The following is a 144179-nucleotide window of genomic DNA, read 5'->3' on the forward strand; positions in this document are numbered from 1 at the left end:
CGTTGGTGGTGTCAGTACCTATACGTTGGTGGTGTCAGTACCTATGCGTTGGTGGTGTGACCTATGCGTTGGTGGTGTCAGTACCTATGCGTTGGTGGTGTCAGTACCTATACGTTGGTGGTGTCAGTACCTATGCGTTGGTGGTGTCAGTACCTATACGTTGGTGGTGTCAGTACCTATGCGTTGGTGGTGTCAGTACCTATGCGTTGGTGGCGTGAGTACCTATACGTTGGTGGTGTCAGTACCTATACGTTGGTGGTGTCAGTACCTATACGTTGGTGGTGTCAGTACCTATGGTTGGTGGTGTGAGTACCTATACGTTGGTGGTGTGAGTACCTATGCGTTGGTGGTGTGAGTACCTATACGTTGGTGGTGTGAGTACCTATGCGTTGGTGGTGTCAGTACCTATACGTTGGTGGTGTGAGTACCTATACGTTGGTGGTGTCAGTACCTATACGTTGGTGGTGTGAGTACCTATACGTTGGTGGTGTCAGTACCTATACGTTGGTGGTGTGAGTACCTATACGTTGGTGGTGTGAGTACCTATACGTTGGTGGTGTGAGTACCTATACGTTGGTGGTGTCAGTACCTATACGTTGGTGGTGTGAGTACCTATACGTTGGTGGTGTCAGTACCTATACGTTGGTGGTGTCAGTACCTATACGTTGGTGGTGTCAGTACCTATACGTTGGTGGTGTGAGTACCTATACGTTGGTGGTGTGAGTACCTATACGTTGGTGGTGTCAGTACCTATACGTTGGTGGTGTCAGTACCTATACGTTGGTGGTGTCAGTACCTATACGTTGGTGGTGTGAGTACCTATACGTTGGTGGTGTCAGTACCTATACGTTGGTGGTGTCAGTACCTATGCGTTGGTGGTGTCAGTACCTATACGTTGGTGGTGTCAGTACCTATACGTTGGTGGTGTCAGTACCTATACGTTGGTGGTGTCAGTACCTATACGTTGGTGGTGTCAGTACCTATACGTTGGTGGTGTCAGTACCTATACGTTGGTGGTGTCAGTACCTATACGTTGGTGGTGTCAGTACCTATACGTTGGTGGTGTGAGTACCTATACATTGGTGGTGTGAGTACCTATACGTTGGTGGTGTCAGTACCTATGCGTTGGTGGTGTCAGTACCTATACGTTGGTGGTGTCAGTACCTATACGTTGGTGGTGTGAGTACCTATACATTGGTGGTGTCAGTACCTATACGTTGGTGGTGTCAGTACCTATGCGTTGGTGGTGTCAGTACCTATACGTTGGTGGTGTCAGTACCTATGCGTTGGTGGTGTCCCTATACGTTGGTGGTGTCAGTACCTATGCGTTGGTGGTGTGAGTACCTATACGTTGGTGGTGTCAGTACCTATGCGTTGGTGGTGTCAGTACCTATACGTTGGTGGTGTCAGTACCTATGCGTTGGTGGTGTCAGTACCTATGCGTTGGTGGTGTCAGTACCTATGCGTTGGTGGTGTCAGTACCTATACGTTGGTGGTGTCAGTACCTATGCGTTGGTGGTGTCAGTACCTATACGTTGGTGGTGTCAGTACCTATGCGTTGGTGGTGTCAGTACCTATACGTTGGTGGTGTCAGTACCTATGCGTTGGTGGTGTCAGTACCTATGCGTTGGTGGTGTCAGTACCTATACGTTGGTGGTGTCAGTACCTATGCGTTGGTGGTGTCAGTACCTATGCGTTGGTGGTGTCAGTACCTATGCGTTGGTGGTGTCAGTACCTATACGTTGGTGGTGTCAGTACCTATGCGTTGGTGGTGTCAGTACCTATACGTTGGTGGTGTCAGTACCTATGCGTTGGTGGTGTCAGTACCTATACGTTGGTGGTGTCAGTACCTATGCGTTGGTGGTGTGAGTACCTATACGTTGGTGGTGTCAGTACCTATACGTTGGTGGTGTGAGTACCTATACGTTGGTGGTGTCAGTACCTATACGTTGGTGGTGTCAGTACCTATACGTTGGTGGTGTCAGTACCTATGCGTTGGTGGTGTCAGTACCTATACGTTGGTGGTGTCAGTACCTATACGTTGGTGGTGTCAGTACCTATGCGTTGGTGGCGTGAGTACCTATACGTTGGTGGTGTCAGTACCTATACATTGGTGGTGTGAGTACCTATACGTTGGTGGTGTGAGTACCTATACGTTGGTGGTGTCAGTACCTATGCGTTGGTGGTGTCAGTACCTATGCGTTGGTGGTGTCAGTACCTATGCGTTGGTGGCGTGAGTACCTATACGTTGGTGGTGTCAGTACCTATACGTTGGTGGTGTGAGTACCTATACGTTGGTGGTGTCAGTACCTATACGTTGGTGGTGTCAGTACCTATACGTTGGTGGTGTCAGTACCTATGCGTTGGTGGTGTGAGTACCTATACGTTGGTGGTGTCAGTACCTATACGTTGGTGGTGTGAGTACCTATACGTTGGTGGTGTGAGTACCTATACGTTGGTGGTGTCAGTACCTATACGTTGGTGGTGTCAGTACCTATACGTTGGTGGTGTGAGTACCTATACGTTGGTGGTGTCAGTACCTATGCGTTGGTGGTGTCAGTACCTATACGTTGGTGGTGTCAGTACCTATACGTTGGTGGTGTGAGTACCTATACGTTGGTGGTGTCAGTACCTATACGTTGGTGGTGTCAGTACCTATGCGTTGGTGGTGTCAGTACCTATACGTTGGTGGTGTCAGTACCTATGCGTTGGTGGTGTCAGTACCTATACGTTGGTGGTGTCAGTACCTATGCGTTGGTGGTGTGAGTACCTATACGTTGGTGGTGTCAGTACCTATGCGTTGGTGGTGTCAGTACCTATACGTTGGTGGTGTCAGTACCTATGCGTTGGTGGTGTCAGTACCTATGCGTTGGTGGTGTCAGTACCTATGCGTTGGTGGTGTCAGTACCTATACGTTGGTGGTGTCAGTACCTATGCGTTGGTGGTGTCAGTACCTATACGTTGGTGGTGTCAGTACCTATGCGTTGGTGGTGTCAGTACCTATACGTTGGTGGTGTCAGTACCTATGCGTTGGTGGTGTCAGTACCTATGCGTTGTGGTGTCAGTACCTATACGTTGGTGGTGTCAGTACCTATGCGTTGGTGGTGTCAGTACCTATGCGTTGGTGGTGTCAGTACCTATGCGTTGGTGGTGTCAGTACCTATACGTTGGTGGTGTCAGTACCTATGCGTTGGTGGTGTCAGTACCTATACGTTGGTGGTGTCAGTACCTATGCGTTGGTGGTGTCAGTACCTATACGTTGGTGGTGTCAGTACCTATGCGTTGGTGGTGTCAGTACCTATACGTTGGTGGTGTCAGTACCTATGCGTTGGTGGTGTGAGTACCTATACGTTGGTGGTGTCAGTACCTATGCGTTGGTGGTGTCAGTACCTATACGTTGGTGGTGTCAGTACCTATGCGTTGGTGGTGTCAGTACCTATACGTTGGTGGTGTCAGTACCTATGCGTTGGTGGTGTCAGTACCTATGCGTTGGTGGCGTGAGTACCTATGTTGGTGGTGTCAGTACCTATACGTTGGTGGTGTCAGTACCTATACGTTGGTGGTGTCAGTACCTATACGTTGGTGGTGTCAGTACCTATACGTTGGTGGTGTGAGTACCTATACGTTGGTGGTGTGAGTACCTATACGTTGGTGGTGTCAGTACCTATACGTTGGTGGTGTGAGTACCTATGCGTTGGTGCAGCTGTTATGCTGCGTGCTTTATATATTGTGTATTACGGGTATCGTCCCGTGTCGTTCAACAAGGTTTACCCTCGCTCTTTTGTTTGGGTACAGCCCAGTGTTTTTGTATACGTGTTTGTTTTAGGGGTATTAAAAAAACCTTTTGTGTATTCCTGCGCCTGTCTCCAAATCCTTTATACCAGCGTGACAGTAACACATCCACATTCCATTTCCTCAGATTCTAGTGAGAAAAGAAAGAAAGAAAGAAAGAAAGAAAGAAAGAAAGAAAGAAAGAAAGAAAGAAAGAAAGAAAGAAAGAAAGAAAGAAAGAAAGAAAGAATGACATTCACACATACAGTACACACATGGCACTGCTGAAGTGACATTTCATGTTAGTAAGGACAGTTTACTGACAGGGATGAGAGGGGAACCCCTTGGGTCTGCTCTGACTTGAGAGTATCTGAACAGGTCACAGGTTCGCCTCTCATATGTAGTGAAATTTCAGTCTTCACTATCGTTCCAACCCAATCACCCAATCATTCTGATTCATACATTGTGTCCTCTCAATCAATACAAAAACAACAGCCACAAGCTGCAATGAAGGAGATTTTAAAGATCCTCTTCTTTCTTCTGCCTTTCAACGGTTGTAATCTGCAACCAAAATGTTTGCACTGGGTCTATGAGAGTGCGATGTGCTTAAGAATCCTTTTTTTTTTAGTTGAATATTGAGTGACGCTGACAGTGAGGTTGTTGTGAAAAGTTAACATTAGCAGAGCTTCTGATGAAAGAGACTTCATTACTTTGTAGAAGAGACAAACCTTCTTCTAACCTTCTATGTCAGCCGTTTCTAGTCACACTCTGTGAATGGTAAACGTCTATGCTTTGATGTGCGTTATGCTTTATAACAACCCTTCAGAGACAACGTTATTTTGAAATTCATTAAATTCAGTAGAAATGTATTACATTTAATTGAATGACACTAGTTGAAGTTATTACTATAAATAACAATACATTGCAAGCATGTGTAAGTAAAGATAGAATCAAACACTTTCTCTCCACAATACAACAGACCTTGTTTCAAGCCATCTCATTCTCTTTTATGCTTTATGCTGAAATGTGAAACTAAGGTGAAGAGTGGGAGTAAGCTGCCTGTTTCAGCCTACTCAAAACAAAGCCTAGAGCTAATAATGCTCAATAATGAGAGAATAAGCTAATAACGGAGACAAAAACCGTTGTACTCGACTTCAGTTTTAATGGCTGTGAATAAACCCACTCTGAAGGAAATGGTTGGCGATGATAACAACTGCTAATTATGCTAATTGTGACCTTTTGTGCTTGAATGATCCTGGCTCATGTCAAGAGTATCAGATAACACAAGTGCCCATAGATTTACTTATGTAGAATGCATGTGACATGTGCCATTTAGCCTCACAAGTCAATCCTCAAACACAAGCGATTAACCTTTACTGCAGTGGGCTAAATCAGGGACACAAATCTATTTTGAAACAAAAGTATACACCTCCCACACATGGTTATGGGCAACAACTAAAAAGAAAGATGCCTGTACCATGGCAGGTATAGAGTTGGAATGTATTCAATTTTGAGTTTGCATTCCAATATTACACTTTATATACATCACGGAAGTCTGAAATATGACAAAACTGTTTAACATATAACACATGATATTCGGCATTTTATTTGTAATAATCGTAGTGAATTATGAAATTATGAAAAATATTAATAACATTCTCACCCATGAGGCCAAAGAGGGCACTTTTGTTAATTGACTGCAGGAAAGGACTAAACCCTGCTTGGCCTGAAAGGAACCATCCACAAATACTGATTGTAAGCTCTCTGTGCACTGCAGTACTGGTAATGTACAGTATGTGATGTATGATGTAACAATGGCCTTGAGATTATTCATAGACACTTGAATCAAAGTGGTGTCCCTGTCCCTGATATGACACCTGTTCATGTGTATGATTGGTTGCATGAGATGATGGTGGCTAATTAACTAGGAAACTAACACCAAGGGGGTTATTGTACATCTAATCAACTTCTAATGTCAAAGCTGCCAGTCTGATACTGAACTCTGCATTCTGCACCTGTTCTCCTCCTAACCTTTTCAACTTGAGTTTAGATCATCTTTGACATGCTCTCAGATCACACAAACAGCTTGGAAATAAGATGGCTTGTCTGACCGGCAGATTAATGAGAATAATGTGGCCCTTGATGCTTTTCAAACAGCATGTGTCTATCCTTGTTCAGATTTGACTCGCAGGTCTACAATTTTCATCCCCTATAATTACATACGGTGAGTTATGATGACCCATGGTATAATGATCGCTTCATGTAAATCATAATGATGACATACATATAAATAGCCTTCAGTACTCCTCAATGTGTGTGAGTTTATCTTCTGAATCAAGTCGGTAGGTCGATACAGAGTGTTTTGGGAAGAGGAGGTAGAAAGAAGAGGGTTGCATTAAACATAAATCGGAAACCATGAGCTGTGTAGAGCAGTTCTTTGACAGAGACATCTGCAGACTAAACTGTCGGTTCCACTGCTGCAGCTCTACCTGATACACACACACACACCCACACACGCACGCACGCACGCACGCACACACACGCACACACACACACACACACACACACACACACACACACACACACACACACACACACACACACACACACACACACACACACACACAGGCATCAGGGACACAGACAAGCTCAGGCGCGCGCAATCACGGCCGCACGCTCGCATCAGGCTGCACACAACAATGCCAGCCCTGATTTCTCTGCTCTCCCTCAGAATTCGACGATTTATCTGGATGTTTGTGGCAAGACAGCTATGAGGGCATCGACAAAAGCTGTTGTTATTCTTTTAGCAAAATGTAGAGAGTTTTATTTAAACTTTTCATCCTACCTTTAGCATTATCGTTATTTTGTGTATTGCTGCTGTGGGTAAAACCACATCCGAACAAAAATATGAGTTCAGTGCGTCGGTAATAAAAAGGTATTTAGTCTACGTCGAAAATAACCTAGATTCATGCCTAACTTGGACGAAATTCTGAATATGACTGAAAGTTAACAAATCGTGGATAGCCTATAGTCATGGGGGTACACTTTAATTTGGGGTATATAAACTAATAACGTTTAGATTAATCGTTTAACATGAGAGCAGGTGAGCCAGTCTTCGTGTTTGTCTAGCGAGGGGCTGCGCGCATTTCCCGCGGAAAGAACGAAGCGGAGTGTTGGAGAACAGTGGAGAACTGCGAAGTGATCTGTGCTGGGGATTACGCCTCCCAACACCGCAGACAAGCCAGAGGCGCCGATATGGGTGAGTGGATACCGTCCGATTTCGAAACGATTGTGGCGGGGACCCGTTGGTAGCCTACTGTTCAATTTAATAAATTAATAGTCAAGCACTATCTTTCAATCAAGAGCTGATGATTTGAGTCAGTGAACATTTTTTTTTCTCACAAGGTTAGAGTGGCTGCAGTCTGCACAGGTAACGGGAGATTGAGGGGTATGAGATGCATATTTTGTCATTATCAAGATTCGAAGCGTAATGGACATAATATGAACCATTATACCGCTGTTTAAAAATGCGCATGTCTCCTGCTTTTAATTGGAAGGCTATAAAAGGTTGCACTTGTTTACAGATCCTTGGATGTTTGCTAATTGCTTAACGATGTATTTGTTCATTTGTATAGGCTATGCACTAATGCGTTATGGACAGTTTTTGAGATATTCTAGTTCTGCCAAAGTGTTGCTCTGCATGAGGATTACACTTTTGTACTAGGTAAATCAGGTAAGAACACATTCTTAATTTCAATGACGGCCAAGGAACAGTGGGTTAACTGCCTTGTTCAGGGGCAGAACGACAGAATTTTAACTTGTCAACTCTGGGATTCGATTTTGCAACCTTTTGGTTACTAGTTCAACGTTTTTACTACTAGGCTACCTGCTGCCCCAGTGTTAATCCTAGTTGTTAAAACGTCTGTTTGGTCTCGTTTGTATTTTTTTAAGTGTATATATAGATATATATATACCTATATATTACCTCTGCCCCCCTTCGTCATCCAGTGTGGACCTAGCTGATGAGCCATCCCTGCCCGTCTGCAGCACCTTGGTAAAGCCCGTTCTTAGGTTATAGATACTAGGCAGTGAGACAGGACCCAGCAGGTCAAAGGGGCGATGCAGTCAAACACGTTATTTTCTTGTATTATATATATATATTTCCACACTATGAGGTTGGGATAATACTCTGAAATTGTGAAAACTATGATAATGCACATTTATCGTGAGAGTTGTTTGAAAAGAGCTTCTTTCAGCTTCTTTGTCTGGGTGGCATCACCAGGCAGTATACACGGAGTATATAAAACACTAAGACCACCTGCTCTTTCCATGACAACGACTGACCAGGTGAATCCAGATGGAAGCTACGATCCCTTATTGATTTTAGCTGTTAAATCTACTTCAATCAGTGCAGATAAAGGGGCAGTAGACAGGTTAAAACGTGATTTTTAAGCCTTGAGACAATTGAGATATGGATTGTGTATGTGTGCCATTCAGAGGGTGAATGGGCAAAACAAAATATTTAAGTGCTTTTGAACGAGGTATGTTAGTATGTTTCAAAAACTGCACACTGCTGGGAAACTCAGCAGTTTCCAGTGTGTATCAAGAATGGTCAGACAGCCAAAGGACATCCAACCAACTTGCCACAACTGTGGGAAGCATTGGAGTCAACATGGCCCAGAATCCCTGAAGAACACTTTCAACACCTTGCAGCGTCCATGTCCTGACGAATGTGTTCCTAATGTTTGGTATATGGTATACTCAGTGTAAGTGAATAGACAAATAACAAAGAGAGTTTTCCCTCCTCTCTGGCAGGTTAGCGTCTTTCGTCATGAATCTTGTTCTGGAGGCAGCTCTGCAGAGTGGTTACTAGCTAGCACAGCCACAAAGTCGAACAATCATATTTTAAATCTCACCTTAATATTAGCCACACTGCTAACCCGAATGCCCAACCCTAACCTTGAGACCAAAAAGCACATTTTTGTTTTCATTAATTTATACAATTTAGCCAATTGTGACTTTGCAGCTGGCCTCTCCAAGGGGACATCGCCCAGTTTTGCCTCCAGGACAATACTCATGACAATAAATGCCCAAATCAAATCTTATTGGTCACGTACACGTGTTTAGCAGATGTTATTGTGGGTGTAGCGAAATGCTTGTGCTTCTAGTTCCGATAGTGCAGAAATATCTAACAATTGCATATACGCAATACACACAAATCTACAGTTAAAGTCGGAAGTTTACATACACCTTAGCCAAATACATTAAAACTCAGTTTTTCACAATTCCTGACATTTAATCCTAGTAGAAATTGCCTGTCTTAGGTCAGTTAGGATCACCACTTTATTTTAAGAATGTGAAAAGTCAGAATAATAGTAGAGATAATTATTTCTTTCAGCTTTTATTTATTTCATCACATTCCCAGTGGGTCAGAAGTGTACATACACTCAATTAGTATTTGGTAGCATTGCCTTTACATTTTTTAACTTTGGTCAAACATTTCGGGTAGCCTTCCACAAGCTTCCCACAATAAGTTGGGTGAATTTTAGCCCATTCCTCCTGACAGAGCTGGTGTTACTGAGTCAGGTTTGTAGGCCTCCTAGCTCACACACACTTTTTCAGTTCTGCCCACATATTTTCTATGGGATTGAGGTCAGGGCTTTGTGATGGCCACTCCAATACCTTGACTTTGTTGTCCTTAAGTCTTTTTGCAACAACTTTGGAAGTATGCTTGAGATCATTGTCCATTTGGAAGACCCATTTGCGACCAAGCTATAACTTCCTGTCTGATGTCTTGAGACGTGCTTCATGGTTGGGATGGTGTTCTTTAGCTTGCAAGCCTCCCCATATTCCCACCAAATAAAATGATGGTCATTATGGCCAAACAGTACGATCTTTGTCCCCATGTGCAGTTGCAAACCATAGTCTGGCTTTTTTATGGCGGTTTTGGAGCAGTTGCCTCTTCCTTGCTGAGCGGCCTTTCAGGTAGTGTCGATAAAGAACTCGTTTTACCGTGGATATAGATACTTTTGTACCTGTTTCCTCCAGCATCTTCACAAGGTCCTTTGCTGTTGTTCTGGGATTGATTTGCACTTTTCGCACTGAAGTACGTTCATCTCTGGGAGACAGAACACGTCTCCTTCCTGAGCGGTATGACGGCTGTGTGGTCCCATGGTGTTTATACTTGCGTACTATAGCGTACTATACTTGCGTACTATAGTACAGATGAACTTGGTATCTTCAGGCATTTGGAAATTGGATGAACCGGACCTGTGGAGGTCTACAATTTTTTTCTGAGGTCTTGGCTGATTTCTTTAGATTTTCCCATGGTGTCAAGCAACAAGGCACTGAGTTTGAAGGTAGGCCTTGAAATAGTTTGTTAACAAGAAATGTATAGAGTGGTTGAAAAACGAGTCTTAGTGACTCCAACCTAAGTGTATGTAAACTTTCGACTTCAACTGTAAGTAAAGGAATGGAATTAAGAATATATAAACACACGGACGAGCAACGTCAGAGCGGCATAGACTAGGATACAGTAGAATAGTATAGAATACAGTACATACATATGAGATGAGTGCGATATATGCAAAATATGTAAACATGATTGAAGTTACATTATTACAGTGACTTGTGTTCCATTTATTAAAGTGGGCAATGTTTTCAAGTCTGTGTATATAGGCAACCTGCTCCTCTCTGCCAATACTATCTAGTTTTCAGGTTACACATCCTTCCCATTAGGCTCCTCCAATTAAGCCACTCTCTGACTACTCCCAGACACCAGACAGTCCTAGCAAAATTCTTCCTTGAGAAATAATATTTTTCTAAGAAGCAATTGAGATAAAAGAAAAACGGCTGCATTGAACCTTTAAACCCAATTACTGCTTCGGCTATCGACTCCTTTAATCAGTGGCTAGAGATAACTCCGTGAGGAATCTATCAGCTGCTGCTGCCGGCCACATCACTGCACATTAAGTTCACTCTAACTCCTCAGTATGGATAGCAGGGGAGAGAGAGTCTGACTGGGGCTTTAGGCATACATTTCTACCTACCAATGCCATGGATAGCTTCTCTGATGGGATATGTTATTCCTACTGATACCTGTGCTTCAAAATGTAAGTTCCAGTGATCTGACAGGCTCCACATTAAGAGTGGAAAGAGCTGTCCCATCTGTCACAAATGTCAAGTGCTGGTAAGGATGCATGACTGGAGGAAGGGGGGAGTATTTTGATATGACCTGATTTTGGCTGTTGAAGCCTGATCTTTGCACACCTGGCAGCACTGTAGTCTAGTGGAAGTCCTAGAAATGAGGAATTCATGTGCTTTAATAATGGTGACATTTGACTCGCCTCGTGTGTCATAGCTTCATGTGTCAGAGGAAAGATGGACTGAAATCCAACCAACTAATTGGTTCTCATTAGTAGCACTGGGAAACATTCCTAAATGTACTTTGCTTCGCTTTGTATGAATCCTGAATGCTTCATACATATAGGAACCTGCATCACAATGAGACAAATCAATACACACATGAAAAACAGCTGTTTTTATTCAGCCTTTATTTAACCAGAAAGTCCCTTGAGATGAATAATCTTTTTCAATTGAGACCTGTATATCAAGCCCTTTTACCTTTAACTGGGATGGAGCAAATGAAAACAGTTTCACTAACCTTCTCCTTAAAATCCCATCCCTACCCAATGACTGTACAGATCCATTGACACATGTCTCAGGGGCCTCTTTAAGAGTTGGTGTGGTGGGAAATGTAAGACCAATCAGCATTTCATTGGTGGGTCTTACCTACAAGTGACTGTTGAAAACCATGACAGATAAGGTGGGAGAGATCGTTGGGGCCATAAGAAGACATGGTCTAATCGCCGGCTGTCTGATGTAGAATGGTTTCCTCTATGGCTCTATCTGTCTGCTGCCATGCTCAGTTACTTGTTCCTGGCTCATTGTGCTTGTTAAACAAAGTGTAGTGTGGATCCATGCTTAATCTCCTCCGCCTTGCACGTGTACTAAAACAAGACATGCAGTAACTGCTCTCAGCTTCATTGAGACCTGAGATCACATATGGCTTAATGTAGCCTCCGACTTAATCTCCTACTGGTTAAAGATACTTACAGATATTTTCTTTTATAGACATTTTTAACACACTTTGTGGTCGCGATTTCAAAGAAACAATGGAGAGGTCTTTTTTTGATTTAGTTGCAATGTTTTCTTAATGATTTATTCTAAAGCTTTGTTGTATGAACTTAAAGCAAACAGGTATAACGCATGTGGTTATTATAATGTGGTTATAATGAATTGTAAAGCATGTATGACCCCCTCATAGATGCTTATAACAAGTTATAGGCTTCATACCTGTCTGCTTTTAAAAAAAACAAGTTGTTGGTTCAGCTGCAGGGCTGCTCATTGATAATGAAACCCTATAATTATATATCATCTTTTCATTCTTGTGATTATATCAGCTAATCGGCACTTAATGCTCATAATTGTGCAGTTTAATCTTGGCATTAACTTTTAACCCTTGAGTTGTTTTCTACTCAGTATGGAATTCTGGAAAATATCGTTTTGCATCATTTAGAGTATCATATGGAAAAATTGACCCGCTACTATACCATTATATCATCTGCACTGACAAATACTAATAAGCACAGTTATGGCACAGGAACATAAAAAGTGAAATGCAAGCTAGTTCCCCCCAAAGGCTGTCAAAGAGAGTGCATAAGGCAGGTCTTGCTCTTCTCTTGAGCCTTCCCCGATATGTTTTTTCTGAAATCATTTATTATGCTGTGCAAATCCCTTCCCCAGCCTCCCACTCTGATTCCAGGGATGTGTGTGGGTTGGCCTCTCTCTCTCAGTTCTGCTTCGGCAGGTCAGAGATGTTAGAAATCTGCCTCATTCCAGCCATACAGAATTGGGTGGCAGGTAGCCTAGTGGTTAGAGCGTTGGATTAGTAACCGCAAGGTTGCAAGATCAAATCCCTGAGCTGACAAGGTAAAAATCTGTTTTTCTCCTCCTGAACAAGGCAGTTAACCCACTGTTCCCAGGCAGTCATTGAAAATAAGAATGTGTTCTGAACTGACTTGCCTAGTTAAATAAAGGTAATAAAAATAGTAATCATTGAGGTTGAGGATGTTGCTTCTCTTTTCATTTAAGGCTATAATTTATGCACTGTAATCCAGGCTGAATTTCTCTCACAATTACTCTCTCTCTGATTAACCAGCTCCTATACCATACATCTAAAGCTGTTGCTGTGCTATACACTCTTAGAAAAAAAGGTGCTACAGTATCTAGAACCTTAAATGGTTCTTTGGTTGTCCCCATAGGATAACTCTTTGAAGAACCCTTTTGGGTTCCATGAAGAACATTTTCCACAGAGGGTTCTACATGGAATCCAAAAGGGTTCTACCTGAAACCAAAAATGGTTCTACCTGGAACCAAAAAGGGTTCTCCTTTTGGAAGGAGAACCCTTTTGGAGAACCTTTTTTTCGAGGAATGTAGCTTTAGCTCCTCTACCTCTGCCTCCACTACTTCTGCTTCCACTACCTCTGCCTCCACTACCTCTGCCTCCACTACTTCTGCCTCCACTACCTCTGCCTCCACTACCTCTGCCTCCACTACCTCTGCCTCCACTACCTCTGCCTCCACTACCTCTGCCTCCACTACCTCTGCCTCCACTACCTCTGCCTCCACTACCTCTGCCTCCACTACCTCTGCCTCCACTACCTCTGCCTCCACTACTTCTGCCTCCACTACCTCTGCCTCCACTACCTCTGCCTCCACTACCTCTGCCTCCACTACCTCTGCCTCCACTACTTCTGCCTCCACTACCTCTGCCTCCACTACCTCTGCCTCCACTACCTCTGCCTCCACTACCTCTGCCTCCACTACCTCTGCCTCCACTACCTCTGCCTCCACTACCTCTACCTCCACTACCTCTACCTCCACTACCTCTGCCTTTGCTGCTACCCTTCTAAGCTCTACCTATAAAATATGTTTTTATCATAAATCAGTCGATTTTATACTGCTTCCTTCTTCTACTGTGAACTAGAATTACAGCTCTCTCCAATTTCTAAATTAATGGGTGTAAAATAATGGGTTTAAAGTGTGTAAGGGGTACTTCATTTCAATATTGCAATTTAAGTGTGACCAATTAATCTGTGTTGCATGATGGCAGTCCTGCATTGGTAATATGTCCCAGACTTATGTGGCTTGAAAGTCTTTTTCATTCTATGTGTCTTAAATCTGAGTGAATACACTCAGTATTGCAGTATATCACATACAGTGCTGCTAAGCCAGACCGTGGCTCAGCATTAGTGTTGTCGTGAAACACGAATGTCGACTTCGATACAGATACTAGGTTTAGTACCACGATACTCAATGCCGAAACAATATCACACCAAATATAAAGAAAACTTATTAGCTAGTCACAGAATAACCACTGGCTTTATTTTTTTAAACATTGCACAATATGTTGATAACTGGTAGAACCACTAAATAACCAATAGAATGTCTTCTACATTCAATTTCTTAAAAAAAATAAAATGCCATATTAAATAACAGAACAATATTTCTGGGACTCAGAGCATACAAAGTATTTGTATTTTATTTTTTTTTTACATCTAAACTGTTTAAAAATTGAATTTGATATATAGCAGGGTTCATTTGCTAATCTATGGCCATAATTTTGGTATATTGTATTAGACCTAAGATTCATTATTCATTACAGATCAATTATTTAATGTATTAAATGAAGAGTTTAGTTCCAAAACAACATAAACAAAACACTTTGAAGCTAATTTCTGAAGCTTCGATATTGCAATAGTCTACAATGGATTTTTACACAGGATACTGCAATTCTTTTCAGTGCTTTTCAACTCCCAGGGTGCAATGCCTTCACAGGGCTGCTGGCTGGGTACTGTTAGAAAGCCCAAAGAAACGCAAAGTAGACTAAATACAGTATATTGTTGTCATCATATTATAATGCTCACATGAATGTCATGCAGAATTTATGTTCATGTTACTAGCTAGCTTTCCATCTAATTGGCGACAGATTTTCATGCAAATTGTTCTAAAATCCGCATAAAAACACATTTTTTCCCATCAGAGATGTGTTTCCATTAGGGTCGGAAATTTTCTTGGAAAATACGGGGAATTTTCCATGGGAAGTTCAGCCCGGAAATTTGGGGAATTTTGCTTAAATTCATCAAAAAGTTAGCTTATAACAGTGAACCTTTTTTTTGTGGGATACACATACAGCAATTCTGGGTCTTGTTGCATATTATGGTTAAACTATCCCCAAATCAATGGAATTGCAACCCTCTGCATGCACAGTGCATTCTTTCATCGCATGTACAGCTGATTCTCAAGACCTTGCACACTAATGAGATGCTATTGAGCCCACACTGCTACACTGTCTGAGCCAAGGACTACATGCGTTCTGGTAAGTTTCGCTTACAATGCTGGGTGTGGTGAATATATTTTATATGACATACATGATTACATGAACTAGTAAATGGTAGCCTACAGCAAAGTGTGCTCAAATCATAGCGGCAGCGTAGCTTAGTGGTTAGAGCGTTGGTAACCGGAAGGTTGCGAGTTCAAACCCCCGAGCTGACAAGGTACAGATCTGTCATTCTGCCCCTGAACAGGCAGTTAACCCACTGTTCCCAGGCCGTCAATAAGAATATGTTCTTAACTGACTTGCCTGGTTAAATAAAAGGTTAAAAAAAAATAGCTTGTAAAACTATTTCTGCTAGTTACTCTTTGCTACCATGTGGGTTTTAGATTGCTTGAGCCTGCTAACTGAAGAGTGTTAATTCACCTGTTTCCGGTTGTTTAATCTAACTGCTTAACTATTTATCTGTACATGGAATTGTATTCGGTTATTTATTACTCCTTTTTAAAATCTATATAGGAAAATGCCACGGGCACTATCTGATATGTGAAGACATTTCACTGCAGCTAATGTAGAAGGAAATGCTGTGTACATTTGCAAATACTGTGCCAAATCATATGTGGAGAATGCAACAAAAATGCAGAATCATCTGGCCAAGTGCATGAAACAACGGATACACTCTACAAGAGAGCCGAGGAAATGGTTTGGTATGTGAAGGGTCATCAAGTTATAGCAGCAATCTACCTCACCAAGCAAAGTGAGAAGAATAAGAGCACCACATTGAAGCTGCCCAGCAACACCCGTTGGGGTGGTGTTGTCATCATGTTTGAAAGTCTCCTGAAGAGGAAGGAGTCTCCAAGAAATGATCATGTAACAGCCTGCCGATATGGACAGCCGCATCAAGAGGAACGTCCTGGATGGTGTATTTTGGGAGAGAGTGGTAAGCAGCCTGAAACATCTGAAACCCATAGCAGTAGCCATTGCACAGATTGAGGGAGACAATGCCATCCTGTCTGATGTTCAGACTCAGACGTGCAGATGTAAGAGAAGAAATCTGTAATGCCCTGCCCACTTCACTGTTGCTCCAAGCAGAGGAAACTGCAGATCTGAAATATCAAAAAGAGTGAAGACTTCTGCCTGAAGCCCATACACGCCGCAGAGTACATGTTGGACCCTAAGTATGCTGGCAAGAGCATCCTGTCTGGTGCAGAGATCAACACGGCCTATGGTGTCAGACACAAAAAGATCCCCCCCCTTCTCACACCCAGGTGGCGACACGCATCTCTGCACGCTTGGCAGATATCTCAGTTTGGATCTCGGCCCACCACCTCAAGCTCAACCTTGACAAAACGCAGGTGCTGCTCTTCCTCCCGGGAAAGGCCTGCCCACTTCAAGACCTCTCCATCACGATTGACAACTCCACGATGTCCCCCTCCCAGAGTGCAAAAAACCTTGGTGTGACCCTGGACAACACCCTGTCGTTCTCTTTCTCTGCAAACATCAAACCAGTGACCCGCTCCTGCAGGTTCATGCTCTACAACATCCGTAGAGTACGACCTTTCCTCACACTGGAAGCGGCGCAGGTCCTAATCCAGGCACTTGTCAATTCCCGTCTAGACTACTGCAAATCTCTGTTGGCTGGCTCCCCACTTGGAGTGGCATGGGGAACTGCACGTCTTTACCTTCAGGCTATGCTCAAAGCCTATATCCCAACTTGAGCACTCTGTTCTGTCACCTCTGGTCACTTGGCCCGTCCACCCCTAGAGGAGGGCAGCTACCGCTCAGCCCAGCTCTTCTCTGTCCTGGCACCCCAATGGTGGAACAAGATACCCCCTAAAGTGAGGATAGTGGAGTCCCTGTCCATCTTTCTAAAATAACTGACACCCTATCTCTTTGAAGAGTATCTTAAATAATAAAGAGGTACCCCCCCCCCAAAAGGTACTTCTTTAATCCCACTTACACTGAATTTGCTGATAAATATTTGTTTGGGGAAAATGTACTTGATATAATTGTGATGTGTTGTTGTCTCACCTAGTTATCTTAAGATGAGTGCACTAATTAATTGTAAGTCACTCTGGATAAGAGTGTCTGCTAAATAACAACAAAAACAAATAAAAAAATGTAATGTCATATGAACCAATTATCTGTCGGCATTGACATTTTTTTCATTTAGAAGAATAACTTTACAGTGCAAATGTCATTCGTTGCACTGCTTTGTAACACCTCTTTCTTAGTTGTTTTGTTGGGCTGGCCCTCATCATCATTACCGTAGTTCACTTCTGGAGACACTTTTGTAAACAAGATGCGGGCGAGAGATAATGTTTTCGAAGTCATGCTGTCAACATTTTCTCCCTTTCTCGCTTGCTCTTCAAAAGTTGCTCTTGCTGTGTCAACTGCATGTACAAGTAGCCTGGCTAGCTTACTACTGATCCCCCTGAAAAGATTCAGACAAATGACTAGACCGACTCGATCCTCTCAATCCGTATCAGACGTGAGACACATTTGACAGAAGTACCGAAAGTAACAACAATTCTAGTACCGAACCGTTTTTCATGTTCTAGCATCAATAAAATATCGTGCAGCACTAACACATACTTTAAGCTGTCTGCTCTTGTGTCGCAAGGAGACACTAACAATGGTCAGAGAATGATTCTAGACTATGGATTCTCTCCTGTACAGAAAACCGGCCTAAAACCCCAAACAGCAAGCAATGAAGTGTAGAAGCACGTACGTACATCACACCACTGATAATCACTGACATTGACGTTTTTTACGGAGCTCTTAACATACAACTTGAGTATCTTATTCTTCATTTCAAAGACACATTAGAAATAATCCATTTTGAGCCATGTTATTTTAAGACCACATTTTATTTCCCCGTTGCCAGTAGTTCAACGTCCATATTGATTTATACTTATCCAGGAAATCTATTACTGAGTGTGATTGAATAAGTTATATTTTTAGACATCCTATACCATATCTGACCCATGCTATATGCTATGGGATTATGCTATATGCTGAAGGTTTAGGCTATATGCTGAGGGATTATGCTATATGCTGAGGGTTTAGGCTATATGCTGAGGGTTTAGGCTATATGCTGAGGGATTATGCTATATGCTGAGGGTTTAGGCTATATGCTGAGGGCTTAGGCTATATGCTGAGGGTTTAGGCTATATGCTGAGGGCTTAGGCTATATGCTGAGGGATTATGCTATATGGTGAGGGTTTAGGCTATATGATAGGGATTAGGCTATATGCTGAGGGATTAGGCTATATGCTGAGGGTTTAGGCTATATGCTGAGGGTTTAGGCTATATGCTGAGGGATTATGCTATATGGTGAGGGTTTAGGCTATATGATAGGGATTAGGCTATATGCTGAGGGATTAGGCTATATGCTGAGGGTTTAGGCTATATGCTGAGGGTTTAGGCTATATGCTGAGGGCTTAGGCTATATACTGAGGGATTAGGCTATATGCTGAGGGATTATGCTATATGCTGAGGGTTTAGGCTATATGCTGAGGGATTAGGCTATATGCTGAGGGTTTAGGCTATATGCTGAGGGATTAGGCTATATGCTGAAGGCTTAGGTTTAGGCTATATGCTGAGGGTTTAGGCTATATTCTGAGGGAATAGGCTATATGCTGAGGGTTTAGGCTATATGCTGAGGGTTTAGGCTATATGCTGAGGGTTTTGGCTATATGCTGAGGGCTTAGGCTATATGCTGAGGGTTTTGGCTATATGCTGAGGGATTAGGCTATATGATGAGGGTTTAGGCTATATGCTGAGGGTTTAGGCTATATGCTGAGGGTTTAGGCTATATACTGAGGGTTTAGGCTATATGCTGAGGGAATAGGCTATATGCTGAGGGCTTAGGCTATATGCTGAGGGATTAGGCTATATGCTGAGGGTTTAGGCTATATGCTGAGGGTTTAGGCTATATGCTGAGGGTTTAGGCTATATGCTGAGGGTTTAGGCTATATGCTGAGGGAATAGGCTATATGCTGAGGGAATAGGCTATATGCTGAGGGATTAGGCTATATGCTGAGGGATTAGGCTATATGCTGAGGGTTTAGGCTATATGCTGAGGGATTAGGCTATATGCTGAGGGTTTAGGCTATATGCTGAGGGTTTAGGCTATATGCTGAGGGTTTAGGCTATATGCTGAGGGCTTAGGCTATATGCTGAGGGATTAGGCTATATGCTGAGGGATTATGCTATATGCTGAGGGTTTAGGCTATATGCTGAGGGATTAGGCTATATGCTGAGGGTTTAGGCTATATGCTGAGGGATTAGGCTATATGCTGAAGGCTTAGGTTTAGGCTATATGCTGAGGGTTTAGGCTATATTCTGAGGGAATAGGCTATATGCTGAGGGTTTAGGCTATATGCTGAGGGTTTAGGCTATATGCTGAGGGTTTTGGCTATATGCTGAGGGCTTAGGCTATATGCTGAGGGTTTTGGCTATATGCTGAGGGATTAGGCTATATGCTGAGGGTTTAGGCTATATGCTGAGGGTTTAGGCTATATGCTGAGGGTTTAGGCTATATGCTGAGGGTTTAGGCTATATGCTGAGGGTTTAGGCTATATGCTGAGGCTTTTGGCTATATGCTGAGGGCTTAGGCTATATGCTGAAGGTTTAGGTTTAGGCTATATGCTGAGGGTTTAGGCTATATGCTGAGGGTTTAGGCTATATGCTGAGGCCTTAGGCTATATGCTGAAGGCTTAGGTTTAGGCTATATGCTGAGGGTTTAGGCTATATGCTGAGGGAATAGGCTATATGCTGAGGGCTTAGGCTATATGCTGAAGGTTTAGGCTATATGCTGAGGGTTTTGGCTATATGCTGAGGGCTTAGGCTATATGCTGAGGGCTTAGGCTATATGCTGAGGGCTTAGGTTATATGCTGAGGGCTTAAGCTATATGCTGAGGGCTTAGGCTATATGCTGAGGGCTTAGGCTATATGCTGAGGGCTTAGGCTATATACTGAGGGCTTAGGCTATATGCTGAGGGCTTATATGCTGAGGGCTTAGGCTATATGCAATATGTTTTGGTTCTCTGAAGTGCTCCACGGTGCAGCTCGCACGGTGCTGGCTCCTCTATTAACATGGGCACTCTGGGTAATAGCCTTCGTGTCAGCGCACCACTAGAGCACTGTGCATTCAAATGAAATATCAACTTGTCGCTCCGCCAAGGAAGATGACAGCTGACTCTGCCGTGGCCGCCAGAATCCAACTCAGTGTTATGAAAGAGCCAACCTCTGTTTTAGATGATTTTAAATGAGTTGCTTTTAAATGAACTGACCTTGGAGGAGCTCGATGCCATCAATGTTCAGTATTTTAGCAACAGGGAAAAGCTGGAGGAATTTGGATACCTTTTACACCAGAACCTCGTTTCATGCCTTCGACTATTATAAAGAAGGTTCTGTGGAATGTACTAACATTTTGCAACGGCCTTGAAGTAGAATGTTGCGGTTGAAAATGGCATTAGAATAAGTTGAGCTGCCAGTGTTCATCCTTTTATGAGATGTTCCTCTCACTGATGATTGTGGCAGAAGTAGAGCACTGGGAGGCACAAGCTCAATGTGTTCATCCCAAAATCAGATGGAAAAGTAGCCGTAGTCTCTAAGTGTAGCATTATATCATTGGATAGAGAGGGTGCCAGATAAAAACCTGGCTCAGACTATTTTATGTCATGGTTATGTTAGCTAGGCATCGTGATGAATATAAAATAAGTGTGTGTGTGTGCGCTCTGTGTGTGTGTGTGTGTGCATGTCTCTTTGTCTGCAAGTCATTGTAGTCCTTTTTCATTGCACCTCTCATGTTCTTTCTTAATTCCCCTCGGTATGCCTACAGAGGCAAGCAGGGGCATAACAATTTGTTTTACTCTATTTATCTAATAGGCTTGTTGATTAATCTCTTTCAGGCAAGTGGTTTCTAGAGAGCATTAGCCCCGCCTTGGGAAGGTGGACTCCTGGCAGGCCCTATATTATGTCAGATCCATGTGATAAGGGACGACTGAACAGGATGTCACATTTAATGACCAGTAATGACCTGATGATCAATCTGAGACGCGTGGCCACGTCTCTCTGCCTGGCGCTCGTTAAAAGCCCTAGAGGGAGCCCGGTAAAGACACTTTCCAGTGGGTTTTATCGCTCCACCTCCGTTCAGAGATGTTGTGCCGACATGCGCTAATTAGCGTAGCCGTCATGCGGAGATGTCAATGAGCCCAAAGCATGGGGGGAAATGGTCCTGCCCCAGATTACGTGTTACATCTGGGGAATGTTCCCGGATGTCCAGGTGTGTCTATTGATTTCCTCCCTATGGAGCGGCACGAGTGCTCATGCATGCCACCAAATGGTGTGTAAGTGATCTAATAGAAGAGGGACATGCTAACCGTACCAATGGAATTACCATTTAGTTGAAAGTGATGAGTCTGTAAATTGCAGTGGATGCTTGGCCAGCTCTGTTGGTGTACTCTTAATGAAGGTGAGGGCGCTGGCATACTGTATTGGTTTAATGACCTCAGGGCTTCATTTACACAGCAGCTTGAATCATAATTTCCAATACACAGTTTGAATCATCATTTCGTAAACTGCAAGGAGTTTTGGAGGCTGCATGATTTTCTCTCACAGAGGAGTTTTTCCTCCAACTATGAGCCAGAGAATCATGGGAAAAGAGATTATAGGAGGAAATTGCCTCTCCTGTAATGGATTTAATTTGGATGCCTCAGAATATCAGGATTATTCGGGGCTGCAATGGGTGACTGATCAAATGCAGCCTCAAATTGGACACTGATCATTTTGTGACCATACTTGTTAGTCCGAGTTGAAACAAGTTTACATGGGTGAAAGGCAACTGAAAGACAGAACCAAAGGACTGTGAGATGAAGGATAAAACAAGGCATCAGCGCATTTATTCATCCAAGACCAAAGCAAGAACTCTGATCAGAGTGATAAACAGGCTACTAACAGGCTTCTGTTTCTTCATGTCTAGTGCATGTCCAGTTCTGTTACTAACACCACTGGACACAAAGAAACAGAAAGAACTTAATAGACACTAAATCCAATGTACGGCAATAGTCTGGCCTCTCAAACCACCAAGGTCAGAACATGATGAAATACTGAGGGAGCACAGAATGTAAATGCAATTCAAAGCCCAGACACGTACTGCGTTTAAAAAAAACATGAAATCATGAAAACAATGCATATTTTCATCAGTGAGCTGTGGTTTTACCATATAGGTTAAGGACATTTCAAATGTGAGATTGATATTCCATTGGAAAAAGAAAAAACCTGCACTTACTGGAAATATTTCATCTCATGATTTTTTACAACTTACTGTGACTGTGATATGTGGTTGTCTCACCTAGCTACCTTAAAATGAATGCACTAACTGTAAGTTGCTCTGCGTAAGTGTGTCTGCTAAAATGACTTAGAACATAAATGTACATTTAAGTTTCAATATTCAATAGTTTCAATGTGCACAAGTCCTTGAGGGCATGATTATCTAGCATTCATCAGTGGCATGGTGTGGTAATTAGGACAGTCAATAGATAATAGTTGCACCTTTATGTCCTCACGGATATCGAGTGAGGAACACTGCTCTAGAAAATTGGCTGCTCTGATCAGGGGCCACCTTAGACTTGTCATACCTTCATACTGACATTTTGCCATCTCAGGATACTTGGTAATACCGGCACTGAACACAAGGGGTGCTATTTTCAATCCCCACTGTGCCACTGTAATCCGAAGATTAGCAAAACTAACAAGTACATGTACAATTCTATAGCGAATGCTAGCTAAATGCTAAAGAGTGCATTGCAATCATTTTATACAGTGTCTGACAAACTCTTTGCAGGACAGACATCCCAGCTCATAACGTTATACAAATAACAAAAAAATACTACTCAGAGTTTGCTGCACACAAAAAAATATTAGATAGCAAGGGAGGGGATTCCCTGCTGTTATCAAGATAAGCTTGATTTTGCAAGAAGCTAACCACTTAGCTAGACAACTAGCTACCAAATAAGCTAACCAAATGCACAACTGCAGAGCATTTAGCACATTTTAGACAGTTAACTTAATCGTTATACGATTCCATACTGTAGGTAGATCACCTGGCGTGTGCTGCAGTGACTGACTCACAAGGATCTGGTCTCTTGTCTTCGTGTGCTTGTAAAACTACCGGTAGGGTTCAAATTGAAATAGGTGAAATGAAGAACGCAATCTGCTTTATCTCCTAACGTATTGCACAAGTTGACTAGGCATTTACATTACAAGTAGCTACAAATATTCAAATACATTTTTAAAGCTTCAAATAAATAGTTTAAATGGTATTGAAGGTATTGAAAAACCATCCCATTGCTATTTCCAAATACCCCGGTATACTGTATATACAGCGGTATACTGCCCAAGCCTAGGCACCATGTAAATGTACTGTACAGAGCATCTGATCTCACACGCAGCCACCATCCATAGACTACAGACCTCCTTGATAACTGAAGCAGCAATTCAGCTGAAGGGGCCACTTCACGGACACACATCAGTGCTCAAGGGAATCCAATGACATGTCTGAGGCTATAATCCTTAATTGAATCACAAAGCGGGCATCCCGCCTCTGTTTTGGTATAAATCTGAGGGATGGGCCTAGAGAAATGTAATAACATTCAAATTCATAGACAGAGCTATGGATGAAAGAACTGTAATATCACAAGATGGTGCTGATAGACATGTTCACCCTGTTTCTAGCTCCTAGACAACTTTGCAGTATTTGTTTTGCGTGTGTTTTTTCTTACATTGTTTGCTCAGAACGTTACTTGTATTATTACCTACAGTTGAAAATAACTTTTGGATATTAGATCGGTGGTCACTCACCAGAAATTCGACTTCTCTGAACTGGACCTTTTGTTTGAACTTCCCGAAGCAGCTCTATTCATCCCGGGGACTGCAACGAAACGCTGACGCTGGAAAAGAGGAAGAAGAAGTAGGGCCCTGGTCAGACTCAAGTGGCGTGCATATCGTCCACCACTTCTAAGTATATTACTTGCTAACGTTCAGTCCCTGGACACTAAAAGTAGACGATCTCAGGGTGAAGATCCCCTTACAGAGAGACAGACGACAGGGACTGGAACATACTCTGTTTTGCGGAATCATCAGTCTCTCTGGATGTATTATCCCCGGGACAGGAAGAACAAACATTCTGGGAAAAAGGAAGGCAAAAGGGTTTGTTTGATTATTAACAACTCATGGTGTGATTGTGGTAACGTACAGGAATTCAAGTCCTTTTGCTCTCCGGGTTTGGAATTTCTCACCATCAAATGCCGACCACATTACCTCCCAAGATAATTTATTTGGTCATTGTCACTGCCGTGTATATTCCTCCCCAAGACAACACCACAATGGCTCTAAAGGGACTACACTGGACTATGTGCAAACTGGAAACCATGTATCCTGAGTCAATATTTATTGTAACCTTGGACTTTAATAAACGTAATCTGAGGAAAAAGCTTCCGAAATTCTACCAAGACACCTCCTGTCCTACACACGCATCATGGACTGAATCATTGCTACTCTCCCTTCAGGGATGGCTACAAGGCCCTCCCCCGCACTGTAGCCATTGCATCCATTCTGCTCCTCCTCACCTATAGGCAGAAACTTAAGCAGGAAGCACACAAAGTAAGGACTGTTCAACATTGGTCTGAACACTCGGAATCTATGCATCAAGATTGTTTTGATCACGTGGACTGGGAAAACTGTGGATAGATGGCAGCATTCTCACGAAACTGAAAGTGCGAACCACTACATTCAACCATGGCAAGGTGACTGGGAACATGGACGTGTACAAACACACCATCTATGACCTCTGTAAGGCAATCAAAGAGGCAAAACCACAGTATAGGGACAAAGTGAGTCGCAATTCAGCGGCTCAGACACAAGGCATACTGTACCAGTCAAAAGTTTGGACACACCTACTCATTCCAGTTTTTTAAAACTATTTCTACACAGAATAATAGTGAAGACATCTGTCATCATGAAGTGCTTTGAGAGGCTAGCTAAGGAACATATCACCTCCACCTTACCCAACATCCTAGACCCACTACAATTCACATACCGCCCCAACAGATCCATGGACGTTGCATTCGCCATTGCACTGCACACTGCCCTATCCCATCTTGACAATGAGAAATACCTTTGTAAGAATGCTGTTCATCAACTACAGCTCAGCCTTCAAGCCCATCATTAAGTTCAGGGACCCTGGGTCTGAACCCCTCCCTGTGCAACTGCGTCATGGGCTTCCTGATGGGCCGACTCCAAGTGAAGAAGGTCGGCAACAACACCTCTGCTACGCTGATCCTCAACACGGGGGCCCCACAGGCGTAAGTGCTCAGGCCCCTCCTGTACTCCCTGTTCACACATGACTACGTGGCCAACTCGATCATCAGGTTTGCTGACGACACAACAGTGATAGGCCTGATTACCAACAATAACGAGACAGCCTACAGGGAGGAGGTGAGACCCCTGGCAGATTGGTGCCAGAAAAATAAACAAAACAAAGGAGCTTTCTCTGCAGGAGAATGCAGAGAAAGCACGATCCCATCCACATCGACAAGGCTGCAGAGGAGAGGAAGCACTACCATCTAAAAGGCAGAGACAGTACAGATGCATCAAAGCTGGGTACAAGAGACTGATAAACAGCTTCTTAGTGCCTCTTCAACCACAGGAAGCTGAAGAAATTCATCTTGGCCCATAAGACCCCCATAAACTTCTACAGATGCACCATTGAGAGCATCCTGTCGGGCTGTGTCGCCGCCCAGTAGGGCAATTGCACCGTCCACAACCGCAGGGCTCTACAGGGGGTGGATCCCCGGGGGCACACTGCCTGCCCTCCAGGACATCTACTGCACTCTGTGTCACGGGAAGGCCAAGAAAATCATCAAGGACCTCAGCCACCCAAACCACGGCCTGTTCACCCCGCTACCATCTAGAAGGTAGAGACCAGTACAGGTGCATCAAAGCTGGGACAGAGAGACTGAGAAACAGCTTCTATCTCCAGGCCATCAGACTGTTAAATAGTCACCATTAGCCGGCATCCGCCCAGTACCCTGCCCTAAACCTAAGTCACTGTTACTAGCCAGCTACCACTAGGTATTCTACCCTGTACCTTAGAGACTGCTGCCCTATGTACATAGAGTCATTGAACACTGTTCACTTTAATAATGTGTATATACTGTATTCTAGTCATGGTTCATCCTATATAACTACTGCTGTACACACCTTTTCTATACTGTTCATACACACCATTTTATATATATTCCAGACTCCGACATTGGTCTTTCTGATATTTCTTAATGTATTCCTTTTTACTTTTGGATTTTGTGTATTGTTTTGGATTTCTAGTTATGACTAAACTGTTGGAGCGAGAAACACAAGCATTTTTCTACACTTGCGATAACGTCTTCAAATCTGTTTATGTGATCAGTAAACTTTGATTTGATTTGACCATCCATGATTTCAAAATGATAGTTTTAACCATGTTTTAAGGCTATACAGTGTTTGTTTATTTACATTAACATTGTTTACAAACATTGCGGTAAAATATGCTTTTATTTTGGCTTCTCATGGTGTGTGACAGTTGAACTTCACTCATGAGGCATTTCTAAGTTATATTAAAGAAGAATCAATGGGTATGCGGCCTCCCGAGTGGTGCACCAGACTAAAGCACTGCATCGCAGTAGCCCAGCGTCGTCTGGGTTAGGGGAGGGTCTGGCTGGCCAGGATGTCCTTGTCCCATCGCACTCTAGTGAATCCTTGTGACGGGCGACTTCGGTCGCCAGCTGTATGGTGTTTCCTCCAACACATTGGTGTGGCTGGTGTGGCTGGCTGACGGGTTAAGCGAGCAGTGTGTCAAGAAGCGAGCAGTGTGTCAAGAAGCGAGCAGTGTGGTGGGCTTGATGGGGTTGTTTCGGAGGACGCATGGTTCTCGACTTTCACCTCTCCCGAGTCCGTACGGGAGTTGCAGTAATGGGACAAGACTGTAACAACCAATTTGGATAACACGAAATTGGGGAGAAAAAGGGATACATCATTATACCCCCCATTCTCTCTAGTAAGTGGTTCCTTCCACTGTCAAACCAGCCCAGAGTACACCCCCATTCTCCCTAGTAAGTGGTTCCTTCCACTGTCAAACCAGTCCAGAGTACCTCTCCCTATTCTCCTTAGTATGTGGTTCCTTCCACTGTCAAACTAACCCAGAGTACACCCCCATTCTCCCTAGTAAGTGGTTCCTTCCACTGTCAAACCAGCCCAGAGTACACCCCCATTCTCCCTAGTAAGTGGTTCCTTCCACTGTCAAACCAGCCCAGAGTACACCCCCATTCTCCCTAGTAAGTGGTTCCTTCCACTGTCAAACCAGTCCAGAGTACCTCTCCCTATTCTCCTTAGTATGTGGTTCCTTCCACTGTCAAACCAACCAGGCCGGAGACTAGAATAAGAAGGTGTCAGGTCGAAGTGTGTCTAAGGAGAGAGCTCAGCTGAACAGCCCCATCCTGTTGCTACCTCAGCCTGCCTGCACAGCCGTTTTGCTCACAGTCACTTCACGCTGTCTTTATGTGCAAAGGGACGACATCACACAGCAGGCAGCAATGTGTCTCAATTAGAGCTAAATCTACGGGTGTTCTTGTTTCCCAGCAAACGGTTTAAAATGGGGACAACCCGTTACAGTCTGCTGCACAAAGAGAACAAAGCAAAGAAAGAATAGGATCAAAGCGTTGAATCACAGAGGGGGTGTTATTTGTAGGGTCTTGTCTCCTGCTTATCAGGGCATGTGCTTAGTCTGTGTGATGTCTGCTTCAGCATTAGAAATGTAAAAAGCTGCAACAGAAGACAAAGATCCCTGCACAGGTTTACCGGGTGAAAAGAGAGCACACCAGTTACCCAAAACAAACATTTTGTGCGTGCACTTTGTCATAGCAAATGAAGTAGGCATATTTTTTCACTGCTGTCTCGCAACAGACCTTGACGCTATGGGATACATAATGTACTCATTTCTCATCAATTTAAAATTGATTACAACGTGAATCTAAAAACAGGAGGTATAAGTGTATACTTACAGTATATGTATTCATTTCCAATCAAAATATTTTCAGAATGGCCTTTTACAATGTACAGAGCTTTCTTGAATGTGGCCATCATAAACGTACTCTAATTTAACTATACAATTATTAGTATTTATCCTTTTATGGGTATTTCCATGGATCACCATTAGTAAAAATTCCTCTCTAACATGACTGCTTCTTCTCTCTCTCTGTCTCTCTATCTGTAGGTTCCAGGCTATGTGATGGACGACCGGCGCACCTCATCCTCCTCCTGCTCCTCGTCCTCCAGGCCATGCTGCCGCTCTGCTCTGGTGAACGCACCTGCCCTCACAGCTGCCGTTGTGAGGGGAAGATAGTCCACTGCGAGTCAGCTGGCTTCTTGGACGTCCCTGAGAACATCTCAGTGGGCTGCCAGGGCCTCTCTCTTCGCTACAACGACCTGCACACGCTGCTCCCCTACCAGTTTGCCCACCTCAACCAGCTCCTCTGGCTCTACATGGACCACAACCAGATCTCTTCTCTAGACAGTCGGGTCTTCCAGGGGGTTCGCAGGCTTAAAGAGCTGATCCTCAGCTCCAACAAGATCTCTCAGCTCCACAACGCCACCTTCCACGGGGTGCCCAACCTCCGCAGCCTGGACCTGTCCTACAACAAGTTGCAGGTGCTTCAGCCGGGGCAGTTCCACGGCCTGAAGAAGCTGCAGAACCTGCACTTGCGCTCCAACGGCCTCACCATAGTCCCCATCCGGGCCTTCCTGGAATGCCGCAGCCTGGAGTTTCTGGACCTGGGCTACAACCGACTCCGGGCCCTCACCAGGACCACCTTCCTGGGGTTACAGAGGCTCATGGAGCTGCACCTGGAGCACAACCAGTTCTCCCGGATCAACTTCTTTCTGTTTCCACGTCTTGCTAACTTGCGGGCGCTCTACCTGCAGTGGAACCGCATCCGAGCAGTCAATCAGGGCCTTCCCTGGACTTGGCACACACTGCAGAAACTGGATCTGTCTGGCAATGAGATCCAGACCCTGGACCCTGCCGTGTTCCACTGCCTGCCTAACCTCCAGACCCTCAACCTGGAGTCCAACAAGCTGTCCAACGTGTCCCAGGAAGCAGTGTCTGCATGGATCTCCCTGAACTCTATCAACCTTGCAGGTAACGTGTGGGACTGTGGGACAGGCATCTGCCCCCTGGTGGCCTGGCTGAGGAACTTTCGTGGCACTAAAGACACGACCATGATATGCAGCAGCCCAAAGCAGCTCCAGGGAGAGAAGATCATGGAGGCTACGAGGAACAATGGAATTTGTGAGGAAACTGATTACTTCCAGACAGAAACCCCTTCACCAACCCCGGATTTCATTGAAACGACACCTGACCCAACCCCTGCCCCCACCAGCCCACTTCCACCCCTGCTTCCACCTACCACCCTGGCCCCGCTACCCCCACCTCGGCCTCAGTCCCCCCCCCGGCCTACTTTTCCCAGCCGGGTAAGGATTGACCCCAGAGACTCCCCTCCCCGGGCTCCGCCCTCCCTCCGCAGCCTGGTGGTGACTCAGCCTCCAGAGCTGGAGCACATGTCCTTCCACAAGGTGGTGGTGGGCAGCGTAGCACTCTTCTTTACCATGTCACTCATCCTGACCGTCATCTACGTGTTATGGAGGCGCTACCCGAATGCGGCACGGCTCCTGCAGCAGCGCTCCGTGGTGGGCCGCAAGCGGCGGAGAAAGAGCCCGGAGCCTGAGCAGAACCTGAGCTCCCAGCTGCAGGAGTATTACATGAGCTACAATCCAGCCGCCACCCCGGATGGCTTGGAGGTACTGGGCAACGGGACTGGCTCCTGCACCTGCACCATCTCCGGCTCCAGGGAATGCGAGGTATGACCCATCGCATCAGCCTTTAAAAACAAAACCCAAAAAGCAAAAACACAAAGGCTCAAGAGAGAGAGGTAAATCCTTTTTCAGGCATGAACTGTGTAGAGAGACTTTGAATCAGGGCTAAGCACCCTTGACTCTTGGTTCATATCACGCTCGACTTAGAACTTTGAATGTTTCCAATTATTTCTGCAGTTTTCATTCATAAATCGAATTGGACACTGGAAACATGAAAATGACATTTAGAACCAGGAGGCAACGGTAACCTAGCTCAGGTTCAGAGAGCTACATTATTGCACTGCCACATGTGTTATTGGCTTAAATGCATTTTGTTCACTTTTTTGTTCGTATAGTTTATTTGCCAATCAGCTTATTTTTGTTCAGCGTTACACTTCAGCAGCGTTTTGAAGCACAATTCTTAATCATGCAAACACTTCTTCTATGGCTCCAGTGACAGATCCTGTATACTTGCACACTGTTCCTGCTTCAAGGTCTCACACAAGTCATTGCTACGACATCATGGCATGGCTCACTGGATGCTTTGATATACAGAACCAGTAAAAGTTTGGACACACCTACTCATTCCCGGGGTTTTTCTTTATTTTGACTATTTTCTACATTGTAGAATAATTGTGAAGACATCAAAACTATGCAATAATACATATGGAATCATGTAGTAACCAAACAAGTGTTTAACATATCATAATATACGTTATATTTTATGTTCTTCAAAGTAGCCACCCTTTGCCAAGATTGTGCAAAGCTGTCATCAAAGGTATCTCTCAACCAGCTTCATGAGGTAGTCACCTGGAATGCATTAAAATTAACAGGTGTGCCTGTATTTTATCCAATCAGTTGTATTGTGACGAGGTAGGGGTAGGGGTATACATAAGATGGCCATATTTGGTAAAAGACCAAGTCCATATTATGGCAAGAACAGCTCAAATAAGCAAAGAGAAATGACAGTCCATCCTTACTTTAAGGTAATTACTTGAAGGTCAGTCAATGCGGAAAATTTCAAGAACTTTGAAAGTTTCTTCAAGTGCAGTCGCAAAAACCATCAAGCGCTATGATGAAACTGGCTCTCATGAGGACCGCCACAGGAATGGAAGACCCAGAGTTACCTCTGCTGCAGAGTTCAAGTAACAAACACATCTCAACATCAACTGTTCAGAGGAGACTGCGTGAATCAGGCCTTTATGGTCGAATTGCTGCAAAGAAACCACTACTAAAGGACACCAATAATAAGAAGAGACTTGCTTGGGCCAAGAAACACGAGCAATGGACATTAGACCGGTGGAAATCTGTCCTTTGGTCTGATGAGTCCAAATTTGAGAATTTTGGTTCCAGCTGCAGTGTCTTTGTGAGACGCAGAGTAGGTGAACGGATGATCTCTGCCTGTGTGGTTCCCACCGTGAAACATGGAGGAGGTGTGATGGTGTGGGGGAGCTTTGCTGGTGGCACTGTCAGTGATTTATTTAGAATTCAAGGCACACTTAACCAGCATGGCTACCACAGAATTCTGCAGCAATACGCCATCCCATCTAGATTGCGCTTAGTGGGACTATCAATTGTTTTTCAACAGGACAATGTAGAAAATAGTAAAAATAAAGAAAAACCTTTGAATGAGTAGGTGTGTCCAAACTTTTGACTGGTACTGTATATGTGTTTGTTTGTGTATGCTTGTACAAGTGTTTATTATGTGTAGTACACTCAATGTGTGTGAGTAAGTGAATGTCTGTGTGTGTGTGCGTGTTTCGTCCATAGGTGCTTTTCTTTCAAGGCCAAAATGAAAGACAGGGCAGGGGTTATCTTAAGGCCACTAGCATTCCCCGTCTTGCCTAAACTGGAAAGGTTAGCTCTCCACCTCATGAGATGCCAAAAAAACAAACTCCAAATGGATTCAAGCCGAATCACAACATGGATTAATGAGGTATTGATCAACATCAGTTGGATGCCCCATAACAGCTCCCTGTCCTCTTATGTGGCAGAGTAGAAAAAGAAGATGTCCCAGTCCGCATGGCTGTATGCCCATTACTGGTGGTTTATTTCACTTCCTCAGTGGCCCTGTACCAGCCACATGGTCCACCTGCCTGCCAGGCTGCAGTAGCTACGACCCTCTTTAGCCTAATCTCTTTAGCCACTGAACTCAACAGTCTGTTTAGTAAAATAGTAGAGGGCATAGTGGAAGGGGCATTAGCTCCCGCCTGTTTTGGGAAGATTTATGGTAATCTCAAAAGAGCCATAGCGATATGTGTAATCCCAAATCATATGAAATGCTCATTAATGCGGATGGATCCCCCCGGCCTGCCAAGATGAGGCACCTATTTATACCCAATACCAGTGTAATTACAATCACCAGCCATCGCACCGCGTCTGCGTTTGATCTCGGGAAGCATGTTTTCCTACACAGATGTGCTGTTTTATAACAGGATATTCACCTGAAGTGATTTCGTAAAAGGGGATTATTTATGTTCAGAGAGGAACTGTTTCGGAAGGAGGAGAGAGAAAAAATGACAGAAAGTAATCTGTTTATTTACACTCCACTGGAAGGAACCAAAGATCACAGGAAGCCAAAATTAAAACCCTGTAAACGTTTGGTTTGTATAACGAGGAAATGAATTGACACACTCAGTGGTTTTACAGGTTGAATGAATGATTCCATGACAGTGCTGCAAAACAAAACAAGTCCACAGAGCCCATGTTGTCCATATTAATTATCACATTCAACATTAGCCTTTCTGCCGACTGCAGTTTGCTCAATTCTTTTATCAAGAGTTTAGATTTGTGCTCCGTAAGCCTCCAACATCATTAATTGTATTGAAGGAAAGCGGCGTTTATTTAATATCAGAACTCCCATGGCACCGATGTCAAATTTTTATTCTGCTCAAAATATTTTCTAGTCATTTCTATATGCCTAACGTTTCATTAGTTATTTCAGAAATATGACATGAATCACCTATAGGCACCAAGCTACCAAGCCATTCATTATAATTGCTCTGACTGGCAAAGCAACTCCATGACAAGGAGAGCTGTTGCGTAACTAATTATTTTTGCACTCTGTCAACGCGTCGTGCCCTTAATCCACGGAGATAGAAAGACCTCTTATTACCTGCAGTGTGATTAACTCAACTTTAAAGGCTGGCATATTATTTCTGATTGGAACTTCATTTAATTCAATCTGAGTTTCTCTCAGACAATGCATAGATTTTCCCGTAAGTGGATCGCAAGCCCTGCACTTGATTTTTTTTCTTCATGGAAACATGGCAGTGATTTGAAGTACAAATGTGTTTCTCCCGATTACAGTGACAATGTGAATCTCATCCCCTCAAACACAGACACTCTTCTCCCTGTTCTCTGCAAAGTACAAAAGGGGGTCTGCAGAAGGTTTTTTTGTCTATGTTATGTTGTTGCTCATTTCGGTGAACGTTTAATAATTGAGGAGCAGGCGTCAGCTCGGTTTAACTTGATGAAAGAGCCATATTGCCGGCCGGCACAGCTGGCTGTGCCTTTCATTATGGCTCAGTGCGGTGTAGGCAGTCCCAACGGAAAACGGTGGGAAAGACTGGGAGCTGCGGCATGTTCTCAACTGTGCCTGTGATGAAATAAGAAACAGTCAGGATGAGAGAGAAATGCTGCATACCGGGTCAAAGCCCAATTAAAGCACAGAGGAGAAAGTATCAGAGATGGTGTGGTTTTTCCTCTGTGGCTGTTTCAATTTGGTTATGTTCGGACTCACCAAAACTTTCATTCGGAATGATGATGTTTTGTATCATCATGATGATGTGGCCGGTGATACTTTGTTTCTTGTAAGTATAATGTCTTGAAAACTTGACTGCTGACATGCAAACATTTTGGGAATGTATCAACAGTGAACTATTGAAGAAAAAAAAATAGATGTATACTTTTTGGATTTTCCCTTTAAAAATAAATAGTTTCACCACATTTGACATTTTAGTCATTTAGCAAACACTCTTATCCAGAGTGTCTTACAGTTCGTGACTTTAGCAAGTCTTTATTTTATCTTTATTTAACTAGGCAAGTCAGTTAAGAACAAATTCTTATTTTCAATGGCAGCCTAGGAACAGTGGGTTAACTGCCTGTTCAGGGGCAGAGCGACAGATTTGTACCTTGTCAGATCGGGGGTTTGAACTTGCAACTTTCCAGTTACTAGTCCAATGCTCTAACCACTAGGCTACCCTCATATAATTTATTTTTTTAATGTGGTCTATATTAAAGGACACTTCATTTAATAAAATCAATGTTTTACTTAAAATATGTAAAGGGTCACAAAAGGAACTTATTTTGTGGAACGACCTTTTGTAAGGAGGCATATCTCTTGCATACTAAATCAGACTTAAGTCTTCTTCCTTCTCAAAACTCTAATAATTGAGAAGAAGTCGACCATGCATTTTGCCCCAAGAGCTCAAATAGAAGAGATTTACATTCAGGCAGCTCCAAAACACTAGAATTTGTATTTAATTACCTGTACAGTGCCCCCCTCTGACATTTCTTTTCAAATAGAGAGAAAGAGTGTTTTCTTGGCAGTGGTAATGGGTAATAGCACTGAGATATAGCAAACTGAGAGCATAGTCACAATACCTTTTCATATGGTACAAGGCATAACAGATATGTATTTGATCTTATTGGCTGAAACACAATGAACCACTCAGGAAATAACAGACAAGGTTTTATGATGAAAAACAGCGGTGAGGTGCAATTAATGGAATAATTTTACGTTGAAGAGTGCTTATCATGATACGCATTCAATCAGCATGATAGTTTGAGTATTAGTATGGTGCATTGCTTCAATTGAGTAAGCCACTTTTCCTCATCAGGAAATGATGAGCTACTCTCCGCTCACCACTACTGGATAGAACTGTTTCAGTCATCTGTTAAGTGATTGAACATTGTCTGCTTCCTCGATAGATATGGTCGGAATAGGCCGTTTAAAGGCACTTAACAGTCACCAGCGTATGAACACTTTTATGTTCCCTTTAATCTGAAACCTAAATTGAACTGCTTCTCATAAACCAAGTCCCTCACATGTACACACGTCTTTCCGTTGGCCTCAAGGGCACCATCCCACTTCTGACACCAATGTAGCGAATTTCGGGGGGTTAGCCCAAAGATGTTGGCTTGACAGCAGCAGGCTTGACGAGGTCGCTAGGTGTTGGGTTAAGGCTGCTACAGTATGTTTATTAGTGTGATATCTTGTTTGTTATACTTATGAACATATTGCTCAATATGAGTGCTAGGAACAGGTTACAGGCTACCTCAACGGCCGTGGAAATTCAACTGAAAAATAAATGTACAGTATTAGGATTTTTGTGTCAGATATTTCCATGTCATAAGATTTTAAGTCAGGTATAACTAACTACCTTTTTGATCTGCATCTCTACTCAAAGAGAGCCGCCCCCTATTCAAAGCCCTCTATGTATATAAGAAGGTAAAATGTTCTTTAATTTCAAATAAACTATCATCTTGTTTTCATACCCCTGGATATTTATCTAGATTCTAGATATCGCTGCTGACATGATCTTGTACAATATATCGGAATCTTTGCATTGTGATCCAAATTCCAATATAACATCACATCAGGCAGACACATGAATAAAAATCAGTGTCAAATCAGTGCCGCTATTGAGGGATTGTTCATGTCTATCTTGTGTTAGGGGAAATAAATGGGTCCTCCATTGGGTCCCCTTTCATACCAGGACTACCCTGCAGCACAGAGTGACTTTCAGAGATGCCCCTCCTCCCCTAAAACAGCTTTGAAGACTGGGGGCATGTCACGCAGCCCGACAAAGGCCTCCCTTGGCCAATTTCCCTTCAAGTCCCGTTCGACTTGACAGGCATTCCTCCAAACACCATTTACAGAATGCTTTCATTCTCCACTGCCTCTCCATCTCTTTCTCCCCCCTTTCTCTCTCGCTTTCCCTGCCTCGTCGGCTTTAAGTAGCCATTAAGTGCTTAAACACACACATTCCACTGAGGCTTCTTAATGAATATCCAATAGGTTCTGGTTTGATATTTTGTCCCCATTTATCAAATCCCGTCTCATCCCTCTTTACGGGATCTATGGTCTGCAAGAGAGCTGCTTAATGTGTGCGTCATCTGCTCTTTTCCACTTACACTTTAATTATGAATTCATTCAATTAATTGATTCAGTGATCAGGTCAAGATTGTCTCCGTAAAGAATAGGGGTGTGGGATAGTCTCACGGTTGGAGGGTTTAGGTGGAGGATGATGAACTAGTCCCTGAACACTCTCCATCCATCTCTACATCACACTGCCAAGGAGAGTCTAAATCTGTCTATAAAAAGACAGTGACTGACAGAAACAAGACTAAATAGCATTGAGGCCTGTGAGGCAAATGCATGATCCACCTGATGGTTCTTTCATGCCAATGTTGTTATCCCAAGCTTGAACTCCTCCGCTCTGTTTCTTAGGGGCATGGCTTTGTTCCTCCTTGCCTAGATTGCAGTAGCTCCTCAGGACGCCCAGTGTGAAGACTGTGGCTGGATGGATAGGATACCCCAGGCCTATGCAGGATATTCCCTCGTCCCAATCCACCCGCACTACAAATCAATGCAAATCTTATTTGTCACATGCTCCGAATACAACGGGTGCATTTCACCTTACCGTGAAATGCTTCATTACAAGCCCTTAACCAACAACGAAGTTCAAGAAATAGAGTTAAGAAAATATTTACTAAATAATCTAAGGTGAAAAAATATATAAAAACAGAAAAAGAGTAACACAAGGAAATTACAGTTCATAACAACAACGAGGCTATATATAGGGGGTACCGGTACTGAGTCAATGTCTTGTGGTACAAGTTAGTCGAGGTCATTTGTAAGGTGACTACGCATAGATAATAAACAGAGTGTAGCAGTAGTGTAAAAACAAAAAGAAAAAAAATTATCCAGGTGGCCATTTGATTAATTGTTCAGCCGTTTCACGGCTTGGGGGTAGAAGCTGTTAAGGGGCCTTTTGGTCCTAGACTTAGTGCTCCGGTACCGCTTGACGTGCGGTAGCACAGAGAACAGTCTATGACTTGGGTGACTGGAGTTGTTGACAATTATTTGGGCCTTCCTCTGACACCGCCTAATATATAGGTCCTGGATGTCAGGAAGCTTGGCCCCAGTGATGTACTGTGCCGTACTACCCTCTGTAGCACCTTACGTTCAGATGCCGAGCAGTTGTCATACCAGGCGGTGATGCAACCATTCAGGATGCTCTCGATGGTGCAGCTGTAGAACATTTTTAGGATCTGGGGACCCATGACAACTCTTTTCAGTCTCCTGAGGTGGAAAAGGTGTTGTGCCCTCTTCACAACTGTCTTGGTGCGTTTGGACCATGATAGTTCATTGGTTATGTGGACACCAAGGAACTTGAAACTCTCGACCTGCTCTACTTCAGCCCTGTCGATGTTAATGGGGGCCTGTTCGGCCCTCCTTTCCTATAGTCCACGATAAGCCACTTTGAATTGCCAGGTCTCTGACCTCCTCTCTATAGGCTTTCTCATGGTTGTTGGTGGCCTACCACTGTTGTGTTGTCAGCAAACTTAATGATGGTGTTGGAGTCGTGCTTGGCCACGCAGTCGTGAGTGAACAAGGAGTAAAGGAGGGGACTGAGCATGCACCCCTGAGGGGCCCCAGTTTTGAGGATCAGCATGGCAGATGTGTTGTTGCCTACCCTTAACACCTTCAGGAAGTCCGTCAGGAAGTCCAGGATCTAGTTGCAGAGGGAGGTGTTTAGTCCCAGGGTCCTTAGCTTAGTGATGAGCTTTGTGGGCACTATGATGTTGAATACTGATTTAAGTTTGTCTGCATTAAAGTCCCCGGCCACTCGGAGCGCTGCTTCTGGATGATCATTTTTTTGTTTGCTAATGGCCTTATACAGCTTGTTGAGTGCGGTCTTAGTGCCAGCATCTGTTTGTGGTGATAAATAGATGGCTACGAATAATATAGATGAGAACTCTCTTGGTTGATAGTGTGGTCTACAGCTTATCATGAGGTATTCTACCTCAGACGAGCTATACCTCGAGACTTCTTTAATATTATACATCGCCACCAGAAGTTATTGACAAATAGACACACACCCCCGCCCCTCGTCTTACCAGACTTAGCTGCATATAAGGGCACAAGGCAAGACCCAGATGCAGACACAGGAGGCAGATGGTTCGAGTCTATTGTTTATTTATAATCCAAAAGGTAAAGAGTGTCAGACAGGCTCAATGTCAGGGCAGGCAGAAGGATCAGGCAGGCAGGTACGGGGTCCAGAAAAACAGGGGGACTAGAAAAAGGGACTAGAAAAGGGAATAGAAAAGAGGAGCATGGGAAAAAACACGCGGGAAAAAATAAATACAAAATTAGCAAACCCCAGAAACTGCTGTAACCGCACCCTGGACGTGGGTTGGTGCCAATCCACCACCGCTCTCACTTTCTCTGGATCCATCTGAACATTCCCTTCAGAGATGATGTATCCCAGAAAAGTGATTGTGGAGTGGTGGAACTCGCACTTCTCCGCTTTAACAAACAACTGGTTCTCCAGAAGGCGCTAAGAACTTGTCGAACATGGAGAACGTGTTCCAGGGCAGATTGGGAGAAAAACAATGTCATCGAGGTATACAAAAACAAACCGATTCAACGTCCCGGAGCACATCGTTAACCAGAGCCTGGAGGACAGCAGGAACATTAGTGAGTCCAAATGGCATGTCCAGGTACTCATAGTGTCCACTTGCTGTATTGAAAGCAGTCTTCCACTTGTCTCCTTCGCGCATCCAAACTTTGACTGGTCTCCCCACAGCTGAAAAACAGCAAAAGGGGTACCGGTAAATAGGAATTAGGGAATTCCCAGTCTGACTCACCAGAGTAGTTGTACCTACTAATCATCTCGGTCTCCTCATTGGACAGGTAGCAATGGAATGCCCCGCAGCACTGCAATACAGACAACTGTTGGAGCTTAGGCTATGCAAACTTTCCCTAGCCGATAATCTAGCTCTTCCCAGGTCCATAGGTTCTGGTGTATCCGACTCACCCGTCGTTGATGATTCTCGAGGGAGCTCAGGTGGTTCGGATCCTCTCGGAAAAAACATCCCTCGGTCACCTCCCTCGGAGGTGAGCAAGCCACTGCGGATGAACGAGTGTACCCAAGACCAGACCTCCTCTCACTCCTGTGTTCCCTTAGGCGTCCATCAATTCTAATGGTGGGGGCGATGATGGAGTCGAGGTCCACCGGTAGTTTCCGAGCAGCTAGCAAATCTTTTACCACCTCAGGTAATCAGTAAAGAAAAGTATCGAAAAGAGACTGCAGATTCCAGGCACTCTCGACGGCCAACATGCGAAAATCTAACTCATAGTCTGCCATACTACGGGACTTTTGACGTAATTCAAGAAGTTTACTGGCTGCCTCTCTCCCGGATACCGGAGAATCTAATAACTTCCTTACTTCTGCCATGAAATTTTCCAGATGACAACAAATGGCGAATTGTTGCTCCCAAACTGCCGTAGCCCAGGAGAGTGCCCTTCCCAAAATTAGCGTAATAACATACGCTATCTTAGATCGGTCTGAAGGAAACGAAGATGGCTGTATCTATGTAATAAGAGAGCACTGAGAAAGAAAACCCCGGCAGGTACCAGGATCCCCAGAATATCGGTCCGGAGGAGGTAAGCGGGGTTTTCGGGGAGCTGGTGTAGGCTGTTCAAGCTCACCACTAATAGGGAAATATTAATGGCTGGTTGGGGTTTCTCAGCGGTAGCAGACAGCCTCCGAGCTAACTCCATGATTTGCTCCATAATCTCCTCCCAGAAGGTCCTGTAACTGCTCCTCATGTCTCCCAATAGTGTCTCCCTGCATGGAGACAGCGTGGCGGAGCAGAGCCAAGTCTGCTGGGTCTGTCATGGCCAGTTCGTACTATAAGGGCACTAGGTGAGACCCAGATGCAGACACAGGAGGCAGATTTGTTTTTTATTTATAATCCAAAAGGAGTAGGCAAGAGAATGGTCGTGGACAGGCAAAAGGTTAAAACCAAATTCTGAGACCAAAAGGTAAAGAGTGGCAGACAGGCTCGATGTCAGGGTGGGCAGAATGGTCCGGCAGGCAAGTACGGAGTCCAGAAAAACAGGCAAGGGTCAAAACCGGGAAGACTAGAAAAAGAGGATAGAAAACAGGAGCACAGGAAAAACACCCTGGTTGACTTGAAAACATACACGGCGAACTGGCACAGAGAGACAGTAGTGGTCCTTCTGTGGCTCAGTTGGTAGAGCATGGCGCTTGTAACGCCAGGGTAGTGGGTTCGATTCCCGGGACCACCCATACGTAGAATGTATGCACACATGACTGTAAGTCGCTTTGGATAAAAGCGTCAGCTAAATGGCATATATTATTATATTATTACAGTAAACACAGGGATAAATACACTAAGGAAAATAAGCAACACCTGGAGGGGTGGAAACAATCACAAGAACAGGTGAAACAGATTAAGGGTGTGACACTGCATGCCCTGCCGATACATGGAGAAGCTAGACAGCGCTATATTAACCGTGTCGTCGTTCAGGGTGCGGTCAAGTCTCGGTGAAACATAAGATGTTACAGTTTGTAATGCCCCGTTGGTAGGATAGTCTTAATTGTAGATTGTATGGGCCCTGAAGCTAAGACAAATAGGGAGAGAAAGTAGGCCTATTTTATAGCAAATCTAAGACTAAGACAGTGAGGGGAGAGATTCTAAGACTGATCTGCTGCTGTGACACGAAAAGGAAACAAACGCAGTGGCAGTGTGGCACCGTATATCAAAGCTACCCCTTCCATTACCTTAAATTGAATTTTGTAATCTTCTACCTGCTTCTGTTTCCTTTTGCCACCGGCGCTGGCAGACACCTTGTTCTGTGTCCACGGATAACAGTAACATGCACCCACCTTCCAGCTCACCCACACACACTGCTATAGTCTACATACTGCAACGCAGAGTTGCAGACCCACACACATACACGTGTGCGCGCAGGCTAGCACTCAAGCTTGCGCATGCACGCACACACACACACAAAGTCCAATCGCATACAGCAGGTGATTTTGAGAGTGTGTTATTCTATCAAACTGACAAAAACTACTTTAGAGTATTGTCCAAGTGCCTCCACGCAGGTCTTCAGTGTCAAGCCATTTGTCATATTAGAAACCCCAACCTCATTTATTTTGCTGCCTTCTCCTCCCCACTTCCTTGTATCCCTCTGGTCCATAAGCAAGGAGAGGTCAATTAAATGGGCTGATGGACAGAGGGGGAAAAAGCCTGCAGGGATTCAGCTGTGATTGAAAGCAAAGAATGAGCGGCTCCTGCACTCCAGACTCTATTTATATCAAGATGACGTGGGAGGATAATGTGCCATCAGCTAGGAGATGGCATTAAGTGAACTTTGATCAGGGAAACATGATCAAAGTTCAGGAAACGACAGCGCTTGCGAGAGGCTTAAGTCCCACACCTCAGTCTGTCCCTTTGCTGAAGGGTAAAGGAGGAGATATGGATATGCGTCTAGGCACGCCTGGTCTACAGGACAGTGAACCTTACCAGTTAACACTGGGAACCACAAAGGACTTTCATCTGACAAGCGGATCCAGTTTCCTTTTTACTTGCTGAATAGAATTACATGTCACATACGGCAGTTTCTGAAACATGATTTTGTCTTTTCACCTACTTTCTGAAAAGTCAAAGTAAGGTATTTTCATACGTAGATACACATACCGCATTTGTGGTAGTATTGTCTGAATAGTTACATTTTGGCATCTTCACAGTGTGGTTATTTTAATTGTCGAGCCCAACGCTAAGGAGTCCAGAGCACCAAGGCCTCATAGAGACAATATCATTTAATAAGGAGATTCTAAAATGAAGCAACTGTGTTTTTGTCGGTTCCCCCTCCTTAGCCACTAACTGTACATCAAATGATTTGACTGTACCTTTCCTAGGGTGGCTTGAGTGGAGGCATATTAGAGGGCTTCAATTCCTTTGAAAGCAATGGACTAAACAATGCCCTGTGTCACCTCTGTCATGTCCTGAAGAGAAATTACTGAATAGAAAGGCTGTCATTGAAAACCAGATCAACAGCACCAGCAGGCATCGACACGACTAACTTCTGCTTTGAAGATTAAATAGTTTTATATCGGGGACAATGTTTTGCCCGTAACGTTTTTACAGAACCTATTTGCAGCTTTGTTCTGTTGTCACATGAATTTTAATTCACAAAGACGTTGGCTCTCTTTCTTAGCAAATGTTTGAATTATTAAAGGGTGGTTTCCAGAGGGGAACGGAGACATTTGTCGGGATCCACATATTTTTTAAACGTGCCCTATAGGCATATACGTTCACTCGGTGCTTGTGTGAGGCCACAGTCACTATCACAGTGAGAATTACAACCCACGCTTCCTGTGTTCTTTCCTTATTTTCGCCAGTTTTCCAACAAAGCCACTTTTCTACTTAGTGGTATTACAATACGATCCTTCTTTGTGTACAAATTAATGATGCCGCTTGAAGAATAATGGTGGGAGGAGATAGCCTTGTTTGCCCTAATTTAACCGCGGAATTACAGCTAAAGAAGGCGGATTTCTTTGTTAGATATTCAAGGTGGAGAGCTTATCCCTATTTAGGTTGTTTGATAAAACCTGAATAAATGGATAAATACATGGATTAAAGAGGTACACTCAGTCAGCGACTGAAAACTATTTGAACCTCTTTGTAATATATTTTAATTTGTATTTAACCTTTAGTTAACTAGGCAAGTCATTTAATAACACATTTTTATTTACAATGACGGGCTACTGGGGAATAGTGGGTTAGTAACTGCCTTGTTCTTTGTTGGGATGAAGAGTTTGTTGGATTTTTTGAAAGATATTTGTTTGTGTGTGCATATGCGTCTGAGAGAGGGAGGGATAGAGTGAGATTGCGTTGGAAGGAAGCTGCCGCTCCTAATCGTGTCGTCCATCACTGTCATAAATCATAAATCATAACGCACACATACGCAGGCACACACACACACACACAATTTCATTGTGACATGTTTGGTTGGATCCTACAAGTAAATTGCATCCCATTTTCTTTGAGAGATCCTTGAGCCACCACCATTCCTAAAGCATGGCTTATGTGTCTTTTTTGATCTGCTCTCCTCTGCGATGCATGTACAGTATATACACAGTCATTCTCCACCGCCACCAGAATCTTATCGCTATTCTATCACATACTTAGTGACTGCAGCAGTCCATAGTTAAATCCTATATATGATAATTTGTTCCAATATATCTCAGCTACTGCCTGTGCTGGCTGCCTGCCTACCTTTGTAAGGCTCCTGGAGATTTGTGCACCCTGTCACGCTGAAGTTTGCGTTCCAGTTTGAGTCATGATACACGTCTCTGGGCAAAATATTACTCTTGCTGTCAAGATTGATATATTCATGCATTCATGCTTTCAGCACTACAATTAATCTGTGCTTTTATTATTTTCTTAAGGAGGGGGGAAATGGTGTACATTCAAAATAAGACAATAATTCAACACTGTAATAGCACAGTATATTGGGCGGTAGGTAGGGACCTCCATGAGAATGTGATCAAAAGAGTTCCTATAAACATCACATTCGCCTCCAGTATAGTTACAGATGGTTGATACTCCATTTAGCTTGTTTGTTTTTAGATCTACCGATGTCAGATCCTAATTTGACCCGTTTCGTTGCAGCAGGAAAATAGTTGTACCTTATGTAGGCTACGTGCAGGCTACAGCACGTCTCGTGTTAATGTTTATGTGGATTATCATAAATTGACATATGTGTAGGGGTAGATGTATTTTTGTGAGGGAAAATCTGTTTTTGTTCAATCAATTGTTTAATTATATTTTGAAGGGACGCAATACCCACAGCCACTGACTCCAGCACACATATGACAGAGTTGGCATGGGTTTGAATCTGGTACACTGCTCATGGATGAACATCTATTTCTGATGCATTAATTCTGCGTGGTTACAGGGTTAATTCTGCGTGGTTGCTGGGTTAAGACAGAAACAACTCAAAGTTTAACAGGTTATGCATTAATTCTGAGTGATTAAGGTTAGGGATATGGCAGGGGTAGGCAACCCTGGTCCTGGAGGGCCGCAGGCACTTCATGTTTTTGATTTAACCGACCTGGAAGACCAGGTGTGTTGAATTTAAGCCATCACTGAATTGATCAATTAGCTCAGTTGGTCAGGTGTGGTGCCTAGTTGGAACATCCTGCACTCTAGGAACAGAGTTGCCTACCCCTGGGGTATGGTTTGGGGAAGGCTGACAAACAAAATTATTTTAGAAAACGATGCCTCCGTTTCATCAGTATTAATCATGCTTGCTAGAGCATCATGAACTGCCGTGGCGCAGTGGTCCAAGCAGTGCCCTCGGGGTCCGAGCCTCAGGAATTTGCTGGCCGATATAGTGACCAGCCTGAGCCTACATTTGGCCCACAAGTTAATTGTGTTTGTTTCAATGTTTTCAAGAAGTAAAATGAATATGATAATTTACACAAACGAAAGTGTCTCACCCTCGACAAAATTGTCTTTGGATAGGCTCATGCATAAACATCTTGACAGGTTTTACGAAATGAAATATTAAAGCCACATAATACATGCTTTCATTCCTCACCAAAGAACAGAACTATATTGACAAATTATACATAGCTGAACTATAAAATGTGGACTAGTATCCACACTGGAGGAAAGTTGATCAATCTACTGTAGGCCTACATCTGTCAATCAACTGATGGCCCAAATCAATTTATCAACTCAGCCAGAGACACACAATCTGTAGCCTGTTATGGGTTTTCACACCTTTCATTATGTGACAATGGGTAGGCTAATCAATTAACAAGGAGCCTATTGCAACCATTGAGGGAACTAGATTATCGCCATCTGACGCCTTATTAAGCCATCAGCACGGGCTGATATCATTTGCAAACATTATTGGTGACCGTATTACCGCCCCCTAAAAGATGATGTCGGTGTTACCTTGAGCTAGGAAACTCTGAAATGTCCGACTTGCTAACTGGTTGTAGTTATACACGTGCCGTTACACAAGTCCTGCTTGCAACCAGTCTTTCAATTTATGTTCGCCCTCTGATTTGTCCTTTTTGAACAGACTAAGCTATTTGACAAGCATTCCATACAATAGAAATATACAGTGGTGTAGTGGTTCCTGGAGAAGTGGGTGTACTCTAATTTACCAAACATTTCCCAAACGGCCCACCAAATCATATAGACAAAAAAAGAAACATGCCTTTTTCAGGACCCTGTCTTTCAAAGATCATTTGTAAATATCCAAATAACTTCACAGATGTTCATTGTAAAGGGTTTAAACACTGTTTCCCATGCTTGTTTAATGAACATGCACCTGTGGAACGGTCGTTAAGGGCAGGGTAGCCTAGTGGTTGGCATGGGTTTGAATCTGGTCCACTGCTCCTGGATGAATGTCTATTTGGGCGGCAGGGTAGCCTAGTGGTTAGAGCGTTGGACTAGCAACCGGGAGGTTGCAAGTTCAAACCCACGAGCTGACAAGGTACAAATCTGTTGTTTTGCCCCTGAACAGGCAGTTAACCCACTGTTCCTAGGCTGTCATTGAAAATAAGAATTTGTTCTTAACTGACTTGCCTGGTTAAATAAAATAAATACAAATAAAAAGACACTAACAGCTTACAGACGGTAGGCAATTAAGGTCACAGTTAAGAAAACTTAGGACACTAAAGAGACCTTTCTACTGACTCTGAAAAACACCAAAAGAAAGATGCCCAGGGTCCCTGCTCATCATGCTGCAAGGAGGCATGAGGACTGCATATGTGGCCAGGGAAATAAATTGCAATGTCCGTACTGTGAGCCGCCTAAGACAGCACTACAGGGAAACAGGACGGACAGCTGATCGTACTCACAGTGGCAAACCACGTGTAACAACACCTGCACAGGTAGAGGTAGGCAACAACAACTGCCCGAGTTACACCAGGAATGCACAATCCCTCCATCAGTGCTCAGATTGTCCGCAATAGGCTGAGAGAGGCTGGACTGAGGGGTTGTAGGCCTGTTGTAAGGCAGGTCATCACCAGACATAACCGGCAACAACGTCACCTATGGGCACAAACCCACCATCGCTGGACCAGACAAGACTTGCAAAAAGCGCTCTTCACTGACGAGTCGCGGTTCACGTTTATCGTCAAAGGAATGAGCGTTACACCGAGGCCTGTACTCTGGAGCGGGATCGATTTGGAGGTGGAGGGTCCATCATGGTCTGGGGCGGTGTGTCACAGCATCATCAGACTGAGCTTGCTGTCATTGCAGGCAATCTCAATGTTGTGCGTTACAGGGAAGACATCCTCCTCCCTCATGTGGTACCCTTCCTACAGGCTCATCCTGACATGACCCTCCAGCATGACAATGCCACCAGCCATACGGCTCGTTCTGTGCGTGATTTCCTGCAAGACAGGAATGTCAGTGTTCTGCCATGGCCAGCGAAGAGCCCGGATCTCAATCCCATTGAACATGTCTGGGACCTGTTGGATCGGAGGGTGAGGGCTAGGTCCATTCCCCCCAGAAATGTCTGGGAACTTGCAGGTGCCTTGGTGGAAGAGTGGGGTAACATCTCACAGCAAGAACTGGTAAGTCTGGTGCAGTCCATGAGGAGGAGATGCACTGACCCCCCTTTGTTCAGGGACACATTATTCCATTTCTGTTAGTCACATGTCTGTGGAACTTGTTCAGTTTATGTCTCAGTTGTTGAATCTTGTTATGTTCATACAAATATTTACATGTTAAGTTTGCTGAAAATAAACGCAGTTCAAACCAGAGCATACGGACTTATTTTCTCTCCATATCCCCGGATTCCTACCGTAAGCTCTGAACCTTTTCACCTGGATCATCGCAGAAAGCTAGCTGCAATCTGAATGGCTACTCCTGGCTAACGTCTCTGTCCCGAAGCAAGAACCAATTATCCTGGAGCTAGCCCATGCTAGGCCCATCTCCCAGCGAGCTGAAGAGGTCCATCAGCCACTCCTGGGCTACAATACGAACCTCCACGACTGGACTACCGACGTAATCTGCCAGAGGGGGTTCTTCAACTGGCTACAACGTCGTGACGTCCTCTGAATGCCCATCTGCTAGCCTGCTAGCCGCAGCCCGCTAGCTACCTAGAGCATATTGGACTGTTAGCTGAAGAGATCCATCGGCCAATTTCTTGGGCCACTACACCTATTTTTCCAATTGGACTGGACCCCTTTACTACACCGAACGCTACTAATCCATCACGACTGGTCTGCCAACGCAACCGAACGAGGAGGCTCCGCACAAGGAGGCTTTAATGGGCTTCTTCCGTCGCGACGTCCCTCTAAGGTCCTTCTCCTAGCTTGTTAGGCCCGCTAGCTGTCTGAATCGTTGTGTCTCTAGCCAGTTTAACTACTCATTAGACCCCTATGATCACTCGGCTACGTATGCCTCTCCCTAATGTCAATATGCCTTGTCCATTGCTGTTCTGGTTTGTGATTATTGTCTTATTTCACTGTAGAGCCTCTAGCCCTGCTCAATATGCCTTAGCTAACCCTTTAGTTCCACCACCCACACATGCGGTGACATCTCTCTCATCATCACTCAATACCTAGGTTTACCTCCACTGTATTCACATTCTACCATACCTTTGTCTGTACATTATGCCTTGAATCTATTCTATCACGCCCAGAAACCTGCTCCTTTTACTCTCTGTTCCGAATGTACTAGATGACCAGTTCTTATAGCCTTTAGCCGTACCCTTATCCTACTCCTCCTCTGTTCCTCTGGTGATGTAGAGGTTAATCCAGGCCCTGCAGTGCCGAGCTCCACTCCTTTTCCCCAGGTGCTCTCATTTGTTGACTTCTGTAACTGTAAAAGTCTTGGTTTCATGCATGTTAACATTAGAAGCCTCCTCTCTAAGTTTGTTTTATTCACTGCTTTAGCACACTCTGCCAACCTGGATGTCCTAGCCGTGTCTGGATCCTGGCTTAGGAAGACCACCAAAACCCCAGAAATTACCATCCCTAACTATAACATTTTCCGACAAGATAGAACTGCCAAAGGGGGCGGAGTTTAAATCTACTGCAGAGATAGCCTGCAGAGTTCTGTCTTACTATCCAGGTCTGTACCAAAACAATTTGAGCTTCTACTTCTAAAAATCCACCTCTCCAGAAACAGGTCTCTCACCGTTGCCGCTTGCTATAGACCACCCTCTGCCCCCAGCTGTGCCCTGGATACCATATGTGAATTGATTGCCCCCCGTCTATCTTCTGAGCTCGTGTTGCTAGGTGACCTAAACTGGGAGATGCTTAATAATTTCTTATGGCTTGATTCCCGCTAATGGGATCGATATGACAACAGCCAGTGAAAGTGCAGGGCGCCAAATTCAAAACAACAGAAATCTCATAATTAAAATTCCTCAAACATAGAAGTATTTTACACCATTTTAAAGATAAACTTGTTGTTAATCCCACCACACAGTGTCTGATTTCAAAAAGGCTTTACGACGAAAGCACACCAAACGATTATGTTAGGTCTGCATTGAGTCACAGAAAAACACAGCCATTTTTCCAGCCAAAGAGAGGAGTCACAAAAAGCAGAAATAGAGATAAAATTAATCACTAACCTTTGATGATCATCATCAGATGACACTCATAGGACTTCATGTTACACAATACATGTATGTTTTGTTCGATAAAGTTCATATTTATATACAGAAATCTGAGTTTACATTGGCACGTTATGTTTAGTAGTTCCAAAACACATCAATTTACAGAAATACTCATAATAAACATTGATAAAAGATACAACTATTATGCATGGAATTATAGATACACTTCTCCTTAATGCAACCACTGTGTCAGATTTCAAAAAAGCTTTACCGAAAAAGCACACCATGCAATAATCTGAGTACAGCTCTCAGACAACAAATCAAGCCATACAGATATCCGCCATGTTGTGGAGTCAACAGAAGTCAGAAATAACATTATAAATATTCACTTACCTTTGATAATCTTCATCAGAATGCACTCCCAGCCCAGTAATCCCAATCCACAATAAATGTTTGATTTGTTCAGTAAAGTCCATCATTTATGTCCAAATACCTTTTTGTTTGCACGTTTAGCCCAGTAATCGAAATGCTCAATGCACGATCGCTTAGTTCAGACGAAAAGTCAAAAAAGTTATATTACAGTTCATAGAAACATGTCAAACGATGTATAGAAACAATCTTTAAGATGTGTTTATCATATGTCTTTAATAATGTTCCAACCGGAGAATTCCTTTGTCTTCAGAAATGCAATGGAACTCAAGCTAACTCTCACGTGAACGCGCGTGGTCAGCTCATGCCTCTCTGGCAGACCTCTGACTCAATCCCCTCTCATTCCCCCCTCCATCACAGTAGAAGAATCAAACAAGGTTCTAAAGACTGTTGACATCTAGTGGAAGCCTTAGGAAGTGCAATTTGACCCCATAGACACTGTATATTCGATAGGCAAAGAGTTGAAAAACTACAAATTTCCTTCCTTCAGATTTCCCACTTCCTGGTTGGATTTTTTCTCAGGTTTTTGCCTGCCATCTGAGTTCTGTTATATTCACATACATCATTCAAACCGTTTTAGAAACTTCAGAGTGTTTGGGCCTGAGATGCAGGCAGTTTACTCTGGGCACCTTATTCATCCAGGTTACTCAATACTGCCCCCAGCCATAACAAGTACCCCGGCCATCCTACAATCTATTTTTAATTTTTATTTTTTTAATTTTTTTATTTCACCTTTATTTAACCAAGTAGGCTAGTTGAGAACAAGTTCTCATTTACAACTGCGACCTGGCCAAGATAAAGCATAGCAGTGTGAACAGACATCAACACAGAGTTACACATGGAGTAAACAATAAAGAAGTCAATAACACAGTAGAATTATTTTTTATTAAAAAAATAGTCTATATACATTGTGTGCAAAAGGCATGAGGAGGTAGGCGAATAATTACAATTTAGCAGATTAACACTGGAGTGATAAATGATCAGATGGTCATGTGCAGGTAGAGATCCTGGTGTGAAAAAGAGCAGAAAAGTAAATAAATAAAAACAGTATGGGGATGAGGTAGGTAAATTGGGTGGGCTATTTACCGATGGACTATGTACAGCTGCAGCGACCGGTTAGCTGCTCAGGTAGCAGATGTTTAAAGTTGGTGAGGGAGATAAAAGTCTCCAACTTCAACATTTTTTGCAATTCATTCCAGTCACAGGCAGCAGAGAACTGGAAGGAAAGGCAGCCGAATGAGGTGTTGGCTTTAGGGATCAGTGAGATACACCTGCTGGAGCGCGTGCTACAGGTGGGTGTTGCCATCGTCACCAGTGAACTGAGATAAGGCGGAGCTTTACCTAGCATGGACTTGTAGATGACCTGGAGCCAGTGGGTCTGGCGACGAATATGTAGCGAGGGCCAGCCGTCTAGAGCATACAGGTCGCAGTGGTGGGTGGTATAAGGTGCTTTAGTAACAAAGCGGATGGCATTGTGATAAACTGCATACAGTTCGCTGAGTATTGGAAGCCATTTTGTAGATGACATCACCGAAGTCGAGGATCGGTAGGATAGTCAGTTTTACTAGGGTAAGTTTGGCGGCGTGAGTGAAGGAGGCTTTGTTGCGAAATAGAAAGCCGATTCTAGATTTGATTTTGGATTGGATATGTTTGATATGAGTCTGGAAGGAGAGTTTACAGTCGAGCCAGACACCTAGGTAGTTATAGATGTCCACATATTCTAGGTCGGAACCATCCAGGGTGGTGATGCTAGTCGAGCAGGGAATCGCCTGCAGCAAGAGCAACATCACTGATATATACAGAGAAAAGAGTCAGCCCGAGAATTGAACCCTGTGGCACCCCCATAGAGATTGCCAGAGGACCAGACAACATGCCCTCCGATTTGACACACTGAACTCTGTCTGCAAAGTAGTTGGAGAACCAGGCAAGGCAGTTATTAGAAAAACCGAGGCGACTGAGTCTGCCGATAAGAATATGGTGATTGACAGAGTCGAAAGCCTTGGCCAGGTCGATGAAGACGGCTGCACAGTACTGTCTTTTATCGATGGCGGTTATGATATCTTTTAGTACCTTTAGCATGGCTGAGGTGTACCCGTGACCGGCTCGGAAACCAGATTGCACAGCGGAGAAGGTACGGTGGGAATCAAGATGGTCAGTGATCTGTTTGTTGACTTGGCTTTCGAAGACCTTAGATAGGCAGGGCAGGATGGACATAGGTCTGTAACAGTTTGCGTCCAGGGTGTCTCCCCCTTTGAAGTGGGGGATGACCGCGGCAGCTTTCCAGTCCTTGGGGATCTCAGACGATATGAAAGAGAGGTTGAACAGGCTGGTAATAGGGGTTGCGACAATGGTGGCAGATAGTTTCAGAAATAGAGGGTCAGGATTTTCAAGCCCAGCTGATTTGTACGGGTCCAGGTTTTGCAGCTCTTTCAGAACATCTGCTATCTGGATTTGGGTAAAGGAGAAGCTGGGGAGGCTTGGGCGAGTAGCTGCGGGGGGGGTGGAGCTGTTGGCCGAGGTTGGAGTAGCCAGGAGGAAGGCATGGCCAGCCGTTGAGAAATGCTTGTTGAAGTTTTCGATTATCATGGATTTATCGGTGGTGACCGTGTTAACTAGCCTCAGTGCAGTGGGCAGCTGGGAGGAGGTGCTCTTGTTCTCCATGGACTTTACAGTGTCCCAGAACTTTTTGGAGTTACAGCTACAGGATGCAAATTTCTGCTTGAAAAAGCTGGCCTTTGCTTTCCTGACTGACTGCGTGTATTGGTTCCTGACTTCCCTGAACAGTTGCATATCGCGGGGACTATTCGATGCTATTGCAGTCCGCCACAGCATTTTTTGAATGGATCATGCTTATCTAAGATGGCGAGGAAGTTACTTTTAAAGAATGACCAGGCATCCTCAACTTCTGCTTGCAGAAGTGTTTTAGAGAGCGTTTGACAGTGATTAGGGGTGGTCGTTTGACTGCGGACCCGTAGCAGATACAGGCAATGAGTCAGTGATCGCTGAGATCCTGATTGAAGACTGCGGAGGTGTATTTGGAGGGCCAGTTGGTCAGGATAACGTCTATGAGGGTGCCCTTGCTCACAGATTTATGGTTGTACCTGGTGGGTTCCTTGATGATTTGTGTGAGATTGAGGGCATCTACCTTAGATTGTAGGACTGCCGGGGTGTTAAGCATATCCCAGTTTAGGTCACCTAACAGAACAAACTCTGAAGCTAGATCGGGGGCGATCAATTCACAAATGGTGTCCAGGGCACAGCTGGGAGCTGAGGGGGGTCGGTAGCAGGCGGCAACAGTGAGAGACTTATTTCTGGAGAGATTAATTTTTAAAATTAGAAGTTCGAACTGTTTGGGTATGGACCTGGAAAGTATGACATTACTTTGCAGGCTATCTCTAAGTTTGATGCCCTCAATCTCACACAAATGATAAATGAACCTACCACGTACATGAACCTACCACATACAACCCCAAATCCTTAAACACGGGCACCCTAATACACCACTGCAGTCTTCAACCAAGATTTCAGTGATCACTGCCTCAATGCCTGCATCTGTAATGGGTCTGCGGTCAAACGACCACCCCTCATCAGTAAACATATCACAGAATGTTTGTGACTTTAATAATGAAGACGTGCTGTGCATAACGGGGCAGCAGTGTTTTATGTTTGTTGATTACTTCCAATTAAACAGTGGTCAACACAAGGCAAAGACAAAGGGTCTCAAATCTTTTTCTGTTCATGAAACCTTCAGGGAAACATAGGCCTGCACATTGTCAGTTCCCTGATGTCTTGAATGCACTGAAGTAGGAGATTTCCGAGTTCCCAGATGTTTTGAATGTGGCAATAATGCCAACCCATACTACTAGCAATACAAACTGATTGTCATAGCTAGCCACCATACATTAATCTGCCGGTAGCTAAAGCTAACCAACTACACTATATATACAAAAGTATGTGGACCCCTTCAAATTAGTGGATTCGGCTATTTCGGCTATTTCAGCCACATCTGTTGCTGACAGGTGTATAAAATCAAGCACACCGCCGTGCAATCTCCACAGACAAACATTGGCAGTAGAATGGTCTTCCTGAGGAGCTCAGTGACTTTTAATGTGCACCATCATAGGATGCCACCTTTCCAACAGGTCAGTGTCAAATTTCTGCCCTGCTAGAGCTGCCCCGGTTAACTGTAAGTGCTGTTATTGTGAAGTGGAAACGTCTAGGAGCAACAGCGGCTCAGATGCAAAGTGGTAGGCCACACAAGCTCACAGAACATGACCACTGAGTGCTGAGGCACATAGAGCGTAAAAATGGTCTGTCCTCGGTTGCAACACTCATAACAGAGTTCCAAACTGCCTCTGGAAGACAAAAAACAATAACGCAACACGCTACACAGTTAGACAAAAGAGCTAAGAATGAGTTAGTCGAGGCAAGGAGTAAAATCATTGAGGTGTAATAATGTGTTTGTGAATGTGATTGACTCTACATGCGGTAATGTGAGAAAATTGATAGGAGTACTCACAGTGCTTAGAGAGGAAACATTCAACGAGCGGGCACATGAGACGTGGCTTCAGTTTATGTCAGGAGAGAGTTGACAATGGTAGTGGAGTGGTCATCACTTAAATCAGGTAACAGAAGGGGACTTAGCCGGAACTACAAATAGCAGATACATTCCATTTCAGCTGCGCTATCTTAGGTTTGAACAACAAGTTTGTCCATGAAGTTAAACACAGACTGCGCATCTCGCCCAATTGACACATCAAAGTAGCCCAAGAAACGTTCCTGAATAAAGCCCTGATCATCCACGTACCTGACAACTGCAAGCAGACTGGTGGTACCATAGGTCCCAGAGTGGGGTGGGGTGGGGGGGGTCAATTTTGTTAACCTAACTCTGGACCCTATAAGGTATGACTATGATTAATCAGATGTAAAAAGGTTTAATAAGGGCTATGGTGGGACCAATATTTCATAATGAGGTCACATGGTTTAAAAAAAGTAAGGGTGGGGTGAAAAATGAAAACCCTGCAGCAACCTTGCACTTGTTCATATGAATTATACAGTATTTAGACTAGATTAGGAGGGGTATTTCCTCTACCCAGACACAGATACAACAACTGATAGACAATAGAACTCACAGGGCTTTATGCATGTTTGCATCATGCAGGCTTATGCAACTCTAGGCCTTGTAAAAAATGTTTTAATATTAAAATGTTTTAATTTGCACCTTTTCCGTGCACCCCAGAGAATGAAAGGGGTTCTTCAACAAAAAGTCCACAAAATGTGTGGTGGCGAAAGGTGCACACTCCAGCTGGTGCCTAGCTAGCTACTGCTATGGAAGTTAGCAAGGCACATTTAAATAAATTGCACTAACTGGACACAAAAATAATGTTATCAAACCAAGAAAACAATTTATAATCTACCTATTCCATCTCCTGTAATTTCAAGAAACTAATTTGAAAGGAATAATATCAAATATCAAATATCATAATGCTCTGCGGCACAACCCCAATACAACATACTGGGTTCATTCTCTGATCTAATTTTTTTTGTGTTTCACTATTTTTATGAAATTTCACTGAGGAGGATGGTCCCCCCCCTTTCTCCTCTGAGGAGCACCCACTGGTGCCAACTGTAAAGTTTTGTGGAGGAGGAATAATGGTCTAGGGCTGTTTTTCATGGTTCAGACTAGGCCTCTAACTTCCAGTGAAGGGAAATCTTAGCACTACAGCATACAATGACATTCTAGATGACTCTGCTTCCATCTTCGTGGCAACAGTTGGGGGATGGCCCTTTCCTGTTTCAGCATTTTAAATGTTTTTATTTTTTATTTTACCTTTATTTAACCAGGTAGGCAAGTTGAGAACAAGTTCTCATTTACAAAAGCATGACAATGCCCCCGTGCACACAGTGAGGTCCATACAGAAATGGTGTGGAAAAACTTGACTGCCCTGCACAGAGCCCTGACCTCGACCCCATCAAACACCTTTGGGATGAATTGAAGCGCCGACTGCAAGCCAGGCCTAATCGCCGAACATCAGTCCCCGACCTCACTAATGCTCTTGTGGCTGAATGGAAGCAAGTCCCCGCAGCAATGTTCCAACATCTCGTGGAATGCCTTCCCAGAAGAGTAGAGGCTGTTATTGCAGCAAAGGGGGGACCAACTCCATATTAATGCCCATGATTTTGGAATGAGATATTCAACGATCAAATGTCTATATACAGTGCATTTGTAAAGAATTCAGACCCCTTCCCCTTTTCCACATTTTGTTACATTACAGCCTTATTCTGAAATGGATTAAATTGTATTTTTTCCTAATCAATCTACACACAATATCACATAATGACAAAGTGTAGAGGTTTTTAGACATTTTTTTTATTTTGAAATTAAACATAAAAACAGAAATACCTTATTTACATACTGCAAGTATTCAGACCCTTTGCTATAAGACCTGTCCGGGGGCATCGTCGGACAGGGCCACAGTGTCTCCCAACCCCTCCTGTCTCAGCCTCCAGTATTTATGCTGCAATATTTTATGTGTCGGGGAGCTAGGGTCAGTCTGTTATATCTGGAGTATTTCTCCTGTATCATCCGGTGTTCTGTGTGAATTTAAGTGTGCTCCTAATTCGCTCTCTCTTTTTCTCTTTCTCTCTCTCTCTCTTTCTCTCTCTCTTACTCTCTTCTCTCGGAGGACCTGAGCCCTAGGACCATGCCTCAGGACTACCTGGCATGATGACTCTTTGCTGTCCCTAGTCCACCTGGTTATGCTGCTTCTCTATTTTCAACTGTTCTGACTACGGCTATGGAACCCTGACCTGTTCACTGGACGTGCTACCTTGATCCGGACCTGCTGTTTTGGACCCTCTCTCTACCGCACCTGCTGTCTCTAACTCTGAAAGATCGGCTATGAAAAGCCAGCTGACATTTAATCCTGAGGTGCTGACCTGTTTCACCCTCTACAACCACTGTGATTATTATTATCTGACCCTGCAGGTCATCTATGAACGCTTGAACATCTTGGCCAAATTCTGTTATAATCTCCAGCCGGCACAGCCAGAAGAGGACTGGCCACCCCTCAGAGCCTGGTTCCTCTCTAGGTTTCTTACTAGGTTCTGGCCTTTCTAGGGAGTTTTCCCAAGCCACCGTGCTTCTACACCTGCATTTCTTGATGTTTGTGGTTTTAGGCTGGGTTTCTGTACAGCACTTTGTGACATCAGCTGATGTAAAAAGGGCTTTATAAATACATTTGATTGATTGATTGATTGATTGATTTGATTGAAGTAGTGGCGTGCAACATACACCTTGTTTCCTGAAACTAGTCACATATTTGATATTTCCAAAATGCTAATTTGAATAGTGTAAAGTGAAAGAGAGAGGGGGAGAGAGAGAGCAATACAGAGAGAGAGAGAGAGCATCCAAAAAATATTTGAGGTGAAAAGCTCCAGAGTTTTACTGTATATTAATATATGACCAGCAGGATGCATCATTAACAATGTGCTAACCTCTACAGAGACAGACAGAGGGAAGGAGATAGAGAAGCTCAGTTTTACTCCCCTTTCATCCCTCTCTCTTTTGTCCTTTTCTGGTGAGAAGATTAGAGCTGCCACACGTCCATAATGATCTCATTTGTTGGCGGGGGTGAATCACACAGTCCCCAGTGTGCTTCCTCACACTCACCTCCTCCACAGTCCTAGTAGGCCTTGTTAATCACATGCCCTACAAAGACCTAGCATTGGCCGTGTTCATCCACTGCCACCTCAATCCGCTCCACTATCCATGCACAGGTCACTGAAGCATGATTTAGCTCTTCTAATTTCTTCTGCTTGCTGTTTCGTCTCATAATGTTGAATAGGAAAAGAGTGAAAGCTTCAGTAAAAGTAGTACAAGAAATTGGTGGCTAATTGGAGCCCAGTGTGGAGGGAGAGAGGGAGAGAGGACCATGTGCTCCCAGAAAGAAAGCCTGTTATGTCTTTGTTAGCTCCCGCCACTCTGGCACAGAGCAAACTAATTACCTCATGTTTATATCATCCTAATTAGCGAACACTCTAACAGGCTAATTACATAGTGTTTGTTAACTCTCTAAATTTGTCCTGTAAAGTAGAAGACTGTCTAAAAAGTGTTGACAATTTTGGAGTAAGGAATCTTTAAACTGTACTTTGTTTGTGATGAATACGTCTTTGTGCTCTGTTTTTATCACTTACATCATAGCTACAGGTGTAGAATCTTAATTTGAGCCAGAGTGCTACAGCAGAAAAATAATCCTGCAGAATAATGATGTGGATTATAATGAATGGACATTTTTGTAGGGGTTGATACATTTTTCGTAAGGGAAAATTAAATCTGAAATGTCAAAGTGTAAAGTACAAACTTTAGACACCTTTTTAAACCTCAAATACACTACAAATATGAAATGTCCTGCATTGCACGAACGTTATCCAGCAACAAGGTGAGAAAATTAAGATGCTACATCTGTAACACAGCTAACACCCATGGCAGGGTTTGTAAATTAAATGACATTATTACGATGGCGCCGGAGGGGAGGGCTGCCGTCTTATCGGCTCTTAACCAACAATGCTATTTTTTAAAAAATTTTCCGCGTTGTTCGTAACTTGTTTTGTACATAATTTTTCTGCTACCGCCTCATGACCGAAAAGAGCTTCTGGACATCAGAACTGCTATTGCTCACCTCAAACTGGATGAAGAGTTCCTCAATGAGTCGGACGGGCGGGATATACTACTACAGACACCCGACCAGGCTCAGATCCCCGTCGTTCGCTGGAGAAGGAAACTGAGATTTTGTGGAAACAGATCAGGGTTCCTTGCGAGGATCAGATGACGAGTGGCTAATCTGCCCTTGCCTTCCGTCCTGCTAGCTAATGTTCAATCACTGGAAAATAAATGGGACAAGCTGAAAGCTTATACCAATGTCCCGTTGGTATATCCTACCAATGGGACTTTAAAAACTGTAATATCTTATGTTTCACCGAGTAGTGGCTGAACGACGACATTAAGAACATACAGCTGAAGGGTTATACACTCTATCGTTAGAACTGGTAAGACATGAGGCGGGTGCCTATGCATACAGTTAAAGTCGGAAGTTTACATGCACTTAGGTTGGAGTTATTAAAACTAGTTTTACAACCACTCCACAAATGTCTTGTTAGAAACTAGAGTATTGGCAAGTTGGTTAGAACATCTACTTTGTGCATCACACAAGTAATTTTTCCAACAATTGTTTACAGACTTATTCACTTATAATTCACTGTATCACAATTCCAGTGGGTCAGAAGTTTACATACACTAAGTTGACTGTGCCTTTAAACAGCTTGGAAAATTCCATAAAATTATGTCATGGCTTTAGATGCTTCTGATAGGCTTATAGGCTGTTTAAAGGCACAGTCAACTTAGTGTATGTAAACTTGTGATACAGTGAATTATAAGTGAAATAATCTGTCTGTAAAAAATTGTTGGAAAGATTACTTGTGTGCTGCACAAAGTAGATGTCCTAACCGACTTGCCATAACTATAGTTCGTTTACAAGAAATTTGTGGAGTGGTTGAAAAACGAGTTTTAATGAATCCAACCTAAGTGCATGTAAGCTTCCGACTTCAACTGTATGTCTGAATTCAATAATGGGAAGGCTGTTTTACAAGAACCCCCATTGAGTTATCTGTCTCTGTTGCATAAGTAACATTTCTGTCACATGTTTGCTTCAGTGAATTCATTTGTTATAGTGTCCTGAGGTAAAGGTTGTCTCTGTGAATGTCTGTCATCAAAGTCTCTCTGTGTGTGTGTGCGTGTGTGTGTGTGCCCCTCTGGCTGTAGGAGGTGTGTTAAAGTTGAACTTGCATGAAGTGCACCACACTCAGTGCACCGTTAGATCCCCCACCTGAGAGACAGAAATGGCGTATATTATATGATTAAATTCAGCGAGAGATGAGTGAGTTGTGTCTGGCTGTTTGATAACAGGCTTAATCAAAGTTGGGCTCAGGGCGTCCTAGATGTAGCCTTACGACAAAGGGAGACAGGATCTGACACTCACACACAGTTATCTAAGCTCTGGCACCAAAACGCTTCACCTTCATAATTCCATGCAGATTCTAAGAAGTCCAGAAATTGCTTTGGACTGCAAAATCCAAAGTGTCTCAGTATATGTACATTATTAACACTAGATTTACCTGGAGCCAAGCCCACAAAATAAGCTTTTTTAAAGGTTAGAATGCAAAACTAGGGGTTTTAAGGAGGGAAAGGCAAAGAGGCAACCTTGGTAAGGCAGAGACTGAGCCTACTGCCACTGTTCGGGTTTAAGATTAATTGACAGCTTGTGGCTCTGGAGTTAGAGTAAGTGTGGAGATTCCATTACCTAAATACAAGCTGGAGTGGAGCTCAGCGAATTTCATTGGCATTCAAAACACTCCAGGAGGAACGAAGATCTTTTTTTTTTACCAGGTTAATGGACATTTAATCCAAGGGAGAAAACACGTGTGACTCGTTTCAGAAAACTAGGTGTATGTCGCGGGTCACTACTTCACACGAGAACCATTTGAAGTTAAGTTAAAGTTTTTTATCAAATTTAGTTTATGGCAGAAATGCCTTCTGGAACGTGAACATTCATGTACCTTAATAACAGACTTGTCTGCCATCTGTAAATACAAATACAATTATTAAATTACGAGCCTAGTTGGTTTAGCCACAGAAAAAGTAAGGAACCTTCCCGCTAGCCATTATTGGCTAAGATACGGAGTGGGCTTGACATGCCGAGAGATGAGTCCAGTTTGGTCTGCTAGCTGGCTAACATTGAACCTTGTTGGTTAGCTACCTGAAGATTCATGCAGGGTAGTAACATCATGAGTTGTGATTATGGCTCATTGTTTACCTAGCTAGCTATCTACATGTCTTAACAAAAGACCCCACCATGCAAGTAACCAGTTCAATAGACTGTAGCTGCAACAACTGTTTACAGACATAGCTGGTCATTTTTCTCTAGCGTTCTACTCCGATTTCAGAGCACTCTCGTCTGAGAGCTCAGAATAACTGATGCATTTACAAACACACAACACCCGTTGAATATGGCCGGTGTCAGTAAACGTTGGCAATTTTTTTTACATTGTTCCCAGCTGCATAGATGCAGTCACCAACGCTCTGGATAACTTAAAAAACAGCCTAACCAGCTCTGCTAGAGCGAGTAAAATGGTCAGTGAACGGTTCTCTCACGTTAGCCAGTTAGCTTGAGTGCTTGACTGTTGTTGTTAGGACAGAACGCTCGGATCAACCCTTCAAGAGATGGGTGGAGCTAAAGCTTAAGAGGTTGTGATTGATGCTGAATGGGTGTAGACAAAGAAGAGCTCTTCAGTAGGTACCAAAACATTCCAAAGTCCATTTTCTCAAAAGTGAAGTTACAAGTTTATCAACTTTCACAGCAGAATTACTTTCCCATTGTTCCTCAAAAGCAGGGTATGATATACCATATTGTAGCTCTGGGTCTCTGCTTTTATCCAAAGTAAAAAACACAATATCAAATTTTGCTACATAAGACCAAATCAAGGCGGTCGTCACATCTGTGGTTGTAGAGGAGCAACATGGGTTAATTCATTCCCATATCTGCAGAGAGGAAAACTGCTAGCTGAGATGTGTCATGTAATTACAGATGCCTTTCAAAGGGGGAAACATCATGTATCCTAATACAGTAGGTCTGCACCAGTGCCATTTTTTACATTGAGGCCTTTATCGAACTAGAGGGTAATGGAGATAATGATCATTGCTCACAATACACATTACCATTAGTATTCAGAAAGGATTCAAAAAATGTGTTTAAGGTCAAATTTATGCAAGGTGAATTGAACAGAATAGAATAACTTGATTTAATTAACATATTTGAAAATGAACATGGATGACGAGTCAGTATTTTAATTTTGTGGAGTCTCATAGTTCTGTCTCTATCATTAAGCGAAGCCACTCCATTTCAAACTTCTAAACCGTCCAAGCGGTGTCAATTTCCTTCTCTGCTTAATTGCTTATCCTAATTTGCTTTGCCTGCATTGTCATGGCTGCAGTGTGGCATGATCACATTAACCAGGAACTCTACTTAACTTCATGTTGTAACCACCACCAATGTACTATACTCACCAGCTGCTATATTGTTTTAACTTTGGTATCTTTATTTTCCCCTCAGAGTGAATACATATGTCCCCGTCCACTACCTGGAGCTTGGCTTGGAGACGTACCCGCCATTCACTAGGAGACATGTACATTTTACCAGCCAGTTGCTAACAAGCAGAGGAATCAGGGCCTACAACACTATGGCTACCCCATCACTGTCTGTCCTGACAGTATGGTGGCACTCTCTAAACATCTGCTACAGACATATGTCAAACTATACCTCAACAGGCCCATGGACAACGTCATTTGGAAACAAGAATGGCTTTCATGATTTCTACCACTCTGAATATTTATGTTTTCTTTTACAAGGTCTATACACTCTTCCTGTATCTTAGTTTCTCAGCTGCCCTACAGCCGTGTTCATCCAACAATGACTAAGGTTGCTGTTAAAGCATTGGCCATGTTAACTCTTTGATTGGCCAATTAGGCTGGTCCAGATTGAGGGGGTTTGGAACACTTGACGTCTGCAGCACCTCTCTGACCGTTGGCATGGAAACTTGGGACTCTGATGGGCAGTCTGTGCCACGATGGGCGATGTCACTCTGCTGGAGGCTGGCGGAGTGAAAATGGGCCGTGGAGAATATGGACCAACCACAGCCCAGCAACGATTTGATGATGTGCACTGAACAAGTAGCTCTGACTGCCTAGCAAAATTCTAATGTGCAAACTGCTGTGTGTAATTTAAAATACATGTCCATGGTTTTTCTTTGCTGTTGAACAACCCATTATTTGCAGCTGTGGTTTCGAAAAAGATTCATATTTTCTATTCTGCCAAGATGGCTTTAAAACAATCTACGCTCTCGGCTCAGAAGTGTTCATGTGGATTTTGTTTGCTTTATAAGTTTACAGCGTGTACCTGTCTGTTGAGTAATATTTGAGTAAAGCTCTCATTGTTCATTTAGTCCCCTGGGGAGAGCTGCATTCAATAGCTGGAGGTACTTTTCTGAGAAGTCTGAGGATCTAGCCAGGAGAACAGCTGATCTTCCTGCCAATCACACCTGGTGGTGGAGGAACTCAATCTATTCCCAGTCACACAGACAACTGTAATTACACATCTTGGCTCAGGACAGGAAGAAAAAAAAAATTAAACTGAGACTCAAACTTCTCAACTGTATATGATTATTTACAGTATTATTTGTTGCTACCATCTCTCTCTGACACCAAAGGCCTTTAGTGGTGGGTGTTTTGGATCTCTCTGTCTCGTGGGCACTGGGGAGAACTCCAGCTTTGGTGGTTCTGTCTCATTAAAAGGACCAGAGGATTTCACAGCAGAACCATTTCAAAGAGTTGGCTCGGGGATATTCTCACTGATATGAGACTAGTGCCATAGGGTGAGAGCACTATAGAGATGGATGTTCTGTATCAGCCATTTTATCTGTGTGCGTGTATGTTGAATGATGATGAACGTTCCAGAGAGGTTTCCTTCAATTTCTCTGGAATCTTTGAAGATGGATGAAGCCTCAACGTTCTTATAGTACTACCATGCTCTTCTGCCAAATCAACATGCATGTCTGTGTGGGTGGGTGTATGTGTGTGTGTCTAGCGTGTCTGACTTCATTCATGAGTGTGCTTGCAATGCTTGACAGTGGTTTTGAACCAGAGATTATGTATGTGTGTCACAAATACGGTTCATGCCACTGCTAACAAATTATATGAGTAACGCTGAATACATGCTGTGTCTACATCAAAATCTCCTTAAAAGGATATGTCAAATCCCCTTGAAACGGATGTCTGGAATTTGTGTGTGTGTGGGTGAGTAGGTGGGGGTGTGTGTGTGTGTGTGTGTGTGTGTGTGTGTGTGTGTGTGTGTGTGTGTGTGTGTGTGTGTGTGTGTGTGTGTGTGTGTGTGTGTGTGTGTGTGTGTGTGTGTGTGTGTGTGTGTGTGTGTGTGTGTGTGTGTGTGTGTGTGTGTCTGTGTGTGTGTGTGTGTGTGGGTGAGTGAGTAGGTTGTGTGGACAAGTGGGGACATTTTGCAGGTCCCCAAAAGGAAAAATGCTATTTTAGGCTTAGGGGTTAGGTTTAGGGTTAAAATTAATGTTAGGATTAGGGTTAGAATTAGGTGTTAGGATTAGCAGTTAGGTTTAGGTTTTAGGTTTAGAGGTTAAGGTTAGGTTTAGGGTTAAAGGTTAGGGAAAATAGGATTTTGAATGGGAATACAGTTTTCGTGTGTGTGTGCGTGCGTGTGCGTGTGTGTGTGTGTGTGGAGAGAGGATTGGGGACTCATATTCACTGCTTTCTTCATTAGTGTTCAAATGGGGTTGAGCTCGGAGGCATTTGGCATATATCAAAACAGTATCAATGGATTTCTACAATAAAAAGAGAACTATTTTGTACTGTATATTTCTGCTTTCTCCCCATTAAGGTATTGAACATTTTATAATTAACTGTATTATTTGTTCACTGAAAAATGTTCTGTTTTATAATGTAAATAATAACTGAATCAATGGTGAGCAATAAGAATTGGTCAAATAGAAATGGTCATTGTTCCTTTTTTTCTAGCATACTTTAATGGAAACCATATACATTTGTTACAAAGCTGTTCTCAAGCATATGGATTTTCAGGGTGTACACCATTTAATAAAATCTAAGAAAACGTGAGCATGAGCGCAAAAACTTGACAAAATATCAATCGTGTTTGAATGAGCTTGTTAGTGCCATACTTGAGTGTGTGTGTGTGTGTGGGGGGGTATGTGTATGAAGTTGTAGGATGAACTCAATGTACCTGCTAGCTACTGTACCAGCAAACCAAGACATCAGCACAAGAAATGCGTGTGACTGAGACTGCAAATGACTGACTGCCACACAGTATGTGTTTATTTGTATATGTCTGGTCTGGTCTGTGTTAATGCTCGATAGAGTCTATCCTATTCCCCACACATCTCTCAGTGATGGTCCTGTCACATCACCATTATTAGTCCCATTAATTCGGAGAGTGGAGCATTGATCTCTGTTCGACCGTATACTGTTCATGGCGACACTTACCACGGGCGCCGAGCCGTTGCACCGGCCCAATAATTACGCTTCATGTACCACAGCAATACTCTTTTCTCAAGAGGGGGCCAAGTTTGTGAATTTGCTTCTACGTTTCGCTGCTCTTGGAACGTGTCAAGCTGTCAGCTCAGAGGTCCAGATGGCAAATACGCCTTGCATTCCCTGTGGCGTTCCTTACTCCCTGTCTCTCTCTCTATGGCTCTACCTCTATCTGTCTCTCTCTTCCCCTTCTTTCACTCATTTTACCCCCCCCCCCCATTTCTCTCTTTCTCTCTCTCGCTCTCTATTTTTTTCTCCCCCCTCTTCAGTGATGGTAACACAGACAGAGTGCTGTGTTGAAGTGACTACACTGATTGAATAATGCATGAGGCTGTATAGCCCCTGTGTGGACCAGGGTCCAGACCAGACAGTTAGCAGTCCATAACATTTCTTCCTCCAGAAAGGCCCCAGAGTGAGTATGTTCAACTATTAGGAAAATACACTGGTGTGGCCTTTACTAACTCTGGTCGTGACCCTGTACACTATCCAACTTGACACTGTGAAAGTACTACTCCGCCACATTTCTTTCCATGTGGGTGCAATATGGATTACATACATAATCACAGCTGAGTCAAACAAACAAGAGAAAAAAACACAGTGGGTTCAGGCCAGTCTGATCAGATTTTTCTTAGATTTTGCACCGGTATAGACACTCCCCTCAATCCTTGAATACAAAAAGAAACAAGCTGGACCACCCTATTGAGGAAGAGTTTTTCTTTGTTTTTAGTATTTTCTACATTGTTGGTTAATAGTCAAAACATCAACACTATGAAATAACACATATGGAATCATGTACGAACCAAAAAAGGGTTAAACAAATCCAAATATATTTTTGATTTTAGATTCATCAAAGTAGCCACCCTTTGCCTTGATGAGAGCTTTGCATAGTCTTGGCATTCTCTCTATCACGCTCCTTGGTCAAATAGCCCTTACACAGCCTGGAGGTGTGTTTTGGGTCATTATCCTGTTGAAAAATAAATGATAGTCCCACTAAGCGCAAACCAGATGGGATGGCGTATCGCTGCAGAATACTGTGGTAGCCATGCTGGTTAAGTGTGCCTTGAATTCTAAATAAATCACAGACAGTGTCCCCAGCAAAGCACCATCACACCTCCTCCATGCTTCACGGTGGAAACCACACATGCGGAAATCATCCGTTCGCAAACTCTATGCCTCACAAAGACACGGCGGTTGGAACTGAACATCCCCAAATTTGGACTCATCAGACCAAAGGACAGATTTCCACCGTTCTAATGTCCATTGCTCGTGTTTCTTGGCCCAAGCTAGTCTCTTCTTCTTATTGGTGTCCTTTACTAGTTGTTTCTTTGCAGCAATTTGACCATGAAGGCCTGATTCACACAGTCTCCTCTGAACAGTTGGTGTTGAGATGTGTTACTTGAACTCTGTGAAGCATTTATTTGGGCTCCAATCTGAGGTGCAGTTAACTCCACCTGTGGTGGTCCTCATGAGAGCCAGTTTCATCATAGCGCTTGATGGTTTTTGCGACTGCACTTGAAGAAATGTCAAAGTTCTTGAAATGTTCCATATTGACTGACCTTCATGTCTTAAAGTAATGATGGACTGTCGTTTCTATTTGCTTATTTGAGCTGTTCTTGCCATAATATGGACTTGGTATTTTACCAAATAGGGTTATCTTCTGTATACCACCTCTACCTTGTCACAACACAACTGATTGGCTCAAACGCAAATTCACTTTTAACAAGGTACACCTGTTAATTGAAATGCATTCCAGGTGACTACCTCATGAAGCTGGTTGAGAGAATGCCAAGAGGGTGCAAAGCTGTCAAGGCAAAGTTTGGCTACTTTGAAGAATCTCAAATATAAAATCTCTTTTGATTTGTTTAACACTTTCTTGGTTACTACATGATTCCATATGTGTTATTTCATAGTTTTGATTTATTCACTATTTTTCCTACAATGTAGAAAATAGTAAAAATAAAGAAAACTGGTACTGTTTTCATCAGAAAAACAGGGACATGATCCGACAGAAAGACCGTAGCTCCTTTTTCCTGTCCATGTCTTTTACAAGAAAGCCTTTCAAGAAACAGCCCGTAACTTGGCAGTGATGCACCCAGAACAGAGTCAATGCATCACTTTGCATTAAAGTACCACATAGACAGCAGCTAACAGGGCAAATTACCCCATACATGCCTTAAGTTGCCAATGACATACATTGTGTACTGTAAAAAGGAGATACACAGATTCCCCTACCATAGCATATGGTTTTCTTTGCTCTCCTTGTGGGTGTTTTGCAGTGGCTCCTCAGAGGAGGAAGGTGAGGACCATCATACTCAGTGAATTTCAGAAACATTTAAAAAATAATTAAACACTTGAAAAGTGTAGTTTTTATATAAAACTATACTAAATATAATCACGTCACCAAATATCTGATTAAAACACACTGTTTTTCAATGAATGTCTACAGTAGACTCACACTCTAGGCTAGCACCATGGTGTAACCGGAGGACAGCTATTCATCATCCTCCTGTGGCTACATTGACTTCAATTGCAGAATAGCTAGCTAATGCTTAAACCAAAGACGTGGATTTTTTTCTTTAAGAACCCCTTTCATTACCCACATCAGATTCAAGCTAATTGGAAAAACCCACATCGACCATGTAACGGACAAACAGCTGCGTATTCAAACTGCAACACAACGAGAAGGTAAGAAGAAAGTGTCGCAAGAAGCTTATCGGCAAGAGTTGACTTTTACTTAGGGGCATAATGAGAGGGAAAGCTCAGCTAACAAGGCCAACTACAAGGGTCTTGCAGAGGTAAAAGCACATTACGATTCTTTACTTGCTAAGCATATGAACGTTTCTACTTCTCTGGGATGCCGAAATCAATTGAGAATGCATTTGAATCATTCCTTAAATGTGAGATTGAAGAGAGAGTTTAACGCAGCGCATTTCTTTCTCAAGTAGGCTTTCAACTTTCTTACCGTATTTATTTAGCAAAGGTGATAACACAATCACTCCGGACAGACGAGCAAAAACTCATTACATGAATGTTGCAGCAGCCTAATTAAACACTAGAGATCTGACATGATGTATGGGATGAGAACGAGACGATCGTTCAGTCTGATCAACTGTAGGCTACTTTTAATAGCAGCTGTAGACAGGCTATGCACCGTATCCAGGCTAAACAAATTGGTAACGTTATGTATTTATAATCCATTTGTTTGTCAGGAGAAAATGTGAATGTGATTTGGTTTATATTAAAGCTTGGGCAGGTTAGGCTGCCTACACTTTTTCAAGACAAAATTATTAACTGGAATTAATCAATCAACATAATAGTGATGACATGGACTGTGAGTCCATTTTTAATTAGGTCTACAGTTGCATAGGCCTGGATGATGCAAACATGCATAAAGGAAGCACAGCCCTTTGAGTTCTATCTGTATCTGGGTAGAGGAACCCCTGTTAGTCTAGTCTAAATATAATTCATACAAGTACAAGGTTGCTGCAGTTTAACAGGGGTTTCATCCTACCAAGGGCCACAAGTTTTTACCAGGAGTTTCTTTTTAAACCATGTGACCGGATTAGAAAAACGGATCCCATCATAGTCTATATAAAACCTTTTTACAACTGATTCATCACTGTCATACCCTATATGATCCATAATTTCCCAGGTTAGGTTACCAGATAAGCAGAAAAAATGCCCCACCACTCTGGGACCTATGGTGCCACCAGTCTACTCGCAGTTCTCAGTTATAGTCAGGTATGTGGATGATCAGGGCATTAATGAGAAACGTTTCAGGTTTCACCCAGATGCAGACAACAAATGTTAACAACAACTTAATAATCCAACAGGGGCAGGCAAAAGACAGGTCAAGAGCAGGCAGGGGTCAGTAATCCAGAAATGGGGCAAAGGTACAGGATGGCAGGCTCAGGGTAGGCAGGGGTCAGTAATCCAGAAATGGGGCAAAGGTACAGGATGGCAGGCTCAGGGTAGGCAGGGGTCAGTAATCCAGAAATGGGGCAAAGGTACAGGATGGCAGGCTCAGGGTATGGAAATGGGGCAAAGGCAGGATGGCAGGGTAGGGTAGGCAGGGGTAATCAGAAATGGGGCAAAGGTGCAGGATGGCAGAAATGGGGGGCAAAGGTACAGGATGGCAGGCTCAGGGTAGGCAGGGGTCAGTAATCCAGAAATGGGGCAAAGGTACAGGATGGCAGGCTCAGGGTAGGCAGGGGTCAGTAATCCAGAAATGGGGCAAAGGTACAGGATGGCAGGCTCAGGGTAGGCAGGGGTCAAATCCAGAAATGGGGCAAAGGTACAGGATGGCAGGCTCAGGGTAGGCAGGGGTCAGTGATCCAGAAATGGGGCAAAGGTACAGGATGGCAGGCAGACTCAGGGGCAGAAAGTGTGGTCAGGCAGGCGGGCTCAGAGTCAGGACCGGCAAGGGTCAAAACCAGGAGGGCGAGAAAAGAAAGACTGGGGAAAAGCCGGAGCTGAGACAAAACTGCTGGTTTACTTGACAAACAAGACGAACTGGCACAGACAAACAGAGAACACAGGTATAAATACACAGGGGATAATGGGGAAGATGGGTGACACCTGGATGGGAGTGGAGACAAGCACAAGGACAGGTGAACCAGATCAGGGTGTGACACTACTTTGATGTATCAAGTGGGCGAGATGAGCAGTCTGTGTTTGACATTGGAAATTCTAAGACGTCTAAGTTTAACTTCATGGAGACACGTGTTGCCCAAACCTATCATAAAGTCGCTGCTGTAATGGAACTTATCTGCTATTTGTATTTACAGCTAAGTCCCCTCCTCTTCCCTGATTTAAAAGGTGATGACCACTCCACTCCACTACCATTGTCAACTTTCTCCTGACATGAACTGAAGCCATGTCTCATGTGCCTGCTCATCCACTGGCACATTGAATGTTTCCTCTCCAAGCACTGTCAGTAGACCTGTACATTTTTTCTCATTACTGTTGTAGAGTCAATCACATAGACAAACACAATCACATTATTACACATCAATGATTTTATTCCTTGCTTGGACTAACTCATTCTTGGCTCCTTTGTCTAACTGTGTAGTGTATTATGTTATTGTTTTTAGTCTTCACCGTCAATTCCTGTCCGGCCCTCAGTTGAAGAGTTGATCTCTTCTTATCTATGATGAGCCTGTCCTGCACTGAGGTCAAGCCTCTGAACACCTCAACTCTTGCCTCATACCTTAATTCAATCACTGCTGTGATCCCTTCCCAACACCGTGTAAGTAGCCCTCTCATTGCACTATAAATGTCTTTATTAATTGCTTTAGTTTAAAATAATTAGTCTTTGGGCTGGCGCAGCGGTCTAAGGCACTGCATCGCAGTGCTAGAGGTGTCACTACAGAGCCGGGTTCGATTCCAGGTTGTGTCACAACCGGCCGTGATCGGCGCACAATTGGCCCATTATTGTCCGGGTTAGTAGGGGAGGGTTTGGCCGGGCGGCTTTTACTTGGCTCATCACGCTCTAGCGACTCCTTGTGGCGGGCCGGGCGCCTGCATTCTGACCTTGGTTGTCAGTTGAACAGTGTCTCCTCCGACACATTGGTGCGGCTGGTTAAGCATGTGCATGTTAAGAAGCGCAGACTCCCATACTCCTAAATTGTTCATGTCACCAGGCTCCACTGGGGTGTTGGTAGTAGGTACACCAGGTGATATACTACACCATATGCCCACATATTGCACATTGAAATGAATTCTGACCCACACGGGACTTATTTGTCCTGTGGTTCCTGTCTAAAGTGCCAAAATCAGAGATCAAATGGCTCTGTCTCTTGGCTCTCCAGGGGCCCACAAATTGACACACATAGATGTGGTGCTGCTGGCTTAATGTAATTGGACTGGTTTAAACGAAACCAGCGAGAACAAGCGGTTGATCCACTGCAAGCAAGTGATAACGGAGACAAATAATACGACATGGCACCGATGGAGACCAAGTACCGCCGGTGTGAGATATACCCCTACCAGGGAGCCTGGGCCTGACAAAAAAGCTTTTCCATCAACTGTGCAATCGAGCGATAGCGATTAAATCACTTTCACTAGGACGTAATCCTTGTATGACTGGTTCATCCATCTCACACTCATGGAAGTGGAAGTGCATTGTGTGTGTGTGTGTGTGGGTGGGTGGGTGGGTGCATGTGTGTATTTGAATGAGTGAGTGAGCACTGCCGGGCGATCCTCCAAAGCTGCGTTAGAAGGTTTTTGCTGCTCTTTGGGAAAAACAGCACATCATAAATGTGCTTTTCAAAACCCAGTCAAAATCAGGTTTTGAAATGAGCGTGATCCTCTAGGATAAGAGAGTGTGGCGTCCATCTATTTATTTCTCTTTTAACAAAGATAACTCATTTAATGCAAATGAAACCTACATTGATGACTACCTGCTGAGCAAACATGAAGAAATGTGGAATATTCTAAGAATGAAGACAAACCATAGGAGAAGGCTACGTATTGTATTGTCCTCTATTTACCATTCCACTGGTGTACTGTCCATGCCATTTGAGAGTGAAATGCATGTCAATTTGATTTGACACACTACTGATCTTGTTAGCCTATAATCATTTCTGAATTCTTCTCTAATGGAATAACTCAGAGGCTGAAAACTGTATAATTTGATTTGATGTTATGAAATTATTTGATTTACGGCTTAATACGACTGTAGGGAATCTGGTCGATCCAATCCGTAATCACGGAAGTTCAGCTTGTTGAGCAATTGAAAGGTAATTTTCGATTGAGCTGACATATGCAACATATGCATCATTTACCGTGAATGCAGTCTCTGCGATCGCAGGAACATATGCATCATTTACCGTGAACGCAGTCTCTGCGATCGCAGGAACATATGCATCATTTACCGTGACGCAGTCTCTGCGATCGCAGGAACATTGCATCATTTACCGTGAACGCAGTCTCTGCGATCGCAGGAACATTGCATCATTTACCGTGTACGCAGTCTCTGCGATCGCAGGAACATATGCATCATTTACCGTGAACGCAGTCTCTTCAATTTCAATTTCAAAAGAGCTGAACTTTCCATGATATGAATTGAACCAAGCATTACAATGCAGTCAAAAGTAAAAAAAAATTATCTTCAGTATAGGTCTTTTCCTGCACATTATAGGGTACAAGCATTACATTTCTTTAAGGGCCCGATTCCGACTTAGGAAATGACATCTTTCTTACACACGTCTTTCCGACATACTTCTTGTGGAGTTTTTATTCACCAGGGTTTTCAGTACGTTTATCTTAAGCCATCCCTTTAAAATGTAGCTTTAAGTTAGACATTTAATGACAGACTCAATAGAATATATCAAGAGAACGGGTTCAGAATATTTGGGATCAATGTAAGAAAGCCATCTAAATATTAGCATTTTCGTCTCAGTTTCAGCACCAATTGGTAGAATTAAAAATACTCTGATTTTGTAGATTATTTAGCGTTAGAAAAGTCTTCATGAATCATAAAACAACAGGATAGAAATAGGAAACCGAGAAAGTTGGGGTACCCTATAATTAAGACATTCAAGAGTGCCCATCCCTGCAAGATAAAAGGCCGTACAATTGCAGCATTGTCTACATTTTACTGTGGAAAAGTTGATATGTTGATATGCTTCAGTTGGCTGCCATATGACTAGTTTAACATTTGTTTACAGCGATTATAAGGCAAACAAATATCTAATACAAGTGTCATTTACCCTTCACTTATCCAAACAGATTACTCAATTACCTAGTTCTTATCAAAAGCTCTTATCTAGTTGTAGATTACAGTGCATGGAGAATGGTGTTATTTATATCGGGAAAAATTTAGTCGATGCTTTTTCCACTTTAAACCTGTAGGTTTGCTAGACCTTTTTCATGGTTTCCTTGTGCGTAAAGGAGGTAGAATTATTAGGGAATGAACCTTTTACTGCAGTGGGCTAAATGAGGGTCAGAGTGATTCTAGGTAGTTTTTTCTTGCACCTTTTTCTGGGGACAGTAAAAGGCCACTCTAAAATGTGCAGTTTTGTCACACAACACAATGCCACAGATGTCTCAAGTTTTGAGGGAGCATGCAATTGGAATGCTGACTGCAGGAATGTCCACCAGAGCTGTTGCCAGATAATTGAATGTTCATTTCTCTATCACAAACCGCCACCAACGTCGTTTTAGAGAATTTGGCAGTACGTCCAACCTGCCTCACAATTGCAGGGCACGTGTAACCACACCAGCCCAGGACCTACACATCCGGGTTCTTCACTTGCAGGATCATCTGAGACCAGCCACACGGATAGCTGATGAAACTGATTAGTATTTCTGTCTGTAATACAGCCCTTTTGTGGGGAAAAACGTATTCTGATTGGCTGGGCCTGGTTCCCCAGTGGCTGGGCCTATGCCCTCCCAAGCCCACCCATGGCTGTACCCCTGCCCAATCATGTGAAATCCATAGATCAGGGCCTAATTCATTCATTTCAATTGTCTTACTTTATTATATGAACTGTAACTCAGTAAAATCTTTGAAATTGTTGCATGTTTGGTTTATATTTTTGTTCAGTATACTTTGAAGCAAAAGTATACACTTCACACAAGGGCTTACAAAGAATAAGGCACCTGTACCATGTCAGATATAGTTTAAATGTATTACATTTTAAGTTTGCATCCCAATATTGCACTTGATATACGCCACGGAAGACTGAAATAAAACAAAATGGTTTTAAATAGAAACATTGGATTTTCATCTTTAAAAAACAACAACTTTATTATGACAAATATTAAAACATTCCACACATGAGGCTAAAGAGGGCAATTTTGGTCATTGACTGGAGGAAAGGGCTACGTCAAGTGCAGAATAAGGTGGACACACCTCAGCCACACCTTCATTTTTTAGATATCCTCCCAAAATGAATAGCAGGTGAATAGCACACGCTATTCTCATGCTAAAGTTCAAGGTCAGAATACACATAGAGAGTAAAATGCATGACAAATAAATTACTTTCCATTTACTTGCGCTGAACTCTGGTTGGAATCGGGCCCTAAATGAAAACATTTCCACAAAGCAAACAGAGTGTGCACTGTACTGCATGTCAGAGACAATTCAATCACATTAAACGTCTTTACATATCTGTGAGCAACGGCATTTCCCTCTCAAGTGGATGTTTAGTCAACACAACAACATGTTTTACTCAGCAATACAGCATAATGACAACATTTTTGTAAATGGATTAAAAAAATAAAAACAGAAATACCTTATTTACATAAGTATTCAGACACTTTGCTATCAGATTCCAAATTGAGCTCAGGTGCATCCTGTTTCCATCCTGCATCCTGTGATCCTTGAGATGTCTGTACAACTTGATTGGAGTCCAACTGTGGTGAATTCAATTGATTGGACATGATTTGGAAAGGCACACACCTGTCTATATAAGGTCCCACAGTTGACAGTGCATGTCCGAGCAAAAACCAAGCCATGAGGTTGAAGGAATGGTCCGTAGAGCTCCGAGATTGCAATGTGTTGAGGCACAGATCTGGGGCAGGGTACCATTTTTTTTGCAGCATTGAAGATCCCCAATGACACACTGGCCCCCATGATTCTTAAATGAAAGAAGTTTGGAACCACCAAGACTCTTCCTCGACCTGTCCACCCGGCCAAACTGAGCAATTGGGGGAGTTTCCATACTATGCATTGTGCATGTAATATGAAAAATTATGCATCTTCAAGAGCGAATTTTCAAGCGTGAAAATCAACTCTGTAATTCTGCTCAGGACTACACGACAAGTCACCGGATAACGGACAAAGAAGGACAACAGTAGAAGACTTGTTGGAACCATTCCGGACAATCAGAGCCTTACAAGTGTGCCACAAAAGTCCAACCCCCTTTCCAAGGCTGCCCTGTTCACCGAGAGATCCATGGCGAACCCAGGCATTTCACGTACATACATTCATTTTTTACTCAAAGCGGGCAGCGGTTCGTGTGCAAAGTATTTGGTTACTGTAGGGGAAAGTTGTTTCTGAATGTACCAATGTTAAGTGTCTCTGTCCCTCTCTCTCTCCATCTCCAGCTCTTCTTTAACAAAGCAGCCATGTTGTTGTCATTCCGCTAGGGACATGTTTTCAGTATATTAAGTCTCCAGTCAATAACCGGTGCAGACTGTCACACCCTGATCTGTTTCACCTGTCTTTGTGATTGTCTCCACCCCCCTGTGTATTTATACCTGTGTTTGCCTCCATTATCCTCTGTGTATTTATACCTGTGTTCTGTTTGCCTGTTGCCAGTTTGTCTTGTTTGTCAAGCCAACCAGCGTTTTTGTGTCAGCTCCTGCTTTTCCCCGGTTTCTCTTTTCTAGTCCTCCTGGTTTTTGACCCTTGCATGTCCTGATTCAGTACCAACCCGCCTGACCACTCTGCCTGACCCTAAGCCTGCCTGCCGTCCTGTACCTTTGCCCCACCTCTGAATTACCGACCTCTGCCTGACCTGACCCTGAGCCTTCCTGTCGTCCTGTACCTTTGCCCCTGTTGCTGTAATAAACATTCTTACTTTAACATGGTCTGCATCTGGGTCTTACCTTGATATCTGATACAGAGTGTGTATGATTTTCCTGTGTTCCCATTTAATTAGCTAGTAAATAAATAATTAAACCAATTTCTGTAGTACTGAATCATAAGTAAGGCTCAGGTTTTTGCAGATGCAATGAGGTTACGACTGTTCAGAATGATGATATAATACGAGGTTATGATTAATAAGTTGACTGTTTATAGATGTGATAGGTAAAGACCTTTTAGAGTTTAATTCGGAAGATGGTAACTCTTTAAAGAACCGCTCTCGTGGTGCCCCAGATCCTAATGAGTTAATTGTTACAAGATGAATTTAATCGGGTAACAATCAAACTGAAATGAAATAAATAAGTCTTCAGATTAATGTTAAAGTCAAGTCACGACAACAGTTATCACTCCCTGCCATCTGTCTTCACATTAAGAGGTTTATCACTGATATTTCATTGCCTGCCAATGCTAGATAGGAACAGATTTCATCGATGAGTACAATTTATTTGCTTCCTGAAACAAGCGAGTTGGTGATTATGTATGAAATCAGAGTGATAATGAGAAATGACACCTGCACTAACAATATGCTCTAAGCAGAGCAGTATATGTTATTACATTTGATTGAGATATTAACACCAGAACTTCTCAAACAAAGACATCTGAAATTGTGTTCACAGGCATAGAAATATGTGTTGTACTTGGAGTGTTGCAATATTAGTCCCTTGTCAAGTAAACGGGACCTCATATGACTTTGAAGCCTTGGCGAGAGAGCCTGCAGCAGAACACTCCATTCTGAAATGGCATTTGGTACTATTACACAAGACTTGCAACTTTTTCCACTGACTATCAACATCTATAAATAAAAAACAATGTCCAAATCTCCTAACAGATACCATTTTCAGAAGGATGTGTTTTGGGGGGAGTGAATTTGCTACTTCTCTTTTCTGTGCACAGTATTTACTCTGAATGCATTATGGATGGGTAGGCTTACTTATCCATGAATCTCTGGGGTCACTTTAACAACATTGCCTTTCAACAACTGAATGCTCTCTCTGCTCTCTCTCTCTCTCTCTCTCTCTCTCTCTCTCTCTCTCTCTCTCTCTCTCTCTCTCTCTCTCTCTCTCTCTCTCTCTCTCTCTCTCTCTCTCTCTCTCTCTCTCTCTCTCTCTCTCTCTCTCTCTCTCTCTCTCTCTCTCTCTCTCTCTCTCTCTCTCTCTCTCTCTCTCTCTCTCATATTTATATATATATACGGATCACTCACATGTGAGTGGCTGATGTTCATGTGTTGGGCTGTCCTGCACAATAATAGATGGTAAACACACTCTCTCTCTTATTAAAACGATCTCATCCCCTGGTTAGGGCTTCCATTCATTGGGGAGCTCTTAAAAGTAATTACAGTTTCTTACATTATTCATCATAGGTGTTATTAACTCTGTTTTCATGTCGGTGCGTTAGTTGTGTTTTGTTCATTGTTTCTTTTATTTATTAAAACACTCACTCCCTGAACTTGCTTCCCGACTCTCAGCGCACTCGTTACACACCTGGAAGTTTAGCTACCTCAACGGTCACACCCTTTATGCACAACTCAATTCTTAGAAGCAAATACAATTGTTTTATATGTATTTAATACCTGTTTATTATTAATCACCTGTTACTGATCGTAACTCCTTATTTCAGTGAGCTCACTGGCTTTGGGTGCTGACATGTAGTGTGGAATCATCCGCATGCATAGTCATTCTAGCTTTGTGTAAGACTGGTGGCAAATCATGTAAAAATAGAGAAGAGTAATGGCCCAAGGCAAGTGCCTTGAGGGACACCACACTGTACATATCTGATGTTAGAGAAGCTTCCATTGAAGAACAATCTCTGGGTTCTATTGGATAAATAACTTTCCAACCATGTGATGGCAGGTGATGTAAAGCCATAGCAAGTGAGTTTCTTCAATAACATCAAAGGCTGCACTGAAATCTAACAATACAGCTCCAACTATCATCTTATTATCCATTTATTTTAACCAATCATCTGTCATCTGAGTCAGTGCACTACCATGTGTGCCCTTCTTGAGTGCATTGCCACGCATTACTCCAATACTGTCATGAAGTTTGCTTACGACACAACGGTGGTAGACCTGATCACTAATGACGATGAGACAATCAATAGGGAGGAGGTCAAAGACCTGGCAGTGTGGTGCCAGGCAACAACCTCTCCCTCAAAGTCAGCAAGACAAAGGAGCTGATCGTGGACTACAGGAAACGGAGGGCAGATCACGACCCCGTTCACATCGACTGAGCAGTCGAGAGCTTCAAGTTCATCGATGTCCACATCACTACAAGGAGGGGGAGGAAAAACAATCAGTGGCAGCTAATAGGCCGGTGACGACGACCGCCGAGCTCCACCCGCCCGGGAAGGGGAAACACCCTCGGTCGGACTCGTGACAGAACAGGTGTAGACTAACAGTGAAATGTTTACTTACAGGCCCTTCCCAACAATGCAGGCCCTTCCCAACAATGTAATTATAACACGAGGAATGAATACACAATGAGTAATGATAACTTGGCTATATACAGTACATGGGGTATCAGTACCGAGTCGATGTGTAAGGGAACGAGGTAATTGAGGTAGATATGTACATATACAGTAGTCTCTCTCCCTCTTGTTCTCTACATCCATCTTTGCTGCTCTCTCCGTCACCCTCTCTCTTGTCCATTGATTTATTTATGTATTTTACTATAATCGTCATTATCCGACATCAATGGTGACAGCTAGTCATACTGGGGTCCGACACAACGAAAAAGACACGACAGACAAAAGTGTGACGAGTGTGCAAAGCTCTCATCAAGGCAAAGAGCAGCTACTTTGAAGAGCATTTGTACATTACTACATGATTCCATATGTGTTATTTTATAGTTGTGATGTCTTCACTATTATTCTACAATGTAGAAAATAGTAAAAATAAAGAAAAACTCTGTAATGAGTAGGTGTGTCCAAAATGTTGACTGGTACTGTAGGTAGTGACAAAGTGGCAAGGCAACAGGACAGATATATGTACATTTTACCACATTGACTTGGTTTCGGTACTCCTTGTATATAGTCTCGTTATTGTTATTTTATTGAGTTACTATTTCCTTTGTGAATTATTTGCACTTTTTTCGTACATTTTAACTCTGCATTTTTGGAAAAGGGCTTGTAAGTAAGCATTTCACTGTACAGGCTACATCTGCTGTATACGGTGCTTGTGGCAAATACATTTTGATGTATGAATGCTGAAAGTCCACAGTTAACTTGCACTCTAGAAATTTGCATTGTATTTGGTCAAACACAATTATCTTCATCAGTTTTCTAAGAACAGGCAGCAAACTGATCGGCGGCTGTTAGAGCCAGCAAATAATGCTTGACTATTTTTAGGCAGTAGAATTACTTTTACTTCCTTCCACACATGTGGACAAACACACTCATTTAGGTTTTGGTTAAAGATATGCTACTATTCTTAAAAGTTTCCCATCAAGATTGTCTATACCTTGATGAGAGTGTGGATGTGAATGACATTCCATGTCTGGCAGGTGTTGCAAGATACTGTGACTCAGAGCAAGTACATGAGGACCTGCTTTGTCTATAACCCATGCATGGTACTACTGAAGAGGAACATGTAGCAAAAGCCTTCACTGATCATTTTGAAGAGAGGGTGTCGATATTAAAAACATATTCTCTATGACAACTGATGGTGTCCATGCTATGGTGGGGAAACATAAAGGATTTGCAAAGTTTATTGCAGACAAGATTGGCCACCCCGTGGTTAAATTTCACTGATTCATTCACCAAGAGAATCTGTGTCCCAAGATTTCAAATTCCAATACTGTAGTTAAAATAGTGAATTTCCTTGCTGCTCGCTCGTCTTTGACACACAGACAGTTTCGGTCACTGCTGGAAAAGATGGAACAAATTCACAAAGACTTGCCTCTCCACTGCAGCGCCAGGTGGTTAAGTGGAGGGAAGGTTCTGGAACGGTTTGTGAAGTGTTTGGATACGGTTAAAACCTGTCTGTCTGAATAGGGCCAAAACTACCCAGAGCTTGAGGAGGAGGAATGGCTTGTAAAACTGATGTTTCTCACTGACATAACAGGTCACCTCAATGAGCTCAAGGGTGCAAGCCAATCGTTGCCAAGCTAGACATCTACTTGCGGGATATTCAAAGTGGAAAGTTCCGCTACTTCAGGTAACTCGAGGGGCTGTCAACGCGACGCACCATCAGTACTGACATTATCGGAGTGTACCGAGGACTTTGAAATGCAGCAGATCAAGCTTAAGGCATCCTCCCTTTGGTCATCAAAATTCACGGAGCTGTGCAAAGAACTGGAAGGGACTGAGAAAGATCAAGGGTCCTTCCTTATTCACTGTTGGAAGTGAATTTTGAATGAAATTTGACAGTCTGAAGGTTGCATGTGCAATGCCTTCAGCATTTGGATCCACGTATCTATGTGAAAGGAACTTTTACAAATGAAGTCAATCCTGAGCCCCCCTCGCAGGCGGCTGACAACGGACCACTCAGAGGCCTGTGTGCAGCTCAAAGTTTCCAAATATAGTCCAGATAGTACGCGGCTTAGCGATGGAAAGCAGGGACAAGGATCACACTAAATAGAAAAGATGTGATTTTCAATACCAAATTACAGTGGGGCAAAAAAGTATTTAGTCAGCCACCAATTGTGCAAGTTCTCCCACTTAAAAAGATGAGAGAGGCCTGTAATTTTCATCATAGGTACACTTCAACTATGACAGACAAAATGAGAAAAAAATCCAGAAAATCACATTGTATGATTTTTTATGAATTTATTTGCAAATTATGGTGGAAAATAAGTATTTGGTCAATAACATAAGTTTATCTCAATACTTTGTTATATACCCTTTGTTGGCAATGACAGAGCTCAAACGTTTTCTGTATGTCTTCACAAGGTTTTCACACACTGTTGCTGGTATTTTGGCCCATTCCTCCATGCAGATCTCCTCTAGAGCAGTGATGTTTTGGGGCTGTTACTGGGCAACACGGACTTTCAACTCCCTCCAAAGATTTTCTATGGGGTTGAGATCTGGAGACTGGCTATGCCACTCCAGGACCTTGAATTGCTTCTTACGAAGCCACTCCTTCGTTGCCCGGGCGGTGTGTTTGGGAGCATTGTCATGCTGAAAGACCCAGCCACGTTTCATCTTCAATGCCCTTGCTGATGGAAGGAGGTTTTCGCTCAAAATCTCACGATACATGGCCCCATTCATTCTTTCCTTTACACGGATCAGTCGTCCTGGTCCCTTTGCAGAAAAACAGCCCCAAAGCATGATGTTTCCACCCCCATGCTTTACAGTAGGTATGGTATTCTTTGGATGCAACTCAGCGTTATTTGTCCTCCAAAAAACACTGAGCTAGCCTGAAACGCCTGCATTTTTTAACTGCCTTACACTAGAAAGCAAAAAAGAGACCATGTTTGTGTGAAGCTTTATTAACTCAATTGTTATTATAACTTTTCGTCACGAGAGGGTTTTGTACTCTGTGAAAGATGGGGGTTATTCCATGACGCCGATGTAAATTTCTGTACTCACAGGGGCGTGACCACTGACTAGTTAAACTTTATATGAAAATCCATACTCTCATTTAGAACGTCACATTTCATCTTTTCACAAATAGTTTCATATGTAATCATATACGTTTCACAACATTTAGATGTAAACCCCCTAATTGAGACGTGGACACAAGCAAAGGCACAGTAATGTGTGTTTCCTATCCTTCATGAGATCACCAAATGAGACAAACTCGACATGACTTTCCCTGAAGTGTCGACGGACCACTCCCACATTCTCAAAAATATAAATATTGTTTAATTATTCAAAATGTTGATGTCCAAGTCTCTCTCTGTGTTACAGTTCACATTCCAATCTCAAACACTACAGAGCATAGATACAGCATATTTTAGGACCTCCATAAAACAGTGGCCTTCCAGCTCTCCCCCTCTACAAGAGAGAGCACGCTGTGGAGCGGACCCACTGTAACCTGATCCTTCAGATCAGGAGAGTTATGACAATGGACACACAGGCTTTGTTTAATGCCAGTGGCAGGTCATTGGTAAAAAGCCCTGAGACACACCACACTTTACATGTTTAACATGAGAGAAGCTTCAATTGGAGAAAACCCTCTGTGTTCTATTATAAAAAATAGCTCAAAATTACAATTACATTGTTTCTCCAACAGGTTATGGTCAATAGAATCCATGACATCTAACAGTGCCGCTCCCACAGTCATTCGTGTCAGTGCAGTACATGTTGAGTGTCCTTCTCTATATACATGCTGAAAGTTTGTTGTTCATTTGTTTACAGAGAAATAGCATTGTATTTGATGGAACACTATTTTCTTCAACCGTTTGCTAAGAGCTGGCAGCAAGCTGATAGGTCGACTGTTAGAGCCAATAATGCCCGCTTTACCATTCTTGGGTAGCGGAATGCCTTTGACTTCCCTCCAGGCCTGAGGAAAAACACTTTCCTCTAGGCTCAGATAAAAACATATGACAGATAGGAGTGGCTGTAGAGTCAGATACCATCCTCAGTAGCTTTCCAACTAAGTTGTCAATGCCAGCAGGTTTGTCATTATTGATGGATAACAATAATGTTTCCACTTCTCCCATACTAACTTGACAAAATTCTTTCATAATGAATCTTTTTTTTTAAATAATGAATACAATGGCTCACTGATCGCTGTGGGTCAATTTCCTGCCTCAGTTTCCCTACTTTGCCAATGAAGTAATTATAAAAATAATTGGCAAAATCAATAGTTTTGTGATGAAAAATCCATCTGATTCGATGAAAGATTGAGTTGAATTTCTCTTTCTGCCCATAATTTCATTTAAAGTGCTACTAAGCTTTTTTTCCCCATCATTCTTTATATCATTGATCTTGGCTTCATAATACAGTTTATTTTTCTTTTTTCTCAATTTGCTGTACGTCAGCCAGTCAGATGTGCAGCTAGACTTACGGTATGAGCCACTCCTTTTGCCCAATCTCTTTCAACTGTACAGTTTTGGGCCTCAACTAATGTCTCCTAGTGAAGAAGACATCAATTATATTGCTCGTCCTTAGGTTGGTTCAGATTGTTGCTCAGGAGCTAGCTGGTACAGAGGCTGATTTTGTGTGTGTGTGTTACGGTGGAAGGAGAGGGCATAGACAATATGTGGGTGGAGAAAGAGTATAGTGTAAGGGCTGTCATAGAAGGTGTGTTGGTAAATATACAGGGTAGATGCAGCGCTGGTAGGATGGTGAACAGTAGCAGCTTAGCAGTTAGCAGGGTTTATTACCTGCCACAGGGCCTGCGGAGGCCGGGGTGGTAATATGTCAGCAGCACTGGTGCCATGACATTAACAGGACACCCCCGCTGTACTCCTGCAAGGCCCAGTCCTGACCACACACAACACACAACAGAACACACAATCCTACAACACTAAACACATAGTAGAACACAAAACTAGAACATACTGTACAGTCCTGCAGAAAACTCACAACACAGCGGAACACAAGTTGTAGAGTCCCTCTACTACAACAACAGCAGCAAATACACAAACAGAAGCATCTCTAGTCACTACATACAGTATGTACAATACAACAGCCTTTATGTTCATGTGTTTACATCCATTACCATTGCATGTTTAAATGAATCAATTGCTGGCAGCCATGAATTCCTAAGAGAAGATCATGTGGTTTGTACTTGTCTCTCACATTATGCATATTTTCTCTGTAATATTACAACTCAACCAGCCATACCTCTTAAGAGGCCAATCTGCTCTATGTCATATTCCCACTGTGTTGTGAGTAAATTCATTAACCCACTGACTTCCCCTCTGTCTCTACTGTATCTCATACTTGTTGATATCCCTCTATATTGTTTCCTCCTCCAGAGTCTCATAACCAGTCAAGCAGGGAAAATCCTCCTCCTCCATGCCCTCTCAAGCCCTGGAGTCCTCAGGGCCAATTCTTCCTAGCCACTCAAAGCTTAAGCACATGAAAGGCCGCCCAGGGAGCAGAATACTAACATATTGCTACAGACAACTTATGTCAAGCCAATGTGCTCGTTTGTCAATCTGGGCAGTAAGTTGTGTCACCGGGACAAGCGATGTGTGTTTTCCACTTCCCCACAAGACTGACTGATCCCAGGGAAGCTTTTATTGACCGGTGCACTTCATGCTGTTCAAATGTTCTTGCTGGAGAGATGTTTTGAGAAAAAACAGCGGGCAGTTGTTGACTTCAGCTCTGATGGCAGTTATTACCTGAGTCGGCTCTACGGGGTGGCAAAGCCGGACATCGACCCCCCCATGATTTGAGGAGGGGGAGGGAGGGGGGATGTGATAATGCCATACGTAGTAGTTACATTTTAAAGAATGCATTCTGATTGGGCATTCATTACCTTATTTAGATAGAGGTCATGAAAGAGACAAGGGAGAGAGAAAGAGACACAGCTGCATGTAAGGTTTCCCGTTTCCAAGCTATACAGAGGGTGCTCTGGAAAACAAACAGCAGAGACCTGAGGATACCGTCCAACCTGGAACTGAGTGAGTAGTGTTTTGTCTGATGCTATTTTGAAAGCCAAGAAGAAGAAGAAAAATGAAAAATAAAGTACATTACAATGATATATTTGACTTTGTGGGGACTTAATGCTGAGTAAAGCATAGGACAGACCAGATACAACTTCAATTTGCACTGAGGTGTGAAGTGAGAGGTGTTGAGGCCTCACCAAAATCCAGAGGCCTTTGAAACCCTCTGGCAGAACGACAGATTTGTACCTTGTCAGCTCTGGGATTCGAACTTGCAACCTTTCGGTTACTAGTCCAATGCTCTAACCACTAGGCTACCCTGCTGCCCCATGTTTGTTCCCACACTTGGGACTCTGACTCTCTATTGGTTACACAGACTTTTGGCCTCCCATCCTATTCTAACCACCTCTCACCGGCTTTGTATTCATGTTACCTGATGAAATTGCTGTACAATATGATCTTGTTGGCATCTAATGAACATTCAAACGTCATAAATCAACATTGCAGAGCTCTCCCTGTACTCTGCCGTGCCTTCATTGTATTACTGCTGATGATATTTGGAAATGTACATGTGCACCCTGGCCCATGTACTGTTGCTAGCCCCAATTCTGACTTGTGCTCTGATATCTGCTTCACTGATTTCTGCTCTCGTAAAAGCCTGGGTTTTCTGCACATTAACACTAGAAGTGTATTACCTAAAATGGATCAATTGAAAGTATGGGTTCACAGATCCAATCCAGATGTGTTGGTCATTACTGAGACGTAGGTACTGATGTTAACCTTCCTGGTTATAACCTTTTTCAGCAAGACAGATCTTCCAAAGGTGGGGGATTGGCAATCTTTACCAAGGATCACCTTCAATGCTAGGTTGTTTTAAGCATTCAACTATCAAATCGGTCTTTGTTGACTGTTTCTGGGTGCTATCGTCCGCCATCAGCATGTACCCTACCTGCCCTAGGCTCTCTCCTGTCCCCTTACACTAAGTCTGGATTTGTCCTGCTAGTTGACCTAAACTGGGATATGCTAAACTGGGATATGCTTAAACCACCTGACTAAGTCCTAAAGCAATGGGACTCCCTACATCCTTCTCATTATTACCAATCCCACAAGGTGTGACTCCAAACACACAGAAAAGGCTACTCTCCTCGATGTTATCCTCACAAATAATCCTGATAGATACCAGTCTGGTGTTTTCTGTAATGACCTTAGTGATCACTATTTTACAGCCTGCATTCGTAATGGCTGCTTAGTGAAATTACCTGTCCTGATTTGTCGTAGATGCTTGCTAAAAAACTTTCATGAGCAAGCCTTAATTCATTAACTGCCCTCTGTAAAATGGTATAAAATCAGATGAATCCCTTCTGTCAAAGATGCTTGGACCTCCTTTTTTATATTTTCAGTGGTATTGTTAACGAACACGGCCCCATAAAGAACATGAGAAATAAAAACAGGTTCAGCCGCTGGTTCGATGTGATCTCAAGAATTGCATATGACGAAAGGCTCAGCACACGCAGATTCAGGCTGACTGGCTCTCGTTTAGGCAAATGAGAAATAAGTGCACTCAGGCTATCCAAAAGGTCAACAACGTTAGTTACTTTAAGGAGCAGTTCTCTCTCTCTGTGGGTCTAACGGTGAAAGACCTGGAGAATAAACCCTCCTCCTTACAGCTGCCCTAGTCCCTTAATGTTGATGATGTGGTTGCTACTGACAAGAAGCACATGGCTAAGCTCTTTAATCACCCCTTCATTAAGTCAGGATTCCTATTTGACTCAGCCATGCCTCCTTGCCCGTCCAACATTTCTTCATCTCCCGCCACTCCTAACGTGATTCGCCTTGATGCTCCTCCCTATTTCTCCCCTACCCCCCTACACAGTTTCTCCCTGCAGGCGGAGTCTGACGTGCTAAAGGAGCTCCGTAAACTTGACCCCCAAAAAACATCTGTGTCAGATGGTTTAGACCCTTTCTTCTTTAAGGTTTCTGCTCCTATCCTCGCCAAACCTATCTCTGACCCCCTGTCTCTCCTCTCTGGGGAGGTTCCCATTGCTTGGAAGGCAGCCACAGTTCATCCTTTATTTAAAGGCGGAGATCAAGCTGATCCTAACTGTTATAGGCCTATTTCTATTTTGCCAAGTTTATTAAAATTGTTGGCAAAACTTGCCAATAATCAACTGGCTTTCTTAATGTCTATACTATTCTATCTGGTATGCAATCTGTTTTCCACTCAGGTTATGAATGTGTCACTGCAACATTCAAGGTCCTCAATGATGTCACCATTGCCCTTGATTCTAAGCAATGTTGTGCTGCTATTTGTATTGACTTTGCCAAAGCTTTTGTTAAGATAGACCATTGCATTCTTGTGGGCAGGCTAATGATTATTGGTGTCTCTGAAGAGTCTTTGGCCTGGTTTGCTAACTACCTCTCTCAAAGAGTGCAGTGTATAAAGTCAGAAAATCTGCTGTCACAGCCACTGCCTGTTACCAAGGGAGTACCCCAAGGCTCAATCCTAGGCCACACACTTCTCGATTTACATCGACAACATAGCTCAGGCAGTAGGAAGCTCTCTCATCCATGTATATGCAGATGATACAGTCTTATACTCAACTGACCCCTCTCCAGATTTTGCGTTACACACTCTACAACAAAGCTTTCTTAATGTCCAACAAGCTTTCTCTGCCCTTAACCTTGTTCTGAACACCTCCAAAACAAAGGTAATGTGGTTTGGTAAGAAGAATGCCCCTCTCCCCACAGGTATGATTACTACCTCTGAGGGATTAGAGCTTTTGGTAGTCACCTCATACAAGTACTTGGGAGTATGGCTAGATGGTACACTGTCCTTCTCTCAGCACATATCAAAGTTGAAGGCTAAAGTTAAATCTAGACTTGGTTTGCTCTATCGTAATCGCTCCTCTTCATCCCAGCTTCCAAACTAACTCTGATTCAGATTACCATCCTAACCATGCCAGATTAGGGAGACATACTTTATAGATTGGCAGGTTAGGGTGCTCTCAAGCGGCTAGATGTTCTTTACCATTTGACCATTAGATTTGCCACCAATGCTCCTTATATGACACATCACTGCACTCTATAATCCTCTGTAAACTGGTCAACTCTATATACCCGTTGCAAGACACACTGGTTGATGCTTATTTATAAAGCCCTCTTAGGCCTCACTCCCCCCAATCTGATATATCTACAGCAGCCCTCATCCTCCACATAAAACCCTCGATCTGCCAGTCACATTCTGTTAAAGGTCCCCAAAGCACACACATCCCTGGGTCGCTCGTCTTTTCAGTTCGCTGCAGCTAGCGACTGGAATGAGCTACAACAAACACTCAAACGGGTCAGTTTTATCTCAATCTCTTCATTCAAAGACTCAATCATGGACAGTCTTACTGACAGTTGTGTCTGCTTTGCGTGATGTATTGTTGTCTCTACCCTTTGTGGTGTTGTCTTGCCCAATAATGTTTGTACCATATTTTGTGCTGCTACCATGTTGTGCTGCTGCCATGTCGTGTTGCTACCATGTTGTTGTCATGTTGTGTTGCTACCATCCTGTTTTGTCATGTGTTGCTGCATTGTTGTTGTCTTAGGTCTCACTTTACGTAGTGTTGTGTTGTCTCTCTTGTCATGATGTGTGTTTTGTCGTATTTAAAAATATAAAAAATCCCATCCCCGCAGGAGGCCTTTTTGCCTTTTGGTAGGCCGTCATTGTAAATAAGAATTTGTTCTTAACTTACTTGCCTAGTTAAATAAGGGTTGAATAAAAAATAAAATAAATATTTATTTATGAAGCTCATTGGATCCCACCCAGGACGGGGTCAAATGTAATGGGTTTTTTTGTCACAGAGAGGGAAAGAAGTTGTTTACCTTACCAGAGAGCTACAGCTAATAATAGACTAGCTAGTAGCTACTAGATCTGTTACGTTTTAGTAGTGGTGCGCTGAATAATTATAGCCGACTAATCAGCATGGATATCCGAAAATGGCTGGGCACTGCCAAACAACTGAGGACCACCATGTCGACTGCGATGCTGAGCTCACCGGGCAGCCTGCTGACCTGACCACCGAGGTTGAGGAGCTTAGCAGCAAATGTAATACTTGCCCATCCCCCACACTGCCTGCTGACCAACAGCAGGAGGGTAGCATCACAGTACCTGTACCTCCGTTACCCCAGCCCCTACAACCTGACGACCTGTTGGATCTAACCAAAACAGAACCAGTGGAAGCTGAGTTTTTTTATTCTTGCAAAGTGAAATCGCAACCACAGCCAGCAACAACAAATGGACCCCACTCAGTGTTCTTCAAAGATACGGCGGGCCTTTGCAAGCAATGCCAGCTGTGCTGTTGGCACTGAAACATGAATTTGGATTAACATTTGGGACATCTACAGCAATGTGCAAAAAATTCCTTCTCCGCTCTGAAGAACGTATTCATTGAACACAGACACAGCCTGTTATATCAATGAAAAGCCCAGTTTGTCCAGTTGGCAATTGAGAAAGACCTGACAAGTAAATTTTGCCAGGAAGGCCAATGAATTCAAACTTCTCATGAGGTTTAACACAGAATGGAGTAGGCTGCAACTCGTCTAAATGGTAAACTACAACCTTTATGTCCCTGGCCATCATGCCAGAATTATTCATGAATAGTTTTTCCCTCATGTAAGCCTACTGGTTGTTTGCCATATTTTTTTACATTTAATGTACAGTTTAGCCCTTTGCTTTTGACTTCAATGCATATTTTAGAATTATCTGTGATTAATGTCATTGCTTGCTTTTGCGGGTCTTAATTGCTATTGATAGATATACAACTTTGCGTTATTTGACGGGTATTGGAACAATGTTGCCGATTGGTTTTGCTCTGAGGTGACGCTGAAACTTGAAGTGCATCTTACGTTATCCTTTCATCAGGCTGACTGGCAGCCTTCTGTCCATTGTCTTGAATTTCAGATAGAACATTTTAAAAAACTTGTGCCTTTGCTTGCAGGAGCAATATCATGTGTAGCCTACGAAAGCAAGTAGGCAAATGTTCACTCTGTTTTCATTCATTTCCATTACACAGTCATTGTATGATAGGCTACTGTAAAAGGGATGTCAATACGATGAAAATGACACAGCCTACTTGTTCGCCCCCTCCCTGCTCTCTTGCTATAGCGTGTGTGTGTTGCTCTCAGAATAGGCATTTACTTTTATTCACGGCAGATTAAAATGAGCTACTGCCATGTAGGACATTTCACATCAGCTATGACTATAGAATATTCACTTAGTTTGATTAGGTTTTCTGAAATTCTTGGATTGTTACGCTTATTACGTAATGTCACAAATTCAACAGAAATGTAGCCTATAGTTTAAATTATTGAAGTCTAAGCTATGAAGCCTGTAAGAGTTTTTGATAAGCTAGTGATGCTCATCCTGTCGAGCTGAAATGTGAGTGTTTGTATGCGCTTTATATATTATATGTAGGCCTACTGCAGCTAGTGCTGCATTTCAGATACACATGTTGTAGTGGGCCCCATAGCTTTCTCCTGTTATCATATAAATCAATGTTTGTCGATGTGCACGGCTACATTTCAGATACATGTTTGTACATGTTTGTACATTTGAATAGTGGCAGGACCAACCTACCTTGTGTTATTAAGGCTCTAAAGCAATACTAGTTGTGCCCCCCCGTGGATTTAAAATGGCCCCTCAGGCATGTCATCCTGGAGCCGGGACTGGTTATTACCCAGGGACCGTTGTAGCAGATGGAACAGTGGGCTTCCTGGAGAGGCTCCAGTCTACTGCTCATCCAACACAGTCCCAATGTTTCCCAGTGTCTTTAAACCAAAGCTATGTCTTACTATATAAAGAATATTATAGGAAACATATTATTAAATATGAAGAGTTTAAGGGACTGTCCTATTCAGGCATGTTCATATCTAGGCCAATAGAAACGTACTTTCTCCTCATAGCAGTTGTGGCTTGCGACTCCCTCTCCCTGGTATTTTACCAGGCTGAACAGGAGGATAAATTAGACTTAGATCTGAAGCTCTCACTTCACATTGGCTCGTCATGCACAGAAATATGCTTGGCCTGTTAAAATATGAACGTAGTTCTAAGAAGCCCGTTCAAGCTAAGGTCCACCGATCAATGTGCTAATGCCTTCACATGACATGGAACCCTGTATTAAGTTGGACTACCCTCTCACCAAACACTACTACAGTACTGTAGTACAATGTACATTGTTGTATTCAACATGGGGATACATGCGGAGGGGGCGGCTATAAACTAATCCTGAAAGGAATTTGTCAGAAAGGGAAAGGAGAGGTGTTTTTAAAATCAAAGCATAATTATTGGTTTATGGGATTAGGTCGTTGAAGGCTGCTGAGGGGAGGACGGCTCATAATAATGGCTGGAACGGAGCCAATGGAATGGTACACATGGAAGCCATGTGTTGGATGTATTTGATACCATTCCACCTATTCTGCTCCAGCCATTACCATGTAGCATCAGGTGTTATTCAAATGAAAATGAATGAGGAGGAAATGGCCTAATGTCAACAGTTTGCTTTATTTCTCATCATAGTATTCCCTCTAAAACTAAATTTCATGACATATAATCAGGGGGAGAATTACATAAAACTTTGGGGTGGGTCTCTAAATAATGCTTATTTAACCATTCTCCTATTTGTTTAAAATGCAGTGGTAAATATGTTTTACAGTAGTAAATATGAAAATAAAAGCTTCCAAATTAAATTAACACCCCCATCTCTCTGTCATTGTCACGGCTTCTGCCGAAGTCGATGCCTCCTCTTGTTCGGGCAGTGCTCGTCGGTCGACGTCACCGGTCTTCTAGCCATCATTGATCCATTTTTCATTTTCCATTGGTTTTGTCTTGTCTTCCTACACACCTTGTTTCAATCCCATTCATTACCTGTTGTGTATTTAACCTGCTGTTTCCCCTCATGTCCTTGTCAGAGATTGTTTGTTTTCATGTTCGTGAAGGTCGTATTGGTGCGCGATGGGTCCTCGTACGCACTTTGCTTTTATTATGTACTATGGTTTTGGAGCTGTGTTGTTAAGTTACTAAACTACTCCATTGATCCATTGATATAGTTCAATTCTCCTGCGCCTGACTTCCCTGCCACCTACAGTGGGGCAAAAAAGTATTTAGTCAGCCACCAATTATGCAAGTTCTCCCACTTAAAAAGACGAGAGAGGCCTGTAATTTACATCATAGGTACACTTCAACTATGACAGACCAAATGAGAAAAGAAAATACAGAAAAGTCTTCACAAGGTTTTCACACACTGTTGCTGGTATTTTGGCCCATTCCTCCATGCAGATCTCCTCTAGAACAGTGATGTTTTGGGGCTGTAGCTGGGCAACACAGACTTTCAACTCCCTCCAAAGATTTTCTATGGGGTTGAGATCTGGAGACTGGCTATGCCACTCCAGGACCTTGAAATGCTTCTTACGAAGCCACTCCTTCGTTGCCCGGGCGGTGTGTTTGGGATCATTGTCATGCTGAAAGACCCAGCCACGTTTCATCTTCAATGCGCTTGCTGATGGTAGGCTTTGTTACTTTGATCCCAGCTCTCTGCAGGTCATTCACTAGGTCCCCCCGTGTGGTTCTGGGATTTTTGCTCACCGTTCTTGTGATAATTTTCTTGCGTGGAGCCCCAGATCGAGGGAGATTATCAGTGGTCTTGTATGTCTTCCATTTCCTAATAATTGCTTCCACAGTTGATTTCTTCAAACCAAGCTGCTTACCTATTGCAGACTCAGTCTTCCCAGCCTGGTGCAGGTCTACAATTTTGTTTCTGGTGTCCTTTGACAGCTCTTTGGTCTTGGCCATAGTGGAGTTTGGAGTGTGACTGTTTGAGGTTGTGGACAGGTGTCTTTTATACTGATAAAGTTGGCAGGTGCCATTAATACAGGTAACGAGTAAAACAGAGGAGCCTCTTAAAGAAGAAGTTACAGGTCTGTGAGAGCCACAAATCTAGCTTGTTTGTAGGTGACCAAATACTTATTTTCCACCATAATTTGCAAATAAATTCATTAAAAATCCTACAATGTGATTTTCTGGATTTTTTTTCTCATTTTGTCTGTCATAGTTGAAGTCTACCTATGATGAAAATTACAGGCCTCTCACATTTTTATAAGTGGGAGAACTTGCACAATTGGTGGCTGACTAAATACATTTTCCCCCACTGTGTCACTAATTGCCTATTAAGCCTCATATTACTCCTTTGTAAGTTTGTACTTCCAAAACACACTCCTCTTGCTGTGTGTTTTCTCTGCACCGAGGTGTGGTAGCTATCCATGGCCTTGATTAGCTTGTTTTCTGTTTTCAATTGAGAAAGCACAAAAATAGACATCTCTAATATTTGGCAATGCCTTCATTGTCTGTTTCTGAATGTGATTGTTTGATCGCATGATATAACTGCTAACCTTGTGATATCTTCAGCAACTTTATCTGAAGCCTGCGTATGTTCTTGTGTATAAATTTGCCTCGGCTGAGAGGGTAGGCAACCGGCAGTGGTGTAGGCCTAGTGGAGAGTAAACGCAAGGAAATACAGTTTACTGACCTTTTTCAGAAGAATGCATTAAAATGCATTAAAAGTAAGGAGAGAGTTACTTGTTTCACCGCAACCGGCAGGGTTTACCCACCTATCTTTTACCAGTTCCAGTTTTTTACTAACTACCAGTAGGCCTATTTAAAGTTCTCTTTGTAGCCTCGTCTAGTAAATTGACCATGTGTGTTTAGATGACCATCCCATTTTCCCAAAACAGCTTCATAGACATTTCATGTGTCCTGACATTTCAGGCTATAAAAAAATATATAAATTTGTCAGCAAGAAGCATCAATTAATTAATGTAGGCCTAATCAATGACCATAGCTGAATGTCATGAGGAACACTTCTTGGTGCTCTGTAACAGATGTCTATTTCCATTCATCAAATGGCACAAGTAGACAGTTTGGACAGGTACACAGGTAACCTACTTTTTGAAGTGATTTGTTTGATAATCAGATGAAAACATCATGACTGGTTGTGTTCATGCCACATTAAAAAGGTCATTCATTTTGACTGTTAAATGACATCTATACTATTAGGCCCATAAAAACAATGTGCACGCCTGCACCCAATAGAACCCCCCCCCCCCCTTAAGGGTTACTAAAAGGTTACATAGTGAGGGTTACTTCAGACAGTTAATATGTCTCCTCTGCTTCTTAACCCTGATTCATGTTTTATATGACTATATGCCTTAGGAGCAACATGTCATAAATGGATCATCATAATGAATGAACTCATCTTTTACTACGGTAATAAACATATACATGTTTATCAGATTTTCAGTTGAGAAAACATGATTCACGCATGGGAACGTAGTGTATTTTGACTTTCTCTTGGACTAGTTAAACGCTACGCCACTCCCACGGAAGAATTCCGTTTGAGTCGCCAGGCAATTGTAGAATCCCACTGAGATGCAGTTTAATTGAATCATCTGCTTACAATCACAGATAGAGTGTGGTGCAATCTGTTCTGTATTTTCTCTTTTCATAATACATCTTCGAGAGAACACCAATTTGATTGTTTTGTTTGCTCTTTGTTTCAAGGCTTGAACACTCAAGGATGTCACGACAGGAGATAAATTGAACCGTGCCTGTTGAAACTGACATGCAGCCAAGCATAACACTTCAATTATCAAGGCTGAAAAAGCGTGTGAAAACAACCCAATGCTTGATGTCCCCCCAAAAATAGGTAGCAGCTTGTATTTAGCAAAAAATATGGAGTGAACAGTTTACTGACATTTTTTTAATGGATATGGAGCCTCTCATGTTGGCCTGATATACTGTAAAGGGGTGAGAACACCACTTTAGACACCCCACACTCTGCCAATAAGCACCCTTCTCAATACTCTTCAGCCAAATGATATACATTAACAGATTCCCTCTCTCCCCATGTTCTTTCTCTCTTTCCCTCGCTCGATGTCTCAAATATGCCAACATAAAATGGATTTTCACTGGATTTTCACTTTAACAACTGTGGCTTCCAAACTGTTCGTAAGTTCATTTTTTCCTTGATTATCTTATTTCTCTGTCTCTTTAACTAAAGATAGAATGAGTATACAGTACGCACAGTAGCTAACGACCATCTGCTTTGTATGTTTGAGGCAACAGGCAGTCGACAGTAAGTCTGTGTGTCTCTGTTTTGCACATGTACTGTATCTCTGAAGTTGTAAGGGGTGTTAAAGATGGTCTTCGGGATATTAAACAGATATTGCACAAATTGGATTCGTAACAAATATCACAATAATTACAAAATTCGTAACATCTCACACAAAATTGATGACATACTACACAAAAAAACAGGGGAACGGTTTTGGTTCGTGAGCATCACTGTCAAAACGAATGGCTGAAATTATACAAAAGTTTGAGAGTGAAGTCAAGAGAGGGATGTTTAATAAAATAATGAAGGCGCCAGGTCGGTATCCAATAGATGCCTCTGGGTTCAACCAGGGTAAAAACAGGAGCCCGTTTGACTGGGTTAATCACAGTTGAACAATATCCATTCTTTAATAACATGATTTATGGTTCATATAAACTCTGACCCCCCCAGGGGCGTATTCAGGGAGAGTGTATTCTCTATTCTCTCTTCCCTGTTTCTCCCTCCTATGCCTCATATCATTCCATCCATCCTTCCATCCATCCCCTCCAACTCTCCCTCTATTTAGCCATCTTTCCATCCTCGTTACCTCTCTGGAGCTCCAATTGGAGGCCTGCACGCTATAAATGCCCACGATAGCAGCACTCCCACTGGAGCTGGTGCCGTCTAAGGTGACACTCAAGGGACACTCCGCAGAAGGCTGAGCCAATATCTCTCCCAAGAAACCCTTCTCATGCCAGAATGCCTGCAGCAGAGCGTGCAAGACAGAGAGAGAGGAGGGATGAAAGATGGATGAGCTAGATGCACTTGCCACACACAGATTGCCCCTGATGCACTGACTAACAGTACACTTGAGGTCTGCTGTTTCCAATATTAGTGGATTGTAAATGTGTTATGCTTGTTGAGATGAACTTCCATCCACTTAAAAGAGATTGGGCTGTTTTAAATGACCTTGTAAAACCACACTGGTGGAGGATTGCTTATTGCAAATAGTCACACATTTTGACATTTTAGTGCATCTTAATGCACTGAATATAATATTCATAATTCAAGTCAAGCTAATCTGTCCTTCTGTGAATGTTCAATTCTTGTCAGCAGTGGCGATTTTAGCATGTAAATCTTGGTGGGGCAGGAAAAAAAAAGAAGTGGGATACATGCCAGCAAAGCTACTACACAACACAACACTAAACAAGACATTAATTGCACTATAACGGTGCCCACAAACTGTTAGGGCCTTCATAAAGCTGTCCTAACAGCAGTCCCAACACCTTACCACTGCTCCACCTGGCAATCAGGGTAGCCTTGTCTGGCAGCGAAACAGTTCATTCAACCTCATTTACTGCCTTTTAAAAAACATAGCTGATATGGCTGACTTGCTTAAACAAATGTGGTTTCAACTGACAACTGAGATGTACAAACTATGGCATAAGGGGACGACAAGCGGATAAGAGGCAATCTGTAATTTCGATCAAGACATTAATGAGCAAGCTAGGACGGACGTAGTCAATATAACTATTTGTTTAGCACTTTTGAAATGTACAGTGACAGAATTCAGAACATGGGCCATTCTTACAGTGTTCTCACAACACCAAGTCAAAACCATAGTATAAATAAAGGGGGCATATAAGCAGACAATGAAAGCTCTTACAATATTTGATGAGTACATTACACTAAAACAGGTTATAGGCTACAATTGCACCACCAAGTCTAAACAGCAGGCAAACTTAAGAGGGGTAAGTAGACCAAATTATTAGGGTGAGGCACATGGGTTACCAACATCTTACTACACAACATACACTTAGTATTACTTTCTCAGATACAGTATACATATCTCCCTGGCATATTACATAATTTATGCAGCAGCATACAATACATTTTTGGACTCACCTTGTTGTTGTCACGCCCTGGCCATAGAGAGGCTTTTTATTCTCTATTTTGGTTAGGCCAGGGTGTGACTAGGGTGGGCATTCTATGTTCTTTTTTCTACGTTTTTGTATTTCTTTGTTTTTGGCTGGGTATGGTTCTCAATCAGGGACAGCTGTCTGTCGTTATCTCTGATTGAAAACCATACATAGGTAGCCTTTTCCCACCAGTGTTTTGTGGGTAATTATTTCTCTGTGTGTGTTCGTGTGCACCTTGGTTGCGTCATGGTCTTTGCTGTTTACCTGTTTGTTTTTTGGTTGTTTCGGTTTCACTTTCATTAAAATATGTGGAACTACATGTACTCTGCGCCTTGGTCGATTTATGACAGGGAGTTTGAGGATAGCGAGCGTGACAATTGTGCTGTGCTCACTGGAACAGGAAGGTGGCACAGAGGTTCTTCTGGGGAAATTTTGTCATCGAAGTCTGGCATTCTCTGGATTTATCATGCTTTTCAAACAACTGGGAATTCATGATGACATCATTGATCTTCAGGTCGTAGCTCAAGAAAGAGGCCGGATTTACAATTACGAGTTGGATGACTGTTCAAAACGTATTTTCCCAGCCGGACCTTGTGTATTCCTGACTTCCCAGTTGTCTTGAACTCACTGATGTCAAGTTTTCGCAGTTCCGAGTTAACAGTTGGTTTGAGCGGGGCACAAATCATGCTTCATTACCAGCATGGCCAATGTTGAATATTTATCATTTTTAACTTGGAAAAGAGCCACTTAATCCCAGATGTAGGACCACACAGCCACTCCACTGAATAGCAGACTAGTGATCGGTTTGCAATGCTTACAGTTAGCCACTGTCACTGATTCCTTCCAAACCACTCATTGATGAATTTGCGATTTCCAACTCTTTGTGTAATGTTTATGTCCAATGGCCGATGAGCACCGATGGCCGATGAGTTTTATGTATAATATATCTTCATTATTTATCTTCACATGACAAGGATTAAAAAGGATTTGTAAGTAGATCGTCGACTTGATTCATGATGATGACTGCTAGCTAAGATTATGAAAGTATGATGGTGACATGAGATCAGTCCAATCAAAGCTACTGCAGATAATGTGATAATGCTCTGTATGTTCTGCTGGCTTGCCCCACCACCACAGAAAGCCCTCAGCGAGGCTGAAACACCTGCATTTTGGAGCTGCCTTACTCAAGAAACCAAAAAAAAGAGACCGTGTTTTTATGCGGCTATATTAACGGCTATATTAACTCAATGATGTATATACTGTTGAGTTCACTCTAATTGAAGTATGTTTGGCTAAATTCTGAAAATAGAAGAACAGCAAATGACTTCCAGTGAAAACTGATATGTGACACATATAAAAAAAATATGTTTTGCAAAAAATGTGGGGCTCAAGACAGTTCTGCCCCACCTACCCTGAATGACAGGTCACCACTGCTTATCAGAGAGTTTTACCTTCAGTGTGGCAATATCAAAAGAATACTGACCATACTGTTACAGATTACAGATGTCGAGATTTACAGGTGACCAACATCAAACCATCTATACTGAACAAAAATATGCTACAATTTCAATGATTTGACTGATTTACAGTTCATATAAAGACATCAGTCTAATCTATGGATTTCACATGACTGGGCAGGGGCACAGCCATGGGTGTGCCTGGGAGGGCAAAGGCCCACCCACTGGAGAGCCAGGTCCTGTCAATCAGAATGAGTTTTTATTACAGACAGAACTCCAGTTTCATCAACTGTCTGGGTGGCTGGTCTCAGACGATCCCACAGGTGAAGAAGCCGGATGAGTAGGTCCTGGGCCGGCGTGGTTACACGTGGTTGTTAGGCCAGGTGGACATACTGCCAAATTCTCTAAAACAATGTTGGAGGTGGTTTATGGTAGAGAAATTAACATTACATTTTCTGGAAACAGCTGTGGTGGACATTTCTGCAGTCAGCATGCCAATAAACCGCTCCCTCAAAACTTGACACATCTGTGGCATTGTGTTGTGTGACAAAACTACACATTTTAGAGTGGTCTTTTATTGTCCCCAGCACAAGTTCCACCTGTGTAATGATCATGCTGTTTAGTCAGCTTCTTGATATACCACACCTGTCAGGTGTCCATCCACCTTATCTTGGCAAAACATAAATGCTCTCTAATAGGGATGAAAACAAATTTGTGCACAACACAAAAATACGCTTTTTGTGCATATGGTACATTTCTGGGATCTTTTATTTCAACTCATGAAACCAACACTTTACATGTTGCGTTTATATTTCTGTTGAGTATATTTAAAGTATGTCCGCGGTAAAATTTGAAAACTGCCTCTTAACATCAGCATCGCATGAAACATGTTAATGTTTTTTGAATGCCACATAAATGAGTCATTTGACTCTCATGAAAATGTTATGTGCAGCGAACCTCAGGGCTCTGCGAGCTTATTCATGTAATGTGACTTTAATGTACAGTAATGTTCCTCATACATACACACACACACACACACATCGTTTAGTTTGGATCATGTGGAGGAACAAATTCTGTTCATATACAGATGTAGGATCTTAATTTGATCACCCTGTTGCAGGAGAACTTTCCTGTGATGCAGGACATTTTAAACATGTAGTGTATTTGATGTTTAAAAAGGCTTCTGAAGTTTGTAATTTCCACTTTGAAATTTCAGACTTGATTTTCCCTTGTAAAAAATGTATCAACCCCTAAAAATGTATAACTCATTATAATCAATATAATAATGCACATTTCCTGTTGCTGCAATATTTTTTTCCTGCTATAGCAAACAGGCTAAAATGAAGATCCTACATCGGTATTGCATCTCAAAAGGATACTGATCATACTGTTATGTGCTGACTATACTGTTGATATTCCCTCTATGTTCACAGGTGCCCAAGATCCCACTGTGTTATGTGTCAGCAGGTCAGCAGTCAAATTCCAAACTACCTCATAATACAGATGTAGGGACCTTAATTTGAGCCAGTTTGTTACATCAGGAAAATAATCCTACAGCAACAGGAAATGTGAATTATTATATTGATTATAAAAAAAATGACATTTTTGAAGGGCTTGATACATTTTAAGGGAAAATCAAGTCTGAAATTTCAGTGGAAATTACAAACATCAGAAGCTTTTTTAAACCTCAAATATACTACAAGTTTTACATATCCTCCATTGCAGGAACGTTCTCCTGCAACAGAGTGATCAAATTAAAATCCTACATCTGTATTAGCATCACATGAAACATGGTAATGTACTTTGAATAGAACATAAATTATGAATTTTACTCTCATGAAAATGTTATGTGCAGCAGACCCCTGGGCTTAGTGTGGATCATGTGGGGGGACAAAAGGATGAGCGGTATCATCAATGTGGGGACAGTTCATTTCTCTTATGAGTCAAAGGTGCAAATCAATTGTGTTATTTACTGTGTGTGTGTGTGTGTGTGTGTGTGTGTGTGTGTGTGTGTGTGTGTGTGTGTGTGTGTGTGTGTGTGTGTGTGTGTGTGTGTGTGTGTGTGTGTGTGTGTGTGTGTGTGTGTGTGTGTGTGTGTGTGTGTGTGTGTGCATGCGCGTTTGTGTTAATTACTGACCGACTGGTAGGTTGTGCCCCTCTTGTGGAAAACCCTATGGACATAGAAACAGTCAAGAGAATTGGACAATGGGACCAGAGAGAGAGAGAGAGAGAGAGAGAGAGTAAGACAGTGACTGAAAATAGAGGTGCAGAGAAATAAGGGACAAAGAGGAAGAGTGAGAGACAGAGAAGGAAAAGAGAATAAGAAAGAGTGAGCGCGAGAGGAGGAGAGGAGAGGAATAGATAAGACTCATCACTTTGGTTAACCCCTGTATTGATCAGAATGTGCTTTAGATTTTGAATCATTGACTAGCACTCAGGTAAATTGGATTCCATGCCCCAGTGACTGCCTGCATGGCACTCTCAGAAATGGCCCTGTACAGAAAAGCCCTCCGATTTAACACTGCGGTGCGGTCGGTTTACCTCAGAGCTGTGATTGCAGTAACCAGTAATGTTATTTACATTTAAATACCCAACTTGTAGTACTCAATTGTGAAGACATACAGAATAACTTCATCAGTATTGTCAAGGCTAGGCGCTTTGAATGTGTCACACACTAAGAAGTCAGCCAGTCAATGCTGGCTGGGGTGTCACACAGAGCTCCGTCTGAAAGCATCTTTGCTTTGGCAGAAAGCCAGGCTTTTTAACGAATGAGCCGGTATAAGATGGGGACGACTGTTTTAGAATGATTAAATAGTGAAACATCAGACTGAAGAGTGAGTAACACTTTCTTTGACATGAAAATGACAACCGTGTCATAAAACCCGCGGACAAAGTGTTGTCATGTCCATTCATTCAAATCTAATGATGTACTTGCTATGGTACATAACGATGAAGACTTCCATATCACAGTGTCAGGCTGTTCTACCATGAACCAAAGCGTTGCGACCGGTGGCTGACATACTAATTCTGACATGCATCCTACTGTTTATTGACACATCTGTCATTGCGAACCAGGATGTCCTGTCATTTCTGACACGATGCAAACCCACTGTTTGTGACATAACAGGACTATGTCTAAGAAAAACCTTTGAATGAGTAGGTGTGTCCAAACTTTTGATTGGCACTATATATATATAGTGCCAATCAAAAGTTTGGACACACCTACTCATTCAAAGGTTTTTATATATATATATATATTTACATACACTTAGTTTGGAGTCATTAAAACTAGTTTTTCAACCACTCCACACATTTCTTGTTAACAAACTATAGTTTTGGCAAGTTTACAGTACACTAAGTTGACTGTGCCTTTAAACAACTTGGAAAATTCCAGAAAATGATGTCATGGCTTTAGAAAGTTCTGATACACTACGTGACATAGTTTGAGTCAATTAGAGGTGTACCTGTGGATGTATTTCAAGGCCTACCTTCAAACTCAGTGCCTCTGCTTGACATCATGGGAAAATCAAAAGAAATCAGCCAAGACCTCAGATTTTTTTTTGTAGACCTCCACAAGTCTGGTTCATCCTTGGGAGCAATTTTCAAACTCCTGAAACTCCCTGATGAAGATAGCTTGGCTGTCGAAACGTTGGTATTACGTTTATTTTTAAGTTTCTACTCCGCTAGCCAGCACCTTGTCTTAATAGGTGTGCGTTTCTTTTTCTTCTAGATCAAACTCCTGAAGGTACCACGTTCATCTGTACAAACAATAGTACGCAAGTATAAACACCATGGGACCACGCAGCCGTCATACCACTCAGAAAAGAGACGCGTTCTGTCTCCTAGAGACACTTTGGTGCGAAAAGTGCAAATCAATCCCAGAAAAACAGCAAAGGACCTTGTGAAGATGCTGGAGGAAACAGGTACAAAAGTATCTACATCCACAGTAAAACCAGTCCTATATCGACATTACCTGAAAGGCCGCTCAGCAAGGAAGAAGCCACTGCTCCAAAACCCCCATAAAAAAGCCGGACTAAGGTTTGCAACTGCACATGGGGACAAAGATCATACTTTTTGGAGAAATGTCCTCTGGTCTGATGAAACAAAAACAGAACTATTTGGCCATAATGACCATTGTTATGTTTAGAGGGAAAAGAGGGAGGCACCATGCCAACTGTGAAGCACGGGAGATGGCAGCATCATGTTGTGGGGATGCTTTCCTACAGGAGGGACTGGTGCACTTCACAAAATAGATGATATCATGAGGGAGGAATATTATGTGGATATATTGAAGCAACATCTCAAGACATCAGTCAGGAAGCTTGGTCGCAAATGGGTCTTCCAGATGGACGATGACCCCAAGCATACTTCCAAAGTTGTGGCAAAATGGCTTCAGGACAACAAAGTCAAGGTATTGGAGTGGCCATCACAAAGCCCTGACCTCAATAGCATAGAAAAATTGTGGTCCGAACTGAAAAAGCATGTGTGAGCAAGGAGGCCCACAAACCTGACTCAGTTACACCTGCTTTGTCAGGAGGAATGGACCAAAATTCACCCAACTTATTGTGGGAAGCTTGTGGAAGGCTACCCAAAATGTTTGACCCAAGTTAAAGAATTTAAAGGCAATGCTACCAAATACTAATTGAGTGCATGTAAACTTCTGACCCACTGGGAATGTGATGAAAGAAATAAAAGCTGAAATAAATCATTCTCTCCACTATTATTTTGACATTTCACATTCTTAAAATAAAGTGGTGATCCTAACTGACCTAAGATAGGGCATTTTTACGAGGATTAAATGTCAGGAATTGTGGAAAAACTGAGTTTAAATGTATTTGGTTAAGGTGTATGTAAACCTCCGACTTCAACTGTACATAGGGGTACAGATGCCCATTATCAGCAACCATCACTCCTGTGTTCCAATGGCAGTTGTGTTAGCTAATCCAAGTTTATCATTTTAAAAGGCTAATTGATCATTAGAAAACCCTTTTGCAATTATGTTAGCACAGCTGAAAACTGGCCTTCTTTAGACTAGTTGTGTCACGTTCTGACCTTTATTTCCTTTGTTTTGTCATTATTTAGTATGGTCAGGGCGTGGGTTGGGGTGGGCAGTCTATGTTTGTTTTTCTATGATTTGGGTATTTCTATGTTTCGGCCTAGTATGGTTCTCAATCAGAGGCAGGTGTCATTAGTTGTCTCTGATTGAGAATCATACTTAGGTAGCCTGGATTTCACTGTGTGTTTGTGGGTGATTGTTCCTGTCTCTGTGTTTTGCACCAGATAGGGCTGTTTTGGGTTTTCACGTTTCTTGTTTTTGTAGTCAGTTGTTCATGTGTACATTTACATATTAAAAGAACCATGGACACTTACCACGCCGCATATTGGTCCTCTGATCCTTTTCGCCTCTCCTCTTCGGAAGCCCCAAGAATTTTTTTTTTGGGGGGGGGGCAGACGAGGTGTGGTACTAAGCCAGGTAGCAGACCTGAGCTCACTCCTCGTGCTTATTATATGCAGCGCATTACTGGTCAGGCACCGTGTTATGCGGTTAAGCACACGGTGTCACCAGTACGTGCCCATAGCCCGGTGCGCTATAGGGCAGCCCCCCGAAAGTGCCATGCGAGTGTGGGCATCGAGCCAGGGCGTATGGTGCCTGCTCAGCGGGTCTGGTCGCCGGTACGCAGTTTTGGTCCACGGTATCCTGCGCCGGCTCTGCGTGCTGTGTCTCCGGGGCGCTGGGAGGGTGCAGTGTGTCCTCTGCCTGCGCTCCGCTCATGCCGGGCAAATGTGGGAGTGGAGCCTAAGGGAGAGGTGCGTGTAGTAAGCACTAGATCTCCCGTGCTTACCCACAGCCCGGTTCAACCTGTGCCTGCACTCTGGAGGGTCCGGGCTAGAGTAGTTGCCCAGCCTGGGGAAGTGGTGCCAAGGTTGCGCACCAGAGCTCCAGTGCTCCCCCACAGCCCGGTCCTTCAGGTGCCTCCTCCTAACACCAAGCCTCCTGAAGGTCTCCCCAGCCTGGTGGTTCCTGTGGCAGCCCCACGCACCAGGCTGTCTCTCTGTCTCCTCCCTGCAGGTGGTACCGCCTGTCTGGCGCTGCTGCCGGAGTCTCCCGCCTGTCTGGCGCTGCTGCCGGAGTCTCCCGCCTGTCCGGCGCTGCGCCAGAGCCCCTCAGCCCAGAGGCTCCAGAGCCCCTGCCCCTCTGTCCCGAGCTGCCGCCCCTCTGTCCCGAGCTGCCGCCCCTCTGTCCCGAGCTGCCGCCCCTCTGTCCCGAGCTGCCGCCCCTCTGTCCCGAGCTTCCGCCCCTCTGTCCAGTGGGGTCATTGAGAAGGGTGGCCATGGTTAGAAAGCCACGGAGGCGGACAATAAGGCGGACTAAGACAATGGTGAAGTGGGGTCCGCGTCCCGCGCCAGAGCCGCCACCGCGGACAGACGCCCACCCAGACCTAAGGTTTTGCGGCCGGAGTCTGCAGGGGGGTACTGTCACGTTCTGACCTTTATTTCCTTTGTTTTGTCATTATTTAGTATGGTCAGGGCGTGAGTTGGGGTGGGCTGTCTATGTTTGTTTTTCTATGATTTGGGTATTTCTATGTTTCGGCCTAGTATGGTTCTCAATCAGAGGAAATCCCTGACAAGTTGAGTATCTGGAGCATCAGCATTTGTGGGTTCGATTACAAGTTCAAAATGGCTAGAAACAAAGAACTTTCTTCTGAAACTTGTCAGTCTATTCTTGTCCTGAGAAATGAAGGCTATTCCATGCGAGAAATTGCCAAGAAACTGAAGATCTCGTACTACTCCTTCACAGAACAGCGCAAACTGGCTCTAACCAGAATAGAAAGAGGAGTGGGAGGCACAGATGCACAAATGAGCAAGAGGACAAGTACATTAGAATGTCTTGTTTGAGAAACAGACGCCGCACAAGTTCCTCAACTGGCAGTACTCGCAAAACACCAGTCTCAACATCAACAGTGAAGAAGCGACTCCGGGATGCTGGCCTTCTAGGCAGACTTCCTCTGTCCAGTGTCCTTTTGCCCATCTTAATCTTTACTTTCTATTGGCCAGTCTGAGATATGGCTTTTTCTTTGCAACTCTGCCTAGAAGGACTGCCACTACAGTTCCCTCATAAAGTCCTAAAGGACTTGGCACAAGTTCATAAGCAGAAAGCTTAACCAACAAATCCCACTCTAGGCACCACACTACTCATGTTGAGCATTTTGTTTTTGGGGAGGACTTGTGTATTTTCTGGTGAGGTTATTCTCTGCTAGGAATGCAGCGACTTCAGCCTGGATATGAAGGACATTTTCTCTCCTTGGTAGTCCACCATCAGCGTCGCCAGAACGCGTAATCCATACTCAATGCTGTGATCTCTCAAGACTGCTTCTGAACCTCCACTGAGTAGTCGGGGAATATTCGGATCCATGTACTTTCAAGGCTCAGATGGCCCTTCTCCTGAGAGAGTCCTATGTGTAATTTATCTTGAAGTTGCAGAAATCTTACCATGACATTGCGCGGCGGCTGACGGGGGACCACTTGGAGACCTGTGCGCAATTTGTAGTTTAATGTGCCGGGACACTGGAGCCAAACAGGTTGAAGAAGAATGTTTCAAAGAAGGCTGTCGGATCATATCCTTCTCGGTCTTCTGCCAGGCCTTGGATTTTCAGATCAAATTTCCTACATCTATTTTCCAGTGCTGTGTCCTTCGTTTTCAAGGCCTCCAGCTGCCTTGTAAGTGTTTTGTCTTCTCCATCGCTGATGCGTTGCTCCATTTTATTTACCCATGTGTGGGTAATGTGTGTGCCACGTGTGGGTGTATGTGTGTGCTCATGCATGTGTGTGTCTGTCCCACAGGACAATGAGTGTGCAAACGTGACAACAGCCACCCACTAATACCTGTGCAGATCAGTCATTGTTACCTGCCCTCCTCACCTGGCAGGTCAGTGTGTGTGTGTGTCAGGCCTCACCCTACCTCTGTCCCCTACCCCTAACTCTGTCCCCTATCCCATCACCCCTTTAATGAAATACCCAGTGACACAGCAAATCACAACTCGGCCATTCCTGTGTATTAACCAGGGCAGCCATGCAGATATGATAAGACCCTGGTTCCACTGACTCATGCCTGGCTGTGTCTCCCATGGCGCTCTTGCTCCCTGGCTCTATGAACTCTGGCTCTACCCTACCCATGGAGCTGGGATGGAGGCATGGCCCTAATGCCCGCCACCCATCGAGCCTCGGTCCTATCCAGGACACTTAATGAGACAGGTCTGGGAACAGCATTGAATTATGCAGCAGGGATCATCCGGGCTCTGTCGCCAGTGGCCCGCTGGATCTAAATCAGCTAGGGAGGCAGCCTGGCAGGTGACAGGGATTCTTAAAACCAGAGGCAGTGCAGTGATTTAAAGGTCCGTGCAAAAAGAGGGGTGAATGATGAATAAAATTAGCATACCCCGCTTAAAGTCATCTGTGTGTTCACTTTGAATTTCAGATGCCCTGGAAACTGTCCAGGCATTTCCAGTCACAGGAAGCTGGGTATGGATAGACCTTGACATAAAGCTGGGTATGGATAGACCTTGACATAAAGCTGGGTATGGATAGACCTTGACATAAAGCTGGGTATGGATAGACCTTGACATAAAGCTGGGTATGGATAGACCTTGACATAAAGCTGGGTATGGATAGACCTTGACATAAAGCTGGGTATGGATAGACCTTGACATAAAGCTGGGTATGGAGAGACCTTGACATAAAGCTGGGTATGGATAGACCTTGACATAAAGCTGGGTATGGATAGACCTTGACATAAAGCTGGGTATGGATAGACCTTGACATAAAGCTGGGTATGGATAGACCTTGACATAAAGCTGGGTATGGAGAGACCTTGACATAAAGCTGGGTATGGAGAGACCTTGACATAAAGCTGGGTATGGAGAGACCTTGACATAAAGCTGGGTATGGAGAGACCTTGACATAAAGCTGGGTATGGAGAGACCTTGACATAAAGCTGGGTATGGAGAGACCTTGACATAAAGCTGGGTATGGAGAGACCTTGACATAAAGCTGGGTATGGATAGACCTTGACATAAAGCTGGGTATGGAGAGACCTTGACATAAAGCTGGGTATGGAGAGACCTTGACATAAAGCTGGGTATGGATAGACCTTGACATAAAGCTGGGTATGGATAGACCTTGACATAAAGATGGGTATGGAGAGACATTGACATAAAGCTGGGTATGGATAGACCTTGACATAAAGCTGGGTATGGATAGACCTTGACATAAAGCTGGGTATGGAGAGACCTTGACATAAAGCTGGGTATGGAGAGACCTTGACATAAAGCTGGGTATGGATAGACCTTGACATAAAGCTGGGTATGGATAGACCTTGACATAAAGCTGGGTATGGATAGACCTTGACATAAAGCTGGGTATGGAGAGACCTTGACATAAAGCTGGGTATGGATAGACCTTGACATAAAGCTGGGTATGGAGAGACCTTGACATAAAGCTGGGTATGGAGAGACATTGACATAAAGCTGGGTATGGATAGACCTTGACATAAAGCTGGGTATGGAGAGACCTTGACATTAAGCTGGGTATGGAGAGACCTTGGCATGGAGCAGGATTCTGACTAAGGAAGAAGTGAGGACGTTGTGTAAAGCCAACTCACACTGTCGTGCACACGCACACTTGGGCGGTATCCAGATTTCCATACCTTCATACTGTTCCTCTTCCATATTACAGGTAGTGCACACAAGGGACACTATTGTGGGACACACAAGGGACACTAAACCACAAAACAAATGCTAACAAAGTTCTAGCGAATTCCCATAGCAGACGCTAGCTAAATGCTAACAAGCTCAAACAAACATAAACTAATTGCAAGGACAGACAACCCAGATCATAGAGTACAACTATCTCAAAAGGCGAATCCAGGAGGGGATTGATTGTCCCTGCTGTAACCAAGAAGCTGGCTCATGCAAGCTAGCCACCTATAACTAGCAAGTTAGCAAACCAAATGCATAGCTGGAGCCCTGAGCTGGAGACATTTTAGATAGTTAACATATAGTTATAGCTAAGATATTTAGCTGGCGAACATGAGTAGTGAATTTCAACTTGATCACCTCTTTCGGCTGCACAACAGTGGATCGTCAAGTCACTAACCGTCCCTTTTCCCTGTGTCCTCTTTGTTAACAAACACACCTTGTGACTGACTCAATTGAATTTGATTTAATAATATATATATATATATTCACAGTAATAATAATCACACTGTGGGTATTTCAAATACCCCTGTATACTGTATACCGCCCAAGCCTAACCCACACACATTCCTTATCAATAGTACATAGTCATTACCCTCCAAACAAAGAAAGACATGTTTTCATCACAATGATGAAAATCATCACAGGTTTCATCACGTTGGACATACTCCAATTACATACTGAAGAACACTCAGATGTTATACTCATTATATAGATCCACAAGACTAAACACACACATGACCCTGCCTCACACAGGAAGCGGCGCAGGTCCTAATCCAGGCACTTGTCATCTCCCGTCTGGACTACTGCAACTCGCTGTTGGCTGGGCTCCCTGCCTGTGCCATTAAACCCCTACAACTCATCCAGAACGCCGCAGCCCGTCTGGTGTTCAACCTTCCCAAGTTCTCTCACGTCACCCCGCTCCTCCGCTCTCTCCACTGGCTTCCAGTTGAAGCTCGCATCCGCTACAAGACCATGGTGCTTGCCTACGGAGCTGTGAGGGGAACGGCACCTCAGTACCTCCAGCCTCTGATCAGGCCCTACACCCAAACAAGGGCACTGCGTTCATCCACCTCTGGCCTGCTCGCCTCCCTACCACTGAGGAAGTACAGTTCCCGCTCAGCCCAGTCAAAACTGTTCGCTGCTCTGGCCCCCAATGGTGGAACAAACTCCCTCACGACGCCAGGACAGCGGAGTCAATCACCACCTTCCGGAGACACCTGAAACCCCACCTCTTTAAGGAATACCTAGGATAGGATAAGTAATCCTTCTCACCCCCCTTTTAAGATTTAGATGCACTATTGTAAAGTGACTGTTCCACTGGATGTCATAAGGTGAATGCACCAATTTGTAAGTCGCTCTGGATAAGAGCGTCTGCTAAATGACTTAAATGTAAATGTAATGTAAATGTAAACATGACAGTGACACACACATGGATGCAAACACACACAGAGCCCTTCTCTGGCACTGTCTGCGTGTTGCATGTTCTCTGATCATGTTTTGGTGGTTGTAGAACTTATCCCCCATCCATCCATCTTTTATAATAAGTGGTCATCCTTTTTGCCTGTTTCTCAAGCCATCTCAATGATTTATGAACTGTTTGGCTTTACTTCCTATTAGTATACTCTGTGGGAGATTGTGGTGCCCGGATATGAGAGCTTTAGCTGTTGTTTGGCTGTGAACATTGCTACTTATCCATTTTTCATACTCTAAATGTTTTATTTGTTCCAAAGTTGATTACATATGTCAAGCTGTTGTTTTGTGGTTGTCAGCCTCAAAACTAGTCTCTTGTCATCACTCTTAGCAAATGTCTGTAATATGACTCAATAGAGTTCATTTGACCTGATTTTCTAGCAATGTTCTACTATACAATACACATAGCTCTCCGTGTTCTAAATGAGCATTTAGTTTGAATATATACTTGATTCTGGGTGTATGTGTGATTGTGTTTTACAAGTAATAGCTAGGTTGCTTTGAGCATGGCAGCTGTTTGTGTGCATGAGTGTGTGTACATGTGCACCTGTCTGTGTATGTGTCTTCATGCATGTGTGTGTGTGTGTTTGTTTTTGTGTATGCACGTTTGCTTGTATGTGTGTGCACCTTTTGTGTGTGTGTGTGCGTGTATGTATTTTCTGTTGTGGATGTGGGTGAATTAAGTTGCAATCTACAGGGGTGAAATTAGGTTCTGGGCAATAATCTCCCTCTCAGTATAGTTCTACATGACTAAACTGGAATTTCAAATGGACTTGACTGGCAGCCAAGCGGCCCAGAGCCTGATATTGCCATCTATCTTCTCTGCTCTGAAAGAGGAGCTTTTTAATGAAAGCAGGCTAGGGCAATGGCATGGGACCCGACAGATCTGCCACTCATAGTTAATCCATGTGGCTTGTTTACACTGTAGAAAAACAGGTAAGCAATGCATTAGCATTGATTTGCCCACTATGACCCAAACCTCACACAGCATGCTGAAAGGCTCTCAGACACTGTGTGTATAGGAATACATTTGGACTTGTTTAATATGGCACGGAAAGTAAGTTATTGTGAAGTTGAAGTGATTTTAAAGATATTCAGTAGAAATTCATCTCTGTGGAAGATTAAGCCTTTGAAAATGGATTTGGTTATCAGTTTATTACATTGCATATCTCTCTTTGTTTCTAAGAAAAGCACATACTGGTACGTAACTGCATTTGTGCTGTATTTATCTTTAGTATCTTATCCCTTTCTTCTGGGTCTTGAGAGAATGTAGCAACAAAGTTGGAGATAGAAAATGAGCCGTGAAAAATCCTTGAGCACTCTTGCCGGAGGCTACAAATATATCTCAGTTCTGTTTCACGGGTCACTGTCAAAAGAAGAACTGGAGAGACAGATGTGCCGGTAATCAAGGTAGGGGAAAAATACTAACATTAAGGAAACATTAAGGAGAGAATGAATTAGTGAGGAGCTAGAGAAAGAGAGAGAGAGAGAAAGAGAGAAAGAGAGAAAGAGAGAGAGAGAGAGAGAGAGAGAGAGAGAGAGAGAGAGGAAATGAGAGAGAGGGAGGGGGGGGGAGAAGGGGAGGGAGGGAGGGGGAAGAGTGTGATGGGTAAAATACACTGAATATTAACTTAGTTGAAAACTGAGTCACAATGAGTCAGGGTTAGGGAGCCAGTGGAGCAGAAGACTTTCACTTTTAAAGATGAGGTGTGTGTCTAGACTGGCAGACAGTTACACTGGAACAGCAGCCCTTCATGATTGTCTGTCACTGACGGATTGGAGTGATAGGCCTCTACTGATACGAAGGAAAATTCTGTCACCCAGTTTCGGAAGGAACCACTTGAATCTGTTTGTTTAGCCCAGAGAAAGACAGACATCCCTTCTCAATCGCTGCAGCTAGAAGCTCCTGCTGTCCACTTCCCCCGACCAGTCTGTAAAACACCCCCATTGAACTAATCATGCGCTTTATTGTCCCATTTTATAGCGTACGCCCTTGAGTTCAGCTGGCAAGACGATTAGTTAAACCAAGCCTTTTAGTGCCTGATTGGAACAGAGCTTGTTACCCACTCTCCTCCTCCTCCTCATCTCTCTATGTATACTTCTGTTCCCTGTTGCTTTATCCTCTACCCACTGAGTAAAATTGGACTGTTGGTTGGTCTGTGGCTATGGATGTGGTTGTGAACGTGATTGAGTATAAGAAGTAGGTCCAGTGTTGACAATAAAGTATTGCAGTGGGGCTCTGTACTTCATGGGTCAAGAGCCTGGACATGTGATCATTTGACTGCAGGTTTACATCTACATTCAGGTACTGGAGGTGCTCTTACTACACAGCACTGTAATGTTCACACCATGACAATTGACCAGATCCCAAACGTTTATCTGCGTTCAGCACTGGATACAAGTAAAACACTGTACAGAGACCATTTAAAGAGACTATTGCAAAGTGAATGAGGTAGTCATCAGGGAATTCATGAATCAGGGGATGAATGAATGATCGAAAGCAATTGTGTCAGCATGCAGCATGTGTAATCAGCAAACCACATGATTTGCGCCCATTCTCGCTTAACTAATGCAATCATTGTTATTGCCCTAGTGTAACTTTTAAACCCAGTATTCTGTGTTTACACCATCTGCCAATGAACCATGAACTTTGTGGCAAATCTAGGGTTGCAAAAAGAGGGTATATTACTGGAAACTTTCGACGTTTACTAGTAAACAACCAAAATGTTGCTAAATTTAAAGTTTGTATTTTATTTTAACATGATGTGTAGTGGCCTTATTAGGTTCTTCATATTATCACAGGTGTCTGTAATTATGTCTGGCCCTCTGTGTGGCCTTATTTTTTATTTTATTTAACCTTTATTTAACTAGGCAAGTCAGTTAAGAACAGATTCTTATTTACAATGACGGCCTCCTGCGGGGACGGGGCTGGGATTAAACGTTTAAAAATAACATTAAAATATTGGACAAAAAATACATCATGACAAGAGAAGACACCTTTATCGCATGTAACATATATATAATAATACAATAAGAGTTGAATGACAAAGCAGTAAAACATTATTTTAAATATAAACCATGAATTTAGTGAAAACCATTGGTGTTTGATATGAGGGTAGACAAGTGTGTCGGGTAAGCATCATCTAATAATGATCAAATATTTCTAAAATATCTGTACACTTTCTGTTTTTGATATTGCTAGTATGCAAGTTACCATTTCACTGTACTGTTTACACCTTCTGTTTCCTGTGCATGTGACAAATGCACCTTTTATTTATTTTATTCGATATAGGGTGTGTTTACCACATGATCTCACAGGTGAATCCTTAAAGAGATGGGTGGGGCTAATGTTTAAGAGGGTGTGAACAATGCTGAATGGGTGTAGACAAAGAAAGGCTCTGTAGTAGGTGTACATAAACATTCAAGGGCCATTTTCTCAAAAGTGGGGTTACAAGTTAATCAACTTTCAATTCAGAATTACTTTCCCATTGTTCCTCAACTACAGTGTATGATATACCATTTTCTAGCTCGGAGTCTCTACTTTTATCCAATGTAAAAAACACCATTTCAAATTTTGCTATATAAGACTGAATCGAGGTGGTCCATCACATTTATTCAACCATCTTGTGTATTTCTTCCTTTACTTTCCAAGTGCATCTCTGCAACAAACTCCAACAGTGTTTTCATTGTTTATGTCAATACACATCACTGAAATTAAAGTTTTATTTGATGTAAATTATTCATACTCATTTATATTTTAGTATTCAACTTTTATCTACTTTCTCAAAACATGAGATTAATCTGTAAAACAAATGAGACATGAGAATAAGATATTGGAGAAGAACCATTTTTAAGAGTCCACAGGAGGGCGCACCAGGAGGGCGCACCACAATGAAAAGTTGACAGGCAAGTTCTTTTTTTCCCGGAAGGCTAGCCAACTAGTCCACAATCTAGTAAACACTTCAGAGATGAGGTTGGTGTCTTTTTTTAAGCAAAATTAAAGGGATATATCTTGTAATTGAACAAAATAGTAAGGTGGCCAATAACTGGGGGCCGTATGCCAATAATACCGAGATGTATTTCTTTTAGCTTAACCACTTATCAAAAAGCTGATAATGGTAGTATTTACACTGAAATATCAAACATGATAATTGCTAACCCATTTGCTAACATTTTCACAACACAAATAATCACGAAACATGATGGCTTGCTCACAGGATCACACTGTTGAAGGGAATATATTTCTTAAACGCTATTAAATATGCAGATAATACGGGGTTAAGGCTATAAATGATCTTTTATTGTTATGTATTATCAAACCTTTCTTATATATTAGGACCGTTTTAAAAAAAATGTATGCTGTATATTACTGAGTATACTAACAATTACTGGAGCTATTTTCTCTTGTCTTGTCTCTTAAGTCTTTCTGTCTGTGCTCCACATAACCGTAAGCGGAAACACTCTGTCTCGCCGATAGCACGTATCAGTCCTATGATGATGTTGATACACTGGGACTCATCCCTTTTACGTCTGGACATCCAGTTGGTTTCGATCTTGGCAGTTCGGTCGACTGCTCAAGAAGGACTAAGGGATATAGACTTCTTGTTTTTCACGCAGGCATTGGTGTCAGAGGTTTGTTAGTTCACAAATAGTCAGGGTTGGGGTCTTATTTTCGAGTGCCCATTGTATGGTGATTGCCTCAGAGCGTGGCTTGAGGTTACACCTACAGAATTCCACCGGTTTCATGGACTGCTCATTTACATGGGATTTGCTGCACTGCCTGACCTTCATCGATAATGGGGTACAAAGTCTCTTCAGGGTTCTTGGGCTAGAGCTTTTATGATGCGTAATCGCTTCAAAGCTCTGTTGGCTGCTATACACGTCGTGGATCCTGCCACTGAGGAAAATGCAGATAGGCTTAGAAAACTGCAGTACTTACTGGACCTCCTGAAACAGATTTGTAAAAAGCTGTAAATGTAGCCGTAGATGAGTGCATGGTCAAATCAAAATGTAGCCGTAGATGAGTGCATGGTCAAATCTAAATGTAGCCGTAGATGAGTGCATGGTCAAATCTAAATGTAGCCGTAGATGAGTGCATGGTCAAATCTAAATGTAGCCGTAGATGAGTGCATGGTCAAATCTAAATGTAGCCGTAGATGAGTGCATGGTCAAATCAAAAGGGGCGATCAGGATTAAAGCAGTACAGTGCCTTGCAAAAGTATTCATCCCCCTTGGCTTTTTTCCTATTTTGTTGCATTACAACCTGTAATTTAAATAGACTTTTATTTGGATTTCATGTAATGGACATACACAAAAAAATTGGTGAAGTGAAATGAAAAAAAAAAATTAAAAAGAAAAATGATTTTTTTTCAACAGAAAAGTGGTGCATGGCATATGTATTCACCCCATGGCTATGAAGCCCCTAAATAAGATCTGGTGCAGAAGTCACATAATCACTTAGATTGCACAGAGGTGGACTTTATTTAAGTGTCACATGATCTCAGTATATATACACCTGTTCTGAAAGGCCACAGAGTCTGCAACACCACTAAGCAAGGGGCACCATGAAGAGCAAGGAGCTCTCCAAACAGGTCAAGGACAAAGTTGTGGAAAAGTACAGATCAGGGTTGGGTTATAAACAAATATAAAACACTTTAAACATCCCACAGAGCACCATTAAATCAACTATGAAAAAATGGAAAGAATATGGCACCACAACAAACCTACCAAGAGAGGGCTGCCAACCAAAACTCACGGACCAGGCAAGGGAGCAGAGAGGCAACAAAGAGACCAAAGATAACCCTGAAGGAGCTACAAAGCTCCACAGCGGCGATGGGAGTATCTGTCCATAGGACCACTTTAAGCCATACACTCCACAGAGCTGGGCTTTACGGAAGAGTGACCAGAAAAAAATCCATTGCTTAAAGAAAAATCCATTGCTTAAAGAAAAAAATAAGCAAACACAGCATGTGGGAGACTCCCCAAACATATAGAAGAAGGTAATCTGGTCAGATGAGTCTAAAATCAAGCTTTTTGGCCATCAAGGAAAATGCTATGTCTGGCAAAACCCAACACCTCTCATCACCCCAAGAACACCATCCCCAGTGAAGCATGGTGGTGGCGGCATTATTCTGTGGGGATGTTTTCATTGGCAGGGACTGGGAAACTGGTCAGAATTGAAGGAATGAAATACAGGGAAATTCTTGAGGGAAACCTGTTTCAGACTTCCAGAGATTTGAGACTGTGATGGAGGTTAACCTTGCAGCAGGACAATGACCCTAAGCATACTGCTAAATCAATAATTGAGTGGTTTAAGGGGAAACATTTAAATGTTTCGTAATGGCCTAATCAAAGCCCAGACCTCAATCCAATTGAGAATCTGTAGTATAATTTAAGATTGCTGTACACCAGCTTAACCCATCCGACTTGAAGGAGCTGGAGAAGTTTTGCCTTGAAGAATGGGCAAAATCCCAGTGGCTAGATGTACCAAGCTTATAGAGACATAGCCGACGAGACTTGCAGCTGTAATTGCTGAAAAAGGTGGCTCTACAAAGTATTGACTTTGGGGGACTGAATAGTTATGCACGCTCAAGTTCTGTTTTTTCGTCTTATTTCTTGTATATTTTCACAAAAAATATATATTTTGCATCTTCAAAGTGTTGTGTAAATCAAATGATACAACCCCCCCCCAAAATCTATTTTAATTCCAGGTTGTAAGGCAACAAAATAGGAAAAATGCCAAGGGGGGTGAATACTTTCGAAAGCCACTGTATATGAAGGGAAGCCAAGTAGGTGGGGATTTAAATGAAGGGTCATTGCTTCATTTGACACAGGCTACACTTTGGATTTCATTGTTTCCGGCAGTTGGGATGGTCGTGTGGTTGACCTAGCTAGGAAAGTTGTTGATGAATTAGTTGTGCCATATGCAAACCAGGGTTACAACGTTTGGTTAGACAACGTTTATACATCATCCACACTCATAAGTAGTCTGAGAGAACAGAGGTTCAATGCATGTAGGACTTGTAGGGTAAACCGGAAACAGTTTCCGGACACATTTAAGCACTTTAAAAAGTGGGAGTGTCAAATAGGCGGATAGGTGGTAATGCATTGGCCATACAGTGAAGAGACACACATACTTGTATTTGCCTTTCCAATGTTCCTACTGCAAATGATTCCACTCAAGTAAGGAGGCTAGTCTGACAGGATGTTATTTCGAATAGGAAAGTGGACCGCCAACCTACTGTAATACACAATTACAAATCAAATCAAATACAATTTAATTTGTCACATACACATGGTTAGCAGATGTTAATGCGAGTGTAGCGAAATGCCCTGTGCTTCTAGTTCCGACAATGCAGTAATAACCAACAAGTAATCGAGCTAACAATTCCAAAACTACTACCTTATAGACACAAGTGTAAAGGGATAAAGAATATGTACATAAAGATATATGAGTGAGTGATGGTACAGAGCGGCATAGGCAAGAAACAGTAGATGGTATTGAGTGCCGTATATACATATGAGATGAGTATGTAAACAAAGTGGCATAGTTAAAGTGGCTAGTGATACATGTATTACATAAAGATGCAGTAGATTATATAGAGTACAGTATATACATATGGGATGAATAATGTAGGGTATGTAAACATTATATTAGGTAGCATTGTTTAAAGTGGCTAGTGATATATTTTACATCATTTCCCATCAATTCCCATTATTAAAGTGGCTGGAGTTGAGTCAGTGTGTTGGCAGCAGCCACTCAATGTTAGTGGTGGCTGTTTAACAGTCTGATGGCCTTGAGATAGAAGCTGTTTTTCAGTCTCTCGGTCCCAGCTTTGATGCACCTGTACTGACCTCGCCTTCTGGATGATAGCGGGGTGAACAGGCAGTGGCTCGGGTGGTGGTTGTCCTTGATGATCTTTATGACCTTCCTGTGACATCGGGTGGTGTAGGTGTCCTAGAGGGCAGGTAGTTTGCCCCTGGTGATGCGTTGTGCAGACCTCACTATCCTCTGGAGAGCCTTACGGTTGTGGGCGGAGCAGTTGCCGTACCAGGCGGTGATACAGCCCGACAGGATGCTCTCAATTGTGCATCTGTAGAAGTTTGTGAGTGCTTTTGGTGACAAGCCAAATTTATTCAGCCTCCTGAGGTTGAAGAGGCGCTACTGCGCCTTCTTCACGATGCTGTCTGTGTGGGTGGACCAATTCGGTTTGTCTGTGATGTGTATGCCGAGGAACTTAAAACTTACTACCCTCTCCACTACTGTTCCATCAATGTGGATAGGGGGGGTGTTCCCTCTGCTGTTTCCTGAAGTCCACAATCATCTCCTTAGTTTTGTTGACGTTGAGTGTGAGGTTATTTTCCTGACACCACACTCCGAGGGCCCTCACCTCCTCCCTGTAGGCCGTCTCGTCGTTGTTGGTAATCAAGCCTACCACTGTTGTGTCGTCTGCAAATTGATGATTGAGTTGGAGGCGTGCGTGGCCACGCAGTCGTGGGTGAACAGGGAGTACAGGAGAGGGCTCAGAACACACCCATGTGAGGCCCCAGTGTTGAGGATCAGCGGGGTGGAAATGTTGTTGCCTACCCTCACCACCTGGGGGCGGCCCGTCAGGAAGTCCAGTACCCAGTTGCACAGGGCGGGGTCGAGACCCAGGGTCTCGAGCTTGATGACGAGCTTGGAGTGCACTATGGTGTTAAATGCCGAGCTGTAGTCGATGAACAGCATTCTCACATAGGTATTCCTCTTGTCCAGATGGGTTAGGGCAGTGAGCAGTGTGGTTGAGATTGCATTGTCTGTGGACCTATTTGGGCGGTAAGCAAATTGGAGTGGGTCTAGGGTGTCAGGTAGGGTGGAGGTGATATGGTCCTTGACTAGTCTCACAAAGCACTTCATGATGACGGAAATGAGTGCTATGGGGCGGTAGTCGTTTAGCTCAGTTACCTTAGCTTTCTCGGGAACAGGAACAATGGTGGCCCTCTTGAAGCATGTGGGAACAGCAGACTGGGATAGGGACTGATTGAATGTGTCCGTAAACACACCAGCCAGCTGGTCTGCGCATGCTCTGAGGGCGCGGCTGGGGATGCCATCTGGGCCTGCAGCCTTGCGAGGGTTGACACGTTTAAATGTTTTCCTCACGTCGGCTGCAGTGAAGGAGAGTCCGCATGTTTTAGTTGCGGGCCGTGTCAGTGGCACTGTATCGTCCTCAAAGCGGGCAAAAAAAAATATTTTGTCTGCCTGGGAGCAAGACATCCTGGTCCGTGACTGGGCTGGTTTTCTTTTTGTAATCCATGATTGACTGTAGACCCTGCCACATGCCTCGTGTCTGAGCCGTTGAATTGAGATTCTACTTTGTCTCTATACTGACGCTTCGCTTGTTTGATAATAGACAGATGGGTGGAGTTGACAAGTCTGATCAACTCTTACAATGATTTGCTGAAGACCCAGAAGTGGTGGAAAACACTTTTGTCCCCCATTGTGTTGTCATGGCAGTTGTCAACAGTTACCTTTTGTTCCAGGAATGGCAGTGTAATCATTCAGCACCTGGCAAGGAAAATCGGCAAACTGGTTACTACCAGATGACATTCAGTGAGATCCTTCCTCGTCAGTTAGGATCTATTGATGTTAATGACAGGTGTGCATCTTGTGACAGACCTTTGTCTGATAAAACTGTAAGCTCATCTTTTCACACACAGCACGTGCCCTGCCTACAGGCCCCCTCTAGAAATTGCTGGCTGTGTTACAGAAAAGATGGAGAGGAAAACAGGACTCGGTGTGTTTGTGTGGCACCTGAATATGAGGGCCAACAGTTTTGCATCGTAGTGGACCGAAATTGTTTTAGGTTGTGGCACTCCAGTGAGCGTGACTCATTTCTAAAACAGGCACTAGGAAATGGACTCAGATGTACACTAGTAATTGTTCCTCCCTTGCATGTTTTCTCTTTCTTATCCAAGACATCCTGCATGCCAGCCTCCCTTTATGTTTCATTCATGACTAATGTCCTTGGGGATGTAAAGGACTTGTACATTTAATGACTGTAAAATAATGTTGTGCTTTTGGAATTGTTCCCATTCTGACTCTTTGTGTAATAGACTACACTGAGTATACAAAACGAACACATGCTCTTTCCATGAGCAGGTGAATCCAGGTGAAAGCTCTGATTCCTTGATGTCACTTGTTAAATCCACTTCAATCAGTGTAGACGAAGGGGAGGGAAATTATTTTTAAGCCTTGAGACAATTGAGACATGGATTGTGTATGTGTCCATATCAGAGTTTGAATGGGCAAGACAAAAATACATGCATTCAGCCGAGTAATCAGACCTCCTGACTTTTTCACATTTTGTTACGTTTCAGCCTTATTCTAAAATGGATTCAATTGTTTTTCTTCCGTCATCAATCTAAACACAATACCCCATAATGACAAAGCAAAAACACGTTTTAAGAAATGTTTGCACATTTATAATAAAAAGAAAAGCTGAAATATCACATTTACATAAGTATTCAGACCCTTTACTCAGTACTTTGTTGAAACACCGTTGGCAGCGACTACACCCTCGAGTCTTCTTGGGTATGACGCTACAAGCTTGGCACACCTGTATTTGGTGGGTTTCTCCCATTCTTCTCTGCATACGTAGAATGTATGCACACATGACTGTAAGTCGCTTTGGATAAAAGCGTCTGCTAAATGGCATATATATTATATATATATATATATTATATATATAGATCACAAATTATGTAGTCATTTTTAGATTTGGTGTTTCTGATGTATGGCGGGCACTAAATCCCACAAGGCAATACTTTACACTGTTACACTCGATTTTATACACCGGTCAGTTATGAGTGTGGCTGAAATAGCCGAATCCACTAATTTGAAAGGGTGTCCACATACTTTTGTATTTATAGTGTATACATAAAAAAAATTAAATAACGTAAGTCTGTACATTACTGCACATCATACAATGTACTATACAGCCCACAGTAGCTTCAGCATCATTAGTATTCCTCTCCAGCAGGCCAGACCAGGAAGCACTATCGGTCCTGAGGAGCCCATTGAGATGAACAGCACAGAGATATGAAGCCACAGTGGATATTATAGATGAACCTGGAGGGCAGGACCTCGGGGAAAAATACAAGTGTTGGCCATTATGGATGACCAAAGCTCTGGACTCTCAGGGGAAGACAATTATGTTTTTATTAAGGAAGAACGCTGTGGGGCCAGCAGTGTTAAGCCGAGTTACCACTCACCAGTGTCTACAGTAGTACCATGGTCATGCAGCACAGAGGACATGAAAGGAATCATTTAGTTATTTTGAAAGCCTCAGAGTGGTGCATCAATGAAATAGCTTTTAAGTTATAATTTTACCTTGTAAATAATCAAGAAATCTTTTGAGTAATTTTAACCTTTTAAGTAATCATCTTTTTCGAGAATGGCTGTTGCATAGATTTCTCTTCTCTTTTATCCTGTCAAGTAAACAAGGTGTTTTTGGTCTATTGTCTTTTTTATAGAGGGTAATTTCTGTTGTGCCTTTCATCTTTGGTAACTATGATAAATCCTCACAAATTTCACTCCACTTCCACCATGTACAAACACTCAAAAGGTCACAAAGCGTGTCTTCACTCAATAGGCTAACACACATCTAAACTGAGTCAACATAATGCAAGTACTCGGTGGTGCCTCTCAGTAGCGTAACAGGGAGAGAGAGATACAGTGAGGCGGAACAGACAAGAGGCCCACAGGAGACGGCCTGTTTCCCGTCTGAAGTGACTTATCTAAATGTCGCGCTTCGTCACTCCCTGAGTGACTGTTACTGTATGCTACCTGCCATATGGCCGTCACAGCCTGGCCCAGCCAGACACCCTCCCTCCCAATCTGTTGGGGGTAAGTGCTCCGACAGCTACTGGATTCCCCCCTGTGGACACAGAGCAGCATCACAGTCCAAGGTCAGTGCAGTACAGTCACAATATGTGTAGAGTAGAACATCAGTGTGTTGAGTTCAATTAGGACTGCTAACCAAGTTCCCACAACATGTGGTTTGAAATGTGTCTTAATATCTACCTGGCTCTCACCTATATCTTGCTAGCTTTCTTTTCAATATCTCCTCCTCCAAGACCCAAAGGAACAGGAGAATTCTCGTGTTTTCCATAGAGAGCAACAGAAGTGACTTATATGACTGGGTCATGACTGTCTTGATCAGGTCAGGTTACAGGAGACCACAACCCTACAGATTATCTCTCAACCCCAACAGAGGAGGAGAGATCTAGGGGTCTGAAGATGTGGGGGGTTTTATGGCCCCTCACGCCCCTGGTCTCAGGCCTCAGACAAATTCCTTTGTCCTGTTACTATGGAGAACCAGCCTTAGAACATTAAACATGAATTAAAGGGACTTTGGAACAATAGTTTTCGTCAGCTACAATGGTTGTCATGACGATAGATGGAATATGAAAATGTATGTCATTTTTGTTCTGTTATTAAAGGTTAATAGATGACGTTATTATGAAAACATTGTAACGTGAAGAGCTTTCCTAGTATATGTTTGATGTTTATACATTGATTTGGAGATTTTCCATACAACGTACAAAGAGAATGTTTTGGGAAAAATGAAATGCGAAGTTAGTTGTCTAAAATTGGATTTGAGAAAAACTTAGACCGTGCCTCATTAACTTGGTACGCCCAGAGAATTGCCCTAAAGGCAGTTACGCCCACTTCTGACCCAAGAGTATAAAACCTGTGAGGTCTAAAAAAGTAAACAAACCCAGAACGCAATGCAAGTTTGAGGACAAAGAAATCCTTTTTAGACCCAAGCTACAGATGAGTAGCTGTGTCTCAGTGGGTGAATTCAAGTCGAACCACCTAGCCTCTATCTCCCATCGAATCGTGGTATCTAAAGGGTTTTATTCCTATGCTGTGAGCTCTGAGCTACAGAGCTGTCTGTCCTCAGAAGACCCCTTCCAGAGAAAAGGGTGAGGGAACAGACTCCTAAGCCAAAAAGGACACCGACACCGGGAGGACGAGCAGGGAGGTGCGCAGGAGAAGTGCGTCATCGAACAGCGGAACGGTCCACGCAGAGAATCCTCGGAGATCATCCCCATGTAATTACATCATTATATTCTCACCCATAAGAGCGGCAGTTTGGGGCAAGGCTAGGGTTAGAATAGCATAGCTGACAAATTCCCCCAAATGTATATTTCTCTTGTGTACTTTCTTTTTTCTCTCTCTTTGAAATTCCCATTGTGGTTAACACGAGCCATAGTGTGTTGGCCCATTATACTAAGTTCTAATCAATAGCCTATAATGTGTTTTGTCTATGTGTAACTTTTATCATCATTTTCGCTTTTTAGTGAATAAATATTCGACTAAGATTGGTGTGGTACGAATTCATTCATTGGTGGGACCCGGGTCCGTGCAGATTCACGGGCTATACGACGTAAGGAACGAGATTGTTAGAGGCAACTGGTTAATTAGTGGCTTTTGTAAAATCCATATTCTGATATTCTTTGAGTTAATCTGGGAAATAGAAACTCAATAAAAACCAGTTTTCCCATGGTGCCCCAGGTTAATGAGTTAATAATTCCTTGATTCAGTTAATCACGCAATTAGAAACTTTAATCATTCGATGAACAACAGTCGTCACATTAATACAACGTCACGACAACTGCTATGTCCTTTGTTAAGCTGTAATTCCCCAATTCCCAACCCACTCTACTATGATCACTTGGCTACAAATGCCTCTCCCTAATGTCAATAGGCCTTGTCTACTATTGTTTTGTTAAGTGATTATTGTCTTATTTCAATGTAGAGCCTCTAGCCCTGCTCAATTTGTTCCACCCCCACACATGCGGTGACCTCACCTGGCTAAAATGGTGCCTCTAGAGACAGAACCTCTCTCATCGTCATTCAATGCCTAGGTTTACCTCCACTGTACTCACATCCTACCATACCCTTGTCTGTACATTATGCCTTGAATCTATTCTCCGAACCCAGAAATCTGGTCCTTTTACTCTCTGTTCCGAATGCACTAGACGAGCAGTTCTCATAGCCTTTTAGCCATACTAAAGTACCATCTTAGATATCATCCTGACCAACCTGCCCTCTAAATACACCTCTGCTGTCTTCAACCAGGATCTCAGCGATCACTGCCTCATTGCCTCCGTACGTAATGGGTACGCGCTATAATCACTGAAGCTGGAGCCCTTTCTAACTTTAAGCATCAGCTGTCAGAACAGCTTACCGATCACTGTACTTATAGACATCCAATCTGTAAACAGCACACCCAACTATTTGAGAACTTAGACACTGTCTTGTTGGCCTAAAGTTATATCCTAATTTGACTTTGGTGCAGGTCATGTTCTTCACATTACCGTCTCTGGTAAACACATACTATATCAAATAAAATCAACATTTATTTGTCACATGGACAGGATACAGAAGATGAAGAGAAATGGTTACTTGCATAGTGGAGTCTTTTGTTTAGACATAGCTAGCTAGCTAGCTAAACAATGAACCATAATCCAACTCATAAAGTTACTACCCTGCATGAATCTGCAGGTAGCTAACCAACCAGTTTCAATGTTAGCTAGCTAGCTAGCTAGCTAATGTTAGGCTATAACTAGCAATGCAAATGGCTCTGCGATACGGATAATATTACACAATATTACACCATGGTTGCCTTCAGTTTGAAGATGTAATCCAGAAACAGGTGTTTTATACAACCGCCTTCTGTGTGTTCTCTTTTCAACTGCAATCAAACACCAGAATTTTCTCCATCTCCTTAGCTATCATACTCTAATTTATAGATTTTTTTACCTTTAATTGGGCAAGTCAGTTAAAAACAAATTCTTATTTACAATGATGGCCTAAGAACAGTGGTTTAACTGCCTTGTACAGGGGCAGAATGGCAGATTTTTACCTTGTCAGCTCAGGGATTCGATCTTGCAACCTTCCGGTTACTAGTACAATGTTCTAACGACTAGGCTACCTGCCACCCCAGGCATTTCACTGATTTCAAAACTCAGAAACTCGGTCAAAACTCGGTACAAGCAGAGTTTGTTGCATGGTTGGGTGCAACTGGGCAACAGAGCTCTGAAAGGGGCAGCAGCATTTTAAAAGGACAATGACATACTTAGAAATAATAGAAACATTAAAAAAATCATATTTTTTGACAATTACTATCTGCTAAATGGCATATATTATTATTATTATATTACTATTTATTGATTACATGTTTTTATATACAGAAGTCAGTTGCATGAGAGCCCAAATTTGAGGGCGGGAGATTACAATCAGGACAAAGTGTCCTCAAAAATATAAGTTGTTCTCTAACAGTTTCATTGCAACTTTTTATTTTACAATACATAGTTGTGCTGTTGTCTTGATGTTCTCTGAAGGAAGTCCTCACTGTCTCAGATTTGAAAAAACATCTGTTCTAAGAGATGAGCTCCTTGGTGGCCATCCATAAACCAAGCCCTCTGACTGTGCCTGAGGCAGGATACACATTAGATAGGAACACTACAGCGCATCCTCTAGGCACTGTAGGGACAAGCATACAGTGGAACTCCCAGTTCTTGACATTTCTGAATATTTAAATCTGTAATAAATTCAATTTCAAACACTTTTATCCTTATTTTTTTCTTTGTTCTATTGGTATCTTCACGTGTGGCGAGGCGTCATTTACCACACCAATTTTCAATCAGGTGGCAGCACCACACCACAATACATTGAAGCAAAGGGGCAAAATGCAGTTTAAAATCAATTTGCCTCATGATTTGTCAACTTGCACACAATTTCTCTGCCCTTGACATCTAAGTGCAACTGCAGGCTCTTTGCGTGTCTTGACCAATCAGATTCATGGAAATCGCAGGTCGTGCGGGCCAAGCACCATGCACAAGTTCAAGGCGCGCTCTCCACTTTCCTCCTGTATTTATTTAGCACTCCCAATAGACACAAGCAAAAACTCTTCCATAAATGAAGCAGCCTATACACCTGAACACTAGCAATATGACATGCTGTATTGCATGGAAACTAGAATATTTTTCCGACTGATCAACTCTGACAGCAGCTGCATTGTCTAGCCCTGCTATGCACCCTGTACCTCTGGTTAGGGTAAACAAAGTGGTACATTGTGTATTTATAGCCCAAATGTTTGTGAGAAAATGTGAATGGGATCAAAATTGGTTTCTATTCAATCCAAAACTATTAACTGGAATGAATCATTATACAAAATAGCTTACATAGACTGTGTTAAACAAAATAGCTTTCAAAGACTGTGTTAAACATAATAGCTTTCATAGACTGTGTTAAACAAAATAGCTTTCATAGACTGTGTTAAACAAAATAGCTTACATAGACTACACGATGCGATCCTCCATACAGCAAGCTCAGCCCTGTGACTTTTGTCAATGATGTTGCTTTCTCTGAATCTGTGTATAGCAAACCTCCCTAGTCCTTTACAATAGAATACATATGAACAAGTACAAGGTTGCTGCGGGTTGACAGGGTTTTTATCCTCCCCAAGCCCAGGAGTTTTTCCAGGAGTAAAAAACAACAACAAGTGACCTGATTAGAACAACTCTGGTCCCATCATAGCCCATCTTAAACCTTTTTTACAACAGATGTATCACGTCATGTCGTATAACGTCCGGGCTTATACCTGGTTAAGTTACCAGATCAGGAAAAACTACAGACAGGCCCCAGATCATTTTTTTCACTGCACCCTCACTGGGACCTGTTGTGCCACCTCTGATTTTGACCCAAATGTTGGACCGTATCCCAACTCTGCTGCTGTCTATACCCACACTATTAAAAAACTATTAAAATCAAAGAATATATCATTGTTGGTGTACATGCTCTCGGTTGTTGTTTCGGTGTCAGGTTCTTAGTGAATGGGGTGAGTTCTGAGATGTGGTGCCTGTCACCTTCTGTCCATGGCATGCTGTGGCATGCTTCTCTATGTAGGAGTGTAGGGTCATACTGTCCAACTCCTGGGCATTGGGGGTCGTCATGGGATCCACCACTGACACTGTGGAACTCAACCTGTCAATCTGACACACAGCACATACACGTAGGCACAGCACACACATTAATGATAATGCATTCAGACAACTGAGGGAACGGTCAGAGGAAAAAGAATCTGAACAGTTTTTCCCTGGGGTTTTGCCTGCTACACAAGTTCTGTTATAGTCACAGACATGATTGAACCAGTTTTAGAAACTTCAGAGTGTTTTCTATCCACACCTACTAATCATATGCATATAATATATTCCTGGCATGAGTAGCAGGAAGTTGAAATTGTGCACGCTATTTATCCAAAAGTGGAAATGCTGCCCCCTATACCCTAACAAGTTAATAATATAGACCATTGAGACAGCTAAAATATAATTGACATATAAAGCAATACAATATTACAGTATTACTATTATAATATTACAGTATTCATAATTTGTACATTGGCCTCAGACCATTGTTTGAAGCCCATTTCTTTGCAATCTTCTTGGTGTTCACTGGATCTGTTCTGTTGTTGCTTCCATCCCTCTCCTCAATCTGGGTTCAAACCTGACCACCAGGGACGCATCGACAACTGTCACTCACGAAACATAGCTAACCATTTCACATAAGCTACATTTACCACCCTTTGACCGCAGTAGGGAAGAGCCAAACTGAGTGATCGTGTTCAACAGCATTAATGTAACAGTGTTGCTTCCATCCCACTCCTTTCCCCAACCTGGGCTCGAACCAGGGACACTCTGAACACGTCGACAACTGTCACCCACAAACCATTGTTACCATTCGCTTCACAAAAGCCACGGCCCTTGCTGAGCATGAGGAACAACCACGTCAAGGTCCCAGAGAGGGTGGCATCACCGATTGAACACTATTAGCAAGCAATTTCACATTGGCTATATTAATAGTGTGTTTATATGCCATCATTATGCTGCGAGACCACAGCAACGCAGTCTTCTATGGACCAGTTTATGCCAAAGTCTGTCTGTAGCAAAACAAGTCCAAATTGACATTGCATTGGCTTAAATGATTGCCACCTATTTGCAGCCATTTTCAAAATAACTTATTCCACAATTGTACAAGAGAACACAGGCTTCAGGAAAGTGTCCAAAAAGCTACTGCAGTTTGCCTTACCACTGACTGCTGGACATCAATGGTAACCACTTCTTACAGGTTACATGTCACTTCACTGAAATTTTTTCGATGTCTAGCTGTCTTCTGGAGTGCTTTGAGTTCAGCGACAGACACACCTCAGAGAACTTGGCAGAGGAACTGTTGAGAGTTGCCAGAGAATGTCAAGTAGATGGAAAAGTGGTCTGTTGTGTTAGCGACAATGCAGCTAACATAACCAAAGCCATGAAAATATTAAAATGGACCCATCATACCTGTCTTGCCCACACAATCAACCTGATTGAGATGCTGAAGAGATGCTCTGAAGGTGATGACAAAGTGTCTGAAAGCAGCTGTGGAATACTTCCACAGGAGCACAGTAGGTGCTGAAAAACTAAAGTCTACACAATGCCAGATTGGGATGCTGAGCTGAGGCCTAACAAGACTGCACTACAAGCCTCAAAAATGATAGTCCTGTGTAAAGGTCTGCAGTGAATCACAGCCAGCCGCCAGAGAGAAGCTAATGTAACCACAGGACATGTGACAGAGTTGATGGACACCCTATGTTCATCAATGGACAGAAAGTGCCACAGAATGGAATATAATCACGTGCTATCAGAAACCGCTGCACCCAACCGTTGACCCCAGGATGAAGAAGTTAGCCTTCAGTGATGCCAGAGCGGTTGATGAGGCTCTTCAAAGAATAACCTCAGCAGCAGGGAGGGACAGTCCCAGCAGTCAGCTGGCTCAGGCACCAGGAGGAAGAGGGATCAGATGGAGCAGAAGCACCAGCAGTAGTGCCACAAACGTCTGCTGTTTGGATGCTGTTTGATGAGAGAGAAACTGGGCATGCAGCACGAAGGAATACCTCAGCAGTTGCAATTATGAAGAGCCAATCCTATATGGAGGAGCCCCTCCTCCAAAGATAATTGTTGAGGCTGTCACATAGCTGAAAAGAGAAAACAGTAACTTATTAGTTCAGGTTCATGTCGAGCCCCTCCTCCAAAGATCTGCAAATCCTCTCAGCTGGTGGAAGAACAAGGCCTCTGTCTACCCACAGCTTACTAAAGTCATGACAGGGAGACAAATAGTTACTGAGAGTAGAAACCGCATCAGCCCCTCGAAAGTGAGGCAGCTTGTATTTCTGAATGCAAATCTCTCATAAAAGCAAAATCTGGTCAGCATTGCTCTGTGCTGCTGGTTATAACATGGCAGTAAAGAAGAGAGAGAAAAGAGGGACCAGTTTAATGTTTTAAGTGGGATGCTGCAGTTTTTTACATTGTTATTTATTTTTTCTTTGATATGGTGCAATAATATTTTATTATGTTGTTCAGATTGTATTAGTTTTGAATGGTTAGATTTATATGCACTTTATTTATATACATTAAAAAGTTATACTTTCAATGCAGATGTTTAATAGTGTTCTTTTTTCATAACAAACCAAAGCATTTTTAAATACATTGTGGTTAAGGTGGGGTATTATTTCATTTAATAATTTCATTAGAATTGTTTTAACATCAATCATAGTCAAACTATCGCAAATTGTTTGACTTGAAAAATACAAAAACATTTTTTTTTAAAGCCGTTTGGGAGCCAAAAGAGCCGGCTCTTTTTGGTGAGCTGAGCCGAACTAGCAGGCTCACTGAAAAGAGCCGGAATGCCCATCACTTATCACACGTTCAGATGAAAACCATTTTGGGCAGGAGCACGAGCGCATCACGTGAACAAGCAGTGCACGCAGTCAGACAGACATCAAAGCACATCTCTGGTGCCCAGAGAGCGCACTTCTGAACGGAGAGAGACATATCTCCAGACTCAAAACGCCCCAAAACATGTGGATATTGTGAATAGAAAGTGCATGGCAAATAGGAAAATTGCCCAGCTAAAGGCAAAAAGTGTACTAAATATGGAAAATGAAATCACTTTGCAAAAGTGTGCAGAGCTTACTGTGGTAAAAACTGTACACACATTAAGTGAAGATGAAATGTCAATCAAAGACTCAAATGCTGATGAACTGTTTATTGATTCAGTGACAGAGAAAAATCAAATATCAGTGACAGAGCAAGCCTTTGCTGTAATTGAGACAGGAACACACGGCACAGAGCTAAAGTTCAAACTAGACACTGGTGCACAAGTAAACATTATTCCTCTGAAGCAGACTGACTGGTTATGGTGGTGAACAGCTCCCAGTAAAAGGCACATGCACTTTCAAATGCAAATAGAAGGAAAGTGACATGATGTTGGACTTTTACGTTGTTGACACTAGAGCACCTGCAGTGCTTGGTCTTGAAGCATGTTTAGACATGGACCTCATCAAACTAGTTTTATCAGTGACAGCACCAGTAGAGACAGACAATGTACTGGACGAGTTTGCTGATGTTTTTGCAGGAATAGGATTATTCCCAGGAGAATGTACCATTCACCTTGACCCAGACGCAACCCCTGTGGTCTACCCACGAGAAAGATTCCCCTTGCTCTCCACGCCCGTCTGAAGAAGGAATTGGAGAGCATGGAGCAATCTGACATAGTCACCAAGGTTATAGAACTGTCATATTGGGTAAACACATTAGTGGTGGTCCAGAAACCACGCACAGGCAAGCTCAGAGTATATCTCGACCCAAGAGAACAAGGCTATCAAACGCCGCAATTACCCTTTACCGACACTAGATGGTATCACACACAAGCTAGCGGGAGCATGCTACTTCAGTGTCATGGACGCCAGCTCAGGCTACTTGTCACGACTTCCGCCGAAGTCGGTTCCTCTCCTTGTTCAGGCGGCGCTTGGCGGTCGACGTCGCCAGTCTTCTAGCCACCGCCGATCCACTTTTCATTTTCCATGGGTTTTGTCTTTGTTTCCCGCACACCTGTTTGTCATTTCCCAATTACTGTTCATGTGTTTAACCCTCTGTTTCCCCCATGTCTTTGTGTGCGATTGTTTGTTGTTCAGGTCGGTACGTTTCCGTCTGTTTTTCTCTGGGTGCTGTTTTCACCCGTGCTTTGTGGCAACCGTTATTGTTGTCACATTGGTATTGTTACTTCGTGCTATTTCTTAAGTAAAGTGCGTTGTTCACTCATCCCTGCTCTCCTGCGCCTGACTTCATGCACCAGCTACACTCACCGCCTGACACTACTGGGCTATCAAGCTCACAGAAGAGTCATCTAAGCTCACAACGTTCAACACACCATTTGGACACTACAGGTTCTGTTGCCTGCCATTTGGGATTATCTCAGCCCAAGGCGAGTTTCAGCGAAAGATCAACAAAGTGTATGAAGGCCTTGAAGGAGTTGTGGCAATTGTGGACGACATCCTTGTCTATGGTCGAACCAAAGAGGAACACGACAGAAACCTCCACGAAATGCTGCAAAGATCCCGCGAGAAAGAAGTCCGGCTCAACCTTGGGAAGAGCACAGTCGGCGCTACAGAGGTCAGCTACTTCGGACATCTTCTCACAGCGACTGGAATCAAGCCAGATCCACAGAAGATCTCAGCCATAAAAGAAATGGAGCCACTAAAGAACTGTGCAGAGCTGGAAACAGTGCTTGGTATGGTCAACTACTTAGCCAAGGTCGCACCCAGCCTTTCCAATGCTAATGCCCCCTGCGTCAGCTGCTAAAGCAGTCCAATGAGTTTCTCTGGGACAAGCAACACGACATTGCTTTCCAGAGAGTGAAAGACTTGATCACGAGAGAACCAGGACCAATCCTTGTCTACTACGAGCTCAACAAAGAGCTCAGACTCCAAGTGGATGCATCGAAGTATGTACTAGGTGCAGTGCTACTGCAAGAAAGGAAGCCCATTGGCTACGCTTCCAAATCTCTCAGACTGTGAAATCAACTGAGCTTAAATTGAAAAGGAGCTCTATGCCATTCTGTTCGGATGTAAGCATTTCCATCAGTACGTATTTGGAGGACAAGTCATTGTGAAATGCGACCACCAGCCACTTGAGTCAATCATGAGGAAACCGGTAGCCGCAGGCCCAAGGCCACAAAGAATGATGATCCTTCAACTACAAAAATACGACTTCACAATCACTCACCATCCAGGCAAAGACATCCCTGTCGCAGACACACTCTCCAGGAAGTTTCTGACCTACAAGGACAGCAGCCTCCGTTAACGGCATGGACATGCAAGTGCACACCGTGTACATAAACTTACCAGTTAGTGACCCAAAACTGAAGGAGATCTGAGCAGAAACAGAAAAGGACTGACAACTCACACTGTTGAGGAAAGACATACAGAATGGATGTCCTGAGGAGAGGAACAAATTCCCTCAGAGCGTCTCAGAGTTATGGAACCATCGCGATGAACTATCACAGATCAATGGAATCATTGTCAAACGAGAGAAATATCATCATTCCTACCAGTCTCAGAGAAGAGATTTTGACGAAGATCCATGCTGGACACATGGGCATGGAAAAGTGCAAACAGAGAGCACAGGACATTTTGTTTTGGCCCGGATTGGTAAATGTGCCACCTGTCTTGAACGATGCCCCTCAAACACCAAAGAGACAATGTTACCTCACTGCATCCCAGACCGACCCTGGCAGGTTGTGGCAACTGATCTGTTCACCTGGAACAACGAGGGCTACATCATAACCCTCGTAAAACTGACCATTCTACCGATCCTCGAATTAGGTGATGTCATCTATAAAATTGCTTCCAACACTCTACTCAACAAACTGGGTGCAGTCTATCACAGTGCCATCCGGTTTGTCACCAAAGCACCATACACTACCCACCATTGTGACCTGTACGCTCTCGTTGGTTGGCCCTCGCTTCATACTCGTCGCCAAACCCACTGGCTACAGGTTATCTACAAGTCTCTGCTAGGTAAAGCATGCCTTATCTCAGCTCACTGGTCACCATAGCAGCACCCACTCGTAGCACGTGCTCCAGCAGGTATATCTCACTGGTCACCCCCAAAGCCAATTCCTCCTTTGGTTGTCTTTCCTTCCAGTTCTCTGCTGCCAATGACTGGAACGAACTGCAAAAATATCTGAAGCTGGAGGCTCATATCTCCCTCACTAGCTTTAAGCACCAGCTGTCAGAGCAGCTCACAGATCACGGCACCTGTACATAGCCCATCTGTAAACAACCCATCTATCTACCTACCTCATCCCCATACTGTAATTATTTATCTATCTGTCTTGCGCCTTTGCACCCCAGTATCCCTACTTGCACATTTATCTTCTGCACTTCTATCATTCCAGTGTTTAATTGCTATATTGTAATTACTTCGCCACCATGGCCTATTTATTGCCTTAACTCCCTTATCTTACCTCATTTGCACTCACTGTATATAGACTTTTTGCTTTCTTTTGTTCTACTGTATTATTGACTATGTTTATTCCATGTGTAACTCTGTGTTGTTGTATGTGTCGAATTGCTATGCTTTATCTTGGCCAGATCGCAGTGGCAAATGAGAACTTGTTCTCAACTAGCCGACCTGGTTAAATAAAGGTGAAATAAAACATTTAAAATTTGAAAAAATAACAGTGGAGAACTACAGCAGATACTTCAAACTCGACAAGCTTCACATCACCTGTATCAGCTGTGATACACAAGCTGAAAGCAGCCTTTACCAGGCATGGCATCATAGAGACATTAATATCTGACAATGGCCCCTGTTACAAATAAAATCCATTTGAATTCTTCACAAAAGCATGGGAGTTAACATGTCACCACAAGCCCACATTACCCTCAAAGTAATGGCATTGCTGAAAGATCTGTGCAGATTGCTAAATCACTCATGGACAAAGCAAAAACAGACAAGAGAGACCCCTACCTCAGTCTCCTTGAATACCGCAACACTCCAGTTGACAACGTCAAATCACCTGCCCAGCTGTTGATGAGCCGCAGACTTTGCTCAATCCTTCCCAGCACCAACCAGCAGCTTCAACCTGAGGTCGTCAGCTACAAGGACATTCATGAAAAATATGCACAGAGACAACAACAAAAGAGAACTGAACGGCGGACGGAGAGTCAATTAGAATCCAGGGGCATAGCCTCCAGCAGTCGTCATCCAGCCAGCTGACACTGAACGTTCATATCACGTCCGCACCGCAGAAGGAGCAGTGTACCGCCACAGTCATCATCACCTACTGCACACAAAAGAACAACACACTGACGAGATGAACTGTTCCCCTGAAAGAGAGCGTGATGGACTAAACGCACACACAGCACAACATACACCATACTTAGCTGGAACACCACAAGAACTGTTGACTGACACAGAAGCATGCTCAGCATCATATCGCACAAGGTCAGGAAGAGAGGTCAAGACCAGAGCTGTCCTAGACCTGTGCAATGTCAAAGGGTGTAGGCGGATCGCTGCCCTAAAAGAGTTCCAGACTGTAAACTTGTTATTGAAAGTTCACTTGAAATGCTCTGGTAATGTATTTGTTTGATATGTTGAGATGTCAATGCTACAGTGAAAAGCTGAGTTGTTTAGAATCCTTTGTTCCAAAAGTAACAATATGCTGAATCATTGTTTCAGAGTCTGTTATGTTGATTCAGTTGGTGCAGTATAAATGGTAACTTTACCTTGAGTTCAAAGTACAGAGCATGTTTTCAAAAGAAATGTCTAGAATATGTAAAATATTTTTCTTTTTCGAGAAGGGGGATGTAATATACATATGTGTAAACATACTGAATTGTAATTGGATGCGTTTTACCTCTGTATCATACTGCGCTATGATTGGTTAAGACCACCCAGGTGGTGAGGTCATGGTCAATTGATCATGGTATGAGACAGGTGAACATGCCAGGTATAGCTAGCTAATAAAGAGCTACGTTAAGAAATATCCTGTCGTACTACATTTTATTATTTTGTACAAAGCGTGACAACACCAGAGGTACGCATCCATGCCGCTGTCACAGTCTAGATGTCGAGAACAGAGTATGCAAGTGCGGTCGAAAATCCAGCTCATCTCTAATGGAGCTCCACTTCCTTTCCAACCACTCCACTAAAAACCACTCCTCGCTCATCACAAAAAAAGTTAAGTAAAATGCTGCTCACAATTCACTCCAGTCATTAAAATCACAATTTAACCATCACTATTTATTTTTGTGATTACCCTGACATACTATTTGGTTTTTAAGTATTGAAACCAAACCATATGATTTCAATAAACACTATTTTAATAAACAACACGAAAAGGTGACTGTAAGAAGCACTTATCATTTCAAATAAGACTACATGTCGTATTAAAACAGCATATAAACACTCATATAAGTCAGGATTCAAACAAGTAGATTAAGAACAAACAAAAAGGTATTATTTAGAATATATTGTTTCAAGGTTATAGCCTACAAAGAAATACATTTTTTTTTTCCATTATTTTTTTTACCCCTTTTTCTCCCCAACTTCGTGGTGTCCAATTGTTGTAGTAGCTACTATCTTGTCTCATCGCTACAACTCCCGTACGGGCTCGGGAGAGACGAAGGTTGCCAAGCCGCACTGCTTCTTAACACAGTGCGCATCCAACCCAGAAGCCAGTCGCACCAATGCGCCGGAGGAAACACCATGCACCTGGCCACCTTGGCTAGCGCACACTGCGCCCAGCCCGCCACAGGAGTCGCTGGTGCGAGATGAGACAAGGACACCCCTACCGACCAAGCCCTCCCTAACCCGGGCGACGCGAGGCCAATTGTGCGTCGCCCCACGGACCTCCCGGAGAAATACATTTTGAACCATATGGGAGTACGACGCACTAGGCACTCAGCATTTAAACATTTCATTGTGTTAAATCATTATAAAAAATATCTGAGGGTAGTACTAAAGGATTTGAGGTAAAATAACTTCTTATGGCTGCAGGGGCAGTATTGAGTAGCTTGGATGAAGAGGTGCCCAGAGGTTCCCAGAGTAAATGGCCTGCTCCTCAGTCCCAGTTGCTAATACAGTGGGGCAAAAAAGTATTTAGTCAGCCACCAATTGTGCAAGTTCTCCCACTTAAAAAGATGAGAGAGGCCTGTAATTTTCATCATAGGTACACTTCAACTATGACAGACAAAATGTGAAAAGAAATCCAGAAAATCACATTGTAGGATTTTTTTATGAATTTATTTGTAAATTATGGTGGAAAATAAGTATTTGGTCAATAACAAAAGTTTCTCAATACTTTGTTAAATACCCTTTGTTGGCAGTGACAGAGGTCAAACGTTTTCACACACTGTTGCTGGTATTTTGGCCCATTCCTCCATGCAGAAAATACTTAAAGTGCATCAATTTGCCTGAAATTTAAAAAGAAATTCAAACCGTATTTAAACTGTAAACATTTTTTGACCATTTGATACTGAACAATAAAATAAAATAAAATCAATACATAATAATACATTCAAATAGATCAGCAACATTAACTTGGCCCTCTGCCCTAAGAGTGGATACTGCCTCTCTACACTCAGCCAGAATTCACTCAGTGTCTTAATGTGGAGTCCGACGTCATATCAATGAACTGGTCCTCCTCTGCAGAGCTGAAACCAGTTGGAGCTGGTGCATTGAAAGGATCTCTCACCCAGTCATATTGGGAACTGGTCCTCCTCTGCAGAGCTGAAACCAGTTGGAGCTGGTGCATTGAAAGGATCTCTCACCCAGTCATATTGGGAACTGGTCCTCCTCTGCAGAGCTGAAACCAGTTGGAGCTGGTGCATTGAAAGGATCTCTCACCCAGTCATATTGGGAACTGGTCCTCCTCTGCAGAGCTGAAACCAGTTGGAGCTGGTGCATTGAAAGGATCTCTCACCCAGTCATATTGGGAACTGGTCCTCCTCTGCAGAGCTGAAACCAGTTGGAGCTGGTGCAATGAACTGTTTTCAGGGAAGTACTTTTTAAAGAATCCCATCAGTGATGAAATATGCTCCTTAATATATGGACTCACTGAGGTGGCATCATAGTCAGTAGTGTCAACAAATTCATGCAGGTTCTCGAATGAATCAGTATTTCCTTCATCAAGTCGCCTGCCCCACATTGCAAGCTTTCGAGTGAAAGAGCTGATCTTGTCTGTGACCTGAGGGAGGTGTTGATCTTTCCCTTGAAGGTGTAGATTTAGTTCATTTAGCTTTCCAAATATGTCACTCGGGTAAGCCAGTTTTGCCAGGAAGTTCTCATCACTCAATTTTTCTGTGAGGTCATACTTGTGCTCCTGCTCCGAAAATATCTTATCTGCTCTCTGAGCTCAAAAGCTCGGGACAAGCCACCTTGCTTCAATGTGAAACAGCACATCTTGATGTTCAGCTCCCATCTCCTCACATATAGCAGAGAAGACTCTTGTTTTTAGTGGTCTGGTCTTTATAAAATTGACGACACCTACAATGTCAGTCATAACCTCACTTAATTCAGAGGAAAGGTGCCTTGATGCCAGTGCTTCTCTGTGTATGACACAGTGTGTCCACTCAGCATTAGGTCAGGCCTTCTTGATGAGTGCCCGAAGTCCTTTTCTCATCCCTGCCATGGTCTGTGCACCATCACTGCAAACACCAATGCAGTTCTCCCACTTTAGCCCATTCTCAGTCAGGAAGCAGTCCAGCATTTTGAATAGCTCTTCAGCTGTGGCTCTGTCTCTGACATATTTACAAAAAAGTAGATCCTCAGACAGGGAGTTTGTCATGTCAAAACGTACATAAGCGATAAACAAACCGTCTTTGTTGCTGTCTGTTGCTTCATCGAACTGTAAGGCAAAACGTTTGTCTTTGAGTTTATCTACCAGCTGTTCTTTAAGATCAGTGTCATTGGACAGAGGGATAGTTGTTATTTTTGCAGCGTCATTCAGCATGACAGAGACCATGTCTCATGCTGCAGGCAGTATCAGCTCCTCTGCTATGGAGTGGTTTTTTGTTGTTGCACTGAGCAATTTGGTACGCCACCTTATATGACAGTGCTCGCTCGTTTACTGAAGTAGCATTCACAAAGTGGGACGATTGTTGGCAATATTCGGCACGTTTTCGCTGAAAAAACTCAAGCGGCTTATCAGCGTGATTGGGGTGTAGTGTCTTTAAGTGACGCCTTAATTTATTTGGCTTCATGCTGTCCGCTGCCAACATTTATAGACACAGTAAACATACCGGTCTTTCCTCGTCTCCTACCGTAGTCACAGTGAAGCCAAGCGCTGCATACGCTTCGTCATATTTCCTCGTCTTAGCTTTCGGGAGACTTACGTTTGTCTCATTATCTCCGCCTCTCTCCGCCTTTCTTTTCATCCCTGTTAAATATTTTTCCATGGTGTCTCTTAAGGGTTTGTTATCTGCACTTCATATCTCCTGCTCTGTGCTGTGTGCTCTTGTTCGGTGCAAAAAAAAACTACTCCCTGCGGCAAAAAAAGCATGTTCCCCGGGGTCACACGCGCCCCCCCTGGCATCGCTCCGAGCCCCCCCATGGGGGCGCACCCCACTATTTGAGAATGAATTAAGGAGAGGTATATCTATAATTCCATGTGTTACACTTGTATTTTCATAAACTTGTATTTCTGTAAAAGTATTTCTGTATAATTGATGTGGCTATGCAAAAATCACTGGATGTTTTTGGAACTAGTGAACGTAACGCGCCAATTTAAACTCAGATTTTTTTATATGAAATTTCTCAAACCACACATATGTGTATTGTGTAACATGAAGTCCTATGAGTGTCATCTGATGAAGATCATCAAAGGTTAGTGATTAATTTTATCTGTATTTGTGCTTTTTGTGACTCCTATCTTTGGCTGGAAACAAACGTTTGTGGTGTTTTCGCTGTAAAGCCTATTTGAAATCGGACACTGTGCTGGGATTAACAACAAGCTTACCTTTAAAATGGTATAAAATACATGTATGTTTGAAGAATTTTAATTATTAGATTTCTGTTGTTTTGAATTTGGCACCCTGCTCTTTCACTGGCTGTTGTCATATCGTTCCCGTTAACGGGATTGCAGCCCTAAGACGATAACCCTATTAAAATGGAAATCTCCTTGAAAGAGGTAATATGCCAGGTCTATTCGGGCCAAAATCAATGGCCTATTGTCTTGATAACAGAACGAATGTTAACTCAACTTTTAAGATATCTGATTTTTTTGTTTATAAATACTTTGCTACAATGACACACTTAGCTAGCTAGCTACCCACCTCATTCTTTTCTTTTAGCATGTGCATGTAGTAAGTACAGCATAATGCCTTTGGGATGTGTCTTTCCAGACTCTACAACAATTCTTTAGTTGTGGACACTACATCACCGGACTCCCTCTCTTGCTCTTGGTCCTCATCTTTGTAAGTCACCTTGATTTTGATCAGTTCCATGAAAATATTTAGCATATTTGATGAAAGTAGCTAAAGCAAGGGGCTATAGCAGCACACAAGTAGACTACAAATGCATGCTGGGCCTGGCATAGCCCGAGCTCATGAAGTGAGCACTACTTGGAGCGAAATTGGAGGGGGCGAGAAGGCCAATGCTCCATCCAGCCTTTGGAAACCTCCCTCCACGTTCCACTGAAATTGGGCACGCTCTACTCCAACTCAGCTCACATACACTGGTGGAGAACATCAAGTGTTACTGGTGCATAATGAATGCCCAGGCCCGGCCCGTAGGGGGCCTGTCATGCCAAATAGCGTCCACCTGCCAATAATTTCCCCCCCATACGTCACAATGGGATTTAAGAAGCAATTAGCGCCCGTTGCTACTGTATATTAACAGTGTGATGATATAGAGTACAGTAGCGAATGCATCGCATTTTTGTAACGGCTGTTGGTGGAAGAAGGTGAGGACCAAAGCGCATCGTGGTACTTGTTCGTCATATTTATTCGAAACTGAACACTAAAGTGCAAAACAACAAAGAGACAACCGAAACAGCTCCGTCAGGTGCAACACACACTAAACAGAAATTAACTACCCACAAAACCCATGTGGGCAAGAGCTACCAAAGTATGGTTCTCAATCAGAGACAACGATAGACAGCTGTCCCTGATTGAGAACCATACCCATCCAAAACATATAAATAAAGAAATATAGAACACAAAACATAGAATTCCCACCCCACATCACACCCTGACCTAACCAAATAGAGAAATAAAACGGCTCTCTAAGGTCAGGGCGTGACAACAGGCGTGTGCCTTTCCAAATCATGTCCAATCAATTGAATTTAGCACAGGTGGACTCCATTCAAGTTGTAGAAATATCTCAAGGATGGTCAATGGAAACAGGATGCATGGATTCTGTTTTTAATTTTTAATACATATCCACAAAAAAAAAAAAAAAATGTATTCACTTTGTCATTATGGGGTATTGTGTGTTGAGTGATAGTTATCAATAAATGTCACAATAAGGTGCAGAGCGTTTCGATTTGTCTGCTGGGGGGCAAGGAGACCCCAAGCCCAATATTGGAATCAAGCAGCCTTACTTGACTCCTTAGTCAAAGGACCTTACATGTTCTATTTAAAGAGTAAATTGTCCCTGCAAGACAAACCAGCCACATACTCCATCTAAACGTGAATCGATTCTCAATTGCGATACGGTTCTAGAAACAGAAATCCCTCTACCTTCATATCACCTCAAAAATAATTCCACACATGCAAATGACACACTCAAAAGTACACTGAGTAAAACCAAATGCATGCTTTTCAACCGATCGCTGCCTGCACCCGCATGCCCGACTAGCATCACCACCCTGGATGGTTCCAACCTTGAATATGTGGACATCTATAAGTACCTAGGTGTCTGGCTAGACTGCAAACTCTCCTTCCAGACTCACATCAAACATCTCCAATCAAAAATCAAATCCAGAGTCGGCTTTCTATTCCGCAACAAAGCCTCCTTCACTCACGCTGCCAAGCTTACCCTAGTAAAACTGACTATCCTACCGATCCTCGACTTCGGCGATGTCATCTACAAAATGGCTTCCAACACTCTACTCAGCAAACTGGATGCAGTCTATCACAGTGCCATCCGTTTTGTCACTAAAGCACCTTATACCACCCACCACTGCGACTTGTATGCTCTAGTCGGCTGGCCCTCACTACATATTCGTCGCCAGACCCACTGGCTCCAGGTCATCTACAAGTCCATGCTAGGTAAAACTCCGCCTTATCTCAGTTCACTGGTCACGATGGCAACACCCATCCGTAGCACGCGCTCCAGCAGGTGTATCTCACTGATCATCCCTAAAGCCAACACCTCATTTGGCCGCCTTTCGTTCCAGTACTCTGCTGCCTGTGACTGGAACGAATTGCAAAAATCGCTGAAGTTGGAGACTTTTATCTCCCTCACCAACTTCAAACATCAGCTATCCGAGCAGCTAACCGATCGCTGCAGCTGTACATAGTCTATAGGTAAATAGCTCACCCTTTTTCACCTACCTCATTCCCATACTGTTTTTATACTGTTTTTATTTATTTACTTTTCTGCTCTTTTGCACACCAATATCTCTACCTGTACATGCCCATCTGATCATTTATCACTCCAGTGTTAATCTGCAAAATTGTATTATTCGCCTACCTCCTCATGCCTTTTGCACACATTGTATATAGACTGCCCATTTTTTTCTACTGTGTTATTGACTTGCTAATTGTTTACTCTATGTGTAACTCTGTGTTGTCTGTTCACACTGCTATGCTTTATCTTGGCCAGGTCGCAGTTGCAAATGAGAACTTGTTCTCAACTAGCCTACCTGGTTAAATAAAGGTGAAATAAAAAAATAAAATAAAAAAACTGTTGCAGCAGATAGTATCTTTCAGTGACCACTGTTGGGTTGCGACCACACGTTCTGCGTGAAGTTTATGGGATTGTTAAATAAATGTTATAACTATTTGGTTCTAATATCATCACCTCTTGAAGAGCCTAGAACTACACATGACCAATTATTCCACATTCATCATCAGAGTTATACAGCAAGTAACCACATGCTTCCATGATCAGTAAACATCAATGGATCATGTCATTTCAGATACATGAGTGTAGCCTGACGATATCTCTCAATATTAGGTACCATCAATTGGATATTTGAGTGATATGAAAGTGCCTGACAAGTATGAGTGATTTCGGTTATTTCCCATCCTTTGTGGGCTCTGCCTGACAAGCAGCAGACGGGGGGCATTTACCGATTTACTGTTAGCTGATCATGTTTACTATGCAAGCCACTGGTAGAAACGTTGTACAGTTGGCTAAACAGTGGTTAGTAGACATAATGTACTTTCTCTGCAACCAACGTAGGCCTACCCAACAAAGTTAGTTGACATTATCCCCTTTTCAACATTGTTTTTAATCACGATTGCCCCCAAAAGCACACATTTCTGTTGTGGGTGCCAGACAAAGTCAACCGTTTCAATTCGTTAAGTGTTTGGTGACTAGTTGACAAGTTGAATCAGGTCTGCATGTTCCCAATCAGAGGCAGCTGTCTATCGTTGTCTCTGATTAGGGATCACATTTAGGCAGAAATGTGTGGGGGTACTGGAGAACTGGAGTTATGAAACACTTGTCTACAAAACAAGTCTTACATTATTTTCTCTTCAATCCAGGTTCAATTAGCATAGAAGGTTATCCAAGAGAGAAAAAAGCTCAGACAATTGTCCCTACACAAACCCTTATGCTAAGAATACCATTCCAGGTGGTTCAATAGTTTTCAAGCAGGGTACCACAGAGAGCTATATGTATTTTCAAAGCATTGTTGTACGTTATTGTCTGTTCCATGTTGCCATGAAAACACATGTCCCACCCTTTCAGAACCTTCTGTACAATCTGTTAAGCAAAAAAGTAATTCAGTCCCATTACTAACCTATTCCTGAACTCAACACACAGACTCCTTTTCAGCCTATTTCTTCAAGGATGGAAGGCAGAAGACTATTCTTTCCCTGGGGTGACTATCTGGTCTCTAGGCGTGTTGCCACAGGAGATACTGCCAGTTCACCCTGATACCCAGAAGACTATTCTTTCCCTGGGGTGACTATCTGGTCTCTAGGCATGTTGCCACAGGAGATACTGCCAGTTCACCCTGATACCCAGAAGACTTCATTCTCTCTCCTTGAGTATTGTGTTTACTGTTCTCCTGCTGAACATGTTGAGGTAAATTGCATCTCTCAGTTACTTAATTTCAATATGCTCTAACAAACTAACACGAGAACACACACTAGGATTCAAGGATAGTTCATCAATGGTTCGTTTCACCATTTAAGAAAATACTTTCAGAGAGAATTATGTAGAAGAAGCTGAATTCAAAATCCCTCCAAGTTTTTCTAAGCAATAGGCCTACAATAGCTATTCAGTATTAGAAGGTCAAATGCAATAGACTTGAGAACCTGTCAATAGAAATGAAATACTTTACAGTGACAGTATTTGAATGGCCCGAGGTGGTAGCATGTGGGCGTAGCTGACCTCTACTGGGTCACAGACCCTCCAGAGGGCCCACGGGGAGATCATATCTTAGAATGACCCTGGGGTGTACATACACACCAGGGCCCTGGGACACTGGAGAGCTGGTTATTATATTGATATTGAGTGGTCAGGGGGTCAGCCTAGATACCACCCAGAAGGGCCAACTGGTGAGTGGCATTGATGTTACAAAGTTACTCTAGGTGAGATCTCATTGTATTGTAAAGATCTCTCCACAACCTTTCAAGCAATCAAAATACATGCTGTTCTATAAAGTGGTTGGTTCATGGGTAGAACCCATTAGTTTTCTTCCAACTGCTAAACTCTTGTTGCTAAGATACAGTGAGCTCCAAAGTATTGGGACAGTGACAATTATACATTTTTTGGGGCTCTTTACTTTGCACTTTGGATTTGAAATGATACAATGACTATGAGAGTATTTTCATCCATATCGTTTAAAAAATTACAGCACTTTTTGTACATACACATCCCCCAATTCCCTTATACGTTTATTTAAGTAGTAAAAAGTGAAGTATTTGGTCACATATTCATAGCATGCAATGACTACAAGGTTGTGACTCTACAAATGGTTGGATGCATTTGTTGTTTGTTTTGGTTGTGTTTCAGATTATTTTGTGCCAAATAGAAATGATAAATAACGTATTGTGTTATTTTGGAGTCAGTTTTGTTGGAAAGAAGAATATGTTTCCAAAAACTTCTACATTAAAGTGGATTCTACCATGATTATGGATAATCCTGAATGAATTGTGAATAATATCATACCCCCAAGACATGCTAAACTCTCACCATTTTGGGGGGGTATGATATCTGTGCGTCTTATAACTTTCTTACTCATCATTGTTCATGATTCTTTCAGGATGATCCCTAATCATGGTACCATCCGTATTAATGTAGAAGTGTTTAGAAACATATTCTATTCGTATTTAAAATAAAAGTCACTCCAAAATGACTATGTACAAAAACTGCTGTAATTTCTAAACAGTTCACCCGATATGGAAGAAAATTCCCTCAAATTAAAGCTGACAGTCTACACTTTAACCTCGTAGTCGTTGTATCATTTCAAATCCAAAGTGCTGGAGTACAGAGCCAAAACAACAAAAATGATGTCACTGTCCCAATACTTTTTGAGCTCACTGTATATCAAGCCCCTGCTGATTTTTAACCATATACTTTAGAGTTTTTAAATGTTGTTCTACACCGGTGGGAATAAGTACATTCATGGTAACCGTGCTCTAACTAAGGGGCTGGACTTTGCTGCTCTTCCCTGGATGACGTGTCTCCCTCCATCACTTCCCTGTCACCAGCTTATAATAATAATAATAATAATAATAATATTCTGCCATGACCAAGGTGTCACTGGTCATGATGAGTGAGACAGGAATTACATTTCAACCTTGACGTGTCAACATTCTGTGTCAACATTCTGGATTATTTAAGCCTGGGTGTTGGACTCACACCAGTAGTGTGGCCTGGTTTTAGTTGGCAGTGATGACTTGAATATCTGATGGTGAGTAGTTTCATGAACATGTGGTTGGTTTTCTCCTCAAGAGAAATTCACCGCTCCATATTTTCCTTATCATTGTTATTTGGAGCTCAAGAACCTCCAACTGTACTTCTGAACAATCTTCAGGGTTCAGAAAGACCTTCAAACTGGGGATATGTAAAGTACTTTCACAAAGTGTCACATTAGCAATTGTGTGGACTATTCAATGTCCGTTGGATCTAAAACATTCTCACAATTACTGCAGGTTTAAGTTAGGTCAGTTTCACAAAGCTTCTCAATTCTCTCTATCAGCCAAAATGTTCCTGGTCTTTTACCTCATGTCAATCGGTGCCTCTTTTTCTGTCCTCTACATCTACTACGACTGAAATGACTGCAACACTTAACAAAGAGCTGCAGTTAGTTTCAGAATGGGTGGCAAGGCATAATTTAGTCCTAAATATATATATATATATATATATATATATATATATTTGTAACTAAAAGCATTGTATTTGGGTCAAATCATTCACTAAACCCTAAACTTCAACTAAATCTTGTAATGAATCATGTGGAAATTGAGCAAGTTGAGGTGACTAAACTGCTTGGAGTAACCCTGGATTGTAAACTGTTATGGTCAAAACATATTGATACAATAGTAGTTAAGATGTGGAGAAGCCTGTCCATAATAAAGCGCTGCTCTGCCTTCTTAACAGCGCTATTAACAAGGCACTATTGGGGACAGTAAGATAAACAATGAAGAGAAATTATACATAAAACATGTCGGTGCTTATCGGCCATTGGACATAAACAAATTCATCAATGAGTGGTTTGGAAGGAATCAGTGACAGTGGCTAACTGTAAGCATTGCAAACCGATCACTAGTCTGCTATTCAGTGGAGTGGCTGTGTGGTCCTACATCTGGGATTAAGTGGCTCTTTTCCAAGTTAAAAATGATAAATATTCAACATTGCCCATGCTGGTAATGAAGCATGATTTTTCCCGCGCTCAAAACAACTGTTAACCTGGAACTGTGAAACCTTGACTTCAGT

General features: G+C 42.9%; 1 protein-coding gene across 2 annotated transcripts; it reads left to right on the plus strand.

Moving 5' to 3' along the window:
• The first annotated feature begins 6429 nt into the window (after positions 1-6429).
• On the plus strand, positions 6430-63940 carry LOC118385235 (leucine-rich repeat transmembrane neuronal protein 4-like). 2 transcript variants are annotated; one of them, XR_004825984.2, is made up of 3 exons: positions 6430-7030; positions 28482-30195; positions 61355-63940. XR_004825984.2 is itself a non-coding variant. In XM_035772200.2 (3 exons), the coding sequence occupies exons 1-3, from the start codon at positions 7027-7029 to the stop codon at positions 61418-61420; spliced, it is 1713 nt and encodes a 570-aa protein (XP_035628093.1). In that variant the 5' UTR covers positions 6430-7026; the 3' UTR covers positions 61421-63940. The 2 variants fall into 2 exon arrangements, 1 of the variants encoding a protein (XP_035628093.1); XM_035772200.2 differs by having other exon boundaries at positions 28482-30124.
• The last annotated feature ends 80239 nt before the right edge of the window (positions 63941-144179 follow it).

This window comes from Oncorhynchus keta, chromosome 6, assembly GCF_023373465.1.
Source record: "Oncorhynchus keta strain PuntledgeMale-10-30-2019 chromosome 6, Oket_V2, whole genome shotgun sequence".
In the NCBI taxonomy this organism is placed as follows: Eukaryota; Metazoa; Chordata; class Actinopteri; order Salmoniformes; family Salmonidae; genus Oncorhynchus; species Oncorhynchus keta.

What these genes read in the sequence shown, in the direction of transcription:
- LOC118385235 (XM_035772200.2), top strand. An exon ending in CCGGCTCCAGGGAATGCGAG is followed by an intron (nt 30,125 to 61,354) that starts GTATGACCCATC and finishes TTTTCCCCTCAG; the next exon opens with AGTGAATACATATGTCCCCG.